This window comes from Ascaphus truei, chromosome 1 (genome assembly GCF_040206685.1).
Source record: "Ascaphus truei isolate aAscTru1 chromosome 1, aAscTru1.hap1, whole genome shotgun sequence".
NCBI classification, from domain to species: Eukaryota; Metazoa; Chordata; class Amphibia; order Anura; family Ascaphidae; genus Ascaphus; species Ascaphus truei.
In genome coordinates, this window is record NC_134483.1 from 548,324,597 (window position 1) to 548,468,775 (window position 144,179).

Consider the following 144,179-nt stretch of genomic DNA (forward strand, 5'->3'; position numbering starts at 1 on the left):
ACCTGTATCATACTGTACTTACAATACTACAGTACAGTACTTCAGTATACCATACTACCTTCCTGATGCTTGCCCATTACACGCAATCACAATGGGCAACACAGTCGCAATATGGTCAATATATTTATTACAGCGTTCCACAGTGTGTACATCGTTCCAAAAACTCAGTATGCCTTTCGCCAACTCATCCTTTTTGGAGGGTTATACGACTTTTCGGATATTGTCCTTCAGCTGATGCCAGACCATTTCGATCGGATTGAAGTCTGGTGATCTGTCATTGGAAAAAAAAGGACAATTAGTTTAAAAGATACAGTACACTGAGGTGAGCGGCAGATCTATGTGTTTTCTTGAGTTTTTAGGTAGCCAAATTAAACTGCTAAGGTCTAATGGGGAACTAGCAGCACCTTCCAACTCCACCCATCTTTTCAATTTAGGGTCGGAGTGCCAATGTATAATATGACTTAATTGAGCCGCTTTATAATACGATAACAGGCAGGGTACCGCCAAGCCTCCCGCTAACACAGATCTTTTCATATTTATTTTATTGACTCTCGGTTTTTTCCCCTTCCAGATGAATTTGGATATTTCAGACTGAAGTGAGAGTATATCCTTCAGTCTGAGTGGCACTGGCAGGGTTTGGAAGAGGTATAGGATACGGGGTAGTAGGTTCATTTTGATGCTATGTATCCTACCTATCCATGAAATTTGCTTGGAGGCCCATCTGGAGAGGTCTTTTTTTAAGGAACGAATTAGGTTGGGATAATTTGCAGAATAGATATTTTTAGCGTTTTTTGTAATTTGAATACCTAGGTATTTTATGGATTTCTTTTGCCAATTAAACTGGAAGTTGAGCTTTAACAATTTCTCGGTGTGACTAGGGAGATTAATGTTTAGAGCTTCTGATTTGGATTGGTTGATTTTGAATCCAGAGACTTTGGAAAATCTGTCAAGTAGGTCAAATAGGTTTGGGAGGGAAGTGAGGGGCTTTGAAATTATTAATAAGATATCATCTGCGTACAGGGCCGCCTTATGAGTTTGTGAATATACGTTTGTCGATCTGGGAAGCTTCCAAAATTAAGAACTCTCTTACATCAGTTAATTCCCTAATGTCCCCCATATGGAATAATCCGAGGTTCGCACCTGGTCTAATAGGCAGTAATTGTTCAGTATGGAGATCAAAAGGATACAATAGGATCAAGGACCTAGAGGGTTTTGATCTTAAAATTAAAACATTCGAACACATCAGATCAGAACAAAATATCCCCCACTCAGAATTCTTTAAATATCTCCAGATAAGAGCATTCTACAACAAATTGGCCCCATACCCCCCCCCTGACTAAATTCGAAAAGCTCTGTCGGGCAGAAACCGACACTAAGGGACTTATATCAACGATATATAAAGAAGTAGTCGATCTCTCAGCATCACACCAACACACCCCTGCTTTTAGAAACCAATGGGAGACGGACCTAGGAGAGATTCTAGAGGAGGACGATTGGAACACCATATTTTTAGCCACAGCCAAAAGCTCTATTTGCACCACACTAAAGGAGAACGCATATAAAGTACTCATGAGGTGGTACCTCACCCCACTCAAATTATCTAAGTTCGTGCCAGGTTCCTCCCCCCTATGCCCCAAACAGTGCGGAGGAACGGCCGACTTGTTACATATGCTGTGGTCTTGCCCACGAATAGCCCAAATATGGGACAAGATTAGAAATTGGATACAGAGGATTTTTGACCTCACTATTCCCCCAGATCCTTGGCTGTTCCTCCTGAACAGACCTCTAAAAGATCTAACAAAATCCCAAAATAAATTAATTTCTCATTTTGCAATTGCAACGAGGTGTGAGATCGCAGCACTATGGAAACGCCCCGACATACCAAACATCCCAAAGATTCGGAATCGATTATGGTTTATCTGCCAGATGGAAAAGTTAACGAGTCTGGTTAACGACACTGGTGACAATTATCTAAACGTCTGGCTGCCTTGGTTAGCACAGACAGACATCCCCGGGGTTGAGCGTAACACAATTTGGCATTGATAATGGTAGATGCGTTCTCCTGTAGGAGTGAGCGATTTCAAAGATCCCGTTCTATCTTATATACTACAACACTCAGGCACCAGCTTACTCATTCTACGACTGACAACTGGAGTATCTCTCGTGACCCGGCGATACCAACATCTAGTAAACAATTACCTCCTTTCCCTATCCCCCCTGCCATTTCCTAACCCTCCTCCCCCTTCCCCACCTCCCCCCCCCCTTTTTTTTTTTTTTTTTTTCCCCTCTTTTCCCCCCTCAACCCCGGTTCAACCCCATTTTCCACGGCTCAGTAGGGCGCGAAAAGTCGTGGAACCCCCACTTTATATACAGCACAATGTTTCAAAGATTGTATTTATTTTACTACGATGCACAAAGTAACTATGTAATGTATGTTTTATTGTATTTCTTACGCAAAAAAATATTTCAATAAAATACAAGTTATAAAAAAAAAGATACAGTACACAGTAAAAACAGTGGGAAAAAAATGAGACACAGTTACCGCACTTACTCCGCTGGCGTCTTCACCCAGTTGATACCGCGCTCAAGGATATGCGCTGTTGACGCGGTGTGCTTCGGATCGTTGGCCTGGTAGAAACGGTGACCATCCGGGAACTCGCGTGTGATGTATTCCACAATCTCAGGCACAATTTTCTCTTGGAAGAAAGCTTTATTCATGATTCCTATAACAAGAAAAGAAAAGTGCTCAAAAAACTGCACACTAGTACAGTACAGTGCATAAGGCTACATTATATTTTATATATTTTACCTTCACAGATGACAATGCATCCTGGTCCACGCCTAGAGATGGCACCCCACACATGCATCTTCACTGGGTGTTTTGGCCGCGGCTTCATAGATATGCGACCTTTTTTGTGGAATGCAAAAGTGGCAAATCTCTCCAGCGAAACAGTATACTCGTCAGTGAAGATGTAATCCTGGAAAGTTTCTCCACTGTTGATCCATGCCTGGGCCTGGACCACTCTCTTGATTTTGTTAACGTCCCTTATCATGGGGTACGCTCTGTAATGACAAGGAATAAATAATTTTAGCATTACACTACAGTTTCTTAAACAACACTTTTACCTCCTGTACTGTCCAGTACTAACCTCACACGTCCATATTTCCATCCAATTATGCGTCTCATCTTCTTTATGCTGGTCTCGGATACAGTGAGATTGTGATTTTCCTGCAGAGTGTATTTGACCCTTAATGCACCCTTCTCATCATTCTCCTCACTTATTTTGTCCACCAGAAGAGTTGTCTCCCTACAATGTACAGAAAAACAACAATCCGGTAAGTTACAGTGCAGTAGGCCACAAGCACAGCACATCATTTGCAGTAAAAATAGTATACAGTGAGATATTGTTCTATTAATATGCAGCAATATAAACAATATACAGTATATACTGTTGCTATATAAATATACCAAAATAACTATAAAATTAGATACAGTAGATCTACAGTACACAATACATAGTTCTATTAATACGCAGCAATATAAAAAATATACATATACCGTTGCTATACTGTATAAATAAACCGATAAAACTATCAAATAAGATACAGTAGATCTACAGTACACAATATATTGTTCTATTAATATGCAGCAATATAAAAAATATACATAGACCGTTGATATACTGTATAAATATACCGAAATAACTATAAAATTAGATACAGTAGATCTACAGAACACAATATATTGTTCTATTAATATGCAGCAATATAAAAAATACATATACCGTTGCTATACTGTTTAAATATACCGAAATAACTATAAAATTAGATACAGTAGATCTACAGTACACAATATATTGTTCTATTAATATGCAGTAATATAAAAAATATACATATACCGTTGCTATACTGTATAAATATACCAAAATAACTATAAAATTAGATACAGTAGATCTACAGTACACTATAAAAAGTACACCAGTAGATCTACAGTACAATATTTTATAAAAAAATAAATAAATTTAGTTATATATATATACTTACGCGTTAGTTACCTTTGGTGCCCTTTTGCGTTCTGTGGTTTTTCCGTATGCATGATAGCTCACGGTGGTTGCTGGCACAACGAGGCATGAAGTAGCTAACCTGCGTTGGATATCAGCAATTCGGTGTCCGTTCGTGTACATCTCCTTAATTCGCATGCTGAGATCCTTTGAAATCTTTTTAACAGGCATTGCTGCGAGTAGAAAGAAATACAAACACAAGAATGTATATTCGATGTTTAGTCGATGTGTATTCAATGTGCAGTAAATCCACAAAATGGATGATGTATTTATACGTTAATGACTCACATTAGAGTACGCCCACTTTCAACACCTGTACCTCGTCGCCATGCATAAAAGGTTACACACTTTGCATAGCCCACCACTCGATGATCTTTATCTGAACTTGCCCTTGTCCAGATACTGCATTGTGCCATCTGCTTCCATGGATCAACCCCGATTCTATGGATGCAGGAAGCCACTCGCCTCTGCCGTGCCTATCACACAGAAAAAGTGAAATGTGGCAGACGTTTCCATGCCAAGGCCAAAGCGACAGGCTAAGGCCAATAAAGAAAACCTTCTGCTGACTCCAAAGGCTAATGGTTTTAAAATACGTCAGCCTTATTATGTCAGGAAGAAATACGGTGATGTACACTCAACGCAAAACAAATAGCAGCCAACCCATCGAACCCGCAGACCACTTCCTCCAATACGCTTCGACGACTCTGCCGCTGCTCTCCCGGATGTCTGCAGCCCGTCTTCTCCACTACTCGTCCTCGATGCTGCCGCCGCCCTCCCGGAAACCCACAGGCCATCTTCGCCACTGCTCTTCGACGCCGCTGCCGCTGGTGCCTCTGAAATCCACGGGTCACTTTCTCCTTTGCTCTTAGATGACTCTGTCGCTTCTCGCCCGGAAATCCAGAAGTCTCTTTCTCCATCCCTCTTCGACGACGCTGCCGCTTCTCCTCTCCCGGATATCCACAGGTCACCTCCTCCACCCTTCTTCGACGACGCTGCCGCTTCTCTCCATGGAACCCCCATCTGATCCGCCGTAGCACCCATCCACCCAGATGTCCACAGCACTCCATGCACAAGAAGCAGCTCGTTAGACCGGATGCTGAATGGGATAAGTGTGGATATCCCCAGGAACTCTATTGTGCTGGCAAAGATAGATCTGCTTCTGGAGACCATGCTAAATATGGATCAACGGATGCTAAATATGGATCAACGGATGCAGAAGATGGATCAACGTATGGAGAAGATGGATCAACGGATGGAGAAGATAGAGACTGACATAGCAGGGATACATAATTTGCTCGGCGTTGATGTCCCTGTATCCCCGACGCCGGAGCAGGAGGGTGGCATGGATGTGATGAATGGGAGCATCGACCACCTTCCATCACCAAGCGCACCCCCTCCACCAGAAGATTTTGTTTACATGTATGCCGTTGAGGAGGAGGATAACATGACAACCCCATCGAGACCATGCCAGGAGACAACACGGCGACCAAGACAGGAGGAAAGCTTCCTCCCAGACAACCTACCCTCGCCCGCCGCCACAAGCACACCCGCTCACAGAAGAACACCTACATTCGCTCTCATCGATACGGTGCCCGACATCATCCTGCGTGATATGCCACCGGCACTCAGGAAGAAGTATAGGGTGATGAGTGCTGGTGTACCCCACAAGTATGCCTTGTTAATTTTTAAGCACCACTTGTCCTACTTCATGTACTGCGAGTGGGCCTTCAAAGAGAACTATGAAGGAAATCGCGAAAAAAAGGTGCTTCCTGACAATTTAAGAAAGACCATTCTGGATGAATTGCGGCGCTATTATTCAATTACAGATCCTGTAATGAAAGGCGTTCGAGACTGCATTAATGGCATTTTGCGCCATGCAAGGCATCGGCCATGGAAGGACAATCTGGTGGGGTACGCATTTGCGTGAGTGTTCAACTGTTGTAAATGTTTGGTAAATGTTTTGTTCCAGTCCCCGAGGTCCGCAAACAGGCCCGGTTTTCAAGGTTGTCCTGAAAACCGGGCCTGTTTGCGGCCCTCGAGGACTGTAGTTGTGCAGGCCTGACTGACTGTTCTGCACACCATCCCACTGTAAATGTTTTGACTTGCCGTTCTTTAATAAAGGAGATGTTGCGTTTTGTATATTTTATGAATAAAGAATTTTTTTTAATAACAGGTAAGACCATACTGTTGTGCTGAACTGTACTGTACATGTTTTGACCTGCTGTACTTAAATAAAGGAGATGTTGTGTGTTTTAACTTGTATTAATAAATAAATGTTTTTGTTTACTGTACACAAGACCTGCACAATTCCAGTCCCCGAGGGCCGCAAACAGGCCCAGATTTCAAAGGCTATCCTGAAAACAGGGCCTGTTTGCGGCCCGCGAGGACTGGAGTTGTGCAGGCTTGTCTGACTGTTCTGCACACCATCCCACTGTATATGTTTTGACTTGCCGTTCTTTAATAAAGGAGATGTTGCGTTTTGTATATTTTATGAATAAAGATTTTTTTTTAATAACAACATGTGACTGTAAACCATACTGACTGACTGTAAATGTTTTTACTTTCTGTACATAAATGTTTTCACTAGCAGTAAACCATACACCTGTTGATGTTTTGAATTGCTGTGCACTTAAAATGTTTTTACATTGTACAGTATTTGTAAATAAATGTTTTTGTACTTACTCCACCAATAAAAGAACATGTTGATTTGTTTTAAATTCTTCCATTGGCTCCTCTGATACGGTAACAAAACTGTACTGTATACTGTAGGCATGCTCAGTACTGCACATCACAAGAGTATTAAAAAAAATAGAAGACACATACTGTACTGTACAGTATGTACTGGTACTGTATAGAAGACACATACTGTATGTACTGTAATACATGTAGAATAAATGCATACTTTTTATTTTTTCGGGTTTATTATACAGTATATATAAAAAAGTATTGTATACTGTACGGTCGGAAAACATCAGCATACTGTTTCCGGTATTCTATCCTAATCAATAACAACAGCCACTAAACTGTAGACTCCGGTACGTGTTTTTTTAAATCCGATTCAGCAATGTGCAGGCATTGTTACACAAAGCGATATTATCCATCGAAATCCCCCCATTTGCCGTTTTCTTTTCTCAGGAAAAACAAAAAGAAAAGTTTTACTGTAATGGTCAGTACCCTAAAGAAGTTCCCAATCAGTCCCACCAATAATTTTCTCGGGGGTGTCTCCTGTTCACATGCTCATGCGCCTACCGTCGATGTGATGACACGCATATGCGTTTCAAGAAGGTTCCAATGCGCATGCGCCTAGCGTTCCACCAATTGTTCAGTATCTGCAGTACTGTAGAAGCCGCTCAGCCTATGATATTGCTTACAGGAGAATCGCTTGACTTTTGAATCGCACCGATATTGATATTTTTAAAATAAAAAAAAAACAGAAAAAAATAAGGCAACATTACTCACCATAGAATTTTCCATTCAGCTAGCGCCGGCGCCGGGCCACTGCCAGTCCAGTATTCTTGATCATACACGTTGACAGTTGGCAGCGGGACTACTACACCTGTAGTCAGCTGATGAGGCTGGAAATCGCTTAGGTACATGCAAGTTTGCTCGAAACTGCATGCAAAATCCGGCTCAGGCTGCAGATATCCGGACGTGGACAGACAGCAAGGGCTGTCACTGACGGTCAGACCGTAATTGGAAGCTGGTGCTGGTGCTGGCGCATTGCTTGCCAGCGACTGTCGTTTCTTAGTTGGTTTTAACACAATCTTTCGCCTTTTGCCGTCTGCATGATCATAGATACAGGAAAAACCCGGTGATACGCACCTATACCCTCCAATAAATTTGGGATCAATACGATAAAAACATGGATCGCTACATAACTTTTTCCTTATTGCACGCTTCCACACATGAGGAGCTGGCGAAAATTTGTAAAAGTCATAGTTTTCGATAAAATACTGATACATTTGAACAATTGTTGCCATCTTATCATCTGTTGCATTAATCACGGCCCATATTAAATACGCGTAAGTTCTGTCGGGTTTTTGGAACACGGGCTGCACTGGAACACTCATGGCGGCGGGACTCTGGAGAATAACAGAAACTGGTGTTTGTCTTTCTTTAATATGAAAAGCCTAAATTGATACATTATTGTAACCTCTTCCTTCAGTCCCAAGGCCAATTTACAATAGCCCACTGTGGTATCTTTTTTAAACGAAACACCTGCAAGTCGACACATTACTGAAGCGCATGCGCATTACAATTCATGAATATCTGCCATCTGGCGGACATGCGAAGAATTGCAACCTATTAAATCCGAACCATTCTCAATAAACGCACGAACCGCGCATCAACCGCTCATGAACCACGCATCAACCGTGGCTGAGAACGCAACATGAATGCGGCATGCACCCGGTGAAGTTCGTAGCATTCGGATAAAAATCCCGGAAAATGCGGTGACGTTTTAGAATAAAAGGGTCCGCGGCTGAATATAATCTCTTTGCACAGTGCTGAGCACATGGTCAGCTTTATATTTTTAAAGACACTCCGCATATTCATCTGACTAAAGAAAAAAAATATTTTCAAAGCTTGTTCCCGGGCAAAAAGCCATCTTGTTTCTGGGCGTTTCGCCAATTGACTCTGAACAGATAGTAACGTTTCAGGACAAGCAGTCCCTTTCTCAGACCAAGGTGTTTGGTGTGAGGAAGGGACTGCTTGTCCTGAAACGTTACTATTGTTAGCTCTGATGCATCAATACATTTGAAATCATTTGATTCCACTACAATTTGTGTGCCACTTCCTTTCTCCTATCTTGCTATTACTTTGGATCCAGCTTTGGGACGCCAGGATCAACGAAGGTGAGCACCAAATGTAAACTCCTTATAAAACAGTGGTGTGCCACTTATAATCTCCTTTGACCCTGAACAGATAAGATAACGGCACAACGGCTTCTTCCTACACAAAATAATAATTATTGGATTGGAACTTTTGCTTAAAGTTAGATACATGGAGCTCTATCCAGAGCCCTAAGAACTACATTTTTTATGGCCTCTCAAAAATTAAATAGCGGGCTTTTATATAGCTGAGGTTATATAACTTCTTAACACACAATTAGCTCCCACATGCTCATGCTATCTCCCTCCACTCAGTTCTTTTTAATGCCTTCTGGTTGAACTCTCATACTTTCACAGACTTCCTTCACTACAAATTTATGCTATCCTGTTTCAATTCTGCCCTTTCTCATGCTAAACAAACCTACTTCTCTCCATTAATTAACACTCACAAGTCTAACCCATATTGAAAGTAGTGGTAGAAATCCTGGGATTCCAGCGGTGCACAGCCAAGTAGAATAGGAGACCAGCAAAGTGTGGGTTAACCCACACCTTGCTGCCCTCCTATTCTACTTGGCTGTGCACCGCTGGAATCACAGGATTTCTACCACTACTTTGAATATGGAGCGTGATGCACGCAACCAAGGAAGCAGCTACCCGTGAGTATTGTATTTCTCCCTCACATGGAGACTTGATGACCGGTAACAGTGCTGCAGCATAAGGGTCCTGTATGGCGCAGTCCTACACATCAATGGTATGTTAACCCTTACTTTTTCCTTTTGACACATGGACTATTACATTGATTAGTGTCTGTTGTTCTGCTGCATCAATCAAGCACTGGGTCCAATATCTCGCTGTGTGGGTATACTGACTTCCTACAATTATGGACTCAAACTGTTCATATTATTGAAGTTCAGAATTGGATTGAGCACTGTCATTGGGACGCATGCCCCAAAACCACCGACAAGTCTAACCCACACTGATTCTTCCTTCATCTCATCTCAGGACTTTGATGACTATTTTAAGAAAAAAAGTGAAATCCATACATCAGACTATTCGTTCTTTTTGAAGTGAAACTTCCTTAGTGGCACCTCATTCGTGATGGGGCAAAAAAGAATTGTGGAGACAGAAATGAAACGGATGTGACGTCAGTGCTGGCAGTTGAGGCCGGGCTGTGTTCTGGCTCAGCCCGACCCCAACACTGACATCACACCCGCTCCACAAATCAGATGCGGCGGCGGCGGCGATAGCCGCCGGCGCCGCTCCTAATCACCCCCCACACCCCACCCAGCCCCACACCCCCCACACACCATGACATATGCGGCGGCGATAGCCGCCGCTCCTAACGGCCGCTGACATGCTGCGCAGCCTCTCTCCTCCCTACCTCCGCTTTCCTGCGTCCCGCTGACTCAGCGCCGCCGGGGTCGAGGAGAGGAGCCCAGGGATCATGGAGGGTATCCGCCGCCGCAGCTCATAACGAGCTCTGCTCCCCCCACCCGCTGACATGCGGCGGCGGCAGCCCTCAAAATTTAATTGCCGCCACTCCTGCTGACCTCCCTCGGCCGAGGCATGGAACGGGGGGGGGGGGGTAGAGTGAGCTGCGTTCCCCACAGCACCAAGCCAGCTCCCGCTGACGATGACACGCTGCCCCCCTTCCCCGCCGACACTGCCTCTGCCCACGCAGCACTTCCGGAGGGGGGGGGCCTTTATTAGGTATCTGCCCGGTGCCCGGTGCGGCCGCGTCTCGCCGGGGGGTTGGGGTGGGGCGAGGAGAGACTCAGGCAGAGCCGCCGCGGGTCCGCAGCTCTGCCTGTCTGTGAGGGGAGTAGGAGTCTCAGGCAGAGCCGCCGCGGGTCCGCAGCTCTGCCTGTCTGTGAGGGGGGGGGGGAGGAGAGTCTCAGGCAGAGCCGCCGCGGGTCCGCAGCTCTGCCTGTCTGTGAGGGGGGGGGGGGGAGGGAGGAGAGTCTCAGGCAGAGCCGCCGCGGGTCCGCAGCTCTGCCTGTCTGTGAGGGGGGGGGGGGAGGGAGGAGAGTCTCAGGCAGAGCCGCCGCGAGTCCGCAGCTCTGCCTGTCTGTGAGGGGGGGGGGAGGAGTCAGGAGAGAGGGGGCAGGACACAGAAAGAGAGACACACATACAGTGACAGACACACACACATACATATATACACACACAGACACACACACTGACTGACACACATACACACACACACACACTGACTGACACACATACACACACACTGACTGACACACATGCACACACACTGACACATACACACACACTGACTGACACACATGCACACACACTGACACATACACACACACTGACTGACATACACACACACTGACTGACATACACACACTGACTGTGAATAGGTTAGGGGGATGTGTGAGGTGCAGGGGGGCTGCGCATACGTCACACGGTCACACGCACGCACACGGTCACACACACACGCACATGGTCACGCACACACACACAGTCACACGCACACACACACAGTCACACGCACAGTCAGTCGCGCGCACAGTCAGTCGCGTGCACACGCACTGTCACGTGCACTGTCACGTGCACTGTCACGCGTACACGCACTGTAACGCGCACAGTCACACAGTAACACGCACAGTCACACGCACAGTCGCACAGTCACACGCACAGTCGCACAGTCACACGCACAGTCGCACAGTCACACGCACAGTCACACAGTCACACGCACACACACAGTCACACACACACACACACAGTCACGCACACACACACAGTCACGCACACACGAGGAATTCACGCTTAGTGCAAATACAAGGGATGTGTACGCATGTTCTAAGTCAAATTTATTTGCGTTTTGTCAATGAAATTGTATTTTGATTTTTAATTAAAACATCACCAATACAAATACAATTTCTGTGACAAAAGTCAAAGAAGTTTCACTTACTATGCGCGTGCACAGCACACACAGCTTTTTTTTCCTCCTATCCTACACCGCTTCCTGCTTTCCTTGACTCTTTTCCACTGTCTCAGAAGAGAATGTCACCACCACTGTTGATCTCCTCTTCTCCCTCTACTCTGATACCTTTCCATTCTCCTTCAAACATGCAACAGTTATACCATGACTCAAAAATATTAAGCTTGATCCTACCTGTCTTTCTAACTACTAACTTGTCTTGTATTCTCTTGCTTGCTCCATTTTTCTCAACACCCATTCTCTCTTTAACCCTCTAGAATCTGACTTCTGCACTGCTCCCTCCACGGAGACAATTCTCACTAAAATAAGTGATGACCTATATGTTGCCAAAGACAGAGGTCATTACACTCTGCTCATATTACTCACAATCCCTCTGAAACATTTGCCTCTGTGGACCACACTCTTCTCCTTTCTCTATACACACTTTCTCTAGGTGACCTAATAACATCTCTTGGGTTTAAATATCACCCCTATGCTGACAACACACACATTTACTTTTCAACCCCTGACCTTACACCTGCTGTACAAACCACAGTTTCTGAATGTCTTTCTGTTATCCCATCCTAGACGGCCCTCCTTTGCCTTAGACTTAACATGGCAAAAACAGAGTTCCTCATACTTCCTCCCAAACCTGACCCTATTATCTCCTTCCACATTACTCTTGAAGTACAATCTTTCATCCAGTAGCCCAAGCACGCTGCTTTGGGGTCACTCCCAACTCCTCTCTCCTATTCTCCTCTCTCATTCAAAACATTTCTATAACTGTCGCTTTTTTCCTCCACAATATCACAAAGATACACCTGTTCCTCTGTTGCTCAACTATTAAAACTCTGATTCAGGCCCTCATTCTCTTCCATCTTGATTACTGTAATCCCCTGCTATCCTGTCTTCCTGACTTTCACCTGTCTTCCCTACAATCTATCCTAAACGCTGCTGCCAGAATCACTCTACTCTTTAAACTCTGATTCTGGGTTTCCCCTCCTGAAATTCCTCTCCTTGCTACTAATCAAATCCTACTGCTTCTGTACGCTCTCCCTACCTACCAATTAGATTGTAAGCTCCTCAGTGCAGGGACTTCTCTTCCTTAATGTTACTTTTATGTTTGGATCACTTATTTCATGACCTACTACCTTTACCATTTGCTACCTATATGATTACGACGTGCACCACTCCTGTGAAGCGCTATGCATATTAATGGCGTTATATACATAAAAACATACAATACAATATATAATTCACACAATGCTTGTGAGCTTTTACCTGCATGTTTAAACACAAAATATTCCCAATTATATCCTAATATTATAGAAATAAAATTGAAAGGTGTTTTTACTGGTTACACACAATACAGTACACCACAATACAAGAACTTCTCTCATACACAGCCAAACAACATCACAAAAATAACAAACAAATAAAAGAAAAACATTTCTTCCCTCTTACCAAACAATTTCATCCTGCAACTATATTAATAAAAGTTCCCTTCTCTTTCTTTATTCTCATAAATAACCTGAATTTAAAACTACTCTGATGCTCCAGAGTTTTTGAGTTAACTTTCTTATCTTTGCACATTCCTCGAGCTGGAGAAAAATGTGGGGGCACGATCTGTGCTGCTGTTATTCTGATTCTCTTTCTTGCAGACATTTGACTTCATTGTGAGCAAATAATATTCATGTTTTTTTAAGTACTTGCAAGTTCTTGGATGGTGATTTGTGTATACGTGATATTTAGCATGGTTTATCTTTCACACAGATAATCATTCAGGAAAAATTGATTAGGGTATCAAATCCATCTGGCAACTCTCCATTAAGGGCGCAACAATTTTACTTGCCGGCACCGAAACTTGAGTTTATATAAGGAAATGATTTATAACCACTTATTGCTTGTGGGGAAATGGAAGGAAAAGCTGATACGTGCACACCTGATTTCTGCCGCTTCCGTCAGCCGGTCCTGCCATGCTTGACTTTAGCCACAAAAACCTCATAAAATCCAAAGATTTATACTGGCACAGACGCACAGGGATTACTGAAAGTTAGAAGGTTCCACTATGAGCCCTTGCGTCCGCATTCTTACGAATAAGAAAACTAGTGCGGCTGCCCATAGGTTCACGCTTCCTTCCATAGTAATTTATTGCAAACAAACTTTTTTACCTTGGGGTGTTTTTCACTGGGACTTGCATGTGTTTTTTCACTTGAACTTGCATGTATATTTTCATTGGCCTTGCATGTATACTTTCATTGGCCAACAAAACATATTTACATTGTCTCTTCTTGTTCTCTGTATCCATTCTTTATTATTTTTGTCTGCAGACACACAACCTCTAACGGCAAATTTTGAGAACTTTGGTTTCCCATTATTATCCTGCTACAATAATCACATTTAATTGACCTGTACAATACTCCTTATACAATAATCAGCGCAAGCTGATTGCGTACAACTCTTTTGGCATATTATTGTTCTGAATAGTGTAAATATGCAAATAAGGACCTGTCACGAGACTGTTCCCCAATCATATTGTTTCACCATAACCATACCCAAGAAAACACTTGAATTACTTCAGCGGGTCCAACCCAGTCCTGATAAACCTTCTACCTTTATAACATGGATACAGATAAGACCTTCTAAACAGATATCCATAAATAGACTCACTTGGTATGTTAATGACAAGACAGAGAAAATGTACAATCAGGGACCCTTCCTGCTCAGACAACAAAAAATATTTATCACAACCCAGGAAGGTCTGAAAACAATCCCTTAAGCATACAAACACTCACCTTCATCACCAAAACAACAAAGCTTTTAACGGGTCTCTCACCTTAGTCCCTAACAAAACATTACAACTCTTACACTATAAAATAGATACAGGAACAGACAAATAAACTTATTTGAAATTGCTAGGTAACCCCGTCAACCCAGATTGAGACACCCTCCAAAACACATCTCTCTGCACATCACTCAAAACAACTTTTTTAAACTCAGACTTTCCTCAAAAGGTGCCTTTTACCTTGATTCTTATGAGCTCTCAGATTTGAGTGACCGAGGAGTGTTTTTTTCAGGTGCTCAGCTTCCGGTATATTTGTGTTCCTATTCGGAGCGCCATCTGTGAAAAGTGTGAATAAAAGAGTCACAATCTGAGGATTATTGCAGAATAACAAATACGTTTATTTCAGTGTACATGTGCACACGAGTTTCAAAATAAAACTCACCCAACGAAATACTGGCATACAGGCCCTATTTATACCCCAAATACTAACCCCACGCCCCCTATACGAGGTTGCATGTGCATCACTACATAAGCATATAAGATAAACAAAATATGAACATGAACACATTGAGTTAATAGCATTACTATGAGATTCATATTAAAAATGAAATGACTCAGCTAATACTCCTTATACAGACCGGTGACCTTTACTCTATGTACAAGATTTCATGGGAACTTCCCTCGGAATGCAAGACGTGCATGTTATCTATATTTTATTTTCATAACATTCGCACTTTTCTCCCCTCTTCAAGGTTTTTGTGGTTAGCTGGACAGCTTATTATCACTTAAAAATTAGAAGCAAAACAAAATCTCTTTCAAACTTACATTCTCATGCCCCGTTCATTCAAACAAAACCCAAAATGGATGACAATATCAGGCACCTAAGATGGATGCTGACTTAAAATGGCTGCTTAGATCCCAGTGCTGTTATGTCAGACCTCTCCCCCCCCCTCCTTGCATCATATTCTCACTGTGTCACACGCACCCACAGCAGTGAGGGCATGCCCGGAGTGTGGTAATTGCGTTGCCGGGCCTGGTGAGAAAGGGTTAACATTATACTTGCTGAGTCCGGGGCGCCAGAGGTAGGTAGTTGTCCAATAGCCAGAGTCCAGGGATAGGAGGGAGCAGTGTAGTAATGTCCAATAGCCAAGGTTCAAGGGCAGGAGAAGGCAGCATAGTCAAAGTCCAAAGCAGAGTTCAAGTTCAAACCAAGGGTATCCAAACAAGGGCAGGGACAGGAACCAGAGCTGTAATAGACAAGGGAGCTGGGCATACTGCACCGACACACTTTATTCGAGCAAATACCCAGTATGTACCTGGCAGATACCTGGAATGCGCCGCTCCTCACCTCTGACAAGCCCCATTGCGTTTGCCTTCCCAGCCTGGGTTCATGCCTGGCTTACGGGCGGCTAATCTTTTAAATGATAATGATTAGGATTTAATAGGCTGCAATTCTTCGCGTGTCTACCAGATGGCATAAATTCATGAATTGTAATGCAGTATATATATATATATATATATACTGTGCAGTATTGCAGCCAGCGGGAATAAAATGCTTCAATCCCTGCCTAGAAAATACCTCAATGCACTCGGGCAGAAAACAGTCACAAACCTCAATACACCCGAGTATACCCGAATTCGTGGGACTAGCCGAGCTCGAATAAAGTGTGTCGCCAGTGTAGACACTGCACACACAGGAGCTGCAGGAAAGCTATGCAGAGCGAGGAAGCAGAGGGCAGACTGGGGTTATAAAGGAGGGAGGACAAATAGCAGGAAGGGGTGGAGCAGGGGTTTGTCTGGGAGCTTGCAGGGATAGGTGTGTGAGAGTAGGGGAGGAGACAGGGAAGTAATCTAGGGTAATGGCGTGTGCACCGCGGGAGAACCGCATGAGTGTGCGGACAAAGAACGGGAGTGCGCCGCAAGGCGTAGGGGCCGCAAGGGTAAGGAAAGGGAAGGGTTAGCCGGGGGGACCGAGGTGACGGGGACACGCTGGGAAGAGAGAGTCCCCCGATCCATTACAGGGAGACACCTGTCCTTAAAAAAATAAGGAGCACTCATGAGGTACGTGGGAGATATGCTAATGAGATATGCAAAGTATATTTAAATAACTCATATCCCACACTTCCTAAAAGGATTTCTGTAAGAGCTATATTGAGTTGACATCTAAGATACGGTACGTTGTGGGAATAGAACATGATTAGAAGAACCCACAGAACCGCTGCTTTTCTGGGCAGCAGCTCCAGCAGTGTGAGCTAAACCAGCTGTTGGATAGCACCAGTGTCACAGAATACTTTTAAGATGCTCACTGCTCACACCTGTAACCCTGTGTCCCTGACATCCATTATAAGCAGACCACTTAAATTTCCTGGGTGCCATTACCAGTTATATGTTCCTTGTGCACATAAAGCAGCACACCTGAGATACCTGGGAGGTATGCTAATAGCAGGTGTGAGCAGTGGAGCAGTATGTGTGATAGTGGTGCTACCGAGCAGCCAGTTTAGCTCACACTGCTAGAGCTACTATTAGTTGTTTTTGTGGATTGTAATCCTGTTCTATTTCTCACAAGGTGCCTCACATGTCAAAGCAAAATAGATGTGAATCGTTAAAATATACTTTCATATCTCTCAGGTGCACAGGGGTCTCTCTACCTGTGTTATTTGGAGGGAGGTTTGAGGGGATGTATATAGAACTTGAGACTCTAATTAAACAGGTTGCATTGTATCGCTTTCATCCCAAAACTTGCAACAATAGAGCATTCTGCGCTATTATTTAGGCAATATTGACTTAAATGGGACTTTTTGTGCAGTATTGCAAAATCAGCACTATCACACCTTATTGTATAAGCCCCATAGATCCCAAAGTGTGACCAGGATTCACCCTACTGTTACATATTTACACCCCTACACAACTTGTATTATTCTTGCTCCTACCGCAGATATAAATTATAGTATTACACAAACTTCTTAATTGCATTGAGTCCTAGAGGGGAGTTAACAAGAGGCTTTTGGGTATTAGACGCAGAACCAATCACTTTGCTTCTCTATTGGGAGACGTTATGGATAGACAGAATCTATTTTAGAAATTATTCAAAGTCACATAAGTGGAATAAAATAGAAACAGCTTCTCTCTCTGTTTCCATCACATCGAGTTCATTTTCTATTTAAACCTCACTCCTTCCTTCCCACTAAATGCAAATCACAAATCAGCTCAGACCGATCTCAACCAGTGCAGCAATACCAGGAAGATTCTATTCCAGGACCTCGTCCCGCACACCACTCTGTGCTTCCCTGTGAGGAGAGATTACAATGAGGCACATTCAGTGTGTTCTGGCCTCTAGCAGGTCTCCTCGGCTCACAGTAATATTCTCTGTAAGTGTCTTACTGGTGACACAATGCAGACTTCAGGACTCAGCACCTGGATGTGATCTCTCTCCCAGAGGATCTTTATTTCAACCCAAATATACTCAGGACGGAGACATCATTATTGGGGGGATATTCACAGTGAGTAATATAATGAAAGAAATTATACATAACCACAGAAGTATCCCTCGCTATTTTTGTTTGGTGTAAGTATTTTTTACATATTAAACTGTATTTTATCTTATAACGCAAATTATTTATTATAAAAAAGTTATGGTAACAAATCATCTTATACATATCTAATATCTTGAATGATGCAGAATTACATTACTTTCTCCTCTGCTTATATAAAAAAGATGTGTATAGTATTATGTGAATGAGGACGCAGGATTTCAGCAGGTTTGTGGCATGTTGTTGCTCTCATGCTCAGCGCTGTACATGCATAAACAGGTGTGATATATATTTCTAGCATAAGCCTATTTATAATATACAGTTGTTATGTAATTGCCCGTTGCACACTGTGCTGGATACCAGGGACCTTCCTGCCCATGTAAGGATTTAGCAGGGCGCTGTGTGCGGGGTTTATACATTACATCCTTACATGTTTCACACCATGGGTTTCAGTAGGTATGCATCTTATAGTAATAACCCTACCGCATCCTATAGCAACAACCCTGCACATAAATTAACAGTTTTAGGCCATATTACTAAACAGTGCTATACCTGTCTTATACCGTAGCACGGTTTAGTAAATATGGCCTGTATTGCTGCAAGTACTAACATTGTAAAATAGGTCACATTATTGTCTATGGGTATTCTGGGGTAACATGCAGAACACATATTCCATAAATTGGGGATCTCATGACATACTGTACTGTTACACGTATGTTCTGTGCTTAACTCGGGCTGTATCATACAGTACATATGCACTGTAAATTTCTCATTGATTAATATATAATTATTTAGCATGTGTAATTCTGGTGAATTTAACCTAAATTGCTAGGAAGACGAGGTTAATGTCAGCTCTTCCTCTGGCTGCATACACCCAGTCAGTGAAATGATTCACTGGCCAGAGAATGACTTGTAATCTGCATTACTTTGTTCCGATACTAAACAGAATAGGACTGCACCTCCCTGTGTCTGCCCGTGGGTTCCTGTATTACTTCTGTGCTTCTGCCTGCTCCGTCCTGACCAGCACTGGAATCATTATTACAATATTACACCAAACCTTTCTCTGTGTAACTACCCCCCTTATCCTTGTGTGACACAGGGGAGACTAAAAAGGGGCAAATGCATTTAATACAACTAACCTGAGACGTACACTGTGCTATTTAATGTCACTTTGCTGCTGGAACAGACAGAGCAAACACTTTATACTTTGCCTCTTTTACCCTTTAGTATTAAGGCAAACGTGGTGCAATTCTGGGGCAGAAAGAAATGCACACTCAGCACATCAGGGATCAGAATTAAAAATAACAATTTAATATCTGGTCAAATGACCACACACATAATAACCAATATACAACTGAATAGCACAATTACAAATGTAGCCATGTATCCTCTTGGCTACTAATCTGCCCTGCCTAACATATAAGCCCTGGTACCAGCGCAGGCAGTGTTAGGGTTATTCCAGGCTTTCCACTGCAGTAAGCAGCTTCCTTGAGTGACACGGGGGTGGGCTAAGGCCTGTGTTCTGCTCAATCAGGGGCTCGGACCTTGGACCCTCCTCCTGGGCACAAAAGGAGCTGCAGAGTCTAAATTTAGTCTGTTCTGTACAGAGTTCCATGCTGAGTTCTAGGAAGTGTGGAGTAAGGGCTCAGCCAACCTTCCTTCCCCTACATTAGGGGAGTGGGAAAACTACCCTATATTCCACCAAGGAATAGGGGAAGAGCTAAGGATAGACTCTTAAGGCCTCAAGCTCCCTGTGTTGAGGGATACTAAGAAGGGACTGCACCCAGTTCTTACTGGGGCCTGCAGGGAATGGAGGCGCTGCACCGAGTGAAGAAGTTAGAAAGAACCATAAAGCCTGTCCTGTTTGTCCCCACTATTTATTTATTTATTTATAAAATATTTTACCAAGAAGTAATACATTGAGAGTTACCTCTCGTTTTCAAGTATGTCCTGGGCACAGAGCTAAGACAAATAATACATGGTTACAAATACAGTTACATAAATGAACAGGGTATACATTATATACAAGACATTGCAAGGACAGTTAAAGAAAATATATATTATGGGCGTATGAAACAGTTACAAACCAGATTAAAATGTGAGACAGCCTTAGATTTGAAAGAACTTAAACTGGTGGTGGATGTGAGAGTTTCTGGTAGGTTGTTCCAGTTTTGGGGTGCACGGTAAGAGAAGGAGGAACGGCCGGATACTTTGTTGAGCCTTGGGACCATGAACAGTCTTTTTGAGTCTGATCTCAGGTGATAAGTGCTGCATGTGGTAGGGGTGAGGAGCTTGTTCAGATAGCTGGGTAGCTTGCCCATAAAGAATTTAAAGGCAAGACAGGAAAGGTGAACATAGCGCCTAGACTCTAGTGACGACCAATCTAGTTTTTTGAGCATTTCGCAGTGATGTGTGTTGTAGTTGCATTGGAGAAAAAAATGACAAATTGAATTGTAGAGGGTGTCAAGTTTGCTAAGGTGGGTTTGGGGTGCTGAGCCATATAGAATGTCTCCATAGTCAATAATTGGCATTAGCATCTGCTGTGCGATATGCTTTCTGACCAGAAGACTTAGGGAGGATTTGTTCCTGTAAATTACCCATAGTTTGGCATAGGTCTTGGTTGTCAGGGTATCAATGTGCATTCCGAATGTTAAGTGGGAGTCAAACCATAAGCCCAGGTATTTAAAACTAGTGACAGGGGTTATGGTGGTGTTAGCGTTGGTTCTAATCAGGAGCTCAGTCGCTGGAAGCTTTAAAAATTTAGTCTTAGTCCCAAATACCATTGTTACAGTCTTGTCAGTGTTTAAAAACAGTTTGTTTTGGGAAATCCAGATTTCGAGTCTGAAAAAGTCAGACTGAAGTATGTGTTGAAGGTCAGAGAGGCAATGGCTGTGTGCATATAGGATTGTGTCATCTGCATACATGTGTATTGAGGCTTCCTAACAAGCTGTGGGAAGATCATTAATGAACACTGAGAAGAGTAGGGGCCCCAGAACAGAGCCTTGCGGGACACCACAGGTGATATCCAGGGGATTGGAGTTAGAGCCTGAGATGGACACATGTTGGGATCTTCCTGATAGGTAGGACTGAAACCAGTTTAAAGCATGTTTCCATATTCCAGAGCTCTGGAGTTTGTTAAGCAGGAAAGCATGATCAACTGTATCAAAAGCCTTTGTAAAATCTAGGAATACTGCACCAGTGAGTTGTCCCCGTTCCATTCCACACTGGATTTCATTGCAAACTTTTAGCAGGGTAGTTACGGTGGAATGTTTGGGATGAAAGCCAGATTGGAATTGGATAGGGAAATTTGTCTTGGTATAGTAATCGCTTAATTGGGAGTGGACACATTTTTCCATGACTTTGGATAGAATTGGGAGAAGTGAGATTGGCCTGTAGTTTGAGACAGTGTTTTTGTCCCCACTTTTGAAGATTGGGACAACTCTGGCAGTTTTCCAGGTCTTAGGGATATGGCCTGCCGACAGGATAGAGTTGACTATGGAAGCAATTGGTTTGGCAATGGCTGGGGCACCAAGTCGTAGGAACCTAGATTGTAGTAAGTCAGGTCCGCATTGGCTGCTTAGTTTTAGTTTGAGGAGCGCTTGTGTAATCTCCTCTTCAGATACTGGGCCAAATTGAAAATTGTGGGCAGTGTTGGGAGGGGGTGGGACTATTTGGGTACTCCCAGGATGAGATTCAGGTTTGTGGTTTGGGCTGCATTTCGCTAATAAGTTAGTGGCACACCCCACAAAGTAATCATTGAATGCATTTGCAATGTCAGTGGGGTTTGTCAGAGTAATATCCCCCTTAGTGATATTACTTGGTTGTTGATGGTTAGGAGGCTGAAATATATTGTTGATAACCTTCCAGAAGTTAGCTGGGTTTGATGTATTCTGGTGGAGATTGTCAGAGTAATATTGCGCTTTTGCGTGCCTTGTTTGCCTTGTGCACATGTTCCGCAGGCATCTGTAGTGATTGAGATCCTTGGTAGTGCCAGTTACTTTGTAGCTTTTCCACAAGGCATCCCTGAGCTGGTAGAGTGCAATAAGGTCAGTTGTAACCCATGGAAGGTGGGCCCCCTGTACCCTTATTTTGTTTAGTGGAGCATGGGGATCGCAGAGTTTTAAGAACTCGGATTGGAAATAGTCGAGCACAGAATCAGGGTCGGGAATTAAATCGATTCTGTGCCATGGGCAGTTGGTAAGGTCATCCAGAAACTGTTGTGGGTTAAAGTTTTTAAATGTTCTAGTGAGGAGAACTTTAGGGCTTGAATGGGGCGGTTTATTTTCCTTACACAGTTCACTATTGCATGTCACTGAAAATATCAGGAAGGATGCCAGAGGATTGGATTCTGCTGGGGTTTGAGGAGAGAATCCAGTCTAGCAAGGAATGGTTATGCAATTTCAGGTTTTTCCGTGTGGGTTGGGAAATAAGTTGTGATAGGTTAAGTGACTTGAGATGTATCTGGATTTTGTGGTTTTTAGGGTCAAACCAATTGAAGTTGAAATTCCAAAGAACTACTGCACCGACACACTTTATTCGAGCAAATACCCAGTATGTACCTGGCAGATACCTGGAATGCGCCGCTCCTCACCTCTGACAAGCCCCGTTGCGTTTGCCTTCCCAGCCTGGGTTCATGCCTGGCTGACGGGCGGCTGATCTGTTAAATGATAATGATTAGGATTTAATAGGCTGCAATGCTTCGCGTGTCTACCAGATGGCATAAATTCATGAATTGTAATGCAGTATATATATATATACTGTGCAGTATTGCAGCCAGCGGGAATAAAATGCTTCAATCCCTGCCTGGAAAATACCTCAATGCACTCGGGCAGAAAACAGTCACAAACCTCAATACACCCAGGTATACCCGAATTCGTGGGACTAGCCGAGCTCGAATAAAGTGTGTCGCCAGTGTAGCAGCTCACTCTTCTCATTCAGAGAGGAAATGGAGCCAAGAAACTGGGTGATATCAGTCAGGGATTGTAGAGGGGCTTTAGGGGGGCGGTAGATGCCAGCGAGCAAGATGGGCTTAGAAAAGGGGAGGCAAATTTTGCGGACGCTCAGTATTCTGTGAGCCAGCAGGTGAGCCATCCGAGTAACAGTGAAATCTCCCAGAGGGTGGGGGAAAACCTGTTACATTTGGAGGCGCTGCTGAGATCCTTAGCAGGTATTTTTCAAACAATCCAGGAGGAGCATATATGGGATAAAGAGAAAGAGAAAATACACAATTTAAGTGCAGATGTATGGAAAATAGAATCTGGCATATGATGTAATCTTGGCTCGAGTGTTCAGCCTACTCACAAGATTTAGATGGATAAAGTGCAGTTTGCAATTAGGGCTGCTACCCGTTGTGAATAAATGCAGTCAGGATCTTCCTCAGAGGCACACTCAGCAGTATGTAGATGTATATAGGAGAGATAAGAAAACACTACATAGTGCGATCAGTCTGATAGACAAAAATTATATGTAAAAAGGTATAAAAGTGTGCACTTACAATGTGCAAAATAAAAACAAGCATTGGTCACATAGTTTGTGAGAAACGAAGGGTCACCGCACTGCTCACCACAGGACAGGCTTTTACAGCGAAGCAAGTTAGAGAAAGGAGGTACGCTCCAGTTCTAAGTACAAAGAAGGGGGGGTTAGGCCAGGTGTAGTGTCCAGGGGACTCTTGCCCAGCAAGGGGCCAACTTCCACGCCAGTGGAACTGTAGCTTGTGCTGCTTCCGAATGTGTGGTAACCTGTGCTTGTTCCTGCTATTCTAAGAACTGATACATAGCGCAACAGGAGGGTTTTTTTGGCTCTCTGGGACCCAGAAACCTCAGTAAAGGGACAATGGTATCACCCTAATTGTTCTGTTTCATGTCACCCTGCGGACTGATATGTAGGGCACCTGGAGGGGATGTTTTGACTGTCTGGGACACAGAAACCTCAGGAAGGGAACTATAGTATCACGGTTCAACCGGTGGTTTTCACAGCATTTGTGGGTAGTGTCTGAGGGGGGGATCTTGAAAGTCAGGAGGCCAGAACCTCAGTTTGAAGAGCTACAACAATACTAATAGCCTTCCCAGCACAGGGAGCCACAGTGTGCTTAAATGAAACTGTCCATGTGTGCAGCGTACTGGGAGGGGGGGGTTGCCTAGCATGGGGCACCTTCTCTGCCAGAGAGGAGCTGCAACGCGTGAAATTAGAGGTTCCGCCTAAACACCTTCCCAGCCAGAGGAGCTGCAGCACATGAAAATGGCAGTTCCCACCAAAAATGGGAGGACCGCATGGAGGAGTTTGCAAGAAGCAAGCTTTTCCTTTGCAAAATCTGTGCAGGGCTTGGCGTGAAGCAAAGTCACGCCCTGAAAAGTGTTAGATTCGGCATGAAAGCTGAAGCCACACCCGTCTACTGTGAGTGGTTCGGCGTGAACGCCGAAGCTACACCCATCTGCAATGTACCTGTACTCTGGGATCCACCAGGGGAGGAGGCATTGTACTACCAAAGAGACTGTCACCAATGGGGATGGATCTAGATGCGAGCTACCGCAATCTCAGTTTCTCGTGGTGAGGTAGCAAGCAGGAGCTAATCCACACTACTACCGCGCAACACCCTACAATGGCCGGGTGTCCCAATATCGACTACCAGGAGGCTTCCTGTTAGTACAAGTCCACGGGGAGAGCTTCTTGAAATGTATCTGCCCCTGCTGTGATTTCCCAGGCGGGGAGGTGAGCCTAATGTCTAAGTGCCAGTGGTGTGGGACCACCCACCTAAAGTTAAAGGTGTTGCTGCCACCCCTGCAGGCCCGCTAGGATGACGTGACCTACCAGCAGAGAGGTGCGGATTGGACCGCAGCCTCGAGAGAGTGCGCTCCAAGGGACCTGTGCATCCCTGTTCCAGTACCTAGAAAAGACTTACCCAGTAAGGTGACCGCCCAGGAGGAGGCTGAGGCTCTTCCGCTGATGGCACAGGAGTGGGACCACTACCTGCAAGCAGCTGCCAGCGATCACGAGGTGTCCCGGTCCTCTTCCCCTGGGGACGAGTCCCAAGCCACGTTGGATGACTATGATGGGAAGCGCTCCGTTGTGATGCACCGGACGGAGTTTCACTCAAGTGGGGCAGCCAAGGAGATGCCTACCCCCAAGGATGAATGGGAGTGGAGTCCCGTAATCATGATGTCAGCGAGAGCGACGGTGTACCCTAAGCGTAGGAGCACCAAGGCCTTGGCGGTTCCTCGAGAGATGGCATTGGGCATGCATGCTCCCGGTTGGGAGAACCACGTGACTGCTAGGAGTCAACAAAGCAGTGAGGATACTTCTCTCCATGTTCCAGCGAAGGGATCCAGTGGAGATGTACCAGACGGTACTTCTTCCTACGCCGAGGAAATCAATACCCTTCCGGTGCAACCGGATGTCGTCATCGCAAAGGCGACCGCCGCAACGGAGGAGGACACTACTATACCCGCTCTGGTCAGCAAGGCCCCACTTGACCATTTATTACAGCAACACCATGACCGAGCCAAGGGCCCAGGGCACAAGGACCCTATGGACCCTGAAATACATAAGTTGTTGGCAGTAACAGGCTGTGGTAGGCAGGCCAAGACTGATTCATCCGAAGACATTGAGGAGCCTGCAGCCTTTACCAAGCTTACCCAGGACAATCAGTGGGTAGCAAAATCTACACAGGACAGGGGAAACTGGGTGGGGTTCGACGATGATCCTGCTGGGGGAGGGATGGCTGAGTACCTAGCTTTCTCCAGGGAAGGGTCAGAAAAGGGGGGATCCCCAGTTAATGCGCAGGTCACCCAGAACCTGGTATAGATGTTCTGGGGGTACTCGAATGATATATAAGGTTGTGTGCAGTTTTTAAAGTCTAAGGGGGCTATGCACTAAGCAGTGATAAGTCATTTTAAGAGCGCCAAGTGCTCTTAGAACGAGAAGTTCTGCCAAGCGCGATTCAAAGAGCCGCGCAAACAGGCACTTTGTGCTCTAAAACTGACTTTTTTCAAGAAATTTTTCAAAGTCTATCTTTGCTCGTACGATCAGCTATTTGCGCTGAATCCTGCCCTTCTGCGGGATTCACTAAGCAACGCAAACTTATCATACATGAAAGTTGCACTGAACAAAGCTCACCAGCTAAAGGCAGGTGATAAAAAAGCTGGACTTTGAAAAATGTCTTTGTTTACATTTTTGCAGGCGCAACACCCATACAACAGGCCTGCGGGTGTCCCCGGCTGACCCGCGGGGGTCCCCAAGGGAGGCTGGGGGTCCCGCGGGTGTCCCCGGCTGACCCCGTGGGGATCCGGGGGTCCCCGCAGATGTACCCAGCTGATCAAGCGGGAGTCCAGGGGTCCCCGCGGGCCTGCGGTACCAATGTTGTGCCTACAAAAAAATAAACAATATTTCTAACTAAATACACCCCCCTCCCCCCGCCCCCTAATACATACAATACAGTAATGGGCAAAATTACTATTATGCACATATGGATAATAATGCATTTGCCCATTTAAAATACATATAAATCACAATAAATACAGTAAATACATATTACACTTACCTTTTCCAGGCACCCCCGATGAAGGCCGTCTTCATCCTCATCTTCATCCTGCCCATATCCCCTCCAAAAGCTGCAAAATATAAAAAACAATCAAAATAGCCAATGTAATGTCCGCTAACCCTTAATCACCTTAGCGGTCATTAACCGCTATAGTCATTAAGGGGTTAACCCACCCTCACCCACCACTCGGGAGGCCTATTCACCCTTCCCGTCTACCCACCCCGTGAGGCCTAACCACCCATTACCCACAAGGAGGCCTACCCAGCCTGGCTTGGGGACATTATCCACTTCCTCCACCCCCGTTAAACACAATAAACAACACTATATTTAACTATGTCAAACTTGTGCAAGCCCTTGGCTGATTCAGAAGATCCGCTTGCCCGGCTTCAGTAGACTGGCATCACTCTGATTGGCTGGGAAGACATTTCCCATGCTCAGATTGGTTGTAGTATTTCATGAATGGACTCTGAAATACTATAAGAATCCCTCAACCAATCTATTTGTGAGATTCTAAGCGCCAGAACAGCAGCGGCAAATTTTAATGTACCAAAAGATGCTCTGCAAGAAATAGCAGCGAGCCGGCTTCAGAAATTTCAGGTCTAAATATTTTCTAAGTTCCACTTTTTGCGCCCAAATTCTGAGAATTAAACGTAGTGGTCGCGGTTGGGATTTTATGCCGATGTTAATTCCAGGACGTTTGGAGCTAAGTTGCGGTCAAGTTATTACAAGTCAACCGGAGCAGATACAGTGGCGCCGTCAGGAACCTCATGCCGATTTGAGTTCCAGGACACTTCTGGCTAAGTTTCGGTCAACTAAAACCTTTGTTTTACGTTCTATTTAAGCTACGAAAGTCTGGTTTTGTAGCCCAGACCCCCAGTAAGTGTGTCTTTATTATGTATTTTGTGTCCCATTGTGTTTACGCCTATTTTAAGTGAATAAATTATCATTTGTTTTACCAACTTGTTTTGCTCAGTGAATGATCCCGGTAAAAAGGTGTATAGCATAGCCTCCCGGCCGCTACTTATCTGCCTTGACCTTTCCAGTGTAAGTCCTGTTAGGTGCAGGCAGTGGAGGGGTTTATTCCTTCATTAGGCTCTGTGTGTGTATTCCAGACTTGGATACATTTCCGGTATCCAAGGACAGGCCTAGCAACTACCAGAGAGTGTCAGTCAGAGAGAAGGATACTGATTGGTTCATCCAAAAGTAGTGATCACCAATCAGTATTCAACCTTTTCTGTATGGGGCAGGGTTTTAAACCCCATTCTCAGGTTATAAATTCTAACACTCTCCTAAATTGAGGGAGAAGAGTCAGGAGTGTGATCCTGTTTGATCCTTTCTCTGCCACCTGTGGAGCGAGGAGCCTCTTCCTCCATCCCGCCAGGGGATGGGAGGAAAGTGTAATAGGCCTGAAAGGGGCCAAATGCCTGAGTCAAGAGTCTGACCAGCATGGGAGACGAGAGAAAAGGGATACCTCTGTGCTTGCTGTATTATTACCATCTGCCTGCAAAAAAGCCAGTTGTATCAGAAACAATGTGATTACTGTCTGCTGCTGTGAAGGAAGACAAGGTGTCAGTATGGAACATCCCCTGCCCCTGCAGTGGATCTATGCTGACTGGAGGCGCTGCACCAATGAAGAATAAAGGTAACCTGCACCCCTGTTCTGGCTCTCTCCACCATCGCGGAGCACTCAGCCCTCCTGTTTACCAACAGGTCACAGCATAACACACTAAGTAGTAGCCAGAGATGTAGCATACCCCCCTCCCTCCCCCAATATCACTTAGGGTGGGGGTACAAGGACTACAGGTGTAAACTGCCTTGTCTCCCGTGACAGGCTTGTGTGTATTTCTTTTTGTCTTTTTGAGGTCCCCTCTGGTGGACCTCCATTTAGGAGCGCTTGGGAAGTTACTCCAGCATACACAGCTGCAAGGGGACATTTCCAGTAGAATACATAGGACAGCACGAGCATGGATTGTGTGCTTTTCATTTCTGGGGCAATTAACACGTCTCACAGTGCGATACTCGGCATTGGCACTTAGTGAATCCCGGGGACAGAACACTATGAATAGGGCTCAGTTATATATTTATATCTAATTGTTTATTAAACATTATCAGAAAAGTGACGTTATTAATTCCTGGATGGATCAGAGATATATTAACATGCTGACGTGACCATTGAATATCTGAATAATGGTGTAACCCTGTTCCCTATCATCTCACAGACCCATTCCCAAAAATTATAGGCATCTCCTGGCTTTTATTTTTGCCATTGATGAGATAAACAGGAATCCTGACATCTTGCCTAATGTCACTCTGGGATACCATGCATACGATTCTTGTGCAGATGTGAACAAAGCTATAGAGAGTGTGATACAGATATTATCGGGGCCCGGGAAGACAGCCCCTAATTACTCCTGCATGCAGCATGGAAAACTGGCAGGTTTTATTGGAGATCTGTCCTCACTCACATCTTTACCGATAGCACAAACACTGAGGATATACGGGTACTCACAGGTAGGTGATGTTTCTATTACAAGTTGTAGTATCACCTCTGTTGCAAACAAAAAAAACAGTAAAATATCATTCAATGATATCTCATAAGGGGAAACTGCAGGAAAAGGGGCGGTGCATCTGCTGCTGCTGAAGATGGATTTGAAACCACAAACTGCAAACTACAAAAGCTAGGTGCAAAAATGTATTTGAGGCATGATAAAAACAGCCAAAAGGACACTCTAACGCGTTTCACGTGGTTTCCCACGCTTTATCAAAGAGATAATATAACAACACGATCGCATACTTAAATACCCACAATTCCCTGTCCAATCCTATGACGCTACGTTACTAGGGCCAATCGGAAGCTCGGGGGGCGTCACACCCCTGTAACTAGTGTGGGGCACGTAAGCCTGAAACACAGCCAGCTGAACTTCACTGTGTTATTGCAAGGGAGGTAATGTGTCCTCCCAGCTATGACGCAACGGCCCGTCCGGCCAATCAGGTGCCTATTAGGACGGGGAGTCCTGAAAGTAAACAAAGCACTTTTAGAAATCTTTACTAGGGGGAGAGGGGAATGGTGGGTATATTAGTAAAAACATAGAACATACTGGGTCACTGCTATAATGCATATTTCCTTAATTGAGCTTGTAATACTTAATGTAGCAATAATTAAAGAAACAATGACCCACATATTGACGTGAAAAAATTAAAAACCACTATCAACACTATAGTGGAACAATATATAAAAACACACAAATAGCTGTACATTACCCTCACAATACACAAATATATGTAACAATAAAAAACCCTTTTAGTGGTATTGATCATACATATAATGCCAAAGTCATATTATTTGATTGCAATAAATTTCAAAGAATTTTTATAAGGAACATTGTCTCTTTAACAGAACATGGTTGCATGGAGAGCATAATTATATATTGTTACATATATTTGTGTATTGTGAGGGTAATGTACAGCTATTTGTGTGTTTTTATATATTGTTCCACTATAGTGTTGATAGTGGTTTTTCATTTTTTCACGTCAATATGTGGGTCATTGTTTCTTTAATTATTGCTACATTAAGTATTACAAGCTAAATTAATGAAATATGCATTATAGCAGTGACCCAGTATGTTCTATGTTTTTACTAATATACCCACCATTCCCCTCTCCCCCTAGTAAAGATTTCTAAAAGTGATTTGTTTACTTTCAGGACTCCCCGTCCTAATAGGCACCTGATTGGCCGGATGGGCCGTCACGTCATAGCTGGGAGGACACATTACCTCCCTTGCAATAACACAGTGAAGTTCAGCTGGCTGTGTTTCAGGCTTACGTGCCCCACACTAGTTACAGGGGTGTGACGCCCCCCGAGCTTCCGATTGGCCCTAGTAACGTAGCGTCATAGGATTGGACAGGGAATTGTGGGTATTTAAGTATGCGATCGTGTTGTTATATTATCTCTTTGATAAAGCGTGGGATACCATGTGAAACGCGTTAGAGTGTCCTTTTGGCTGTTTTTATCATGCCCCAAATACATTTTTGCACCAAGCTTTTGTAGTTTGCAGTTTGTGGTTTCAAATCCATCTTCAGCAGCAGCAGATGCACCGCCCCTTTTCCTGCAGTTTCTCCATTCATCTTTTGGTAGGAGCCCGCTAGACAGGACCAGGATATCCCCAAGGTCAGCAGTGAATAATTTATTTACTTCATTTATGTGATCAGTCCTACACATTGCTCAGACTACCACATAAGATCTACCTATACAGGCTAGTGGTAAGTGTATGGGAGTGTATTTATTATTGGACTATTTGGATTCCTGGGTCTCATGAACTGTCTCATGCAATGAATATGTTTATATATCATGAATAAGGCAATTGTCTGCTACTGGTTAGCATCACAAGTGGGTGTTTCCACTCCCCTTTCCTTTTGCATGTCTCATAAGGGGAAAATAAATTCCTTCCTGACTCCAAATATTGGCAATCAGATTTCTCCCTGGATCAACATTCTTTCCAGTGTTGATTTATTTTGGTATTTGGCTCAGTACAGAGGCGCCAGCCTTTATTCTAAAACCTCACTAGGCATACCGCTCTGAATACAAGGTCATGACGCGCTATGTTTTTCAATCGTATAGCAATTGACTCTGGTTTCTCTCAGGTTTCTATCGGGCGCAGAAAATTGCATTTTAGCATTGTCTGCAATACCGTCTAGAAACTCAAGTGGGCGATCGCGAGCTGTTTGTGGCGAAAATAGGATTAATCAGCGCATTAATAAAGGCAGTATGCTCGGCTGATTAATCCTAATTCGCGTTGGGACTGAAGGGGTTAAATTTATGTGCACCACACAAGTAGTATTTTCCCTTCTATGCATTGTTGTCCCCTTTTTGCAGGCTAGTCTCTACCTGCAGTGCTGAATAACAGGAGCCGTTCCATTAAGACTGCTAACTCAGGAACGGAGTGAGCCAGCACCCTGATTTTTGGTGTGCAGCCTCAGTGTATCCCCCCAAGCACACACATATTAAAAATATAACTGAAAGTCAAGTGGAACAGATGTTTTTATTAAAGTGTATTACTGTGTGCAATTTTAAAAGTCAGGACAGGAAACTTTTTCCTGTCCGCCTTTGTAAGTGAATGCATTAAGGAACAAATATTATGCATACATGAGCTGAGGGGTATTTCCCACTGCAGCTTCAAAAGCCCCCTGTTGAGGCAATGCCTATGGGTCTAGAGATGTGAGGGAGATGAAAGGACCCAGAGTCTTAAAGTGTGCCTTAACCGGGATGTTTCTGAGTAGCAGATCCTGTTCCTCATCCTGGATATTTCACACCTTGGGACCAAACTCCAGATGTTGCATCCCCAGAAACGAGAGGCCTCTTTTTACTCAGCAGTGCTACCAAGCTGCTCACTGAGCATGCTCAGAGCTACCCGGGCTGGCCTTAGGATTTTCCCACGTTACAGGGCAGGCTCTGATAGGAGGAAGATAATTCCTTGCCAATCGGATGAGGCTAATGAAAAACTCCAAGCACCCCTGTAATTAAAAAGGCCTGTAAATCTCATTCCTGTGGTTGTCACCTGCTTTCTTCAATCGGATAAGATCTAAGTACAGCGGCTGCGATTCCAGAACGCAAGGGGTTAAAAACATCGCAACAAGGAAACTAGCCCTGCTTCAGGATTTCGTTAGCCCTGGGGATTCCAGAACGAACCCCAAAGAACCAGAACAGACTTTTTACATTACATGGAAATAACGGGCTGGCAACTTGCGCCCCTTGCAAAAGGACTGCAATTTAAAAGACTTTATTTCTGTGTTTCTCGTTCAGTGGACCATTTATCCCTTTCCCCCATTTAAGTAAGTGTTTTATTAAGTGTATTTTGAAGTTGTCGTGTGTTTGTCTAGTAAGGAAATAAATGACAATTTATTTTGCTTAATTTGTTTGCTCAATTGAGAATCCCCAAAATATAAAAATTATTGATAAGTTCCGTCCATCGTGACGCTGTTGTCTTAAAAGTCTAGTAGCAATTCAACCTACTGTACAGCCATACAGTTCTGCAAGTCTGTGTGCGTGTGTGTGTACAGTAATTGTAATTTGAAAATTTATATTTGAAGCAGAGATTAACTGTTCCAGCACCCATCCCCTACGATGCTCTGCTGGGAACCCCTATTTCATCCACTCCAGCACCCATCCACGCAGATGTCAACAGCACTCCTCGCACCAGATCCAGCTCCTTTGCCCGCATGCTGAATGGTTTAAGTTGTGTCGATATCCCTGACAATTCTGTGGTGCAAAAGATTGATCATATTTTGGAGACCATGTTAAATAGGGATAGGCGTATGGAGAAGATGGAGAGGAACATGGAGAAGATGGAGAGGAACATGGGGAAGTTGGAGAGTAACATAGCGGGGATAAATTATTTGCTTGGAGTTCCTGGCCCTGTATGTGGGACGCAGGAGCAGGAGGGTGGCCTGGACGTGTACCTGTATGCCATTGATGAGGATGTGATGAACAACCCGGTAAGACCACAACAGAAAATGTCAACCCCGATAAGGCCACTGCGACAGGAGGAAAGTATCCCACTACAACAGGAGGAATGCATCCTCCCAGACCACCTACCCTCACCCTCTGCCAGAAGCACACCCGCTCCCAGAAGCACACACGCTTGCATTGAAACGCTGCCAGACATCATCTTGCGCGACCTGCCCCAGCAAGTCCGGGAGAAAACAAGATCGGAAGTGCTGATGTAGCCCAGAAATATGCCTTGTACATCTTTAAACACCACGTCAGCTATGAGATGTACAGCGGGTGGACCCAACGTTAATTATGAAAGGAATAGAATCAAGAAGGCTCTGCCAGAAAATTTAAGGAGAACAATATTGGAGGAAGTGCAGCGTTATTTTACTGTTACCGATAATTTAATGAGAACGTGAGAGACACCATCAATGGCCTTTTGAGGCCTATAAGGGCTCGTCCCTGGAAGGACAGACCATTGGGGATCGACTTTGCTGCTGCTTGATTGTTCTGTTGTTCAAAAGTTATAAAATAATGTTTTTACTCCCAAAAAATGTAAAAAGTTGATTTTTTTAAATTGTTTCATTGTTTCATTGTGTCACCTTTTATAAAACATACAGTAAGTACCGTATAACATTTCACATAATGGTTCCTTCAAGAAGGCTACAAGAATTTTCCTGAATGGCCCAGGGGGGGGGGGGGGAGGGCGTGTTGATAAGTGGTTGCATTACCGTTGTCTTGTTACTGTAGTAAGACTGTGTGCGAGGTGGGTGCACTTAAAATCAGAATTTTAGAGCACTTAAGACTGATAAGATTATGGGACCTTAACCACCCAGTGTCCAAGCACTTCTCTGAATGTTGACAGGGAGGTGTTAGAAATATTTCATTCTTGGGTATTGAATTAGTTCACAATAAATTGAGAGATGGTGATCATGTCAATTTGTTAAACCAAAGGGAGGCATATTGGATTTTTATTCTTAGAACACGTTACCCCCTTGGTTTAAATATTGAATGGCATATGGGCCACTTCCTCTGATTGTCATATGCCCTGGGCCGTTTGTATATTTCAGTATCCACTATATAATATGCAAAATTATGTCCTTTGAGTCCGTAAACATATTTATCATGATACAGTAACTTGTGATTTCATGATTACATACGTATTTTAAAGAATGTTATAACATGTTATGCTGATTTATCACCATTTATCAAGCTGCTAATAGTTTGTTGGGATTATAGCACCATGGTTTATATGTTTATGTTTTTACATATTTATTTATTTAGGTATTTTGTTATGACTATTGTTACAGTATTTGTCAATTTTGTTTCTCTTCATATATTCTTTTTTCTCCTTTTTTTGTGCTTCCTTTACAGTTCTTGTTATTGATTTTAATTGTCATTATTTGTTATCATCCTTTTTTTCTTCTTTTTTCCCCTTTTTTCCCCTTTTTCCCTTCTCCCTCTTTTCTTCTCTTTCTCTTTTTTGTTTTCTCTTTTCCTCTCTCTCCCCCTGTCTTTCTTTTTCTCTTTTTGTTTTTAGTTTGAAGACATTTAAGATTTATTATGTTGTTATGTTTTTTTTGTTCCTCTATGCTTTCCGTTGGTTCGCCTTTGGTTATTTTCGTTTCATTGCCCTTTCTTGCAGCCACTTCCGTCCTTAGACTGCTTCTGACATCATGGTTGCTCGCACTTGCGCGGTTGCGCATGCCCGGACGTCATGACATCATGACGCATGTTCTTTCGGCGTGAACGGGTAACAGGTAAGAAGGGTATTTATAAGGACTGGTTTTCATTGTATGCTTATCCTTGATAAAGAACGCTAACACATTCGAAACGTGTTGGATTTTAATGTCTTGATGACTCAATAAATGTATACTTTTGTTACCTGGATCCTCTCTTTGCTCCTACCGGATTGTGCGCTCCTTATATCATCTGCATACCATATACTTCATTTGGAAGCAGTTAGAAAACAGAGATTAGGTAGCGCTAACTAGAAAGATAAAACAATTAATATTGTGCAACCTTAAATGGGGATAATAGTCCACATATAAGGGGCTGCCTGAAATACAATTTCTGACCCCCTGGTCAGGATGATAGCATAGAAAAAAGGATATGTATAACAAGGCGCCTGTAGTTAAAAGGATATATATCCAACCAGTAGGATAGCCAGGGATAGGCTCCAGACGTAGTGATGTGCTTAAAATAAGAGAAAAACACAATACATAGCGTGATACTGTTTGACAAAAAAGGGGGGGGGGACTACATGCAAACACACAGATATATAACTAATAAGTATCAGCTGAGATACCAGGTGATTGTAAATTTAAAACTCTTAATATACATATAATGATATACAGGACATATAGAAAATAAAAAACTGGGTAAAAGGACAATGAAATGCCGATTGGACACACTGCCGCAATGGGTGAACTGCCCACTCACCGGACGGCAGATGTAAACAGGCGGTGGATAAATCTGAGAGTATCCCCTCTCTGCTGCTCAGACAGCTACTGCAACCGATCCGGTCTGTAGATAGAGCGTAGCACACGCCCGCCGGCGTGTGTGACTGGAGCTTCTCTCAGCTGGCGGTGCAGGACGTGCAAATAGATTCAGAACGGCCACAGCAGATTCGCCTGGTGTATGAGAATAAACGTCTGCCTGAAACAGCTGATTCGTCACCGGATCCGTTCCGGAAGAGGGAAAGCACCCCAGTGCGACAGTGGGAGTCCAAAAATGCCACCCTACGCGTTTCGAAAGCGTGCTGCTTTCTTCCTCAGGGGTTCAGTCATTGTGTCCATAATTGTCCGTTATATACGAGTCCATAATTAATCCTAATTCACCTGGCAAGTGTTGCACATGCGCAATGGGCTCTCAGTATAGTTAGTGTTTGTGCTCTGATTAGAGGCACATGCGCTGTGTGCAATTGGATATTCAAATGGTATGTTACTACATAGTAACTCTCAGCTGAAACAAATAAACACTCTACAACATACTCACATAAAAACAAACAAAAAAAACAAATTGAAAATAAAAGTGATATTTATATCACAATATGGGCCATATGAGGATAAGCCTATAAAAATATGTGTTACATAAACTTATTAAATTATTATATATTATTAATGTGTAAAAAAAACTATATGTGTGCAATATAAATATACGCTAAGAAGGTGAGAATATATGTGTTAAATGTACCAAGTCTTTATAATGGTGCTCATCCATAGAACTTATACCTCTATACAACAATGTGTAAACAAATGTAAAATATATAGAAAACACCTACAGTGAATATTTAAACTTATTAGTGGTTATACCATACCTCAAAACTTGTGTGTAAATAAGACATACATGACATAATAAACTCAATAAACATTTACATAATATAACGAAATATGCATATTTAAAAAGCAGATAATATCTATCTTTGCACAGAGAACCAGATAACAGTTAATACCTTTATTTATGCACCTAACTTCGATGCAATTTTTGCATGATAGGCCCTATGAGTCATATATATTGGTTATTACAAACCTGGTCATGCAAGAATTTTAAGAGCAAAATGGATACAGTACATCAAATATTAGTTTACCAGAAAAGCTTTTAAATCGAAGTCAACGTTGAGGCCCAGTGGGGATAGAGTGCGAAGTTCATAGATCCAAAAGGATTCTCTCCTCCCCAGTAGGCTCACAACGTTTCCTCCTCTCCAGTTAGGTGTAACATTTTCTATCACCAAACACTTTAGTCCTGTTGGATTTTGACCATGCAAGAAAATGATTTGATACGTTATGCGTAGTTAGCCCTCTTTTTATGTTGTACACATGTTCATATAAGCGTCGCTTGACCGATCTAGTGGTCATGCCCACATACTGCAGACCGCAGGGACATTCAAGTAGATAAATTACGTATGTGCTTTTACATGTGATATGATTTTTAATATTATAATTTTTTGAGGTGTTGTTTGATGTGAAATTGTTTTTTTTTACACTATATTTGCACGCAGTACACCTATTACATGGAAAATATCCTTTATGTGTGATGGTATTGCTTGGAATACATTGCAATGGGAGACAGCTCGGAGCCAGCTTCTGTCCTATATTTGGTGCTCCAGTAAATACAATCTGGGGATGTTCTGGCAATATACCCTCAAGTTCTTTATCTTTTTTAAGAATAGGCCAATATTTCCTAAAAATTCTTCGTATATTGGGTGCCATTTGGTTGTATTGCGTTACAAAAGCTAAATTCACAGGTTTTGTAGTGTTCTTATTCTTATATTTCAGGAGACTTGACCTCTCCATTGCTGCAACCTCACTTATTATATTATCCAAATTTGAAGAAGAATATTTTCTTTCTATAAATTTTTGTTTTAAATCTTCAGCTTGTGTATGGAACATTTCAACACTTGAACAATTGCGTTTTAATTGAATGAATTGGCCTTTGGGTATATTTTTAACCCATGTAGGGTTATGGTGACTGTGTGCATGTAAGTAATTATTAGCTTGTACTGGTTTAAAGTATGTGCTGGTTTCTATACAGTTATTTTTAGCCGAAATTATAAGATCCAAATACTCTATTGATATAGCACTTGAATTAAATGTGAATGACAGGTTAAGAGTATTATTATTCATATATTTTTTGAAATCTTCTAGTTGTGACAAAGTGCCCGACCAAATAAAAATAATATCATCGATGTAGCACCGCCATAGGACCAAACTTGCTCCATAGGGACAGCTGGACCAAATATGATGTTCCTCCAAGCTGCCCATAAATAAATTAGCATAGCTAGGAGCAAATTTGGTACCCATGGCGGTGCCACATACCTGTAGATAATACGTGTTATTGAAATTAAAAAAATTGTGAGATAAAATAAATTTAATACCTGAAATTAAAAATGACTTAAACTCTGTGGAAATAGATTGATCTTTATTTAATGTTTCCAAGATGGCTATACACCCTTTTTCGTGGTTTATAACTGTGTATAGTGAATTAACGTCTGCAGTGACAAAATAATAATGTGATTGCCACTGAATGTCCTTAAGGGTCTGCAGTATGTGGGTTGTGTCCCTTTCATAGGAGGGCAACTGCATAACGTATGGTTGTAGTTTACTGTCAATATACTGGGATAAATGGGAGGTAAGGGACTGAATTCCTGATATTATAGGACGGCCGGGGGGAAATTCTAAATTTTTGTGGATTTTGGGTATTATGTAAAATAATGGTATACGTGGATATAAATTATAAAGAAAATCAAACTCTTGTTTGGTGATAATTTGCTTGTCTAGTCCTATAGTGAGAAAATTAAAAGTAATTTTTGATATTGGATAGTTGGGTCAGAGGGGAGGAGTTGGTAAGTGGATTTATCTCCCAAGATTCGTAATGATTCCTTGATATAATAGGATTTATCCATAATTACCAACCCTCCCCCCTTGTCAGCAGGTTTTATAATAATTTGGTCATTTTCTTCAAGTGCATGTAGTGTGTTTTTCTCATCAATACTAAGGTTATCATTTTTAATTTTAAATGTACGACTTTGAGTTTCAATGTCGTCAGTCACCATTTTGGCAAAAGTGTCCACAAATGGACCACTGACAAACTTCGGGAAAAAAGTGGATGGATTCCTGAATGTTACACTAGTTTGGGGTGTGGTCGATATTGGCAAATTGCTATTCATATCTACTTTTGACAAAGCATCCCTGAGATAGTACTTCTTTAAACACAATTTTCGCACATATCTTTGCACGTCTATGTATACTGTAGTTTAAAGCTGTCGGGGCCTGTAACTGGAGCGAAGGATAGGCCTTTGGATAGTAATTTACCTTCTTTGGAAGAAATGGGGTATTTACTGGTATTGAAAATATTTTTATATGCAGACATTGATTTTACTGTTTTAATACCTTTTCCATTCTTTCGCCCTCCTCTCTTTCCTCTAATGTGTTTTGTTGTTTTTTGTTGTGTATGTCTCTTGTAGGGCTATCTTTCCCCAGTAGATCACTTATTGCTTCCTTCGCATGTATTGGGTCCCTGGATTGTCTCCAATCTAAAAAAGAGAACGTAGTTTTCTCTTTTTCTCGACTGGAGCGGGAGTGGTGGCGTTCCTTATCTAAATCAATTAGAGGTTGATACTTGTTCTGATGGTTATATTGTTCAAAAATATTGTCCATATCTCTTTCCAATTTAATTAGTGATGATGGTGGAGGAACTAAAGTATTGGGTCTTGATGTTTGAGGAACTAAATTGATTTAGATAAGGAACGCAACCACTCCCGCTCCAGTCGAGAAGAAGAGAAAACTACGTTCTCTTTTTTAGATTGGAGACAATGCAGGGACCCAATACATGTGAAGGAAGCAATAAGGGATCTACTGGGGAAAGATGGCCCTACAAGTGACCTACACAACAAAAAACAACAAAACACATTAGAGGAAAGAGAGGAGGGTGAAAGAATGGAAAAGGTATTAAAACAGTAAAATCAATGTCTGCATATAAAAATATTTTCAATATCAGTAAATACCCCATTTCTTCCAAAGAAGGTAAATTACTTTCCAAAGGCCTATCCTTCGCTCCAGTTACAGGCCCCGACAGCTTTAAACTATACATAGACGTGCAAAGATATGTGCGAAAATTGTGTTTAAAGAAGTAGTATCTCAGGGATGCTTTGTCAAAAGTAGATATGAATAGCAATTTGCCAATATCGCCCACACCCCAAACTAGTGTAACATTCAGGAATCCATCCACTTTTTCCCGAAGTTTGTCAATGGTCCATTTGTGGACACTTTTGCCAAAATGGTGACTGACGACATTGAAACTCAAAGTCGTACATTTAAAATTAAAAATGATAACCTTAGTATTGATGAGAAAAACACACGACGTGCACTTGAAGAAAATGACCAAATTATTATAAAACCTGCTGACAAGGGGGGAGGGTTGGTAATTATGGATAAATCCTATTATATCAAGGAATCATTACGAATCTTGGGAGATAAATCCACTTACCAACTCCTCCCCTCTGACCCAACTATCCAATATCAAAAATTACTTTTAATTTTCTCACTATAGGACTAGAAAAGCAAATTATCACCAAACAAGAGTTTGATTTTCTTTATAATTTATATCCACGTATACCATTATTTTACATAATACCCAAAATCCACAAAAATTAAGAATTTCCCCCCGGCCGTCCTATAATATCAGGAATTCAGTCCCTTACCTCCCATTTATCCCAGTATATTGACAGTAAACTACAACCATACGTTATGCAGTTGCCCTCCTATGAAAGGGACACAACCCACATACTGCAGACCCTTAAGGACATTCAGTGGCAATCACATTATTATTTTGTCACTGCAGATGTTAATTCACTATACACAGTTATAAACCACGAAAAAGGGTGCATAGCCATCTTGGAAACATTAAATAAAGATGAATCTATTTCCACAGAGTTTAAGTCATTTTTAATTTCAGGTATTAAATTTATTTTATCTCACAATTTTTTTAATTTCAATAACACGTATTATCTACAGGTATGTGGCACCGCCATGGGTACCAAATTTGCTCCTAGCTATGCTAATTTATTTATGGGCAGCTGGGAGGAACATCATATTTGGTCCAGCTGTCCCTATGGAGCAAGTTTGGTCCTATGGCGGTGCAACATCGATGATATTTTTTTTTTTTTTGGTCTGGCACTTTGTCACAAATAGAAGATTTCAAAAAATATATGAATAATAACACTCTTAACCTGTCATTCACATTTAATTCAAGTGCTATATCAATAGAGTATTTGGATCTTATAATTTCGGCTAAAAATAACTGTATAGAAACCAGCACATACTTTAAACCAGTACAAGCTAATAATTACTTACATGCACACAGTCACCATAACCCTACATGGGTTAAAAATATACCCAAAGGCCAATTCATTCGATTAAAACGCAATTGTTCAAGTGTTGAAATGTTCCATACACAAGCTGAAGATTTAAAACAAAAATTTATAGAAAGAAAATATTCTTCTTCAAATTTGGATAATATAATAAGTGAGGTTGCAACAATGGAGAGGTCAAGTCTCCTGAAATATAAGAATAAGAACACTACAAAACCTGTGAATTTAGCTTTTGTAACGCAATACAACCAAATGGCACCCAATATACGAAGAATTTTTAGGAAATATTGGCCTATTCTTAAAAAAAATAAAGAACTTGAGGGTATATTGCCAGAACATCCCCAGATTGTATTTACTGGAGCACCAAATATAGGACAGAAGCTGGCTCCGAGCTGTCCCCCATTGCAAAGTATTCCAAGCAATACCATCACACATAAAGGATATTTTCCATGTAATAGGTGTACTGCGTGCAAATATAGTGTAAAAAAAAACAATTTCACATCAAACAACACCTCAAAAAATTATAATATTAAAAATCATATCACATGTAAAAGCACATACGTAATTTATCTACTTGAATGTCCCTGCGGTCTGCAGTATGTGGGCATGACCATTAGATCGGTCAAGTGACGCTTATATGAACATGTGTACAACATAAAAAGAGGGCTAACTACGCATAACGTATCAAATCATTTTCTTGCATGGTCAAAATCCAACAGGACTAAAGTGTTTGGTGATAGAAAATGTTACACCTAACTGGAGAGGAGGAAACGTTGTGAGCCTACTGGGGAGGAGAGAATCCTTTTGGATCTATGAACTTCGCACTCTATCCCCACTGGGCCTCAACGTTGACTTCGATTTAAAAGCTTTTCTGGTAAACTAATGTAGCCAGGTCCCCCTCCTTTGTCCCCCTCGCGCACTCACCCCCTCCTTCCCCGTTGCGCGCGTGGTTGTGTTGCGGCCGGTTGTTAGGGAAGCGGATCGGGCGGTTGCCGGGGACGCGAGCGGCGAGCAGGCCGGTTGCCGGGGACGCGATCGGGCCGTCGCTAGGCCGCGATCGCGTTGCCACCGGCCCGGCGGTTAGCGGAGCAGGGCGCCGCCATGACAGGTAGCTCGCGCATGCGCAGGAGGTCAGCTAGCGCGGGAGGTTCCAGATAGCTCGCGCATGCGCGAGAATAGACGGCCAGCCCCCAGGGTGCATAGGGGCAGAGACACCTGACGCCAGGGAGCCAATCAGAAGGCCAGATTCCCCTGCTAGCAAGGAGATACATTTCGCGGGGTTTTGCAGCCACGCACTCACTCAGGATCCGGACCAGCTAGGGGTAGGAGGTAGATGCAGGGGTGAGTGACCCTCTGCATTAGGCCAGCAGCCCCCAAGGTCCCAGTTAGGTCCTGAGTCATCTATTAGCTTGTGGAGCTTAGGGACAGGCCCTAGATAGGGACACTGCCCCATTTATTGGTTGAATAGACAGGGACACAGTGTTGAAGCCGTGCGGCCCTGTGAGGTGGGTTCTGGGCTCAGAACACCACCCAAGACCCTGCGACAAGGAGTGACATTGTTTGCGCTGGACTTTCAACCCACGCGGTGTGGAGGACCCCGTCGGATCGTGTGGATTATTATCGCGGTACCCGTGGCTGGAGCCCGGGCAGGTAACCTGCAACTCACGTGCACCAACCAGGCCTATCACCAAACATAGTGGCTGCGCAGTCACACACACACATGTACAGTGGTATTTGACTTCGAGAACACGAGACATTTGGGTGGGGGTTACTGGACACAGGGTGGGGTCACATTGTGGGTGGTTAGCGTCCGCCGTGACGCCTAGAGGTGGTTAGCGTCCGCCGTGACGCCTAGAGGTGATAGCGTCCGCCGTGACGCCTAGAGGTGGTAGCGTCCGCTGTGACGCCTAGTGTGGTTAGCGCCCGCCGTGGCGCATGATGCTGTTATGTTGCTTTGATGTTGTGCTGTTACGTGATATGTGTGTTTCCATGTAGTAAAGCCTGTCCTGTTTTATATTCGGTAGTGTTGTGTGGTTGTTTCCTGTGAGGGCCTCCTCCCACTCCGTTGGGATCCCTCCCAGGTGGAGGCGTTGCACCAAGAGATGTATGATAAAGATGTACCCCAGGTTCCCCAAGCGGAGGCTTAGGCTCCTGAGAGCCACACAGGTTGTACAGCAAGTAGTAGCGCCGGTAGTCATAGGGAACACCCGTTACATTTGGAGGCGCTGCTGAGATTCAGACCTGGGGTGCCCGAACTCAGTAAAAATGTCGTTAGGTTACACGTTACCTTCCCGCCAAGAGGTGTACACGTGGGCGGTAAAAAGGCAAGTCCCGCCCTCACAAACCCTTGCTGTAGGACAAGTTCCCGCCAATGCCTCATCCTATGAACTATGTTTAATCCTAATGCAGTACCCAGGCTTAGAAGATGCCAGAATCTTGGGTCGCCGCTCCGACCCCGACGGGTCATGGTGCACCGTACTAATCACTGGGGGATGTGAATTGTCGCCACAGCAAGGCCCATCCAACTTGCGTTTCCACGGGGCCCTCAGCTCAGGGTGTCCGGTTATATATCCTGAAATGACGGTAAAACCCGAACCCTGTAGCCCCAGAACCGACCTGCTAGAGACTAGTATGCGCATGTCCCTGTCCCCACCAGAAAGTGTATGCGGGGATGAGGCCAGTGTATTATCCTGTGCTAATTGTCGCTCAAGCAGACGGAGCTCCAGCCCCAGTAGAATGGGAGAAATCCAATTACTAGCCCAGGCCATCCAACAACTGGGTAGGCCCAAGCACGAATCCCCTTCCCCTCAGCCATATCGCAAGTTAAAGCTCTTTTCAGGGATAAACCCTACTCCCACTGGTGAAGAGGCTTTTGATGTTTGGAAGGAATATGCTTCACAGGTACTGGAAGAGTGGACCTGTCCTGATGAGGTGAAAAGACAACGAATCATGGAGTGCCTGCGCCCGCCTGCGTCCACTACCATCAAGATGTATAAAGATCAGCATACTGAGGTTACCGCACATCAGATGATGGAGTCGCTTAACCGGGCATATGGTAAGGAAGATGATGTGAGCGAGTTATGGACTAAGTATTACAATCTCCGCCAGAAAGAGGGGGAAGACCTATCCGAGTTCATACAACGGATCCAATTGCTCTTGTGGGAGCTACGTTCCCGCCAAGTCATCAAGGCCTCAGAAGTAAATGAGTATAGGCGCACTCAATTCCTGCGGGGAGCCATACCCACGCACCATATCGTGGTAATGATCAGATGCACGCTACAAAAGGGGGACCCCCCTACTCTAGAAGACCTACTGGATGAGGTGAAGGGTCATGAGGCCTATACTAGGTTGCATACGCCCAAGAAGGCCAAAGACCCTCGCAAGGATGAGAGCAAGGAAGCAACAGTGCCCAAAGCAAAGGGAAGCAAGAGCGGTAAGGATACGGCCACCCCGGAGGTGCCTAGGTCCGCTCCCAGGTCACTTGACGGTCCGGGTCCCCGCCCAGACTTCCGTTGCTTTAACTGTGGCGAGCAGGGCCATGTTGCAAGGAACTGTTCAAACCCCACTAAGGCCCAGACCTACACCGTGACCGTGCGGAAGGCAAGCTCGTCCCTATCAACCGTACCCGAGGATGTTGCCGAGGAGTCGGGGAGGCCTTCCACGGAGGAGCCGCCCCCGGCCGATGCTTACTGCCGAGTAGGGCCCACCGCTGTAATAAGAGTCGTCGTGGAGGGGATATACTCTTCAGCACTTCTGGACACTGGATCACAAGTGACCATCATCTACCGTCCATTCTACGACCAGCACCTCAGCCATCTTCCCTTGCAGTCAGCCGAAAAGATGAAGTTATGGGGACTGAGTAAAGATGATTATCCCATAGACGGAATAGTGGCGGTCAAGCTGGATATCTTGCAGTTGAACACTAACAAGTCGCATCCCATGCTGGTGGAAGCTTTGGTCTGTCCAGAGGCTCGAGAACATCCCAGTGCCCCCATCATACTAGGCACGAATGCCGATATTGTGAGGTCGGTGATTCGCTCATTCCTACAAGAAGCCGGCGAGCTACCGTTGTCATCCCTGAATATAGCCCCTGGCCTGCGGGAAGAATGCTATAGGGTGGCGTATGAGGAAGAGTATGGTGAAATCTTTAACCAAGAGCGAGGGTTATTGCAGATTCCACCAGGGGGAGTGAGGCACGTGACAGCGCTGATCACGTACCCCAGTCGGCACGAACACGACCGATACTTCTCGCTAGAGACCCTTCCCGAGTCTGAGAGTCAGTGGGGATACCGAATGATACCTGAAGTACGGGATTGGCCATCTACCGTCCCCAGGAAGATTACTGTGTCTATCCAGAACATGTCTCTCCATACCGTGCCGCTAGAAGTAGGACAAAGGTTGGGTAGAATTTATCCTGTGGATCCTGTAGACGACCCAGTGACCGTTCACACTGCCCGTGTGGGAGAAGAGGCCGAGGCACTACAATTCGACTTCGGAGAGTCTCCCCTGGAAGAAGCATGGAAAGAGAAGCTATGTGCTCAGTTGAGAGAGAGACGAGATGTGTTCTCTACTAGTGAGATGGACGTGGGATGCAGCAGAAGCGCTCAGCACACGATTCGTCTGAATGATGACACGCCATTTAGGGAAAGGTCGCGCCGCTTAGCTCCCAGAGATGTGGAGGATGTGCGGGGTGCCCTGAACGAGATGGAAACGGCCGGCATAGTGACCGGATCTCGGAGTCCCTATGCCTCACCGATTGTGGTGGTACGAAAGAAGAATGGGTCTGTTCGATTGTGCGTGGACTACAGAACATTGAACAGACGTACTGTGCCTGACCAATACACGCTACCCCGAATAGAGGAGATTCTCAGCGCACTGTCCGGAAGCCAGTGGTTTAGCGTGTTGGACCTTCGATCTGGGTATTACCAGGTTCCGATGAGCCCTACTGATCAAGAAAAGACGGCGTTCGTCTGTCCCCTGGGATTTTATCAGTTCACTCGGATGCCCCAAGGTATCTGTGGCGCTCCAGCCACTTTCCAACGGCTCATGGAAAAGACGATTGGAGATATGTGTCCGCGTGAGTGTTTGGTCTATCTAGACGACATAATTGTATTCGGAGCCACCCTTGAAGAACACGAGACTAGGCTGATGAAAGTATTGGATCGCTTAGGGAAAGAAGGCCTGAAGCTCTCATTGGATAAGTGCCGCTTCTGTCGGACATCGGTCACTTATGTGGGTCATATCGTGTCCGCAGACGGAGTGGCCACCGACCCGGCCAAGGTGGAGGCGGTGGTGAATTGGCCAAGACCCGAGAATGTGATGGAGCTAAGGTCATTTCTCGGGTTCTGTGGATATTATAGAAGATTCGTGGATGGATACTCCAAGAAGGCAGCTGTGCTGAATGATCTGCTGAAGGTCTATCCAGAGGAACCCAAGCAGAAGAGGACCCCCCCAAGGACCCCCTTCGGGGATCGGTGGACGCCGGCTTGTGAGGAAGCATTTAAGAGGCTGAAGAATAGTTTAACAGAGGCTCCCGTTCTAGCATATGCTGACCCGGAGAAGCCTTACATTCTGCACGTGGATGCCAGCCTCAACGGATTGGGAGCTGTACTACACCAGAAGTACCCCACTGGGCTTCGTCCTGTGGCATATGCCAGTAGAAGTTTGACTCCCAGTGAAAAGAATTATCCAGTTCACAAATTGGAGTTCCTCGCCCTCAAATGGGCCATATCTGACAAACTACATGATTACCTATATGGGGTCACCTTCGAGGTCCGAACAGACAACAATCCGCTGACCTATGTACAAACCACGGCCAAATTAGATGCGACCGGTCACAGATGGTTGGCCACCCTCGCCAATTACCAGTTTTCTATGAAATATAAGCCTGGACCTCTCAATATAGGAGCCGATGCTCTATCTAGGAGATCGGGACTGGGCGAGACCGCCGACGATGGCCCTTGGGAAGAAATTCCAGGACCAGGAATGAGAGCTATGTGTTCCACTGCTGCTATTGTGAACGACCGAGTGGCATTCTCCGAGCTACGAGTAGTGGATTCTTTAGGGTGTCGACCTCAAGCCCTTCCAGAAGCTTACTGCCACCCTGATGGCATGGGTCTAACACAAGATGTCATCTTCACGGTGAAGGAACTGGTACTAGCACAGACACATGATCCTGCGGCTAAGGCTGTCCGAGAGGCCCTACGCAAAAATGACTCTGCACTGGTGAAACGGGCTCCTCGCGAGGATGTGGGTCTTCTCATGAGAGAATGGGATAAGTTTGAGATGGATAACGGCCTACTCTATAGGGTTGTTCAATTCCACAATCATCCTGACCGTCGACAACTATTTCTACCTCGGCGTATGCAAGGTCTCGTTTTAAGATCACTACATGATGATCATGGACATTTGGGGGTGGATAAGACCTTGGGTTTAGTGCGAGACCGGTTCTTCTGGCCTAGAATGCGGGAGTCAATTGAACAACACTGCAGAAAATGTCTACGGTGCATTCATAGGAAGACCCTTCCCACCCGTGCTGCTCCAATGGGCCATCTCAAAAGTGCTGGGCCTATGGATTTAGTTTGTATGGACTTTTTGTGCATAGAGCCAGATTCAAAGGGTATAGGAAATGTGCTAGTAGTGACAGATCACTACACTCGATACGCTCAAGCCTTCCCCACGAAGGACCAGAAGGCTACCACAGTGGCTAAAGTGCTGTGGGAGAAGTATTTTGTGCATTATGGTCTGCCCAGCAGGATGCACTCTGACCAGGGACGGGATTTTGAGAGCAAGCTGATCAAAGAGTTGCTAACACTGTTGAACATTCAAAAGTCCAGGACTACTCCCTACCACCCAGAGGGAGATGCGCTCCCTGAAAGATTTAATCGGACATTGCTGGACATGCTAGGCACTCTGAAAAATTCCCAAAAAGGAGAATGGAGTAAACATGTTGAGGCCTTGGTGCATGCCTACAATTGCACTAGGCACGAGTCCACCGGATACACCCCCTACTTCATGATGTTCGGGAGAGAAGCCAGACTGCCAATTGACATTCGCCTACGGGTATCTACCGACGGGATACCCAACATGGCTCATTATCGATATGTGCAGAGACTCCAGGACAGTCTGCACCGTGCCTATCAGTTAGCTGAAAGAGCCACCGCTCGACTGAATGCCAATAATAAAAGACGGTACGACCACAAAGTACGCTATAGAGCGCTCCAACCAGGAGACGCAGTTCTCCTACGCAACTTAGGGATTCCAGGCAAGCACAAGTTAGCTGATCGCTGGAGGGAGGGGCCTTTTCAAGTAGAGTCCCAAATGCCGGGCCTCCCTGTTTATCGCATACGTGATGCGAATGGCAAAGTAAAAGTCTGGCACCGAAACCACTTGTTACCTATCTCCCAACTGGGAGAAAGTGAACCCGAACCAGAAACCGTAATGAACGACAGTGAGCCTGAAGAGTCTATTGAGAATCCAGGGCCCACAGATGAGACAATTCAGGATCCTTTGGAGGGAACATCCAACAGAGACTGGTGGGCACCTCCCGAAGGAGCAACAAGTAAGGGGCCGGCTGACAAGGTACCTTCATCAGAATTTCCACCAAGTAATCAATCATTAGATCCTACCACTCCGAGTTTTGTGCCTCAAAGAGACAATGTTCAGTTGCAAAGAGACTTTCCCCAAACTGGTTCACCCTCTGCCAGAGAGTCTAGGCCTCAAGCCTACGATGGTCTGTCTCAAGAGGAAGAAATGGAGACTGAGACTCGCAGGAGTCAGAGAGTGAGACGCCCTCCCACTAGAGTGGCTTATGATTCTTTAGGGGCACCTCACTATGAGTCTCAGCAGCAAGCTAAAGCCAAGCTAGCCTCAGTTATCAATATGTTTGTTGAACTGTACAATCTCGTGTAGAGTAATCGTTATGTTGTACTTTAACACTGCATTTTTATTATATAATTTTGTACACTGTTGGAAGGTTATGTGGTTCAAGCGAGGACGTTGGAGTTTTCACCAGGGGGAGGATGTAGCCAGGTCCCCCTCCTTTGTCCCCCTCGCGCACTCACCCCCTCCTTCCCCGTTGCGCGCGTGGTTGTGTTGCGGCCGGTTGTTAGGGAAGCGGATCGGGCGGTTGCCGGGGACGCGAGCGGCGAGCAGGCCGGTTGCCGGGGACGCGATCGGGCCGTCGCTAGGCCGCGATCGCGTTGCCACCGGCCCGGCGGTTAGCGGAGCAGGGCGCCGCCATGACAGGTAGCTCGCGCATGCGCAGGAGGTCAGCTAGCGCGGGAGGTTCCAGATAGCTCGCGCATGCGCGAGAATAGACGGCCAGCCCCCAGGGTGCATAGGGGCAGAGACACCTGACGCCAGGGAGCCAATCAGAAGGCCAGATTCCCCTGCTAGCAAGGAGATACATTTCGCGGGGTTTTGCAGCCACGCACTCACTCAGGATCCGGACCAGCTAGGGGTAGGAGGTAGATGCAGGGGTGAGTGACCCTCTGCATTAGGCCAGCAGCCCCCAAGGTCCCAGTTAGGTCCTGAGTCATCTATTAGCTTGTGGAGCTTAGGGACAGGCCCTAGATAGGGACACTGCCCCATTTATTGGTTGAATAGACAGGGACACAGTGTTGAAGCCGTGCGGCCCTGTGAGGTGGGTTCTGGGCTCAGAACACCACCCAAGACCCTGCGACAAGGAGTGACATTGTTTGCGCTGGACTTTCAACCCACGCGGTGTGGAGGACCCCGTCGGATCGTGTGGATTATTATCGCGGTACCCGTGGCTGGAGCCCGGGCAGGTAACCTGCAACTCACGTGCACCAACCAGGCCTATCACCAAACATAGTGGCTGCGCAGTCACACACACACATGTACAGTGGTATTTGACTTCGAGAACACGAGACATTTGGGTGGGGGTTACTGGACACAGGGTGGGGTCACATTGTGGGTGGTTAGCGTCCGCCGTGACGCCTAGAGGTGGTTAGCGTCCGCCGTGACGCCTAGAGGTGATAGCGTCCGCCGTGACGCCTAGAGGTGGTAGCGTCCGCTGTGACGCCTAGTGTGGTTAGCGCCCGCCGTGGCGCATGATGCTGTTATGTTGCTTTGATGTTGTGCTGTTACGTGATATGTGTGTTTCCATGTAGTAAAGCCTGTCCTGTTTTATATTCGGTAGTGTTGTGTGGTTGTTTCCTGTGAGGGCCTCCTCCCACTCCGTTGGGATCCCTCCCAGGTGGAGGCGTTGCACCAAGAGATGTATGATAAAGATGTACCCCAGGTTCCCCAAGCGGAGGCTTAGGCTCCTGAGAGCCACACAGGTTGTACAGCAAGTAGTAGCGCCGGTAGTCATAGGGAACACCCGTTACACTAATATTTGATGTACTGTATCCATTTTGCTCTTAAAATTCTTGCATGACCAGGTTTGTAATAACCAATATATATGACTCATAGGGCCTATCATGCAAAAATTGCATCGAAGTTAGGTGCATAAATAAAGGTATTAACTGTTATCTGGTTCTCTGTGCAAAGATAGATATTATCTGCTTTTTAAATATGCATATTTCGTTATATTATGTAAATGTTTATTGAGTTTATTATGTCATGTATGTCTTATTTACACACAAGTTTTGAGGTATGGTATAACCACTAATAAGTTTAAATATTCACTGTAGGTGTTTTCTATATATTTTACATTTGTTTACACATTGTTGTAAAGGAGTATAAGTTCAATGGATGAGCACCATTATAAAGACTTGGTACATTTAACACATATATTTTCACCTTCTTAGCGTATATTTATATTGCACACATATAGTTTTTTTTACACATTAATAATATATAATAATTTAATAAGTTTATGTAACACATATTTTTATAGGCTTATCCTCATATGGCCCATATTGTGATATAAATATCACTTTTATTTTCAATTTGTTTTTTTTGTTTGTTTTTATGTGAGTATGTTGTAGAGTGTTTATTTGTTTCAGCTGAGAGTTACTATGTAGTAACATACCATTTGAATATCCAATTGCACACAGCGCATGTGCCTCTAATCAGAGCACAAACACTAACTATACTGAGAGCCCATTGCGCATGTGCAACACTTGCCAGGTGAATTAGGATTAATTATGGACTCGTATATAACGGACAATTATGGACACAATGACAGAACCCCTGAGGAAGAAAGCAGCACGCTTTCGAAACGCGTAGGGTGGCATTTTTGGACTCCCACTGTCGCACTGGGGTGCTTTCCCTCTTCCCGAACGGATCTGGTGACGAATCTGCTGTTTCAGGCAGACGTTTATTCTCATACACCAGGCGAATCTGCTGTAGCCGTTCTGAAGCCATTTGCACATCCTGCACCGCCAGCTGAGAGAAGCTCCACTGACACACGCCGGCGGGCGTGTGCAATGCTCTATCTACGGACCGGATCGGTTGCAGTAGCTGTCTGAGCAGCAGAGGGGGGATACTCTCAGATTTATCCACCGCCTGTTTACATCTGCCGTCCGGTGAGTGGGCAGTTCACCCATTGCGGCAGTGTGTCCAATCGGCATTTCATTGTCCTTTTACCCAGTTTTTTATTTTCTATATGTCCTGTATATCATTATATGTATATTAAGAGTTTTAAATTTACAATCACCTGGTATCTCAGCTGATACTTATTAGTTATATATCTGTGTGTTTGCATGTAGTCCCCCCCCTTTTTTGTCAAACAGTATCACGCTATGTATTGTGTTTTTCTCTTATTTTAAGCACATCACTACGTCTGGAGCCTATCCCTGGCTATCCTACTGGTTGGATATATATCCTTTTAACTACAGGCGCCTTGTTATACATATCCTTTTTTCTATGCTATCATCCTGACCAGGGGGTCAGAAATTGTATTTGAGGCAGCCCCTTATATGTGGACTATTATCCCCTTTAAGGTTGCACAATATTAATTGTTTTATCTTTCTAGTTAGCGCTACCTAATCTCTGTTTTCTAACTGCTTCCAAATGAAGTATATGGTATGCAGATGATATAAGGAGCGCACAATCCGGTAGGAGCAAAGAGAGGATCCAGGTAACAAAAGTATACATTTATTGAGTCATCAAGACATTAAAATCCAACACGTTTCGAACGTGTTAGCGTTCTTTATCAAGGATAAGCATACAATGAAAACCAGTCCTTATAAATACCCTTCTTACCTGTTACCCGTTCACGCCGAAAGAACATGCGTCATGATGTCATGACGTCCGGGCATGTGCAACCGCGCAAGTGCGAGCAACCAAGACGTCAGAAGCAGTCTAAGGACTTCATTTGGAAGCAGCATATCCATCCAGCCACACCAGGAATTGTGAGTAATTATTTTATTTTTTCTACAGGGATACCCCCCAATGAGATTGATGGTGGGGGCTTTTTCTTGCTTCCCACCACCCTTCTTCAGGGGAAGTTTACCCACAATTGCTGGCTATATTACTTACACGTCTTATTAATTCTGACATCATTTTCCTTGGATGGTGGTTTGGTGTTATTTAACATTCTACCTGGCATTGAGCGCTCCTCAACCTTCTATCCACTTGTCGCATATCTTACATACAATGCATGGCAGAACATATACAACAGTTAGGCCAAGAGCTAACACTCTTGGACCCCAAAACATGGATCAGGGGCAACAAAGTGGACTTGACCTTTATTAGTGAGCCTGGTTACCCCCTCACCGTCACAGCTGTTCTGAAGAAAAGAACCCTAGTGGTGAGTCTCGGTTACCTTTTCAAGGGGAGATATTGCGGGACAATGTGCCTACATATATACGAGAATCAGGCATGATTCCTGGATACATTTTTAGGGGAAGCGACAACTCTGGACCCCAACTACCTAGGCACATTCTGACAACAATTTCTCCTCAAAACCCCCCTTGAAACTCATGCCCTAGCAATACCCGCTCGCTGGCATCCCTGAAAAGGCAAAAAGATAACAATTATTTATTACCGCAAATTACAGGTTATGCATATAACGCTAATGGGCTCAATAGCTGACTCTTCTTGAACCCTTATTTTGGATCAGGGGCATCCAAAAATTGGCTTAACCTTTATTAAGAGCCTGGTTACCCCCTCACGTCACACTAAGTCCTACAAACTGTTATTAAATATGTGTTACTGTTGTCATGTTTCCATTCCTTTTTCTTCTTATTGTTATAAAACCAGTTCTTGTGCCAGGAATACAGTATTTGGCCCAGATTTACAATGGGTGCTACATTTTACTCCTATGTATATGAATGAATGAATGAATGAATGAATGAGGTGTGCTAGAGCGTAGTATCTTTTACAGTATCTAGACCAGGGGTGGCCGACTTCCATCCTCAAGGGCCACCAGCCAGGTCAGGTTTAAAGGATATTCCGGCTTTAGCACAGGTAGCTCAATCAGTGGCCCAGGCAATGACTGTGATGGATAGAAGGGAGAGGATGCATTTCCACCAAGCAACTGTCCCCATTCAGTCAATGCAGTAACTGAGTAACCTGACCTGCCTTAAGGACTGGAGTTGGTCACCCCTCCTCCAGACCTTTGTCTTTGGCCTTGATGCCAGTTTAGAAAATTCTTAGTTCAGAGTTACTTTACTGTTAAAATTAAGCACATGCAGCTGTATAGACTGTGACTGCAAACTAGCTGAGATGGTTATTAGCATCTCTGCTTACTGATGCATTTTAATTTTTTTTAGATCAGCTATGGTGCAACAGACCATCTTCTAGGCAACAAACTTTTCTACCCATCCTTTTTCCAAACCCATCAAAATGACCAGATCCAATACAAAGCAATTTCCAAGTTACTGAGACATTTTGGCTGGACCTGGGTTGGAATTATTGCATCGGATGATGAGGATGGAGAAACACAGAGTCAGGAGCTGGAAAAAGAGGCCACCAATCATGGCATCTGCATTGAGTTCATCCTGAAGATAGCTCGTCTCCAAAGCACAAATAGAAGAGAGCTTAATGCTAGAAACACTGCAATTCTCCAAACCTCAACCTCCCAGGTTGTTGTACTTTGTGGCGCAGTTTCCTTGTCCTGTATTTATTCCGTAGGAAAAGAGTGTGCCGCCATTACCGAAAAGACTCTTATTGTTCCTGCTACTTGGACGTTTCACAGAGATAATAACAATATCTCCATAACACCATTTAATGGCAGTCTGTCATTTACACATCCCAGGAAAATTATCCCAGGCATGAAGAACTTCTTAGAGAACGTTAACCCTGTAAGTCGCCCACATGACCAGTTACTTGAACATATGTGGACAATGTATTTGAAATGTTTATCATCAAATCAAGATAGGAACAGGCTCATTGAAAGTGTTTACAATGTCCATCTCTACAACTGCACCGGGAAGGAACGTCTTACTGATACTGGCAATCATGTGTACAATACTCATAGATTTGGAACCACTTACCATGTGTACGTGGCAGTGTATGCCATGGTTCATGCTCTGCACAAAATGCACTTATCCTTCTCTAGGAATCCTGCTAAAAAGCATCAACAAAACTATGAATACAAACAGCAGGTAAATATAAAAATTGCAGACACTTCCCAGCAAACCCTTTGGTTGCGCTCCTGTGACACATTCTGCTTTACTCAAAATATTAACATTATTAAACATAACAAGTAGCTAAGAGCTGAACTTCCTTTAATGTCTGTTTTATATGAAAGTATCAAGTATGTAGCTTTAAGTCTCAGGGGCCTATGCCGTAAAGGTTAAAAATAAATATCGCCCGGCCATTTATATCGCCGTTTTTTGGAGCGTTGGTATCACAGTATTCCGAAAAGCTTCATTACCTCTCACAGGAAAATTTCCAAAACCGGCGAGTTGCCGCCGGCGATAGGATCGCCTCTCCGTGAGAAAATCTCAACCGAAATTTATGATTTTTAGTATACATTTTCTTCCAAGTGTAGATGAGCTGGGGTTCTCTGGAGCAGAACCACGTTGGTTGGAGGTCCGGGGACCCCCTGCTTCCCGAGATACAGACCCTGTTAGGGAGTGCTGGTATCTCCTATGCATTTAAATGTCCCGGTGACGTGACGTGGGAATCCAATGCATAGGAGATACCGGCACCCCATAACGTGGCCAGTATCTCGGGAAGCAGGGGGTCCGTGGTTCTACTCCGGAAACCCCCTGCACATCTACTGTAGTGCCAACGATTATTCTAAAACAAATCTGGGGCAATCACCAACAAGACCCAGGTACATGCTAGGATCATGCTGCAGACAGACTAATGGCCCATTGGATTTTCTGTGGGGGTCCCTGGCAGTCCCTGGGAACCTTGCTCTGTTAATCCGATGGGCCATTAGTCTCTGGGGGCGTCCGGGGGTCCTCTGGTGGTCTCCATAGGTCCCCGCAGACCAAAGGTACCAACCCTATATGTCAACAAATAAAACATGGGCCTACATTAAATAAATCAATACCCCCCACGCCCCCCCCCCCCCCCACCACCACCACCACCTCAACCACCACCACATACATACAGTACAGTAATGGGGAAAATAACTATTATCCAGATATGGATAATAGATTATTTGCCCATTATTAAACACAACATTAACCAGCATAAATACACTAAATAAAATACAGTTCTACTTAACACAGTAATATGAAGGGCATCCTCATCAGGATACTAAAGGTCCCTGTTCTACGTTGCCAGAATGCATACATATATAATATGTACATTCTAATGGCCCCTAACCCCTTAATCACCTTAGCGGTTAATAACCGCTATAGTAATTAAGGGGTTAACCCACCCTGCCTACTACCCACCGTGAGTAGTATAGTGGTACATCATATCCATATAATAATATGGGCATGATAAGCCTCTACAGCACTCAATAATAAAACATTACAAAACTCCAACAACAAAAAATCACTAAATAGAAACACTAGCCAGCTAATGCAATTAATACAAGCAGTAACCAGATCAACAATGAATTAATTAAACCAGTAACCAATCAAACCAATTAATTAATAAAACAACAATAAATTAATTGAAACATTAATCTACAAAGAAATTAATTATTAAAAAATATCTAAAGCATTAGCCAACACATCATTAATTAAAAGCGAAAATCAATCGCCAACAATTAATTTAAATAAAGCATCAAAATACCAAACAATTACATCCACATAATAAACTGACATAGCAAAAATCACCATCAATACAAAGTGAGAAATGCCAAAAAAATTCATAATAGTGTATTGATTTGTACCCTAAAGTGGTACAGATTAATACATTATCAGTCAATGTACAAAAAATTAAAAATGTAAAAACCTGAAAAAAAAATACATTTACAAACATGCAATATTTTACTTACCATTAGAAGCGCTGGCCCTCCGACTCCCGGGGAAACAGGAAGCTCACGCACCAGGAAGGCATGAAACAGCATCCATGCAGGAAAAAGGCCTGATTTTTTCTAAGTCCTGTCTCTCTGCTTATCGCCAGCTTCTCCCCACCAACTTGCCAACTTTTCCTGGCGTTTGGATTTGGGGAGAAAATCGCCATTCTAGAGCGGCGCTAGGCGTCGATAACCTACTCGTTACTACTAGAATTGCACGAGTTGATGAACATTCTGAAAAGCGTCAATAAGTGGCTTATCACCGCTCAGTCGGCGATTTGGTTTTGTTCAAAGTTTTTTTGGCAAATCAGGCATTTATCGCCCACTTATCGACGTTTACTGAATCAGAGTAGGCATTTTGGCTGATAAGTGGTCAATAAGTGGCTTATGAACGCTTACTGCATGAGGCCCTTTGAAAGTATAACCATTTGTACTGCCTATCATTACACATTAAATAATAGGAAGGAATATTCCGCACACCCCATTTGTAATACATAGTTACATAGTAGAAGAGGTTGAAAAAAGACATACGTCTTTTACGTGCTACATTTAGATGACAGATACTTTATCCTATATCCGTACTTACAGTATATTGATCCAGAAGAAGGCAAATAAAAAACCAGGGACATATCATCTAATGATATCTCATAAGGTGAAAAATAAATTCCTTCCTGACTCCAAATATTGGCAATCAGATTACTCCCAGGATCAGCATATTTCCCATGTTTACTTATTTGGTCTATCCCTGTATACCTTTCCTTTCTAAAAATATGTCCAAACTTTTTTTGAACAAATCTATTGTATCTGCCATCACAGTCTCCATGGGTAATGAATTCCACACTGTAACTGCCCTTACTGTAAAGAACCCTTTCCTTTGTTGCTGGTGAAATCTCCTTTCTCCAAACTAAAGGGATGCCTCCGAGTCCTTTGTACTGTCTTTGGGATAAATAGTTATTTTGAAAGCTCCTTCTATTGTCCCCAATTATATTTATATATAGTTATCATATGCCCTCTTACACTACTCTTTCCTAATGTAAACAAATCTAAATTCGCTAGCCTGTCTTCATAGCATAAATCAGATTATCCATCCCCTTTATTCATTTGGTGGCACTTCTTTGCACTTTCTTTAGTTCCATAATGTCTCTTCTAAGGAGTGGTGCCCAAAAGTGTACTCCCTATTCAAGGTGTGGCCTTACTAATGCTTTATAAAGGTGCATAATTATGTTTACTTCCCTTCCATCCATTGCAACATATCTTGTTTGCCTTTGCAGCTACTGCATAACTTTGGGCACTATTGCTAAGTCTGCTGTCTACAAACATTCCTAAATCCTTCACCATCAAGGACTCTCCTAATGTATCCCCATTTAAATTGTAAGTTGAGTGTTTATTAGAACCTTACATTTATCTGTATTAAAACTTATCTGCCATTTTACCTGCCCAAGTTAACAGTCTATCCAAGTCTTTGTAGAGAGAAATTACATAGTGTTTTGATTCTACTATAGTACCTTACACAATTTAGTGTCATCAGGAAAGATGGATACAGAGAAAGTTGAGAATGTGATATAAGGAGGGGGGTCTGACGTAAAAAGCACTAAGCAGCCATTTTGCTCAGCATCCATCTTGGTTGCCTGATCTTGGCAGGCATTTTGTCCCTGTCTGTATTCTCATTTCTGTGTGTCATCCAACTTAATGTTTGTCTGCATGGAAGTTTGAGTTTGAAAGAAAGATGTTTTCTTCCTCTTGCTCTCAGAACATTTTGTTTATATTAAGCCATCTAGCTAGCTGCAAACCTTGAGACGGAGATAAGCCGTTGTGAAACTGAAATAAAGATAACAGTCATTTCTCACATTTAAAGTGGTAGAAATACAGAGGGAGGGTCTCACGGTCAAATGTACCCCTGTAAGAAATCCATAAACACAGGAGAAACTGAAAAGTTGCGTATATATAATAAAGGTTGCGAGCTTGCATAATTATTTTTTAGCGGACTCAATTAATTTTTGCAAATTTCTGTTATTAAACTAATGTTCTCATATTCATATTTTGTTTATCTTATACGCATATGTAATGACGCACAAGCCATTTAGATCATTGTGATTGGCATCTTCTTTCTTCAGGGGACTGCTGTTTCTAGTATCTGCAAAGAGTAGCATAAGATTGGAAGAGGGGGTAGCACCTTTGTGGATCATATCTTTGCAACATGTGACACACACATATATGATAACAAGTACCATTAACACACACTACAAAGCATTCATCAGTTTCGCTTCCAGTGATCCAAGCCATCCGCCTAGTCCCAAAGGATCCCATTCTATCACTTCCCTTTCTAAGTCTTTCTTGAATCTCTTCTATTTCATCTAGTTCATGCTGTAAATTGCCACTCTGATCTTGGATGAAAACACAGCATTGTTCTTTAATTAGGGCACATACACCTCCTCTTGAAGCTGAAACAAAGTCTAAAGCCATTCTGTTTTGTAAGACCATATGCCTAATCAGACCCTGTTCTTGGTTTAATGATGCAATGGCTGTAGTTGTGTGATTGAGAACATCATCTAATACATCTGCTGATGCATTGAGCCTGTCATATAGTAACCCAAACCCTACATCTGAAAATAAAATAGCACAAAACTCTTCTTTCCATAAACTACTTTTCAGCCCTGAAGTATTGGGTGTTTCTCTCTTGTTTCTGAAATGGCCTGTAGATAATTATTTGGTGATTGTGAAAGCAGGGACCACTTTTCCTAAGTAACAAGAGCCTGTCCATCCGCTTTGCAAGACTCTATAGGCCCACCTACCACAGAGCCAATAGAGTCCGCAGGGTAAAGAAAAATCTTTGCAAGCATTTTTTAATATACTAATTAAAACTGTAAAATTAAGGCTACATCCTCCCTGTAAATTTTTTGCTCTGGGCTGTAAATACATTTTTACACAGATTTCATTAGTTGGTGGAGGACAAATATATAATCACTGCGCTTCTCCATGTAAAGAGCATGCAGCTAGTGAAGGAAATGGCCATACAAATGTGCAAAACAGAAAGTGAATCCCTGCGCTTCTCCCTTTGGGATAGCAATCAATGGTTAATATAAATATATGTATGGTGTAAATACCTATAAGAAAAAAGGAGACTTTTGGTATACATCCTTTGATCAAATAATGCCAAGCCTGCTAAACACGTCAAGGTAAATCTCATTAGCAGGTCCCTACGCAAAATGCATACTAGTGTTATGTGAAATAAGCCCAGAAGGGGTTAAAATATCAAAGCATATGCTTATATAACATAGTGCAATTAAAAACTGGTATATACCAGTACAGATACTCACATGTAAGTGAAGTGAAATAAGGGGACCTTGCTACCACAGAGCCAATAGAGTCCGCAGGGTAAAGAAGAATCTTTGCAAGCATTTTTTAATATACTAATTAAAACTGTAAAATTAAGGCTACATCCTCCCTGTAAATTTTTTGCTCCGGGCTGTAAATACATTTTTACACAGATTTCATTAGTTGGTGGAGGCACATGACCCATAAATTTATTGTTGTTCCCAGTGTAATTTATGTAAAATCCACCTACTGGAAACTCATTTACTAATGGCATTCGGTTTAAAAGTTTAGAAAGGTTTCCTGTAAGCAAATTCAAATTGATGTTCCCTTCTCTAAATTCACCAGCAGTGCCTCAAGGGCCGCAAACAGGCCAGATTTTCAGGATTTCCCTACTTGAGCACAGCTGGCTCAATTAGTGAGTCAGTCATACTGAGCCACTAATTGAGCCAGCTGTGCTGAAGTAGGGATAAAGATCACACAAAAGCACCTTGCTCACCAGACATAAGAGAAAAACAATAACTGGTGCACAAGGGGTCACTAAAACTCCCTTAATGTTGCACTCTAGGTATAGAATAGTATATTGTACATAAAGTAACAGTTAAATAACTGATACCACAAATTCCAAAGTAGAAACAGACCAATTGTAAGGTCCCACAACCCCAAATATAACACGACAAAAATTATGTAACCTTTAATACAAAATAAAACCAGATGAAAAATGTAAAATGACAACTATAATATCAATTTAAATTTAAAAAGGTCCCCTTAGGGGCGAAACGGAGATATAGTGGAAATAAGTACTGGTATATTACTAGAAATGTACTACACAGGAGTTGCAGTAATGTAGAAACCAGAATATAATAACTTGGTTATAACCTCACTACAATATCATGCAATAGAGCAACAGCTAGATAACAAATGATCTCATCCTGCTAAGAGTAGGGGATAGCAATGGTGACTGAGTGATAGTATGTCACAACTAGATGCTATTCAATATCCCAGTGATCAGGCAAAGAATGGTAAAGTACATAACCACATATAGTGTAAACCAGACATTGGTGTAAATATAGTGTACACAGTATGTTATAAGGGCTGCAATTTGCCACATCCCATGGACTATGGTGAGCAGGAAGTATGCAACCTGACCGCCGAGTGGATGGGAGCAATGTTCCAATAGCCTGATACCAAAAACACCAGTTAGAAGGAATAGCTGTATGTGTACGCTCCGTTTCGGCCGCCGTGACCGTCAGTGTGATGACATCACTATGCCCCAACAACCGTTTTGCGCGTCTCACATGCTTCTTCACAGGGGGAGGAGGATTCATGTACAGATGGTATGTGGGAGTTTAAATGCCCGGAGGGCAAGTTTAACTGGGGTGTCAGCAACCAATAGTTGCGTGGGTGTGTGTGGAGGGGAGGGGTATGCTTCCCAACTCACAAAGTAATGATAGCTGAACAGCTGTAGGCTACCATGTAGCACAAAAGAAAGAAACAGTACCAGCACTGCAAAATTACACATAGGGGTAGGAGGAGCTAGCAAAAGTCAGAGACATGTCAACAAGTACAAGGAGATAATATGATGTAATATTATAGTAGGCTGCGAGGAACACAAATGTCAATATAGATGATACTGTAAAAATATATTATTTATTCACCATGAATACGTAATGGGATAGGCCAGTGGGTAACAGGTATAATGATGTAGAAATGTGCTACACTGTCGGAACCGCCTAATTAAAGTCAAAACGGATCCTTCTAATAGTTAATAGCATACTGTCAAAGCGTAGAAATAAAATCAATGAGTCAAGGGTTCAAAAAGTAACAAGATGAGTTTATCTGTACCAAGGCACAATTGAGAGAAAAGAATTCCAACAAGGAACTCAGGCCTCTGCCAACATATTGCTTGGTATCACATTTTTATACATTTAAAAATTAGTAATACGCCCCTTAAGGGTGCTGGCTTAGAGATAAATAATATATGATGACTTATACAAAAATACATATTGATATATAAATACTGTCGCGGCCGAGTTTATTCGAGCATTTGCACGGTCTCGGCCGCGACAGTAACCTGGCGCGCGCCGGGATGTCTCGGGCGCGCGCCGAAGCCTCGGAGGAGAGGCCCGCATATCGGGGCTTCCCCCTCTCCTCTCCGGGTCCGCCGGGTCCCCCGGAACGTCCCACCGCCGTCCCCCACATCCGCGGACACCAGGGCTCCCTCGGGGAGCCCTGGGCACGCGTACAGGCGGCACAGGCACCCTATGACGCGTGACCGCGCATCGGTGATGCACGGCACGCCGAGGGGCTGCGGCTCGCAAGCCGGGACATATCCCGGCTTGCGGAATGAGCCGCAGTCGAATAAAGTGTGCCGCCTGTGTATGCTTTACATTGCTATATTATTATCCTCTTATCACCATAATATGGGCCGCCCTTAACCTTGTGACATAAGGGAGTTACTGTGTCCAGCCCTGTGTGTGTACTGTAGCTGTCAGATAACAGAACCCAAGGTCAGCAGAATTATCTAAGGCAGGAAAAACCTCTTACGAATGCTATTTCAATTTGTGCATGCCTTGTAGGAATTACACAAGGGTGAGTTACATCCAGGACCGATACTCTGCAGAATCAAAGATTCACAGGAACAAATAAGCTTACATACAAGCAAACACTCAAAATGGCGGTTAGGCCAAAATGGAGGTGATGATAGCCACACACATTATCTCAATCTTCACAATACTGTATACCTGGATCCCACTAAGCTCATATTGATACACAGAACCTTATTGAGTACAATAAACCAAATTAATGTTATACCATGAAAAAAATGTGGACTTAAAGAAATGATGAAAAAAGAAAACCCTCATTAAGACCATGAGGAGATAAAGTGTTCAATGTGTGAATCCATTTGCATTCGCATTTCAGCAATTTACAGTCCTATTTGCTCTTGCGTGGGCCCCAAGGGACATGTGCAATACCCATAAAACATAGGGTAGTTGCATCTCCTTTGTGTGTACCGTTGACATGTCTCGCGACAGGTGTATCTTGTAGGTTATAGATTGAGCACAAATGCTCAAGTAAATGCACTTTGAAGGCCCTATGAGTCTCACCTTCATATTGCATACCGCACTTGCAAGTAATCAAGTACACTACCCCAGTGGTGAGGCAGTTGATGAAGGAATTGACCTGGTAAGTGATCTTAGACTCCGAGTCCATAAACTCCTTGCCAAGCCTAATAAATGGGCATGCCTTACAGCGGCCACACGTATAAGTGCCACGGGGTTTTGGTCCCAGCTATGTCCTAGCTGGTTGAGTCTGGTAATGGCTGTGGAACAGTCTGTCCTTCAGGCTTTTGCACGGCGGCATACCACCGTGGGTGTAGAATTTAAAACATGCGAAAAATCATGATCCTCCAGCAATAGATGCCAATGTTTACTGAGGATGTGGGGTAGCGTAGACCACTGATTGCTGTAAGTGCCTATGAAGCGTATCACACCTGAGTTGGTTTCATTAGTTTTAGCATGATCAGTGAGGAGTGATGGTCTTGGGGTATGTAGGGCTCGATGGAAGGCTTGCTTGATGATTTTCTTCCTATACCCCCTTTCGACAAATCAACTCATCATGTCCTTGGCCTGTATCCTAAACTCACTGATCTCTGAGCAATTACGTCTGAGATGCAAAAACTGCCCCAGGGCAATGCTGTTAATCATGTAGGATGGATGGTGACTATCTGCCATGACCAGGCTATTGGTGGATGTTGATTTGCGATAAATCGTGGTAGTTACACTGGCGACACACTTTATTCGAGCTCGGCTAGTCCCACGAATTCGGGTATACCCGGGTGTATTGAGGTTTGTGACTGTTTTCTGCCCGAGTGCATTGAGGTATTTTCCAGGCAGGGATTGAAGCATTTTATTCCCGCTGGCTGCAATACTGCACAGTATATATATATATACTGCATTACAATTCATGAATTTATGCCATCTGGTAGACACGCGAAGCATTGCAGCCTATTAAATCCTAATCATTATCATTTAACAGATCAGCCGCCCGTCAGCCAGGCATGAACCCAGGCTGGGAAGGCAAACGCAACGGGGCTTGTCAGAGGTGAGGAGCGGCGCATTCCAGGTATCTGCCAGGTACATACTGGGTATTTGCTCGAATAAAGTGTGTCGGTGCAGTAGTTTACCATCAGCCTTCCTATGGACCGTGATGTCAAGGAAATTGATTTTGGACCAATGGACCTCAAACGTGAGTCTAAGGTTAAAGGGGTTGTTGTTAAGTGTGTCAATAAAACTTCTCAATAGTTCCTCAGTGCCTGACCAGAGCATCAGCACGTCATCAATGAATCTGATCCTGAGATCAATATGATCCGTATACTTAGTGTTGGCCTCCACGAACACCACAGCCTCCTCCCACCAGCCCAGATATAGATTGGCGAAGGTGGGAGCGCATGTGGTGCATATGGCCGTGCCCTGGATCTGATGATAGATTTTCTTATCAAATAAAAATACATTTTTGGTGAGTACAAATCTTAACAACAAAAGAACAAAGTCGTTAAGGATGAAGAAGGATTTAGGAGTGCTTGTAGACAGCAGGCTTAGCAATAGTGCCCAATGTCATGCAGTAGCTGCATTTTCTAATTAAGGATTCCCCCAATATATCTCCATTTCATTTGTAAGTCGCCTTTTTATTCTTGCATCACAAATGCATAACATTACATTTATCTGTATTAAACCTCATCTGCAATTTACCTGCCCACGTTTCCAGTCTCTCCAAGTCCTTCTGAAGAGAAATTACATCCTGCTCTGATTCTATTACAGTACCTTACACAATTTAGTATTATCAGCAAAGATGGAGACTTTGCTCTCGATCCCAACCTCAAGGTCATTAATAAACAAGTTAAAAAGCAGGGGTCCCAGTACCGATCCCTGAGGTAGTCCACTGACAACTTTAGCCCAACCTGAAAAAGTTCCATTTATGACAACCCTCTGTTGTCTGTCCTTTAACCAGTTTTCAATCCAGGTGCATATATTATTACTGAGTCCAATTTTCTTTATTTTGTACACCAACCTCTTGTGTAAAACCATATCAAAAGCCTTTGCAAAATCTAAGTAGACCACATCAACTGCATTACCCTGGTCTAAATTCCTACTTACCTCCTCAAAGAAACAAATAAGTTTAATTTGGCAAGATCTATCCTTCATAAATCCATGCTGACTATTACTAATAAAAAAAATTTCCATTAGGTATTCCTGAATATTATCCCGTATTAAACCTTCAAGTAGTTTCCCTACTATTGAAGTCAGGCTTACAGGTCTGTAATTTCCCGGTTGTGATCTAGCTCCCTTTTTAAATATAGGCACCACATCTGCTTTACGCCAATCTTGTGGTACTGAGCCTGTGGAAATGGAGTCCTTGAATATTAAATATAATGGTTTTGCTATTACTGAGCTTAACTCCTTGAGAACTCTTGGATGTATGCCATCGGGGCCAGGTGCCTTATTAACTTTAATTTTTTCAAGTCGCTTATGAACTTCTTCCTCAGTTAACCAATTGTTCATTAATATGGAGGTTGTGGCTTCTTCCTGCGGCACTACTATTGAACTTGATTCTTCCCTGGTAAACACAGAGGCAAAGAATTTATTTAATACCTCATCTTTTTCCTTATCTCCAATAATCTGCCTACCCATCTCACACTGAAAGGGTTCTATATTTTCTTTTCTCATTTTTTTGTTATTAAGGTACTTAAAGAACTTTTTAGGGTTGACCTTACTTTCTATTGCAATCCTTTTTTTATTATCCATTTTTGCAAATTTTATTGCCCTTTTGCAATTTTTGTTACATTCCTTATAATTCTGATACGATGTCTCTGTCCCTTCTGACTTAAAGAATCTAAACGCCTTCCTCTTCTTGTCCCTTTCCTCCTCTACTTGTTTATTTAGCCACATTGGTTTTGAGTTATTTCTTTTATACTTATTACCCAAGGGTATACACTGATAAGTGTGCTTTTCTAAAAATGTTTTAAAGACTGCCCATTTATCTTCTACATTTTTCCCTGCAAAAACATCATCCCATTGTATTACTACTAGATTAGACCTCAGTTTATTAAAATCTGCCTTTCTAAAGTTTAAGGTCTTTGTTGAACCCAAGTAATCTGTTTTTTGATCATTTATTTCAAATGAGACCATGTTATGATCACTGTTACCCAAATGTTCCAGGACTTGAATATTTGTTATTACTTCTAAATTGTTTGATATGACCAAATCCAGAACTGCCCCTCTCCTGGTTGGTTCCTCAATAATTTGGGTCATATAATTGTCTTTAAGCACCCCCAAAAACCTGTTTCCTTTTGTTGTAATGCTAATCTCATTGCCCCAGGCTATGTCTGGATAATTAAAATCCCCCATTATGCAAACATGACCCAGTTTTGATGCCTTCTCCATTTGCAAAAGTATTTTAGCTTCCTCAATCTCACAGATTTTTGGTGGTTTATAGCATATTCCCACAAACATTTTCTTTATACGTTTATCTCCACTGCTAATTTCTATCCACAAAGTCTCTACATTTTCATCATTCCCTTCATAAACATCATCCCTTACAGTATAATAGGTTTTAGATCCGGTTTAACATATAAACATACTCCACCTCCCCTTCTATTTGTTCGATCCTTCCGAAAAAGAGAATAACCCTCTAAATTAACAGTCCAGTCATGAGTTTCATCCCACCATGTTTCAGTAATGTCTATGATATCATACTGCTCCCTTGCAGCTATTAATTCAAGCTCTCCCATTTTATCTGTCAGGCTTCATGCATTAGCAAGCATGCATTTAAGTTTTTTTCAGCCTGTACTATTATCTGCTCCTTCCTTTCTGCTCCCACTTGGTTTAATCTTTAGAAGTTTTCTAGTATTATCTGTAATTACTATGGGTGTCTCACTGCTTGTCAAACTTGCACTTGCCCCCATTCTACCTCCATACCACATTGTATCCTCATCTATTCCATTTAGATCATTATCTGTTTCATTCCCCTCCCCCCTCCATCCTAGTTTAAAATCTCCGCGGTATGCTAAGGAGCCCAGGTTTGAGGTTAGCGCCTGCTCCGTGCGATTCAGGATGCAACTTCTGCCCTTTATGCAAAGTTCTGGCATGTCGGGAATAGGTGGGAGAAATGTTCCCACGGGCGTATTGGTTATGCATCTTAGGTATGGGACCCTGAACCCCACAAAAATGCCTGCTTCTCCTTAGGAGATTCACCTGATTCCACTATGAAGAAAAATCCAAGGTTAGCATCAGCGGTTCCAGAGTGTGATGGGTTAAACTACATTGCAACGAAGATTGATGCCCTCTTCGGGAATTCGTTAGAGCTAAGGGTTCACGAACAAACACTGTAAGGACTGAATGAACTTTGTCCATTTGGCTGAGAGAGAGGGCTGGCAACTTGTGCCCCTAGCCAGGAATTGCTACACGGATCCTTTTGCGCATCCACTTGCATGCGTGCAGGGGTGTCCAGCGACTTTGTTTCGTTCCAAGGACATAAGTTTTTGTTCCCCCATCCCAGTGTTTTATTAAGTGTATATTGTGAAGATTCTGTATGTTTGTCTGAAAATAAATAAATTACAATTTATTTTACTCATCTTGTGTGCTCAGTCCAGAATCCCGGTATTAATGTGTGCATAAGTCTTGGTCTCCCGTGACAATAATTAATGTCAACATGTATACATGTAAACTGCATTACTAAGAAGCATATCAAAATACAGGCAAACATTCAACATATTGTGCCAGGCAAGTGATGGTGTTAAAAATTGGTGCTGTGTGATGTAGTGCATGTGCGTTCAGAGTGTTCTATTCGTGCATGTGCTGGGGTTTAATGTAAAATCTTATCATGCATACGCGTCAACAAATATGTTCCATAACAATTCTACACAGAGTCGTTTAAGTTTAAGTCCCTCTCCTCCCCCTCTCCCCAAAGAGCATGGACACATGAGACTAATGGACTTTGGCAACGCAAAAAAATGTTCAATTAGCACATTTAAAGCACTTCAAGTAATCTGTAAATACCTATAAGCTTCTATTCCCAGGTTCATCGTCATCTCCTGTTTTTTGCGGTCAATAATAATGAAGCCATTTCTGCTAGAGAAAGGACATACATGTTTTGTTATCTCTGTTCGTTATAATGTATCTAATTGTCAGGTACATATGTTAATATTTCATCCAAACATTTTCTTTAGATATTAACACAGAGTACATAATGTTAAACAAAATAGATTTAATGTTAAACTTTAATGTACGTACATTTTTAGAGATGTCTTCAATGATGATTCGTTTAATATGACTGAAAATTAAGAAACACCAAATGTTAACGCATACACAACACAAAAATTAACATAACACTTGTACATGCTCAACATAGTCCTCTCATGCACACATGTTACTCATGTTATTACATGTTTTTATACAAGATCATTGAGCTTCACATACCTTAGCCAGATGTGTTTGTACACTCGGGCAAAGAAGTTGCTTATAGGCATCCCTATCCTAAGATAATAATATTTGTAAAATGTCATTGTAATAAACATGAATGAATGTATATATTCATGTTAACATATACATTGTTGCTTACCTGAAAAATAGTTGTTTATCACATTCAGACGTGTCTCCACCCCACTGGCTGTTTGCTCCTGATCCCCTGCAGCATGGACAGGAGGGTCCTCCTTCAGACCCTCCCATATGTCGTCTTGAAGATTATGACGCAGTGCAACATTGTGCAGAATGCACCAACAAATCACTGTGTCAGACACCTTTTTAGGCCTGTACTATAGGGCACCACCTGAGTGATCCAGACATTTAAACCGACTTTTCAACAGTCCAAATGTCTTCTCTATAACAGACCTAGTGGTTACGTGTGCCACATTATATCTTTCCTCTGCTGGGGCTTGAGGGTTAGCCAGTGGGATTAAGAGCCATGGTCAGAGCCCATATCCTGGGTCACCTATAAAACATCATATTCAAATAATTAAAAAACATAGTACCATGTAAAAATATTTCTACTTATATATTGTTTTAGACACACTAGTTCTATGATGTCAAACATATTGTATATCTAACTTATGAGGTGTTTATCCATATCTGAGAGGATCATAAAACATTCAGATATCTGTATTTGAAACCTTAATAAATCATATTATTTAATGACATTAAACATCCATAGTAAATTTAATAATAAATGGCAGGTTTGGATGTTAGATAGGTAGTATTCAAATATGGCTCATCTTATTTTTTAACATAACAGATGTATTGTATGTCAAATACACATGGATTTTTTATTAACAAAAATCTAATCTACATTCTAACAATTAAGTTTAAAAAATATTTATGTACTTTTGAGTATTTGACAAAATGGATGTGATAATTAAAATAACTAAACTTATAAAACAAACAACATTACCACAAAATGTTGCCTAACAGTGAAATGAATTATTTATACTCACACACCAGCCAACCATGCCCAAAATGACCTGTTTCAAATGCATGGAAGACAGATGAGTTCCTCAGGATAGAGGAATCGTGGCCGGAACCTGGAAATCTGGCTACCACGTTCAGAATTTTCATGTAGGCATCGCATACGACCTGCACATTCATGGAGTGAAAGTGCTTCTGTAAGGTATCGGGGAACACGTTCTTTGCAACGGGTTCCCTCCTTATCTGTCTCATCTCAGACCCATGCTCTGGCACCAGCGCATGCGCACGCACGCGCAGCTCTTCTAGTGTGCCATGTAGCTTAGCTCTGCCCCCTAAGATGTGACGCGCTTCTCTCATGTGTGGCACGCACACATCACGACGTGCACCGCTCCCTAGCTACGTGCCAAGTATTCATTAGCCCACTTGTCTCCTGCAGCCAATCCTTGCCTCCGCAGAGGCCGTGCCTCTACTCCACCTCCCTAGCTACTGGTTCCTGTTTCCCATAAGTACACCTGCTCTCACTCCCAGTCATTGCTGAGCATAACTTCCTCTAGCCTTGAGCGCCTATGTCCATTGTGACCTGCTCCTTGCCTTGTGTTTACCTTGCAGTTTAACCCTTCGTGTACCGACCCGGCATTACCTTGGAATCTCTCTGGATACTGACCCTAGCTTGCCCTCGACCTTGTGGGAATCTCCAACCCAGACCACGGCTATACAGACCTCAATATTCTAACCTCTTCAACCCCAGACCACGGCTATATGGACTTCCATGATTCTGATCTCTCCAATCCCAGACCATGGCTAACAGACTTTAACTACTCTGAAATCTCCACTCCAAGACCGTGGCAAGTATTGAATAACCCACTCTCTCCAACCCAGACCCGGCTACATTTGACAATCCACCTGCCAGGCAAGCTCCCGCTGTTGTGGGTGCGTGGTTTGCTACTTCCAAACCTCAGTACCGGGGTCCAGTCTTGCTCATGGGCAGCGCAAGCATTACAGTTTCCTATTACGGTACACATGCTCATCTACAGTCGGTGGAGTCAAAGCAACATGTGTGCAATCGATTGCACCCATCACGCATGGTAGCCCGGCTATGGTGTAAAAGCCATTCCTGATTTCCAGCCACTCTGTCTGCTCTCTAGGAAAATGTATATAATGCCTAGCGCATCTAGTTAGTGCACATAGAAACTGGCTAAGGGCCCGCGAGAATGATGACTGCGAGACCCCGCCTATTGTTCCCACAGTTGTCTGAAAAGATGCAGAAGCAAGAAAATGTAATGAGCACAGCATTTTAACAAGCCCAGGGACTGCACGACCTCTGGCTGTTACAAAATCTAAATCTTCTCTTATCTTGTCATAAAGAGATAAGATTGCTGCGCAGCTAAAGCGATATCGACTAATTATCTCCTCATCCGTAAGCCCGTCCAAACAAGTTAAATCACGATGTAGACATGGACGGGGCACCACGTCTCTCCTGTCCCCTCTCCCTCTCCCTTGCCCTCTCCTATCCGCGCCCTCTCCTCTCATCTCCTCTCTCCCCTGTCTCTCCTCCAAAACTAGTCTTCTCCTTCTCAACATTATCTCCTCTATCTCCATCTCTGAAAACGCCATCTCTACCTCGAAGTAAGTGTGCAATTAATTTAATTTAAGTAGCTACTGTATGTGTGTAGGTCACGTGTCTTAATTAATTTCAATTAGTTACAAAAGTAATTAAAAAACAGTAATATATACTGTAAGTTCAATGTGTGTCTAGAAAATCTGAATATGTATTAATTAGCTATTCAAATATATTACAATATGACATATTTTTTACACGTGACGTCAATCTTCATATACCTTGGTTAATAACTACATTTAAAAAAAACAATAATAATTGGAACGTACGCAACAGTCAGCAATGGGGGTAGTTTTTTTTTAATTAGTGACCATTGTTACCAAATCATTTACGTATGTTGATTTGTAAAGCCGATTTTGAAATGTTCTATTTGTTTATAAAATTTTATAATAAAAATTATTATTTATGTGCATAAATTAAATATGCACAATTAAAACAGAATTGGTACACTGATGAGCGATCCGTTCTGTAATCAGTCACTTGATCAGGATTATTACATCACATTATTGCACAGCATTGTGGGAAATGTAGTCCTTGCATCTGTATGTGTGGCCAGTTACTAGATACAATTGGTATCCTAATAGAGAGAGGGTGGAGATGAAAAAAAAACAAATCAGAAGAGGAAGGGGATGTAACTTTGAAAATGCGTAATACATTAAAAACATTGTCAAATGACATGCCAAAAGTAGGGCCTGCTTATTTGTGATAGTAATAACAGTTATGCCAAAGTTTAATATATACAGGCATACCCCGGTTTGAGGACACTCACTTTAAGTACACTCGCGAGTAAGGACATATCGACCAATAGGAAAACGGCAGCTCACGCATGCGCCTGTCAGCACGTCCTGAACAGCAATACCAGCTACCTTCCTGTACCGAAGCTGTGCGCAAGCGGGGAGACTATAGAGCCTGTTACACATGCATTATTTACACCAGTTATGCACGTATATAATGATTGCAGTGCAGTACGTGCATCAATAACTGGAAAAAGGGAGTGCTTCACTTTAAGTACATTTTCGCTTTACATACTTGCTCCGGTCCCATTGCGTACGTTAACACGGGGTATGTATGTATATATGCATACGTTAATGCGGGGTATGCCTGCATGTATTTTTGTTATTGTAAGAACTGTACCTTTAAGAGGTTACGATAGCACTATCCTGCGAACGTAAACATTAATGTACCACGTAAAGAATCATAACATCAGCAAGTCATATCTCAACACATTAATAACTTGTGCGGGACACTATTAGGTCAATAAGTGAAACGCTTATATTGATTAAAAATAGTTCTTTTTAACCCTTTGCGGTCCAATTAATTTTCACTAAGTGCGCCAGCAAGTCTAATTTATTTTTTGGGAAAAAAAACACATACAGCTTTTTTTTACTGCACACACACTGCACACACTCACAGTGCGCACTGCGTACACTGCACACACTGCACACACTGCACACACTGCACACACTGCACACACTGCACACACTGCACACTGCGCACAGTGCACACTGCGCACACTGCACACACTGCACACTCCGCACACACTCACAGCGTACACTGCGCACACTCAAAGCACACTGCGCACACTCACAGCACACTACACACACTCACAGCACACTGCAAACACTGTGCACACTCACAGCACACTGCACACACTCACAGTGCACACTCACCACACACTGTGCACACTCACCGCACAATTCGCTCACACACACCCCGCCCCTACCTCCGATGTCAGCTGCTTTGTCTGCCTGTGGGGATTGGTGCGGCACTGTGGGGTGGGGAGCGGATCGGTGCAGGGTTTGGGGGGGGCGGATCGTGCAGGGCTGGGGGGGAGGAGGGGGGATCAGTGTGGCTGCTGAGAGAAGGGAATGCAGGGGACTTTTGCTGCTGCCGGTGCCTCACTCCACAACTTCCCCCCTCCTCCCTCCTCCCTCCTCCTCCCGATCCAACATTGGACCGCAAGTGGCAAAAAATTTTATCGGATGTATTCCGATATTGGACCGGAAAGGGTTAAGGCCACGGCATCACAAATCCTAAATAATATTGCACAGCTCCATAGTCTCCATACTTTAAAGCTATGATCAAATAAAGGCCTGATTTTTTCTGTCTCGTCTCGCCGCTCCTCGCCGCTCGTCCCCAGCTTCTTGCAAACTGTTTGTGCCGAGGAGATTTGGCGATAAATTCGCCATTTTTGAGCGGTGATCCGCTGTGAGATGCTGATCGGGGGAAATTGAATACAGCGAGTTTGAAAAACTGGCGATGAGCGGCGATATAGGGCTTCAGCGGTCAGTGGATTTTTTATTCCGCCAAAAAAAAAAGGCGAGTTTTCCTATTCTCGACAACTTCTCAGGGCTTACTGAATATCAATAGGCTTTTTGGCGAGATAGGGCTTATCGTTGCTTACTGCATGAGGCCCCTAGTCTTTGTTGTCCACCATCCCTTTGGAAGCTTTTTCTCTTCTAGAGATAGATTATAGTTAACATGATGTTTCCTTTTGTGATACAGATGCAGCGGCTGTTATTCGAACAAATCTCTAAATGGATTCTCGAGATATGCCCGTGATCCGTCTTGGAACTTGGGTCGGTGAGGCGCTGGCAGGTTTTTCAAAAGTGCTTTGCTCCGAATAGCAAAGCACTCAGCACGGAGTTGCCGGAGAAGCCTTCCTAGTTGAGACCAAGTTCTGCATTTGCGGCCAATTTCCAGCTTTTGCCTTGCTCGCAGTTAGCGGGAATAGCCAGGTATCTTCCCCAAGGAAGGTACCGTGAAGTTTCTGGACATGGAGCGGACAGGGTAAGTCTTCCGAAGCAGGCACCCTGCACCCAATTGAGGCTATAGATTCCCCTCACACCCAAGTTAAGTGTGTATTCTACTTTATTTTGTGTATAATTTGTATATCTGCTGGTCTCACTAGAATAAACCTAATTTATTTCACTATGTACCTTGTTCTGCCTAGTACGAAGGTAAAAATGTTAAAAGTGTTAAAAGTACTGGTCTCCCATGTCATTAATTCAGTAATTTTGCCTATTATTGTATTGTGCTGTACTGTATGGTTGTTGGGGGTAGAGGGGGTGCCCATTCATTCCCATTGAGCTTATCATTGCTCCCATTGAGGGCATAGGTAACCTCAATAGCAATGAATAGGTGTGTGCAAAGAACTTAGCTTCTAGTAGACATCCTTGTGGGAGCGGATGAATGGCAGCCGTCCAATGCAATGATGTCACCACAGCGTGTTTTGCGCCTTCATGATGCTTCATCAGGGGTTGGTCTAAAAGATCTTAAGGCGTGGTTTAAATACCAGAAGGCTCGAACCTTCATGCCAATCCAGATCGCATCAGGATATTGTTAATAAGCCAACCAATCAGAACATTGCATTACTAAGGCTACATACAAGGCAATACATATAGTACATGAAACATAGCATAACTACTAAACAAAAAACAAAGCACATAAATAAAAAGAAAAGCAATGTATGTAGCAATACAAATATTGCAAAAAAACATGAAAGCAAAACATAATTGCTGACACTATACAAAAATATATATAAATGACACAATAGAACAGCGGTATGCAAACTGGGGGGCGCGGGGTTTACAGAGGCCCCACGCACTTCCTGAAGGAACTTAAATTAAGTGCCTGGGAAGCGCGAAGGCCTCTGTAAACAGCACTTACCTTGGCACCGGTGGTTCCTGGAGGTGCGTCGCCATGGCAACTCAGTGTCAAATGACGCCGCAAGGTCATGTGACATCATGTTGCCATGGGTTTTCCTCAGTTGGTGCATGCCTAGTCACTTGAGAAAGACCTATTGGTCTAAACGTTGTGTAGCACAATAAATGAACTTTATTTAAAAAAATGTGGAGCATTGGATCCTTCCTAAGTATTGCCTTGGAACATACCTGACAGGTATCTTCTTGAACCAGCAGCACCGGTAAACTGTATACATTAATTTATCATTGTGGAGTGCAGTATAACCCCCTTTAAATTGCCATGGCAATGTGACATCATGACGCCAACGCCGGAGCCGAGGTAAGGGGGGTGGGCGGGGGCGTGGAGAGCAGGGAACAGCCAGCAGGGGGGCGTTGGGGAAAAAATTGCGCTCCCCTGCAATAGAATATATAAGTAAATATATATATATAGAATATGCACTGTCACAAATACACTCAACTAATAATAATTAATAATACAACAAATATTATATTGAATAATGAAACAGATATAAAAAATAATAAATATAACCATTGAATAAATCTAAAATAAATTAAAATATAATTATTATGAAAGCATCCACAATAAAGGATGTGATAAAAAAATTGATAAAATCTTGATAAATAATAATCAATCAATATCAGAACTATTCTCCATTAACATAGACAGCAAAGAAAATGCGAAATAGTAAACACTCTGAACACAGGATCTGGATGTCATACAGTTATAGATAAGGCAAATTCTATTTCAGGAATGGAACATCCAGGTTATGTAATTTTTTTATCTTTATCCAAATTACTTTGGGCATTTTTTATTCAATTGACATGTTCACCAATCCTTGTTTTGAGTGGCCTAATTGTCTTACCAACATACCATAAATTGCATGGACAATCTATGATATACACAACAAACGTTGTCAGACAATTAAATTGTGTAATACTGTGATATTTTCCAGTCTAACATCACATAAGCTTCTATCACGCGCCATGTATTTACACATAACACACTTTCCGCATATGTAGTTCCCCACTGGTTTAGATTGGAAGTTCTCATTTAAAGGTGCATTTAGGGTTACCCTTTTCAATGCACTGTGATCTAAAATGTTTGTAATGTTTCTGGCTTTTCTAAATCCTATTTTAGGTTTCCTTGTGATTTTATCTTGCAGAATAGGGTCCATTTGGAGGACACCCCAATGCTTCTTTAGGATCTTTATTACTCTTTTACCCTGCTTACAAAACCCTGTAATGAATAATGGTGTATCACCAAACTCATTTACTGTGGTTTTTGTTTCTTGGGGATCAGCAGTTGATCTCTAGGATAATCTTTGCTTTTCTGAATGGACCTATTAACAAGTGTTGAATCATAACCCCAATCAGCACATTTTTGGGCTAAAACTCCAGATTGTTCGTCAAAATCTGATACCTGGGAGCAATTTCTCCTGGCCCGTAGCATTTGACCATATGGGATGTTGTTCAACCATCATTTGGAATGACTGCTCTGGAAATCCAGGTATGAGTTTACATCAACTTGATTAAAGTATGTATTTTGTAACGATATTGTTGTTCTCAATTTTCAAGTTGAGATCCAAAAAGTTAATCTCAGTACTGTGGTTTGTAGAACTCAGTACAAGATTTCTACCATTTCGATTCAAACAGCTGATAAATTAATTGAGATCTTCCAAAGTCCCTGCCCAAACAATCAAGACATCATCTATATATCTTTGATAATATTTAAGGTGTTTGTTAAATTCATTAATATTGCAGATGAAATCGAGCTCCCATTTTCCCATAAAAAGGCCCGCATAATTTGGTGCAAAACGTGTCCCCATGGCCGTCTCAGTGGTCTGGAGATAGAATTGACCCTCAAATAAAACACAATTGTGATTCAATATAAAAATGATACTATCAATTATAAATGCAAAAAATGTGTGATAGCCTCAAAACCCTGTGAATTAAGTATACAAGTGTATACAAGTGTTTCTTTTTATTTAAGTGCTTTGTTTTTTATTTAGCAGTTATGTTATCCCACGAGGACGCCGACTAGAAGCTAAGTTCTTTGCACACACCTATTCATTGCTATTGTGGATACCTATGCCCTCAATGGGAGCAATGATAACCTCAATGGGAATTAATGGGCACCCCCTCTACCCCGACAACCATACAGTACAGTACAATACAATAATGGGAAAAGTTACTGCCACGGAAGACCAGTACTTTTAACACTTTTACCTTCCGAGATCACTAGGCAGAACAAGGTGCGCAGTGGAATAAAATGAGGTTTATTCTAGTGAGACCAGCAGATATACCAATGATACACAAAATACAGTAGAATACATACTTAACTGGAGGTCTGGGGGGAGACTCTTGCCTCAACTAGGTGCAGGGTGCCTGCTTCAGAAGGCTTACCCTGACCGCTCCACGTTCAGAAAGTTCATGGTACCTTCCACGGAGATGATACCTGGCTATACCCGCTAACTGCGAGCATGGCAAAAGGCGCAAAACTCGTTGTGGTGACATCATTGCGCAGCACGTGATACCACAGTGATGGATATTGGATGGCTGCCATTCATCCTGCTCCCACGAGGACGCCGACCAGAAGCTAAGTTCTTTGCACATAATATCTGCTAAAGAGGACTGAATCCATTATTTAGATCTGGGACTCTTCAGTTCGAAGGACCCTGTTTTTGAAGGATCATGTCCTCTGTGTTTGATGAGCAGAGGACCATGTGATTATTTTTTCATGTGATTTTTCATTGATGTGAATATCACCTGTGTTTTTTACATAAATGGGATTATACTGTTACTGATTCTGTTTTTGTTTCCTCTTTTACACCCTTTTTTTGTTTGACTGTTTCCTTCAGTGACCCCGCTGATCACAGGAGAACAGGAGCTCCAGGGAGATAACAGTTATTGGTTAATGGATTTAATGAACCTTTGGGACAGCGCGCCTTGTATTTCCTTTCTCTACAATGAATAGGCGTATTGCTTAGTATTGTGTTTGTATTTTGTTTTATGTGTATTGTGGCTAGCGGGGGTGGGTGAAGGTGGTATTTGGCCTGTGGTGGGTGTTTATACCTACCGGGTGGGTAACGTGAGGGGTTAACCCCTTCATTACCTTACCGGTAGTAACCGCTAAGGTAATTAAGGGGTTAGTTCCTTCTGCAACCCCCCCGCTATGCCTAAACACCCACCTTGGGCCAAATACCACCTTCACCCACCCCCGCTAGCCACAATAAACCAGACACAGGTAGTTAACCCCTTCATTGCCTTAGCAGTTACACGCTAATATAATGAAGCAGCCTGTAAATGCATTTTTATTGCATCGGATAGAAGCCGGGGGTCTCCGGAGCCGGTATTAATGGGTATCAGCTCCGGAGACTCCCGGCTTCAATCCGATGCAGGAACAATGCATTTTTTATTCTAAGTCCTTCTCTCAGATCCCATCTCGCCACCCGAGTGCCGGCGAGATGAATTTTTGATAAACCCGCAATTCCAGAGCTCCAATTATCTCATCTGAGCTACTAGAATAGCATGACTTCAGAAAAATGCGAGTTGTTGCAGTTTTGCAGCTTTCTTTCAGCAAGTTTGTCCAGGAGCCAGAAATCACACAAAATATGCCTTCCCCGTATGCTTTCACCAACTCATTGAGGCTTATTGAATAGCTAAAGTACCGAGCAAAATTTTGCGATAGTTGCTCAAAATCCTCGATGAGTTGGTTATCGAAGCTACAAAAACAAGCCCCATAAAGTCTTCTTTGCTGCATTCTTCATCAAGGCTGTTCTCTCATATCCTATAGTACAATAATCAGAAGGAATTGGGTTTTCTGATGGGTTTATAACAACTTATAAATGAACCTGTTATTAACAAATCTACCAATCTGATAGTTACAGAACTTTATACGAGGAGTTCGATTCAAGGATCCCACTGGGGAGGATGTATATTTCAATGAGAAAGGAGAAATGGCCACACTGTATCACATTATAAACCGGTTTGTTTTAGCCAATGGGACCTTCTTGGTGAGACATGTTGGAAGCTTCAATACATCAGCTCCTGAAGGAGAGCAGCTCATCATCAATCAGAGTGACATCATGTGGAAGCATAACCTCAGTCAGGTCAGTTACCACATAAACAGTAACCAACCATCTTCAACTCAGGAAATTCCCCCGTTCTCCTAGTATGTAATAAGGATATATTATAGTGTGTATGTTGTTTGTTGTGTGTGTGTGGTTGAAAGTGTGAGTGTGAGTCTGATTGTGAGTGTGAGTGTGATTGTGAGCCTCTGTGTGAGTGTGTGCCTCTGTGTGTGTGTTTGTCTCTGTGTGTGTGTTTGTCTCTGTGTGTTTGTTTGTCTCTGTGTGTGTGTGTTTGTCTCTGTGTGTGTGTTTGTCTCTGTGTCTCTGTGTCTCTGTGTCTCTGTGTCTCTGTGTCTCTGTGTCTCTGTTCGCGTGTGTGTGCTTGTGCGTGTGGGTTGTATGTGTGTGTGTGCCTGTGTGTGTGTGTGTGTTTGTCTCTGTGTGTGTGTGTGTGTGTGTGTCTGTGTGTGTGCGTGTTTGTGTGTGTGTTTGTGTCTGTGTATGTGTGTGCCTGTGTACGTGTGTGTGCTTGTGTGTGTGCGTGTGTGTGTTTGGTGTGTGTGTGTTAAATATATTAAGATTAGAAACTGTCCAGATTATTGCTAACTTTCTAGTAGAAAAGCTGGAGATATGCAATGTAGATGATTCAATCATTCGACTATACTGTGAGAATGCCGGAGTTTGGAACTATAAATGCCAATGCTAAATCACCACATTCTCTATCAATATCCTGGCAGCTGCTCTCACCAAATCTGTGATCATATTCCATTTACAGTCACAGGAAGGGTTAATGATATCATTTCATTAAAATCTCCTTCAACAAAGTTATTCTTCATTTATACTAATGACACACAATATTATAAAACAATATTAAAAGGTAAAGTGATTACGCAGTCAACAAAGATTTACAGTATGCTGAGCCACAAATCCTTCCATAAGGGAGCAAACCCAAGGAACCTCCCTATGCTGAGCCACAAATCCTTCTATATGGGAGCAAACCCAAGGAACCTCCCTATGCTGAGTCACAAATCCTTCTATAAAGGGAGCAAGCCCCAGGAACCTCCCTATGCTGAGCCACAAATCCTTCTATATGGGAGCAAACCAAAGGAACCTGCCTACAGTATGCTGAGCCACAAAACTTTCTATAAAGGGAGCAAACCAAAGGAACCTGCCTACAGTATGCTGAGCCACAAATCCTTCTATAAAGGGAGCAAGCCCAAGGAACCTCCCTATGCTGAGCCACAAAACCTTCTATAAGGGAGCAAACCCAAGGAACCTCCCTATGCTGAGCCACAAATCCTTCTATATGGGAGCAAACCCAAGGAACCTCCCTATGCTGAGCCACAAATCCTTCTATAAGGGAGCAAACCCAAGGAACCTCCCTATGCTGAGCCACAAATCCTTCTATAAAGGAAGCAAACCCAAGGAACCTCCCTATGCTGAGTCACAAATCCTTCTATAAAGGGAGCAAGCCCAAGGAACCTCCCTATGCTGAGCCACAAATCCTTCTATAAAGGGAGCAAACCCAAGGAACCTCCCTATGCTGAGTCAGAAATCCTTCTATAAAGAGAGCAAACCCAAGGAACCTCCCTATGCTGAGTCACAAATCCTTCTATAAAGGGAGCAAGCCCAAGGAGCCTCCCTATGCTGAGCCACAAATCCTTCTATATGGGAGCAAACCCAAGGAACCTCCATATGCTGAGCCACAAATCCTTCTATAAGGGAGCAAACCCAAGGAACCTCCCTATGTTGAGCCACAAATCCTTCTATAAAGGGAGCAAGCCCAAGGAACCTCCCTATGCTGAGCCACAAATTCTTCTATAAAGGAAGCAAACCCAAGGAACCTTCCTATGCTGAGTCACAAATCCTTCTATAAAGGGAGCAAGCCCAAGGAACCTCCCTATGCTGAGCCACAAATCCTTCTATAAAGGGTACAAGCCCAAGGAACCTCCCTATGCTGAGCCACAAATCCTTCTATAAAGGGAGCAAACCCAAGGAATCTCCCTACGCTGAGCCACAAATCCTTCTATAAGGGAGCAAGCCCAAGGAACCTCCCTATGCTGAGTCACAAATCCTTCTATAAGGGAGCAAGCCCAAGGAACCTCCCTATTCTGAGCCACAAATCCTTCTATAAAGGGAGCAAACCCAAGGAACCTCCCTATGCCGAGACACAAATCCTTCTATAAAGGGAGCAAACCCAAGGAACCTCCCTATGCCGAGACACAAATCCTTCTATAAAGGGAGCAAGCCCAAGGAACCTCACTATGCCGAGACACAAATCCTTCTATAAAGGGAGCAAACCCAAGGAACCTCCCTATGCTGAGCCACAAATCCTTCTATAAAGGAGCAAGCCCAAGGAACCTCCCTATGCTGAGTCGGGCTGATGTGCAGAAAGAATACTGCATGTAAATGTCTTACAGATCAGTTATATAAAAATACCTTTTCAAGCTTTCTATTTCTGAGGATTTAAAATATTTTCTAGTTTGATGTCTAGATGTAACATTGTCTCTTTTAGTGTCTTTAGTATGCTCACTATTTACTAGTTATTTAATAGTCTGCACTTGAGCTTTTATCAATGGTCTCTATTGGTGTCACCTCTTCATTCCTAATAATATCTCTCTAAAGAGTTCCACATCCTGGTTCATTGTTTTAATATTAGGATATTTGTTTAACTAACTTTAATCCCCATAATGTTTACACTTTGTGGCATTAACATTGCATTACTTTAATCTCATAACTCTGGATAACCCTGGTTTTATGGACTGGAGAGCCTGGAATCATACATAGTACTGTACATGTCTGAAAAGCAAAGAATAGATCTCACTCTTGAGATCATTGCAGATACAATCGTAAATCTTAAAATTCATTAGGCTGTGCAATTTAATTTCCTACCCATAAGAAAAATATATCCTTAGACAAGACAAACGTAATAGCTAGATGGGTTCTAACATAGGTACTGTATATTCCATTGTTCACGTCTTCAAATATAGTCATGTTTCTATTACTAAAATAATAATGATAAATACCAACACAAACCCATTGGTTATTTTGAAATGAAGAGGATGCTGTTCGCACAGGCTCCTAAACACACAGACAGATAAGTATCGACTTGTGCATTTGGGAATATGTTCTGATCGTCTAATTGTATTTGAAAAACATTTGTTTATTTTCACATTTGTTACAGATTCCTCGCTCTCAATGTTCGGAAAACTGCTTTCCTGGCTATAGAAAAGTCTCGCGGAGAGGACAGCCAGCCTCCTGCTATGACTGCATAAGATGCTCAATGGGAGAGATTTCCAATCAATCTGGTGCACAAGCTTTCTATGTACTTTATTCTGCATGTGGGGAGGCAGCTGATCCTGCTGTAGAATATACAGATGTAGCAAGTGGTATTGCAAACTGTGGTGCACACATGTGGGTGGAATGGTGCCACAGCCGCACCTCCTGCTCACATGCCGCTGATTCAAAGCAATGGCCACTTCTTCACATAATGTATGTCCTGCTGCAGTGCACTATGGGCTGCAATAATGTTTGCTGCATCTGTAGTAGTAAAATAGTATTCATATGTTGTGGCCAGGGTAGAAAAAGGAGTCCCAATGCACATCCAATATGTTAAATTATTTCGTTAATGTCTATATGTGTTTTTCTTCTTCTCATAAGTATGGGTCATCTAGTTCAATATTTTGTCCCACATTTGTCAAGTCTTCAACAACGTGAAGGTACCTTCCCCCTCATCAGGTTCCTGCCCCCTCATAAGGTTCATACCCCCTCATCAGGTTCCTACCCCCTCATCAGGGTCCTACCCCCTCATCAGGGTACTACCCCCTCATCAGGTTCCTACCCCCTCATCAGGTTCCTACCCCCTTATCAGGGTCCTACCCCCTCATCATGTTCCTAACCCCTCATCAGGTACCTTCTCCCTCATCAGGTACCTTCCCCCTCATCAGGTACCTTCCCCCTCCTCAGGTTCCTACCCCCTCATCAGGTACCTTCCCCCTCATCAGGTTCCTACCCCCTCATCAGGTTCCTACCTCCTCATCAGGGTCCTACACCCTCATCAGGTTCCTACCTCCTCATCAGGTACCTTCCCCCTCATCAGGTTCCTACCCCCTCATCAGGTACCTTCCCCCTCATCAGGTTCCTACCCCCTCATCAGGTTCCTACCCCCTCATCAGGTTCCTACCCCCTCATCAGGTTCCTACACTACCAATGTTACATTGTGTCCTTTGTATTTTCTCCACTGCATAGAGATTAGAGGAAGAAAACAATGATATCGTCAGTAGTACGAGATGCGGGGCATGTATACGATGCCTAAGGGGTTAACATTTAGAAGCACTATGGCCTGGATACATCAACCTTCAGTATTATTTCCCATATAAATGTATTATTTTTATTTTTATGGGGCAATACATCAACGTCGCAACACCATTTTTCTTTACCACGACTTAAAAATATTGCGATAGGCATCAAATTGACTAAATGCCATATATCCAGTCCAGATATTTATAATTATTTTTTTATCACCTACAAATATATTAATGTTCAACTACACTACCTAACCCCTTCGCTATCTCAATGGCTAGCAAAGTTTTACCATTAAGGCAAATAAGGGGTTAACCTCTACCATCACCCTTGTCGCATACACTACCAGACCCCCCAACAAACCTAACTTCTGCACCCCTCTAGACTAATGACCAATAGTCATATTAGTCAAATGGTTCATTTTGGCCAATCCAAATAAGAAAAAAAAAGAAAAAGCATTTCAACCATAAAGCCATTGATTATCACTGGGGATACCTATACCTTCTTAATGGGGACCTACAGTAGATACACACATTGGCAATAAATGATGACCTGTAAAAAAAATTGGGCTACTTACCACACTGAGAATTATGGCCATTCTCATATTCAGGGCTGAAGTCTCTAGGAGGAAATCCAATGGACAATGCCCAACTATAAAAAAACAACCCATAAAGATAAATCTGAGGCCCGATGGTCACCCCAAATTTTTTATATAATAATATTACAGATGCATTTTAACGTTCCTCCTTTTTTTACCTTTTACAACAGACAGTGAATCTTGCCAGAAGTGTCCAGATGATCGGTGGCCAAATGAGAAGAAGAACAAATGTGTTCTGAAAAGCACTGAATTTCTATCCTACAAAAGGGATCCGATAGCTCCGATCTTCTCTTTTATTTCAGTTTTATGCTCTATTATAACTGCCATTATCTTGCGTATCTTCATTTTATTCCGGGACACTCCCATTGTCAAAGCCAATAATCACAACCTCAGCTTAATCCTCCTCGTCTCCATCATGCTGAGCTTCCTCTGTGTGTTCTTGTTCCTTGGTCGTCCTGTGGATATAACCTGCAGGCTGAGACAAACCTCTTTTGGAATTATCTTCTCCATAGCGGTCTCTTCTGTGCTGGCCAAGACTATCATGGTTTGCATTGCTTTCAAAGCCACCAAACCTGGTAACACCTGGAGAAAATGGATGGGAGTCAAAATATCCAACTGTGTGGTCTTTATGTGTTCGTTTATTCAAGTTTTAATTAGTGTTAGTTGGTTGGCTATTTCTCCCCCCTTCCAGGAGTTTAACACACACTCTTATCCTGGAAAGATCATTATTCAGTGTAATGAAGGCTCTGTTGTTGCCTTTTACACTGTCCTGGGTTACCTGGGATTCCTTGCAGCTGCGAGTTTCATTGTAGCTTTCCTAGCTAGGAAATTACCTGACAGTTTTAATGAAGCCAAGTACATCACCTTCAGCATGCTGGTGTTCTGCAGTGTGTGGGTCTCTGTTATACCAGCGTATTTAAGTGTTATGGGGAAGAACATGGTTATTGTAGAGATTTTTGCCATATTAGCATCAAGTGCGGGAATTTTGTCTTGTATATTCTTTCCAAAATGCTACATTATGTTGCTGAGACCTGATTTAAACACAAAAAGTTATTTATTTAGAAAGGCTAACATCTAAAAATATTGCTGCAACTTATATGTGTTGAAAGGTAGTAATGGAAATGTATTTTGTATTTATCACAGATTTTTTATTAAGATTTTCATTTTGGGGTACAGAACAAAGAAAGACGGGGGGAAATCAAAACATTATCACTTTGGAGTTCCAAGTTTGTAGGCAAACATCAACATCAATAAGGATATTTAGCAGGACAGAAATGTATTTTAATGCAATTTACTGCAACTGTTACTCAACCAAGAGAAATTGATCCTGTTAAACCAATGACGTTGTGTTACAATTGTTTGCTTTAAATATTTTGATTTATAGGTCATGTACATCTGCGATATTTGCCTGTAAATGGGAGGTTAAAGTAACTTTTATTTATAATGTGTCCCCATTACCTTTTTTTGACATGAGAAGTTTAAGTTGAAGCTGAACCTAATAAAAATCCTGTTGATCATTTTCTCTAGAAGTGGTTGTGCCGATACGGGTAGATTTGGGTCCTTTGAATAAAGGATAAGCCTGCCATTACCCCTACCTGTCCATTCTACTGTATGAATATATCTATGTGTTGAGCAGCCCGGTTCCAGCACTTCAAGGACAAGGGGTTAACCCTGTACTCAGGAGAAATGTTGCTAGTTCAGGTTGACCTTTTCCAGTTAGCCCACCAATCAGGGGGCTAAATAATATTGGACACAGCTGCCAATGTCCCTGCCTAAATATATCCATGTTGTGCCATGGGGTATAAGAGGTGGGGAGGTCCCTGTTATGTAGAGTTCCAGGTCAGAGACTTAGGCATTTGTGCCGGTGTCTACGTTAGAGTGGGTTCCAGTGCCGGATCTGAGCCTGAAGTCAAGTTCCTGTAGACACTGCGTAGGAGCAGAACGGGGAAAGTCTCCTCATGGAGCTACCCGCACCTAGGCCTGCAGGGTATTTCCCAGTTATCCCAGTGGGTGAGTGTATGTCTCATGTCTTTGACAGTCGTGGATATTATTTTCCAATAAATTCACTTTTATTAACTCTGTAGTTCTGTCTGGCGAGTTGATTCCTGGTGTGTTAGTCCTGGTCTCCCGTTACAGTGATTTATTCAGGTACAGCTTTATCAATAGTCTGTGAGCACTTGGAAATAAAGAAATAAACTATACTTAAAGTATAAATGTTTACAATGTACTGTAAATTCATTTGTATTCTATATAGATTTATAGCTATCTCTTGTGTGGTTACACTTGTAACCTGTGTATGTGGCTGCAATGACGACACACTAACACCAAGATGCATGAAGCTCCCTTAGACAATTTAACGCAACGTTAACCAAAATTAACATTATCTGAAAAAGAACAAGATGCACAAGCTCCAAATCGTAATGTTGTATAAAAATTATTTCATCAAAAATAAAACCGTCCTATGGACTTTCCATCACAAGTGAAGCAGGAATGATCACATATGTAAGTGTTTTACTCTACTGCACAAGTCAACAAGCTCACGGACACAGGGGAGGTCAGCGAGGCAGGTCCCACACAGTTCAGGCTTTTTTCCTCACCAGCAGTGACAATGGTGCCCGCAGAGGTATCGGGTCACACACAGAACACGCCTGTGAGGTCTCTACTGAGGGAAAAGATTTGCCAGAAGGTTCATATAGTGTCCACCACCCAGAGTGTTCACCTCCGTATCAGCCAGCTCAGGGCGTCGTTGCACGTAACCCTGTGCATTTCATCACTTACGTGACTTCATCAGGAGGTGGTTGGCTAAAGCGTAGCATGGGTTTAAATACCCCCTGTTGCTAAGCAACAGTACACACAGACTGTGCAATCAGTAGTCTGCTACAATCAAGCAATAAAGTGACAGAACGTGTTAGACTGACCGAGAAGGGTAAAAGTCTCACAAATAATACATAATACAGCATTATAATGGTGACCCCTGATGAAGTTGAGACATTAGGGGGTCTGACGTAACAGCATGAGGGTCAAAGAAGCCATTTTGTTTGACTATTTTAGTCCACCATCTTGTCTTGTCTTTGTGAGTTTTAATGTCATCTTTCTATGTGAAGAAATCTGTGTGAAAGAGAGAATGGAATGTTTTCGCTCCTAGCTGACTTTATTGATCTTTCCTCATCCAATCAGCTCCAAATGAAAGTGTAAACAGGCCAGAAGTTATGAGAAAGCCTCATTAGTAGTCTAAAATAAGGTCAGTTTCTCATACAATGTGCCAAGTGGCAGAACTGACATCCCATTTAACCCCATAATGATTTTTAGCTTACATACATTTATTATGTATTACAAAATGACATCGGCTTTAGTATTGTTATGTATTACAAAATGAGGTAATATTTAGTGACGTGCAAGCCCCCCCATAAAGGGGTGGAGCTTTAGGTTTTAGGGTATAAATATTTGGCACACCGTGTTATCTGGGGGAGAGCTTTTTGTTTTGAAGCTGTCTCCACTGTGTGCACCTGAAATAAACTCATTTGATAACTGAATCTTTGTTGTAACATTTTTACAGCTTTTACATATGGTAGCAGAGGATGGTTTCCAATATCTCGGATGCAGAGCACCTGGACAGGCCTCTCCTTGAACACTCAAACCTGAGCACTCATAAGAATTATGGTAAATGGCACCTTTTGAGGAAAGCCTGAGTTTAAAATTGTTTGAGTGCTGTGTAGAGAGCTGGTCCTTAAAGGGTGTTTCTCTGAGTGACGGAAACCAGCTTTATCAAGTGAGTTTATTATTCTCTGTTCCTGTATTCATTTTAAAGTGTAAGAGTTGTTAAGAGATGTTAGGGCCTAAGGTAAGAGTCCCGTTAAAAGCTTTGGTGATTTTGGTGAAGAGAGGGAGTATTTGTATTCTTAAGGGATTGTTTTCAGACCGGTCTGGGTTGTGATAAATATTTTTGTTGTCTGAGCAGGACGGGTCCCTGATTGTACATTTGCTCTGTCTTGTCATTAACATACCAAGTGAGTTATTCATGGATATCTATTTAGAAGGTCTTATCTGTATCCATGTTATAAAAGTATAAGGTTTATCAGGACTGGGTTGGACCCGCTGAAGTGATTCGAGTTTTTCTTTGGTATAGTTATGGTGAAAAAATGTGATTGGGGAACAGTCTCGTGACAGGTCCTTATTTGCATATTTACACTATTCAGAACAATAACACGCCAAAAGAGTTGTACGCAATCAGCTTGCGCTGATTATTGTAACGCTAAATAGTACAGGTCAATTAAATTGTATTATTGTATCAGGAGTATAGTACAGGTCAATTAAATTTGATTTTTGTATCAGGAGTATTGTACAGGTCAATTAAATTTGATTATTGTATCAGGAGTATTGTACAGGTCAATTACATTTGATTGCTGTAACAGGGGAATAATGGGAAAACAAAAATTCTCAAAGGATTGTGTGTCTGCAGACAAAAATAATAAAGAATGAATACAGAGAACGAAAAGAGACAATATAAATATATTTTGTTGGCCAGTGAATGGCACTGTTTGTACTATTATCAACAATTTGCGCAGATGTTTAAATGAAAGAGGGGTCTTTTTCTGTGGGATTGATAAGCAGGGAAACATACCTTACGTTAATAAGGGGCAAAAGAATTCTGTTGAGGGACAGGAGGGTCACGCTGCATTTATTTTAACCATTGCCAGGACAGAAGTTAATATAATAACAAGTGAAATAGAAAGTGAATAGGAAAGAAATAGCAAGTGAATTTGCCGATAGATATTCAAGGCATATGATGGTGTTGAGGAAGTAGGTATTGAGGGTTATTTTTATGAAATTGGCATACAATTAGAGACTGTGTATATTGTTTGGAAGGGACAGAAAGTGTTATAAGTGTAAAAAGGTAGGACATGTTGCCAGTAATTGCAGAGCTGCCCTAAGAGAGAGAATAGAAGAAAAAGAATGGAATTTAAAAGGTTTGTTCATACTGGCCACACGAATAGGTCTTTTAAACCAGAAAATATTATTTTTCCTTCTGTTCTAATGGCAACTAGAAAGAGAATCAGAATGACAGCAGCACAGACCGCGACAAAACCCCCCCTTTTCTCCAAAAGGAATGTGCAAAAGATATACGAAAAGTTAACTCAAAAGCTCCGGAGCATAAAAAAAAATTTAGTTTTAAAAGCAGGTTATTTATGAGAAGTTGATTAGCTGTGTAGGAGAAAAGTTTGTGTCTATGTTCTTTGTGTGTCTGTATTGTGGTTTCTGTATGTGTAAACCAGTAAAAACATGTCAATTGCATTTCTATAGGATAAGGATATGTTGGAAATATTTTAAGCTCACACGTATTGTTTAAATTATATATGATGTGTATCTAACCTCAGTTTAGTTAATTGTCCCATTTTTATTTTTGAGAGGCCATATTTTTATGTTTGAGAGGCCATATTTTTATTTTTGAGAACCCATATTTTAATTTTTTGAGTCCATATTTTTATTTTTGAGAGGCCACATTTTTATTTTTAAGAGGCCATATTTTTATTTTTTGAGAGGCCATAAATTTTTTCGTTTTTATTGCTGTGGAGAGAGCTCCATTTTTAACTTTGAGCGGAAGTTTCAATTCAGTAATTAATATTTAGAAGACTGAGAAGCTGTTTTGTTATCTGCTCGGCACTCTCAAGGTCTTTTTGGCGAAACGCCCGGGCTGGCTAATTGCCCAAGATAAACAAGCTCTGAAATTTTTCTCTGAGTATCTTTAAAAAAAATAACTCTGTCAGTGTGTTCGGCACTGTGCAAAGAGATTATATTACAAGAAATTTAATGTGAAGTCCTATACAAAAGCATTTGACTATTATCTGAATATGTGATGTATTTTATAACTTTTAACCATTTATTTTTTCCATAGGTGTTCTATTTTATTATAAGCAGTAGTTACTGGTAAAATCACTGTATAATATATAATTCTAATTCTGCTGATTAAGCAAACAACATCCTAGGTGCTCATTTATTATTTATTTGTAGAATGTTTTGCCACGAAGTGGTGCATTGGGAGTCACCTCACGTTTTTTGGATATGTTCTAGGTATAGAGTTAAAGGACAGGTGATACATAGTTGCAAATGCAGTTACATAAGTGAGCAGGGTATACATTATGTGCAAGGCATTTCACATTTTTAGCAGAATAGTTACAAGGGAGTGTTTGGGGTGGAGGCCAGACTGGAATTGGCTAGGGGCATTTGTCTTAGTATAGTAATTGTTTAATTGGGAGTAAACACATTTTTGTCCATGACTTTGGATAGTATTGTATTGTAGTGTATGACTTTATTTATATATAGCGTCAAAAATGTACTCAGCACTTCACAAAGAATAGAATAGTAAGTGCAGCAAAATCAGACAATAGGAAAGGAAATCCCTGCCCTTAAGAGCTTACAATCTAAGGTTTGAGTGGAATTTACAGAGATAGCAGGTGAGGGAATAAGTGCTGTGGATGGCAGTGCTTGGCTACAATGGGTGTGGTAGGAGTGACTGTGTGTGGAATAATAGCCATGAGTGCAGGCTATTGGGATGCTTGATTTGTGGGACAAGTTTTAAGGTTAGTTAGTATTTAATGAAAAGGTTAATACCATTTGCATCGGAGGAGATGACAGTGAGGCATGAATGAGAGCAAGTGTGTATGGAGAGAAGAGATTGGTCTGTAGTTTGAGACAGTGTTTTTGTCCCCACTTTTGAAGATTGGGACAGCTCTGGTAGTTTTCCAGGTCTTAGGGATATGGCCTGCAGAAAGGATAGAGTTGATTATGGAAGCAATTGGTTTGACAATGGCTGAGGCCCAAAGTCTTAGGAACTTAGATTGTAGTACAGTCAAGTCCACATTAGCTGCTTAGTTTTAAATATGAGGAGCATTAATAGGAGATACCTCTGTCTATATGCGGATGTTAAGACAGTAGTAAACACATCGACACAAGAATTTATTCCTAGGTATAAATTATCTCCCAATGAGACACTTATGGGATGACTTATGACTATCAGTGGTTCAAAGGAACAAGTTAAGGACCATCTATTGGTAATAAAACAATTAATAAGTATTGTATGCCACTAATATATTTTTTGAGTCTCACAGAGTTAAAGGTCAAGTAGTTCCTACACAAGCATGCTCTTCATCCCAGATGAAAAGGCCGATACTAACCACCAATACAGCAATTAAAGTGTCAGAGATTTCTTCCTGGATCCACGTGGCTCATCTCAGCTCCACCAAAGACCAGAGTCATCTAAAGTACAGCCGCATCAAGTTAACGTTTTGACGAGACATAAACTTTGACCGTTAACCAACGAGGAAAATAAGACACCAGGCTGAGGCCTGATCTTATCAGAACATTTCATTTTTTCAATATTTTAATTTTTATAGTGTGTTTAAGTTTGAATTTTAAGATGTATGCACCATTGGGTCTGCAAAGGTATAACCCACAGAGAGATGACAGGCTTGTCATGATGATGCTCTACAGAGCTTTGTCAACAATACTCATCTGCCTGTGTTCCTTATACATCGCTGATATCTATCACCATGGTCAAGGTAACACTACACTAATTCACCATCTCACCCACAAACATCACAAAGTTCATTGGTTCCCTGGAAGTGAGACTTGTGAATGCTCTAGTATGTGTTTTGACAGTACTCATCACTCTCTATGTATGTGTCATGTGCAGCAAAACTTTGATCCAGAAGTGTGTTGCACCCCCACTGAGAGGAGGGGGTCACCCAGGGGCATGTGTCAGCCACAAGGAAAGGATCATAAGTCAGCCATTTTTGACGATAGCAGACATTTTTTTGTTCTGTTTTTCTGAGTGAATGATGTATATAATGCGTGCAGGAGTGATGATCATGCATTCACTTCCACTGACACCAACCCCCTTCAACTCTCAGTAATAGAATGTTGTGCAAATTCTCAAAATATATGATGGTAGAGATAGATGCCATTTTCTTTAGCAAGCAGCAGAAAGGTCACATGCCTAAAATTAGGTTTTTAGCATTTTTGTATCCATTTTTACACACTAGCAACACCAATCATTTATGGATCAAGTGCCTCCAACAACCAGAAACAAGAGAAAAACACCAAATATTTCAGGGCTCAAAAGTACTTTATGGAAAGAACAATTTTGTGCTAGTTTAGTCCCAAATGTAGGAGTTGGGTTACAATATGACAGGCTTAATACATTAACAGATGTGTTAGATGATGTCCTCAATCTCACCACTACAGCTATTGCATCACTAAACCAAGAACAGGTCCAGATCAGGCTTATGGCCTTACAAAACAGAATGGCTTTAGATTACATTTTAGCATCAACAGGAGGTTTATGTGCCCTAGTTAAAGAACAATGTTTTGTTTTCATCCAAGATCAGAGTGGCAAGGTACAGCATGAGTTAGATAAGATAGAAGAAATTCAAGAACGATTTAGGAAGGAAGGTGACACAGACTGGGACCCTTTGGGGCTGGGTGGATTGGTAGGAACACTAGGAGCAACATTTTTGAATGCGGTAATGTGTGTGATTGTGATACTCGTTGTCTTCTATGTTTGTGTTATGTTTGTCAAAGGCATGATCCACAAATGTGCTACCCCCTCTGCAGACATGATGCCATTGTTTGCAGAACCAATTTACAGCAGTCCCTTGAAGAATGAAGATGCCAAGTACAGTGTTCTAACTCTGGAAAAGAATTTGGCCGCAACGCCATACGAGACTATGACTACATATGGCAGGCACCCTCGTGCACTGTCCTATACCCTCAAGCAGCATTATGAGATGATGGAGCACCCCTGTGCCTTCCAACGTGTTTCTGGACTAAAATCATACCAATAATTCTCAAAAAAACAATGTTTTAAAGAATAAGAGGAGGGACTGACGAAGTTGAGACATTATGGGGTCTGACGTAACAGCATGAGGGTTAAAGAAGCCATTTTGTTTGATTATTTTAGTCCGCCATCTTGTCTTGTCTTTGTGAGTTTTAATGTCATCTTTCTATGTGAAGAAATCTGTGTGAAAGAGAGAATGGAATGTTTTCGCTCCTAGCTGACTTTATTGATCTTTCCTCATCCAATCAGCTCCAAATGAAAGTGTAAACAGGCCAGAAGTTATGAGAAAGCCTTGTTAGTAGTCTAAGATAAGCTCAGTTTCTCATACAATGTGCCAAGTGGCAGAACTGACATCACATTTAACCCCATAATGATTTTTAGCTTACATATATTTATTATGTATTACAAAATGACATCAGCTTTAGTATTGTTATGTATTACAAAATGAGGTAATATTTAGTGACGTGCAAGCCCACCCCCCATAAAGGGGTGGAGCTTTAGGTTTTAGTGTATAAATATATGGCACACTGTGTTATCTGGGGGAGAGCTTTTTGTTTTGAAGCTGTCTCCACTGTGTGCACCTGAAATAAACTCATTTGATAACTGAATCTTTGTTGTTACATTTTTACAGCTTTTACACCCCAATGCAATCAGATAACAATACAGAGAGTAAGAATACATAGAGAACAATGACAGACAAATATAATAAACAGAATATATTAAAGTCATGTAAAGAAAATTAAATAAAAACCCATAAGAAAAATGAAAAACTAATAAAGTGATGTGGAATAGTGAGTTGAGGAAAATAACTAAGATATGATAACTGGAAGCTAATATAGTAATGTGTGCAACATATATAATGAATATAAAGTATACAAATTGTAAATAAATAAAATGACTATAAATTGTATTACTAAATAATACCACTATACTAATGAAAAGGGGAATGACAAGATCAAAGATGGAGGCTAAAAATGTTTAATCTAAGATGATGACACAATGTAAAGAACAATGAGTCCAGAGCACAAAGCAACAATGGGTAAAGACTGAATTAAACCAGAGTGCTTATATCTACACACTCATTCAAACCTAGAGGTGCAAATGTTCCTGTGTTAGAGACACAGAATGATTCCCTGACATAAAGGGACCTAAAACTGTCCCCTCCCAGCTTGGACATAAGCTCCATAATACTGAGACTCACCGGATCCTTGGAGTGTTTTGGATAAGTAGTGTCTCGGAACACTACGTGTGAGGGCCTCTGTTAGAATGGCATGTCTGTGCTCAAGGAGTGAACATATATTAACGTTATATTAATCCTAGCACCTGTGCACTACAAAGAATAACGTTGTGGTATCCTAGAGTTATCCACTGAAATAACATATTGATACATTTCTTGTATTGCTTAACATGTCCCTGCGCTATTAACATACCCGCTAATGCATTTATCACTACGATTCTGCTTTTGGTATAGGGGGTCGAGATTCCTTGTTGTGGTCCCCACAGTCAGGCAGACTGTGGCATTGTAGCTTTCTCCAGCGCAGCGTAGCTTTTGTGCCTGGAAGTGTAGCCCTTTTATTCTGGTCACTATTGCACTTGACGCTGTAGGTCTTGGTTTTGTTTCTCATGCTGTTGTGGGACACAAAAGCCCAACCATTTTTCAGACAGTCTCCGGGGCCCCTTTGAAATTCAAGGGCCACCTCTCATCCCACTTCAAACACCACATGTAGGAGACGAATGCAGAGGTTTTACCAGGGAGACATATAATGTGGAAAATAAACCTGGGCTTTTATTCAGCCTGTAGCTTCCAAAAACAACACTGCTTTAAGGCAGCATACAAATAAACGAAACTAAACAAACAGGCCTATCTTTTATAAGGGCTGACTCACACTTCCCAGTCAAAATCTACAGGGCTGGGAGGCTAGTCCTCTTGCCAACCCCTGACCCAAAAGTACAAAGAGGTACCTGTTATCAAGGGCTCTTTGCCTCAGTCCAGGTCTGGATTGATGTCCATAGGGTGAACCCTCTGGCGGGTTCCAGGGACCGCTATGTCTGTGAATAGAGGGTCTGGTTCCTACGGATCTCCTTCAGCGTCACTTCCTCAGAGCTAGGGATCCCCGGCAGTTTATGCAGGAGGCTTTCTACCTGACTGATGAGACAGGTGGAGTTTTGCTAATTGACTGTACAGTGGCGACACACTTTATTCTCGCTCGGCTAGTCCCGCGAATTTGGGTATACTCGGGTGTATTGAGGTTTGTGATCGTTTTCTGCCGGAGTGTATAGCGTTATTTTCCCGGCAGGTTTTGAAGCATTTTATTCCGGCTGGCTGCAATACTGCAATGCCGTGTAAAAACACATGGGGGTGCTTGCGAGCTGTTCTCTTTGAAGCCGTCCCCTATAATGAATTGTAATGCAGTATATATTGTATACTGTATATATATAAATATATATACTGTATAACAACAACCCCTATAACCCCTAACATACAGTACTGTACACATACAGTACTGTATATGCACATACATAAATGATACTATGGGCCGGCGGGGGCGAGATGTGTTTGCAGCAGAGAGAGATCCGCTGCTCTCTCTCTGCGCAAACATCGGCACATTAAAAATTATTTTAAATACATTTTTATTTATAGTGTAGATGTGCAGGGGGTCTCGGGAGCTGAACCGCACTGGTTTCAGGTCCGGGGACCCCCTGCTCCCCGAGATACAGCCCCCTTTATGAGGTGCCGGTATCCCTCTGAGTTTAAAAGTCCCGATCACGTGATCGCGGCCTGTAAACCAAGCAGAGCAGAGGGATACCGGCACCCCCTAAAGGGGCCTGTATCTCGGGGAGCAGGGGATCCCCGGACCTAAAACCACAGCGGTTCTGCTCCGGAGACCCTCTGCACATGTACAGTATAAATAAAACACATATATAAATAAACACTCGTTCTTTACCTTAGCGGCTATGCGCTATGGTAAAGAAGCAGCATTTCTGTATTTTTAATAATATTGTACAGTGAGCAGCGGGTTCCCTGAGCCAGAAATCTAAACTCAGGGGGCCCCCTGCTCCTGCTCAATATTATTAAAAATACAGAAATGCTGCTTCATTACCATAGCGTATAGCCGCTAAGGCAATGAAGGGGTTAACCCACCGTGCCTGCTTTATTGTGGGTAGCGGGGGTGGGTGAAGGGGGTATTTGGCCCTTGGTGTGAGTTTAGGACTTGCGGGGGGTTGCGGGTGCACTTAGCCCCTTCACGACCGTAGCAGTTAATACCGCTACGGTCATGAAGGGTTTAAGCCCTCCCGCTACCCCCCCCGCAAGCCCTAAACAAGCACCATTGGGGCTAATACCCCCTTCACCCACCCCCGCTACCCACAATAAAAAAAAACTCACACACAGCAGCCGCCAAAAAATAAATAAATAAATCGAAATAAATAAATAAATAAATGACTATAAATAAATACATTTGAAATACATTTTTATTTATAGTGTAGATGTGCAGGGGGTCTCCGGAGCTGAACCGCACTGGTTTCAGGTCCGGGGACCCAATGCTCCACGAGATACAGCCCCCTTTATGAGGTGCCGGTATCCCTCTGCGTTTAAAGGGCCCGATCACGTGATCGCGGCCTGTAAACCAAGCAGAACAGAGGGATACCGGCACCCCCTAAAGGGGCCTGTATCTTGGGGAGCAGGGGGTCCCCGGACCTAAAACCACAGCGGTTCTGCTCCGGAGACCCTCTGAACATGTACAGTATAAATAAAACACACACATCAATAAAGAATCGTTTTTAACCTTAGCGGCTATGTGCTATGGTAACGAAGCAGCATTTCTGTATTTTAATAATATTGTACAGTGAGCAGAGGGTTCCCTGAGCCAGAAATTAATGCTCAGGGACCCCCCAAGCTCCTGCACAATATTATTAAAAATACAGAAATGCTGCTTCATTACCATAGCGGATAGCCGCTAAGGCAATGAAGGGGTTAACTTACCGTGCCCGCTTTATTGTGGGTAGCAGGGTGGGTGAGGGGGGTATTTGGCCCTTGGTGTGAGTTTAGGGCTTGCGGGGGGGTTGCGGGTGCACTTAACCCCTTCACGGCCGTAGCAGTTAATACCGCTACGGTCATGAAGGGGTTAAGCCCTCCCGCTACCCCCCCGCAAGCCCTAAACAGCCACCGTTGGGGCTAATACCCCCTTCACCCACCCCCACTACCCACAATAAAAAAAATACACACACAGCAGCCGCCAAAAAATAAATAAATAAATCGAAATAAATAAATAAATAAATGACTATAAATAAATACATTTAAAATACATTTTTATTTATAGTGTAGATGTGCAGGGGGTCTCCGGAGCTGAACCGCGTTGGTTTCAGGTCAGGGGACCCCCTGCTCCCCGAGATACAACCCCTTTATGAGGTGCCGGTATCCCTCTACTTGGTTTAAAGGTCCCAATCACGTGACCGCGACCTGTAACCCAAGCAGAGGGATACCGGCACCCCCTAAAGGGGCCTGTATCTCGGGGAGCAGGGGGTCCCCAGACCCAAAACCACAGCGGTTCAGCTCCGGAGACCCTCTGCACATCTACACTATCAATAAAAATGTATTTTAAATGTATTTATTTATATTCATTTATTTATTTATTTATTTAGATTTATTTATTAATTGTGCTGCTGCTGCTGTGTGTGAATTTTTTTTATTGTGGGTAGTGGGGGTGGGTGAAGGGGGTATTAGCCCCATCGGTGGTTGTTTAGGGCTTGCAGGGGGTAGCGGGTGCACTTAACCCCTTCACAACCGTAGCGGTATTAACTGCTACGGTCGTGAAGGGGTTAAGTGCACCCACAACCCCCCCGCAAGTCCTAAACTCACACCAAGGGCCAAACACCCCCTTCACCCATCCCCGCTACCCACAATAAAAAAAATTCACGCACAGCAGCCCCACAATTAATAAATAAATCTAAATAAATAAATAAATACATGAAGAGAAATAAATATATACTGTATATATATACTGTATATATATATACAGTATATATATAATAACAATCCCTATACATATACAGTATATACTGTGTATATATATACTGTGTATATATATATATATACACACACACAGTATATATATATATATATATATATATATATATACACACAGTATATACACACACATCATGAACCAATATACAAATACATGTAGAATGGTTATCAAAGTCATACTGTCCTACAAATAACTCTTCTCCATACAGACAATAATAATAATCCATTTAATAATCCTAACTGATCTTACAATATAAAACATAACATTCCAATCCACACAGTACATTGCATTTACATTGTATAAATGATGCATAAAATCTATGCACCATATACATTCTGCAAATGAATGTTAACAATATCATTGCAAGCTACTGTACCAGTAAATACAAACACTTCCAAACAAGTCAACTATTTTAACCAATCAAGTAAACAAAAATCAATATATACTGTAAGTACCAACCAGAAAAAAACAATTTAAAACCAAAGCTAACCCTTACAATACCAAGGATTACATCTATCTAATTGTAAAAAACATTATACATTATACACACATTGAAGCATTGCAATAAACAACATACAGTACAGTACATCCCCTGTATCTCCCTGCCTTCAGTGTAATCTGTTTAAAGCCCCCTCCCCCTTAATGTTTCTGTTAAACAGATTACACTGAAGGCAGAGAGATTTAAAGCCCCCTCCCCCCTAATGTTTCTGTTAAACAGATTACACTGAAGGCAGAGAGATTTAAAGCCCCCTCCCCCCTAATGTTTCTGTTAAACAGATTACACTGAAGGCAGAGAGATTTAAAGCCCCCTCCCCCCTAATGTTTCTGTTAAACAGATTACACTGAAGGCAGAGAGATTTAACAGAAAATTAGGGGGGAGGGGGCTTTAAACAGATTACACTAAAGGCAGAGAGATTTAAAGCCCCCTCCCCCCTAATGTTTCTGTTAAATCTCCTGCCTGCATTGCTGTGAGTGCAGTGTATGTAAATGTGGGGGGGGGACCCAATGTGCATACTGTGAGGTCTAACCACCCTCACCCACTACCCACATACCGTTACCCCCCCCCCATCCTGGCCATGGCCCCTCCACTTCTGCAAAACAGACACAAAAATTGAAACATCCAAAGTAATGTCCCCTAACCCCTTAATCACCATAGCGGTTATTAACCGCTACAGTCATGAAGGGGTTAACCCACCCTCCACCACCACTCGAGATGCCTACATACCCTCCCACACTAACCACCCCCCCCCCGTGAGGCCTAACCACCCAGTCAGTACCCACAAGGGAGGCCTACCCACATACCGTTGGGGAAACACCCCACCCCCAGTACCCACAATAAAAACAGTACAATGACCCACAATAAACAGCATTATATTTATTAAATACATTACCCACCCCCTGTGCCCCCCCCCATAAATACAAGATTTATCCTTTTACATACAGGGTTCATAACGCAGCCCCACGCTAGTCCCCGGTGGGCTGGCAGGGCACCTGGACAGACCTACAGTTTACAAGCAGCCCTTTTTACACAGGTTCTGGAGGCCTGCTGGTGGATCCTGCCAGCACCATGGCCCCCAGGTGGTCTCCTTGGGTCACCGTGGGCCACAATTGGGTCCCCACGGTAGGCCCGCGGATGTCTGGGAGCCCCGGGTCAAACCCACAGGTGTCTGCGGGGCCTCGGGTGGTTCCCTCGGGGGTCTGGGGAACTCACGAGTGCTCACTATGGGTCCACGGTGCCCCCACAGAAGTGGGACCACACACATCATCCCCGCACCTGCGGATCGGCGGTGCCCCCACGCAAGTGGGACCACACATCGTCATCCCCGCAGACTACGGGTCGGCGGTGCCCCCACAGATGTGAAACCACCGCTTCATCCCCGCATGTGTCACCCGTGGAACCACCAGCCTGATACCCTTGGGATACCCAAGGATACCCACAGGTGGTCTCCAGAGGTCCCACGCAGAACCACGGAACCAACCCTGAATGTAAAAAAAATAAACCTGGCCTATACATTCAATAAATACACCCTCCCCCCCAACACCTACAGTACAATAATGTGCAAAATAACTATTATCCAGATATGGATAATAGATTATTTGCCCATTATTAAAAACATTAACTAGCATATTCAAATAAATAAAGTACTACTGACCTCATCAATACGAAGTGTCCGTCGCCAGCGCCTTCCTTCTCTTGCCCACACAATACATAGCCAATACCAAGCCAATACATTGCAAGTACATTCAGATATCTATTAACCCCTTAAACACCTTATCGGATAATAACCGCAAAGGTAATTAAGGGTTTAAACCACATTGGCCCGATACCCACCCTTCACCCATGAATTTGTACAGTGGCTTCATCATGCAACTATATATATATATATATATATACTGTATATATATACAGAGAGAGAGAGAGAGAGAGAGAGAGAGAGAGAGAGATACAGTATATATATATATATATATATATATATATATATATATATATATATATATATATATATATACACACACACACATGATGAGCCAATATACAGAACAAATAAATGTAGAAGGGTTATCAAAACCATACTGTCCTACAACCAAACACTTCTCCATACATACACACTAAATTAAAATCAATTTCCTTTAATATTCATAACTGATCTCTCAATCTAAATCATCACAAAACCTCTGAAAAGCCATTTAAACAACTCACATTCCAATATAAATGATGCCTAAATATCTATGCACCATCTACATTCTGCAAATTAATCAACCAAGTAAACAAAAATCAATTAGCAATCATTATTTACATCCCTAAACAATTGACGCTACATCCCGAACAATGAAACCATTAACAAATTCACGCCTAGAGCAGAACAATTAAGCCTTTGAAAAAATATAAGTACCGACAAAAATACAACCAAGCCTATCCCTGACCTTCCTCAAACACACAATACAATACCAAGGAATACATCTATCTAATTTTAAAATACTTTAAACTCACAATAAAGCATAGCAGCATACACAAAATAATTTAAAACACATCTAATCCAGCTTTTAAAACATCATCATTTCTTACTCTGTATGTACCAGTATATATCTCTCTAGACATATATATATACATACATACATACAGTGGCAAGAAATGATATACCACAAAAATAAATAAATACACATGTTAAAAAACCTTTTGAAAAAATTAACAAGTTAAATAAAATACATTTCTTTAGTTAACTTACCATTACTTGCCCCCACCGATTCCCGTTGCGCAGCTTACTCACGAACCAATCCACGATCAGGAACCCATAAAATAAAAAACCATAAAATAATAAACATTAAACTAAAAATCCAAATCAATCCACGGGTCTTCTATCTGTAATCCATCTTCATCTGTGTTCTTCTTTCTTCTATCTCCTTCCAGCGGGGCGGGGCGGGGTCTTCTCCCCGTCTGCGGCCACGCCCTGGTCTTCTTTCTTGCCCGGAGGTCCTTCCTCCGCGGCGTCTGGCTTCAAAATGAGACGACATAGGCTTTTAAAGGCCTATGACGTCACATTTTGCGTCATGGTTCCCACGGTCCTGACTGGGCTGTGAAAACCATGTGTTTTGGCCGACAAAAAAAAAATGATGACGTCACTTAAAGGGAATGAAAGCACAGCCAATCAGAATGGCTTTGATTAAATTGCCTTTAAGTTAACGTCATGAAAAGGCACATGGCCGCCCTCACATGGTATGGTAGCCAATCAGAGTGTGGGAACTTTATCCCTACTCTGACTGGCTCTGGTATACCATGTGTCAGGGGCTTGGGGGAGAAAGGATGTGACGTCAATGAAAACCTGTCACGTGGTACGGCAGCCAATCAGAGCGTGGGAACTCCATCCATACTATATCCATATATATATATACTGCATTACAATTCATGAATTTATGCCATCTGGTAGACACGCGAAGCATTGCAGCCTATTAAATCCTAATCATTATCATTTAACAGATCAGCCGCCCGTAAGCCAGGCATGAACCCAGGCTGGGAAGGCAAACACAACGGGGCTTGTCAGAGTTGAGGAGCGGCGCATTCCAGGTATCTGCCAGGTACATACTGGGTATTTGCTCGAATAAAGTGTGTCGCAGCAGTAACCAGAGTTTTGCTAATTGACTGTAGCTGCAATTAACCAGCTCCTCAGACAGATCCAGGCTTTGTATTTGGATCCCCTTTAGACAGGGGTTAAGACCCTGCCACACTTTAGTTTCCTGGTTTATTTTTATTTACATTTGCTGAAAAATGGCCATGGAAAACGTGTCAGCCGATGTATAGATTTCCTTCTATTAACACAGTGACAAGTAAACATCTTGGATCAATTACAGATGTAGCAGACATTAATGCACCCGTTAAAGCAATGCCACGTGTTTACGCTACACCGATTCAACAGAATAAAAGCCGCAGTTTAATTGAAAAGAATGGAAAGGCATGTGTTATCTCTCTAACCCATGCAGTATTTCTATCATTAATGGGGTAATATATAGAGATGGGGAAAATGTTCCCCGAAATTCGATTCCACTGCGGATTGGCCGTTTCCTTCCAGCCTCGGAATTCCACGGATTAATCTCAAAAAAGCAGATTCGTGTTTCTTTTCTATCATTGAAAGTTCACCCGACGGATTCTTCAAAGCCTGCAATCCGTTGGTGATTGCCGAATCCCTGAAATCTGGCTTTAGTGAGAGTGAAAGAGCAAAAACTTTTATTATTAGAGCTTCAAGTTCTATAAATATCCCCTCAAACCTCCCTCCAAAATGACATAGGGAGTGTAACGCCTGTATGCCCGCAGACCTGGCCAGTCCCCAGTACTGAGGTGGGTAAGGGTATAACACGCACCCACAGCAGTGAGGGCGTGCCCGGAGTGTGGTAATTGCGTTGCCGGGCCTGGTGAGAAAGGGTTAACGTTATACTTGCTGAGTCCGGGGCGCCAGAGGTCGGAAGGTAGTTGTCCAATAGCCAGAGTCCATGGATAGGAGGGAACAGCATAGTAATGTCCAATAGCCAAGGTTCAAGGGCAGGAGAAGGCAGCATAGTCAAAAGTCCAAAGCAGAGTTCAAGTTCAAGTCAAGCGAATCCAAACAAGGGCAGGGACAGGAACCAGAGCTGTAAAAGACAAGGGAGCTGGGCATAGACACTGCACACACAGGAGCTACAGGAAAGCTATGTAGAGCAAGGAAGCAGAGGGCAGACTGGGGTTATAAAGGAGGGAGGACAAATAGCAGGAAGGGGTGGAGCAGGGGTTTGTCTGGGAGCTTGCAGGGATAGGTGTGTGAGAGTAGGGGAGGAGACAGGGAGGTAATCTAGGGTAATGGCCTGTAATCTCCGAGGGGCGGAACCAGTATCAGGGGAGAATTGGTCAATAGAGCGCGTGCGCGCGTGCCCTCTGTAACGCGGTCACGTGCGCGCAATACGCGAGTGCCAGAGCGTGGTGGAAGCATCGCGGAGGAGGTGCTCGGCTGAAGTGTAAGAGAGGGGGAAGGAGCGGAGGTGCGCCGAGGGGTGTGAGTCCCCTGACGGGAGACCAGGGACCGGGAACGCTCGCGCACAGCGGGAGAACCGCGCGAGTGTGCGGACCGTGAATGGGAGTGCGCCGAGCGCGCCGCAAGGGAGCGGGGTAGGGGCCGCAAGGGTAAGGAAAGGGTTAGCCGGAGGGACCGAGGTGACGGGGACACGCTGGGAAGAGCAAGTCCCCCGATCTGTTACAGTGTCCCCCCCTTGAGGATCGGACTCCGGACGATCCTCCCAAGGTTTATGAGGGAACTTCCGACAGAACTGCCTGAGGAGAGTTGGGGCATGGACATGGTGAGAAGGTATCCAAGAGCGTTCCTCCGGACCGTATCCTTTCCAGTGTACGAGGAACTGGAGTTTACCCCAGGACCAACAAGAATCGAGTAAGGATTGAATTTCCAACTCTTGCTGTCCTTGAATAACGACAGGATTAGGCCTACGAGGACGGTCCGGAAATTGAAGGTTCTGGATCACAGGTTTCAGTAGAGATGCATGGAACACCGAAGGGATCTTCATGGTGGAAGGAAGTGCAAGACGGTAAGCGACCGGGTTGATCCTTTCGAGAATCTTGAAAGGACCTAAGAATCTTGCAGCCAATTTCTGAGAAGGGGTCTTGAGTTTAATATTCCTGGAGGACAGCCACAGACTGTCTCCGGGTTTGAACTCTGGGCCCACTTGGCATCGCCGATCCACTTGCGTCTTTTGTCTTAGAACGGAATTTTGCAAGGTTTTTATAATCCTTTTCCAGGAATTTTGAAGGCTTGATATGTGAGAATCTGCTGCGGGAACACCAGAGGGGAGGGAGCAGAGGGGAAGACTGCTGGGGTGGAATCCATAGTTAATGAAAAACGGCGACTCTTGCGTGGATTCGTTTTTTAATGAGTTGATAGCAAACTCAGCCCAGGGTAACAGGTCAACCCAATTGTACTATGATTCAGACACGAAGCATCTAAGATATTTTTCCAGCGTCTGATTCATCCTCTCCGTCTGCCCGTTGGTTTGTGGGTGATAACCCGAGGAGAATAGAAGGGAAATGCCAAGTCTTTGAGAAAAAGCTCGCCAAAACTTAGAGATGAATTGAGTACCTCTGTCAGAAACAATGGAAATTGGCACACCTTGGAAAAAACGTCGGCTAGAGTAGCTGAATTAGTAATTGGCAGCAATAATACACTTAGCAGGAAGAATTGACTCAGAGGATTTGTTAGATTCGTTCTCGGTGGAGAACTGACGAGATAGAGCATCGGCCTTGATATTCTTGGTGCCCGGAATGTAAGAAATAGTATTATTGAACCTTGAAAAGAACAAGGCCCAATGAGCTTGACGGGATCCCAAATGACGAGCCCCCTCGATGTACAATAAGTTTTTGTGGTCGGTGAGGATGGCTACTGGCTCTTTGGTACCTTTGAGGAGATTTCTCCATTCTTGGAGAGCCAATTTGATTGCCAACAGCTCGCGGTTCCCGACATCATAATTTCTCTCGGCCGAAGAAAATTTTCTGGAAAAGAATCCACACGGATAGAGTTTCTCCTGTGGGGAGGATCTCTGAGAAAGCACTGCACTGGCTCCCACATCCAAGGCACCTACTTCGAGAGTGAAAGGAAGGGAAGTATCCAGATGCCAAAGGATAGGGGTGGACACAAAGGCTTTTTTTAGAAAGTCAAAGGCTTTGATGGCTTCAGGGGACCAGACAGTCGGATCAGCACCTTTCTTGGTGAGAGCAGTGATAGGCAGAGCAATAGTGGAGACGTTACGGATGAGCTTCCGATAGTAATTGGCAAAGCCAAGGAAGCACTGCACGGCCTTGAGAGAGTTCAGTAATGGCCATCAAGTACAGTCTTCAATTTCGCGGGGTCCATGATAAAGCCTTTGTCAGAAATTATATAGCCCAAGAAGGCTGTGGAAGATTGATGGAACAAACATTTCTCCATTTTCGCGTAAAGGCGATTAGCACGAAGCCGAGAGAGAACCAATTTGGTATGATGAACGAAGAAGAAGAATTCCGGATGAACCCTTTCTTAAGATTCTCCTGGATGTAGGCTGTCATCTCTTCCATCTCGGGCACAGATAAGGGATTCGATTTAGATTTAGGGAGAATGATTCCAGGAATTAAATCAACGGGAGTTTTATTGAAGACATCTAAGTATTCATGATATACCTTTGGCAAGGCAGAGTGAGAAAACAGAAGGAGGAACCAATTTCTCTGGAGTGTCAGTCCATTGGATCGGCAAAACATTGGTTCAATCAATACGCGGGTTGTGAAGCTGCAGCCACGGCAATCCCAGTATAACCTGGACAGTAGGGGAGTGGAAAACGTCAAGGACAATTACCTCGGTATGACCATTTGCGGTGGTCAATTTAAGTGGCATGGTCTCCCAAATGATGAATGCTGGTTGAAGCGGTCGACCGTCAATGGCCTCGAGGCCGATGGGTGACTTCTTTTTGACTAGAGGAATCTGGTTGTTGCAAGCAAAGGCGTGATCAAGAAAGTTGCCACCAGACCCGGAGTCGATGAAGGCTTTAACCTTGAGTTGGAGCTCAGGAGCCACAAGGGTTATGGGTAGAAATACCTTCTTCGGTAGTTCCTTAGGGAGAGAGGGGCAAGGAAAGATAGTAGTTAAAAATGATCCATTCCACAGCTTCACATTAACTCAGGCTGGTGGATGGAAAATCCAGACCACAGATTACAATGTGTCTAGTTCTCCCTCACCTGCTCTCCTAATCACTAGCACAGGTATTTAGAGCAGAGAGGTTTGCATTTCACTCTTTCTCCTTAGATCTTGGGGGCTGGGGGTGTCGCTGCTCCCCTGCATCCAGTTCGGGTTGGACGGCCCCTTCAATTATCACAGTACTCGAGGATTTGCCTGGACACTTGGGACCGAGTTCCCACCATGAACAGATAAGACAAACACATGTTTACTACCGTATCTAATAGACTGTATGCTTTATCTGGTGACCCTAAATAAGAGGGCATTGTTTTAAACTGGGGAACCAGGTTAGTTGGCCCAGCAGCAGTTAGAGGCTGATTATGATGTGTAGTTAGATCCCTGAAAGGGATATTATTTTGTTTATATAATTTGGGTTCTTGTTACTTGAAATAGCAGCGTGGGAAATACTATAACACTGATATGAGTAAACCACTGAATGTAAATATCTGAGTGCCTCTTGCCTACACATGTTAAAGCTGCAGTCCCTTACTTGGATGAAAATAAAGCAGGCAGAAGCCTGCGTTAAGCGGCATAATACTTTGCATGATCCTGTTTTTGTATAAATAACCCTAGAAGACTGTGTCGGGAAGAACCCAGACAGACGTCAGCGCTACAAAAGAGGGGCGCATATGGTGGAGAATGCGGGTTGACACTAAACGTCTGTGGGTTTGAAAATAAATGCGGGGGTTTAAAATGGCCGCCCAGCTGAAGTAAAGTACAGATGCTATGAGTGAAGTCTGTCCCACTGTGTATATCCAGTTGTGCTTCTAGCATACACAGAGAATGTGTGAAGTGTGGATGCAATAGCACCTTGAACCCAAACAGAAAACCAAAATGTTTTGCTGAAGAAAGTGAAAATTGCATCTAGCAAGTGCTGTATGTAAGTTGCTGAAGTGAGTGAAATTGCAGCTAGCAAATTGTCCCTGCCGGGTTTCTAAAAATTGCCGACGTGAAATGTTTGTTTTGTAATGTACATAATCATGAAAAACAGTGTCCCTTCAGGCCATACGATGATGATGACGACTCGTATGTGGCCCCTGGAGGAGAGCCGTACCCACAGATGAATTTAGTATGCTGGGCCTGTCATGAAGTAGGTCACTTGGAAGATGTGTGCCCCCAAATTTTCAAAGACAAACAGCTGCAAAAGCAAGCAACGCCCTGTGAGTGCAAGCAAGATGTGGAAGCTACCAGTGAGTGTGTGCCCAGTACCACTGATATCTCTGGAGCTAATAAAGCAAAAAGAAAGAAGAAGAAAAAGAAAACTGTTCCTCAAGTCACAGGGGAAGTGACCGAGCCACTTGAACCTGCGCTGTCAGGACATGCATCAGAAAGGCGCCGAGATGTGCTGCAGACCGGAGTGACCGGCAGAATTGTCACGGGAACAGTGGCCAAGGAAAAGGAGGAGCAAAGGGAAGCTGAGTCCTTGATCCAGGGTAAAGAGGCTTGTGTTTCTGCACTCCAAGTTGCCTGCCATGATTATGAAGTCCTGTGGCAGGGATTCAAGAAGGAGCGAGAAGCGAACGCAGAGTTACAGAGGTGTATACTCCCAGCTTTACAAGAGCACGAGGCTTTGAAGAAAACAGAGTCTCTCTACGGAGTGAGCTGGAAGAGGTGACGACTAGTCTGGAAAAGGCCAACACCATAATTGCCACCATGGATGAAAAACAAATTAAGTCTGACAAATCGATTGCTATCCTAAAACAGAAATACGGGAAGGTTCTGCAAGAGGTTCACGCACTCAGCAGAGGTGCAACACTTACGCCTGGAGGGCCACGGGCTGAATACAGAGTTGGGAATATTGAAAGAAACCTATGAGAATGCCCTGAGTAATTTAGAGACTGTAAAGAGAGAGAATGTAATTCTGACACAAAAAAATTCAGACTTGACTGACCAGATCAGTGAAGGTGATAAGAAGCTTCACCAAGCAGGAAAAGTGGAGAAGCAATTGATCCAGGAAAAATTATAAATGCAGGAAGAGCTGCAGAAGCAGATGGCTGAGCGTGAGATACAGTGCGCCGAAAGGGAGGAGATGTCCGTCCGTCAGGTGGTCTGCCTGACATTGCGCTATGAAAGCGAGATGGCCGATATCCACAAGCAGCTGGACCACACGGCAAATGAGGGGGCCCGGCTGCTGCTGGAGCTGGACAAGACCCGGGAGGAGCACCTGCAGCTGCAGGTCAAGAATAGAGAAAATGAAACAAAGTTAAACCTTGCTCTTAAACAGATGACAGACATGGAGTCGCAACTCAACTCCAAAGAAGTTGAATTAGCAGCCGCACTGAGTGGAAAAAGAAATAAAGAAGGACAGCAACAAAGACGCTACCAGGACATGAGAGAAGCTGCTAAAGGGGTTCAGTCGGGCTTTCAATCCTACCTCCTAACCAAGCAAGCTGTACGTTCCTATACACGTAAAGTCAATGCCCTCACTGATGGCAAAGAGGAAGGAGAAAGAATTGACTTTGATTGTGCTGCTGTTATTCCAGAAACAGATAGGCACCCTCCTGAGAATATACTCCCTGATCTGGGATTCAAAATCCAGATCCTCAATTTCATTTACGTTGCCCAGAAGATTATCAAACAAGTGAACACACCCAGGCCAACACAGAAGATGTTTTAGCCAAGTGGACAACTTTCACTTTCAACTTTGCCTAGAGTTCCTGAAAACACAAACTTGTTGACAGATCCTGATGACGTTGTTAATATGGACTACGTTTGTACAGAGGCAACTAGGTCTCCAAAACCCAAAGGCATGGTAATGGCCCCAAAACGGAAATCAAAGATTGAAAAGAAAAAGCAACGAAGGTCAACACGGCGCCTGAATAGTTCCAGATCTTGCCACTCTGGACCACGCTGTGGAGCCAAGGAGAATCCGGTCCGAGTGTCTCATCAGTGGCTGAAAAAACAGTCCAGTCATTTGCAGGATGCAGCGGGCTATTAAATAAAGTCAGAGGATGTAATGGACTGGAAGTCAAGGGGAAAAAAAATGTTGGGGGAACTGACCGATTTTTTTTTTTTTACACGTGTGGACTATGTCACGGACACTTAACTATGCAAATAAGCTAGTGTAGTTATGCTATATTAGGCCTCTAGAATAAGCATTTTGTCAATATTGCAATGTTATATTGTTTCTCTGTGTTGAAAATGTAGCTAAACTACAAATTAATATACAGGGTTGACGGCCCTTAAGAAAGGCTGTAGTTTAAAATAAATAAATAAATATATATATATATATATATTTGTAGCTTACAATATAGGAAAAAAATGCCCTTTGTGGTTGGTAAATATATAATGACGTTCCTATTCTAGAAAAGAAAAAAACCCAGGGAGGTAATAGAAACTGTCCAGTTTTATGAGTATGTTTATCATATCCTGGGTTATAGTAATTGGTTGCTAGAAATATATTTTTGAAAATAGTTCCCTAATAGAGGGCAACAAAATATGTTTGCCAAGTATAGTCTCTTAGGTTTCGTCATATTGTCCATAATTGCTGTGAAAACATTAATATTCGTATCATGTGAATGCTTAATATTGTACTGGGGAGTTAGCTCAAATATTTCAGGTAGGACGCTCACCCCAGTGAGGTCCATGGCCGTTCACCCCAGTAGGTGTGAGCTGGGGAGGGGGATATGTGACATAGTCCAAAGATATTAGGCAGCTTTCTGCCACGTTTTAGATCAGAAAGTGCAGAAATAGTTAATGATCCATTCCACAGCTTCACATTAACTCAGGCTGGTGGATGGAAAATCCAGACCACAGATTACAATGTGTCTAGTTCTCCCTCACCTGCTCTCCTAATCACTAGCACAGGTATTTAGAGCAGAGAGGTTTGCATTTCACTCTCTCTCCTTAGAGCCTGGGGCTGAGGGTGTCGCTGCTCCCCTGCATCCAGTTCGGGGTGGACGGCCCCTTCAAGTATCACAGTACCAGAGGATTTGCCTGGACACTTGGGACCGAGTTCCCACCACGAACAGATAAGACAAACACATGTTTACTGCTGTATCTAATAGACTCTATGCTTTATCTGGTGACCCTAAATAAGAGGGCATTGTTTTAAACTGGGGAACCAGGTTAGTTGGCTCAGCAGCAGTTAGAGGCTGATTATGATGTGTAGTTAGATCCCTGAAAGGGATAGGATTTTGTTTATATAATTTGGTTTCTTGTTACTTGAAATAACAGTGTGGGAAATACTGTAACACTGATATGAGTAAACCGCTGAATGTAAATATCTGAGTGCCTCTTGCCTACACATGTTAAAGCTGCAGTCCCTTACTTGGATGAAAATAAAGCAGGCAGAAGCCTGAGTTAAGCAGCATAATACTTTGCATGATCCTGTTTTTGTATAAATAACCCTAGAAGACTGTGTCGGGAAGAACCCAGACAGACGTCAGCGCTACAAAAGAGGGGCGTTTGTCACAACACATAGAAGGGAGTTTCAAAATAAAACTCCCCCAACGAAATACTGGCATACAGGCCCTATTTATACCCAAAATACTAAGCCCACGCCCCCTATACGAGGTTGCGTGTGCATCACTACGTAAGCATATAAGATAAACAGAATATGAACATGGACACATGGAGTTAATAGCATTACTATGAGATCCATATTAAAAATGAAATGACTCAGCTAATATTCCTTATACAGACCGGTGATCTTTACTCTATATACAAGATTTCATGGGAACCTCCCTCGGAATGCGAGACGTTCTTGTTATCTATATTTTATTTTCATAACATTCGCACTTTTCTCCCCTCTTCAAGGTTTTTGTGGTTAGCTGGACAGCTTGTTATCACTTAAAAATTAGAAGCAAAACAAAATCTCTTCCATTCTCATGCCCCGTTCATTCAAACAAAACCCAAAATGGATGACAATATCAGGCACCTAAGATGGATGCTGACTTAAAATGGCTGCTTAGATCCCAGTGCTGTTATGTCAGACCTCCCCCCCTCCTTGCATCATATTCTCACTGTGTCAGTTCCCTCCTTTTTTATTCTTAAAACATCGCTTTTGAGAATTAAGGTTATGATGTTAGTCCAGGGACACATAGACAGACTCGTATTGTATACTGGGGTGCTCCATCATCTGATACTGCTCATTGGTATAACTCAGAGGACAAGGGCGCGTGCCCTTCACTGTCATAGTCTCGTAAGGCGCTGTGGCCCCAACATGTCTTTTGGAGTTGAATAACTGTGATCGGCATCTTCTTTCTTCAAGGGACTGCTGTTTCTGGCATCTGCAAAGAGAGGCATCAGATTGGAGGAGGCGGTAGCACATTTGTGGATCCTACCTCTGCAACACATGACACACATATATGACAACAAGTAACACCCCCACACACACCAAAGCATTCACAAGTTTTTGCTCCAAGTGATCTAAGCCATCCACCTAACCCCAATGGGTGATATTCTGTCACTTCTCTTTGTAAGCCTTTTTTTTTATCTCTTCTATTTCATCTAGTTCATGCTGCACATTGCTACACTGATCTTGAATGAAAACACAACATTGTTCTTTAATTAGGGCACATACCCCTCCTTTTGAAGCTAAAACATAGTCGAAAGCAATTCTGTTTTGTTAGGCCATAAGACTAATCTGAACCTGTTCTTGGTTTAATGAACCTTTCAGGTGCACTCAGAACATTTCCACTGGACAGCAGTGTTGGACTTTAAGGAAGGAGTTTTAAAGATACCTAACGACAGTGTGAACTCACACGTGGCCGTGTGAGTATCTTTGTTTTAACTTTGTTATATTCATTTCCCTTTTCCCCATCAATGGTGCATTATCTGGAGGATTAGAGCTCTATGTGTGAACTCTCACCCGTGAGGAGGATAAAGATACCCCCTCTAAGAATACACTCACACTTGCCCGTGTGAGTGTTTGCAGTATTTTCTGCATTTATTGTTCCAACCATCTGAATAGGGTGTGTTATATTGTACAAATTTTTGTCCCTAAATTCTTATCTCTTGCTCCGAGGGTGACACCATAACTGAAACTCGTTGAGACACGGAAGAGACGTTTATTCGGACCAAAGCAGAAGAAGCACTACAGAAAGAAGAAAAAAGAAGAAAGAAAAAGAAGGAAGAAGGAGGAGAGGAAAAAGACTCTTACGTGACAGCATTTACACAAGGCCGTGTAAGTGTTTATAATATTTTACACACCACCATCCCTGCTCCTATCAATTCAGGAACATTTGATTTATTCACATTGAATCTGTATTATTTTCCTATCACCTCTCAAACCTGTGCTCCCCCTTTTTTCCTCTTTACCTCTATAGAGTCATTCAGTTTCTGAAGCTTGTCATTGTGTTTTTAATCCGTCCCTAGCCGAGCGTCACCTCACTGCGCCTGCGTGTAATCCTCTTTGAGATGGGAGCTAGCTGATTACTGCGCATGACTCACCCCACCCCTCCCCCCCTCCAACTCTTTGAGGCTTTGTTTGCGGTAACGCTTTGGAAAAATCCCTTCTCGATTTTGATATGTAAATCTGATTTGCACAGCACTGTGAGAATTGAGAGTTAAAAAACCATTAACTGATTCATGTTGTTTTGTCATTCATTCTTTTTCTTTGGTGTACTGTAGGTGTGTGGGGGGGAAGGTTGTTGTCAATGATTATGATTAGCATGAATGTAAATAAATATTTATTTTATTTTATCAGGAACCAAAAAATACAAATATAAAAATAATCATGAATAATACATAATGCAGTCTTATTAAGTTCTTCTGTCAGATGGAAATTGAGGGCCGGTGGATAAACATGAATAATGCAGATTGAAAATAATATTATTTAATAATATATAATTTATAATATATATATAGTAATATAATTGTTTCCGTCTTTATCTTCTTCCTCATTCTGTGTACAGTACAGTAGTTCATTGAGAGAGGAGATGTTTTGTGTACATCATTACTGCTGTTTAGATACTGTACACTTGACTGTACAAACAGTTCAGACTGTACACGACACCCCCCTCTCTCCCAGTCCATCCTTTTTTCCTGCAAAGACAAGAAAACAAAAAATTAGTGCAGTTATGTGCGTACTGTATTATGGCATTGTGTGCTTATTAGTACTGTTAAACTACTCTATACTGGAACTACTGTATACTGTGACTACTGTTAATTAGTTTGGAACCAGATGGCTGGTGCTGCTCTCGCTGGAAAGAAAGAAATTGAGCGGTTAGGTGCATACTGTACTTTATTATGGCATTGTGTACTGTATACTGTAGCTACTCCATATTGGACTACAGTACGCTGTTAGCACTGTCAAACAAGTCCATACTGGAACTACTGTATACTCTGACTACTGTTAAATACTTTGTAACTAGATGGCTGGTGCTGCTCTCTCTGGAAAGAAAGAAATTGAGCAGTTACTGTACTGTACAGTAGGTGCATACTGTATTATGGCTTTGTGTACTGTATAGCTACTCCATATTGGACTACAGTATGCAGTTACCGTAGTACTGTCAAACTAGTCTATACTGGAACTACTGTATACTCTGACTACAAGGAAAGAAAAAATCTGTGCCATACTTACCTGTATCATACTGTACTTACAATACTACAGTACAGTACTTCAGTATACCCTACTACCTTCCTGATGCTTGCCCATTACACGCAATCACAATGGGCAACACAGTCGCAATATGGTCAATATATTTATTACAGCGTTCCACAGTGTGTACATCGTTCCAAAAACTCAGTATGCCTTTCGCCAACTCATCCTTTTTGGAGGGTTATACGACTTTTCGGATATTGTCCTTCAGCTGATGCCAGACCATTTCGATCGGATTGAAGTCTGGTGATCTGTCATTGGAAAAAAAAGGACAATTAGTTTAAAAGATACAGTACACAGTAAAAACAGTGGGAAAAAAATGAGACACAGTTACCGCACTTACTCCGCTGGCGTCTTCACCCAGTTGATACCGCGCTCAAGGATATGCGCTGTTGACGCGGTGTGCTTCGGATCGTTGGCCTGGTAGAAACGGTGACCATCCGGGAACTCGCGTGTGATGTATTCCACAATCTCAGGCAAAATTTTCTCTTGGAAGAAAGCTTTATTCATGATTCCTATAACAAGAAAAGAAAAGTGCTCAAAAAACTGCACACTAGTACAGTACAGTGCATAAGGCTACATTATATTTTATATATTTTACCTTCACAGATGACAATGCATCCTGGTCCACGCCTAGAGATGGCACCCCATACATGCATCTTCACTGGGTGTTTTGGCCGCGGCTTCATAGATATGCGACCTTTTTTGTGGAATGCAAAAGTGGCAAATCTCTCCAGCGAAACAGTATACTCGTCAGTGAAGATGTAATCCTGGAAAGTTTCTCCACTGTTGATCCATGCCTGGGCCTGGACCACTCTCTTGATTTTGTTAACGTCCCTTATCATGGGGTACGCTCTGTAATGACAAGGAATAAATAATTTTAGCAGTACACTACAGTTTCTTAAACAACACTTTTACCTCCTGTACTGTCCAGTACTAACCTCACACGTCCATATTTCCATCCAATTATGCGTCTCATCTTCTTTATGCTGGTCTCGGATACAGTGAGATTGTGATTTTCCTGCAGAGTGTATTTGACCCTTAATGCACCCTTCTCATCATTCTCCTCACTTATTTTGTCCACCAGAAGAGTTGTCTCCCTACAATGTACAGAAAAACAACAATCCGGTAAGTTACAGTGCAGTAGGCCACAAGCACAGCACATCATTTGCAGTAAAAATAGTATACAGTGAGATATTGTTCTATTAATATGCAGCAATATAAACAATATAAAGTATATACTGTTGCTATATAAATATACCAAAATAACTATAAAATTAGATACAGTAGATCTACAGTACACAATACATAGTTCTATTAATACGCAGCAATATAAAAAATATACATATACCGTTGCTATACTGTATAAATAAACCGATAAAACTATCAAATAAGATACAGTAGATCTACAGTACACAATATATTGTTCTATTAATATGCAGCAATATAAAAAATATACATAGACCGTTGCTATACTGTATAAATATACCGAAATAACTATAAAATTAGATACAGTAGATCTACAGAACACAATATATTGTTCTATTAATATGCAGCAATATAAAAAATACATATACCATTGCTATACTGTTTAAATATACCGAAATAACTATAAAATTAGATACAGTAGATCTACAGTACGCAATATATTGTTCTATTAATATGCAGTAATATAAAAAATATACATATACCGTTGCTATACTGTATAAATATACCAAAATAACTATAAAATTAGATACAGTAGATCTACAGTACACTATAAAAAGTACACCAGTAGATCTACAGTACAATATTTTATAAAAAAATAAATAAATTTAGTTATATATATATACTTACGCGTTAGTTACCCTTGGTGCCCTTTTGCGTTCTGTGGTTTTTCCGTATGCATGATAGCTCACGGTGGTTGCTGGCACAACGAGGCATGAAGTAGCTAACCTGCGTTGGATATCAGCAATTCGGTGTCCGCTCGTGTACATCTCCTTAATTCGCATGCTGAGATCCTTTGAAATCTTTTTAACAGGCATTGCTGCGAGTAGAAAGAAATACAAACACAAGAATGTATATTCGATGTTTAGTCGATGTGTATTCAATGTGCAGTGAATCCACAAAATGGATGATGTATTTATACGTTAATGACTCACATTAGAGTACGCCCACTTTCAACACCTGTACCTCGTCGCCATGCATAAAAGGTTACACACTTTGCATAGCCCACCACTCGATGATCTTTATCTGAACTTGCCCTTGTCCAGATACTGCATTGTGCCATCTGCTTCCATGGATCAACCCCGATTCTATGGATGCAGGAAGCCACTCGCCTCTGCCGTGCCTATCACACAGAAAAAGTGAAATGTGGCAGACGTTTCCATGCCAAGGCCAAAGCGACAGGCTAAGGCCAATAAAGAAAACCTTCTGCTGACTCCAAAGGCTAATGGTTTTAAAATACGTCAGCCTTATTATGTCAGGAAGAAATACGGTGATGTACACTCAACGCAAAACAAATAGCAGCCAACCCATCGAACCCGCAGACCACTTCCTCCAATACGCTTCGACGACTCTGCCGCTGCTCTCCCGGATGTCTGCAGCCCGTCTTCTCCACTACTCGTCCTCGATGCTGCCGCCGCCCTCCCGGAAACCCACAGGCCATCTTCGCCACTGCTCTTCGACGCCGCTGCCGCTGGTGCCTCTGAAATCCACGGGTCACTTTCTCCTTTGCTCTTAGATGACTCTGTCGCTTCTCGCCCGGAAATCCAGAAGTCTCTTTCTCCATCCCTCTTCGACGACGCTGCCGCTTCTCCTCTCCCGGATATCCACAGGTCACCTCCTCCACCCTTCTTCGACGACGCTGCCGCTTCTCTCCATGGAACCCCCATCTGATCCGCCGTAGCACCCATCCACCCAGATGTCCACAGCACTCCATGCACAAGAAGCAGCTCGTTAGACCGGATGCTGAATGGGATAAGTGTGGATATCCCCAGGAACTCTATTGTGCTGGCAAAGATAGATCTGCTTCTGGAGACCATGCTAAATATGGATCAACGGATGCTAAATATGGATCAACGGATGCAGAAGATGGATCAACGTATGGAGAAGATGGATCAACGGATGGAGAAGATAGAGACTGACATAGCAGGGATACATAATTTGCTCGGCGTTGATGTCCCTGTATCCCCGACGCCGGAGCAGGAGGGTGGCATGGATGTGATGAATGGGAGCATCGACCACCTTCCATCACCAAGCGCACCCCCTCCACCAGAAGATTTTGTTTACATGTATGCCGTTGAGGAGGAGGATAACATGACAACCCCATCGAGACCATGCCAGGAGACAACACGGCGACCAAGACAGGAGGAAAGCTTCCTCCCAGACAACCTACCCTCGCCCGCCGCCACAAGCACACCCGCTCACAGAAGAACACCTACATTCGCTCTCATCGATACGGTGCCCGACATCATCCTGCGTGATATGCCACCGGCACTCAGGAAGAAGTATAGGGTGATGAGTGCTGGTGTACCCCACAAGTATGCCTTGTTAATTTTTAAGCACCACTTGTCCTACTTCATGTACTGCGAGTGGGCCTTCAAAGAGAACTATGAAGGAAATCGCGAAAAAAAGGTGCTTCCTGACAATTTAAGAAAGACCATTCTGGATGAATTGCGGCGCTATTATTCAATTACAGATCCTGTAATGAAAGGCGTTCGAGACTGCATTAATGGCATTTTGCGCCATGCAAGGCATCGGCCATGGAAGGACAATCTGGTGGGGTACGCATTTGCGTGAGTGTTCAACTGTTGTAAATGTTTGGTAAATGTTTTGTTCCAGTCCCGAGGGCCGCAAACAGGCCCGGTTTTCAAGGTTGTCCTGAAAACCGGGCCTGTTTGCGGCCCTCGAGGACTGTAGTTGTGCAGGCCTGACTGACTGTTCTGCTCACCATCCCACTGTAAATGTTTTGACTTGCCGTTCTTTAATAAAGGAGATGTTGCGTTTTGTATATTTTATGAATAAAGAATTTTTTTTAATAACAGGTAAGACCATACTGTTGTGCTGAACTGTACTGTACATGTTTTGACCTGCTGTACTTAAATAAAGGAGATGTTGTGTGTTTTAACTTGTATTAATAAATAAATGTTTTTGTTTACTGTACACAAGACCTGCACAATTCCAGTCCCCGAGGGCCGCAAACAGGCCCAGATTTCAAAGGCTATCCTGAAAACAGGGCCTGTTTGCGGCCCGCGAGGACTGGAGTTGTGCAGGCTTGTCTGACTGTTCTGCACACCATCCCACTGTATATGTTTTGACTTGCCGTTCTTTAATAAAGGAGATGTTGCGTTTTGTATATTTTATGAATAAAGATTTTTTTTTAATAACAACATGTGACTGTAAACCATACTGACTGACTGTAAATGTTTTTACTTTCTGTACATAAATGTTTTCACTAGCAGTAAACCATACACCTGTTGATGTTTTGAATTGCTGTGCACTTAAAATGTTTTTACATTGTACAGTATTTGTAAATAAATGTTTTTGTACTTACTCCACCAATAAAAGAACATGTTGATTTGTTTTAAATTCTTCCATTGGCTCCTCTGATACGGTAACAAAACTGTACTGTATACTGTAGGCATGCTCAGTACTGCACATCACAAGAGTATTAAAAAAAATAGAAGACACATACTGTACTGTACAGTATGTACTGGTACTGTATAGAAGACACATACTGTATGTACTGTAATACATGTAGAATAAATGCATACTTTTTATTTTTTCGGGTTTATTATACAGTATATATAAAAAAGTATTGTATACTGTACGGTCGGAAAACATCAGCATACTGTTTCCGGTATTCTATCCTAATCAATAACAACAGCCACTAAACTGTAGACTCCGGTACGTGTTTTTTTAAATCCGATTCAGCAATGTGCAGGCATTGTTACACAAAGCGATATTATCCATCGAAATCCCCCCATTTGCCGTTTTCTTTTCTCAGGAAAAACAAAAAGAAAAGTTTTACTGTAATGGTCAGTACCCTAAAGAAGTTCCCAATCAGTCCCACCAATAATTTTCTCGGGGGTGTCTCCTGTTCACATGCTCATGCGCCTACCGTCGATGTGATGACACGCATATGCGTTTCAAGAAGGTTCCAATGCGCATGCGCCTAGCGTTCCACCAATTGTTCAGTATCTGCAGTACTGTAGAAGCCGCTCAGCCTATGATATTGCTTACAGGAGAATCGCTTGACTTTTGAATCGCACCGATATTGATATTTTTAAAATAAAAAAAAAACAGAAAAAAATAAGGCAACATTACTCACCATAGAATTTTCCATTCAGCTAGCGCCGGCGCCGGGCCACTGCCAGTCCAGTATTCTTGATCATACACGTTGACAGTTGGCAGCGGGACTACTACACCTGTAGTCAGCTGATGAGGCTGGAAATCGCTTAGGTACATGCAAGTTTGCTCGAAACTGCATGCAAAATCCGGCTCAGGCTGCAGATATCCGGACGTGGACAGACAGCAAGGGCTGTCACTGACGGTCAGACCGTAATTGGAAGCTGGTGCTGGTGCTGGCGCATTGCTTGCCAGCGACTGTCGTTTCTTAGTTGGTTTTAACACAATCTTTCGCCTTTTGCCGTCTGCATGATCATAGATACAGGAAAAACCCGGTGATACGCACCTATACCCTCCAATAAATTTGGGATCAATACGATAAAAACATGGATCGCTACATAACTTTTTCCTTATTGCACGCTTCCACACATGAGGAGCTGGCGAAAATTTGTAAAAGTCATAGTTTTCGATAAAATACTGATACATTTGAACAATTGTTGCCATCTTATCATCTGTTGCATTAATCACGGCCCATATTAAATACGCGTAAGTTCTGTCGGGTTTTTGGAACACGGGCTGCACTGGAACACTCATGGCGGCGGGACTCTGGAGAATAACAGAAACTGGTGATTGTCTTTCTTTAATATGAAAAGCCTAAATTGATACATTATTGTAACCTCTTCCTTCAGTCCCAAGGCCAATTTACAATAGCCCACTGTGGTATCTTTTTTAAACGAAACACCTGCAAGTCGACACATTACTGAAGCGCATGCGCATTACAATTCATGAATATCTGCCATCTGGCGGACATGCGAAGAATTGCAACCTATTAAATCCGAACCATTCTCAATAAACGCACGAACCGCGCATCAACCGCGCATGAACCACGCATCAACCGTGGATGAGAACGCAACATGAATGCGGCATGCACCCGGTGAAGTTCGTAGCATTCGGATAAAAATCCCGGAAAATGCGGTGACGTTTTAGAATAAAAGGGTCCGCGGCTGTATATAATCTCTTTGCACAGTGCTGAGCACATGGTCAGCTTTATATTTTTAAAGACACTCCGCATATTCATCTGACTAAAGAAAAAAAATATTTTCAAAGCTTGTTCCCGGGCAAAAAGCCATCTTGTTTCTGGGCGTTTCGCCAATTGACTCTGAACAGATAGTAACGTTTCAGGACAAGCAGTCCCTTTCTCAGACCAAGGTGTTTGGTGTGAGGAAGGGACTGCTTGTCCTGAAACGTTACTATTGTTAGCTCTGATGCATCAATACATTTGAAATCATTTGATTCCACTACAATTTGTGTGCCACTTCCTTTCTCCTATCTTGCTATTACTTTGGATCCAGCTTTGGGACGCCAGGATCAACGAAGGTGAGCACCAAATGTAAACTCCTTATAAAACAGTGGTGTGCCACTTATAATCTCCTTTGACCCTGAACAGATAAGATAACGGCACAACGGCTTCATCCTACACAAAATAATAATTATTGGATTGGAACTTTTGCTTAAAGTTAGATACATGGAGCTCTATCCAGAGCCCTAAGAACTACATTTTTTATGGCCTCTCAAAAATTAAATAGCGGGCTTTTATATAGCTGAGGTTATATAACTTCTTAACACACAATTAGCTCCCACATGCTCATGCTATCTCCCTCCACTCAGTTCTTTTTAATGCCTTCTGGTTGAACTCTCATACTTTCACAGACTTCCTTCACTACAAATTTATGCTATCCTGTTTCAATTCTGCCCTTTCTCATGCTAAACAAACCTACTTCTCTCCATTAATCAACACTCACAAGTCTAACCCATATTGAAAGTAGTGGTAGAAATCCTGGGATTCCAGCGGTGCACAGCCAAGTAGAATAGGAGACCAGCAAAGTGTGGGTTAACCCACACCTTGCTGCCCTCCTATTCTACTTGGCTGTGCACCGCTGGAATCACAGGATTTCTACCACTACTTTGAATATGGAGCGTGATGCACGCAACCAAGGAAGCAGCTACCCGTGAGTATTGTATTTCTCCCTCACATGGAGACTTGATGACCGGTAACAGTGCTGCAGCATAAGGGTCCTGTATGGCGCAGTCCTACACATCAATGGTATGTTAACCCTTACTTTTTCCTTTTGACACATGGACTATTACATTGATTAGTGTCTGTTGTTCTGCTGCATCAATCAAGCACTGGGTCCAATATCTCGCTGTGTGGGTATACTGACTTCCTACAATTATGGACTCAAACTGTTCATATTATTGAAGTTCAGAATTGGATTGAGCACTGTCATTGGGACGCATGCCCCAAAACCACCGACAAGTCTAACCCACACTGATTCTTCCTTCATCTCATCTCAGGACTTTGATGACTATTTTAAGAAAAAAGGTGAAATCCATACATCAGACTATTCGTTCTTTTTCCTCCTATCCTACACCGCTTCCTGCTTTCCTTGACTCTTTTCCACTGTCTCAGAAGAGAATGTCACCACCACTGTTGATCTCCTCTTCTCCCTCTACTCTGATACCTTTCCATTCTCCTTCAAACATGCAACAGTTATACCATGACTCAAAAATATTAAGCTTGATCCTACCTGTCTTTCTAACTACTAACTTGTCTTGTATTCTCTTGCTTGCTCCATTTTTCTCAACACCCATTCTCTCTTTAACCCTCTAGAATCTGACTTCTGCACTGCTCCCTCCACGGAGACAATTCTCACTAAAATAAGTGATGACCTATATGTTGCCAAAGACAGAGGTCATTACACTCTGCTCATATTACTCACAATCCCTCTGAAACATTTGCCTCTGTGGACCACACTCTTCTCCTTTCTCTATACACACTTTCTCTAGGTGACCTAATAACATCTCTTGGGTTTAAATATCACCCCTATGCTGACAACACACACATTTACTTTTCAACCCCTGACCTTACACCTGCTGTACAAATCACAGTTTCTGAATGTCTTTCTGTTATCCCATCCTAGACGGCCCTCCTTTGCCTTAGACTTAACATGGCAAAAACAGAGTTCCTCATACTTCCTCCCAAACCTGACCCTATTATCTCCTTCCACATTACTCTTGAAGTACAATCTTTCATCCAGTAGCCCAAGCACGCTGCTTAGGGGTCACTCCCAACTCCTCTCTCCTATTCTCCTCTCTCATTCAAAACATTTCTATAACTGTCGCTTTTTTCCTCCACAATATCACAAAGATACACCTGTTCCTCTGTTGCTCAACTATTAAAACTCTGATTCAGGCCCTCATTCTCTTCCATCTTGATTACTGTAATCCCCTGCTATCCTGTCTTCCTGACTTTCACCTGTCTTCCCTACAATCTATCCTAAACGCTGCTGCCAGAATCACTCTACTCTTTAAACTCTGATTCTGGGTTTCCCCTCCTGAAATTCCTCTCCTTGCTACTAATCAAATCCTACTGCTTCTGTACGCTCTCCCTACCTACCAATTAGATTGTAAGCTCCTCAGTGCAGGGACTTCTCTTCCTTAATGTTACTTTTATGTTTGGATCACTTATTTCATGACCTACTACCTTTACCATTTGCTACCTATATGATTACGACGTGCACCACTCCTGTGAAGCGCTATGCATATTAATGGCGTTATATACATAAAAACATACAATACAATATATAATTCACACAATGCTTGTGAGCTTTTACCTGCATGTTTAAACACAAAATATTCCCAATTATATCCTAATATTATAGAAATAAAATTGAAAGGTGTTTTTACTGGTTACACACAATACAGTACACCACAATACAAGAACTTCTCTCATACACAGCCAAACAACATCACAAAAATAACAAACAAATAAAAGAAAAACATTTCTTCCCTCTTACCAAACAATTTCATCCTGCAACTATATTAATAAAAGTTCCCTTCTCTTTCTTTATTCTCATAAATAACCGGAATTTAAAACTACTCTGATGCTCCGGAGTTTTTGAGTTAACTTTCTTATCTTTGCACATTCCTCGAGCTGGAGAAAAATGTGGGGGCACGATCTGTGCTGCTGTTATTCTGATTCTCTTTCTTGCAGACATTTGACTTCATTGTGAGCAAATAATATTCATGTTTTTTTAAGTACTTGCAAGTTCTTGGATGGTGATTTGTGTATACGTGATATTTAGCATGGTTTATCTTTCACACAGATAATCATTCAGGAAAAATTGATTAGGGTATCAAATCCATCTGGCAACTCTCCATTAAGGGCGCAACAATTTTACTTGCCGGCACCGAAACTTGAGTTTATATAAGGAAATGATTTATAACCACTTATTGCTTGTGGGGAAATGGAAGGAAAAGCTGATACGTGCACACCTGATTTCTGCCGCTTCCGTCAGCCGGTCCTGCCATGCTTGACTTTAGCCACAAAAACCTCATAAAATCCAAAGATTTATACTGGCACAGACGCACAGGGATTACTGAAAGTTAGAAGGTTCCACTATGAGCCCTTGCGTCCGCATTCTTACGAATAAGAAAACTAGTGCGGCTGCCCATAGGTTCACGCTTCCTTCCATAGTAATTTATTGCAAACAAACTTTTTTACCTTGGGGTGTTTTTCACTGGGACTTGCATGTGTTTTTTCACTTGAACTTGCATGTATATTTTCATTGGCCTTGCATGTATACTTTCATTGGCCAACAAAACATATTTACATTGTCTCTTCTTGTTCTCTGTATCCATTCTTTATTATTTTTGTCTGCAGACACACAACCTCTAACGGCAAATTTTGAGAACTTTGGTTTACCATTATTATCCTGCTACAATAATCACATTTAATTGACCTGTACAATACTCCTTATACAATAATCAGCGCAAGCTGATTGCGTACAACTCTTTTGGCATATTATTGTTCTGAATAGTGTAAATATGCAAATAAGGACCTGTCACGAGACTGTTCCCCAATCATATTGTTTCACCATAACCATACCCAAGAAAACACTTGAATTACTTCAGCGGGTCCAACCCAGTCCTGATAAACCTTCTACCTTTATAACATGGATACAGATAAGACCTTCTAAACAGATATCCATAAATAGACTCACTTGGTATGTAAATGACAAGACAGAGAAAATGTACAATCAGGGACCCTTCCTGCTCAGACAACAAAAAATATTTATCACAACCCAGGAAGGTCTGAAAACAATCCCTTAAGCATACAAACACTCACCTTCATCACCAAAACAACAAAGCTTTTAACGGGTCTCTCACCTTAGTCCCTAACAAAACATTACAACTCTTACACTATAAAATAGATACAGGAACAGACAAATAAACTTATTTGAAATTGCTAGGTAACCCCGTCAACCCAGATTGAGACACCCTCCAAAACACATCTCTCTGCACATCACTCAAAACAACTTTTTTAAACTCAGACTTTCCTCAAAAGGTGCCTTTTACCTTGATTCTTATGAGCTCTCAGATTTGAGTGACCGAGGAGTGTTTTTTTCAGGTGCTCAGCTTCCGGTATATTTGTGTTCCTATTCGGAGCGCCATCTGTGAAAAGTGTGAATAAAAGAGTCACAATCTGAGGATTATTGCAGAATAACAAATAAGTTTATTTCAGTGTACATGTGCACACGAGTTTCAAAATAAAACTCACCCAACGAAATACTGGCATACAGGCCCTATTTATACCCCAAATACTAACCCCACGCCCCCTATACGAGGTTGCATGTGCATCACTACATAAGCATATAAGATAAACAAAATATGAACATGAACACATTGAGTTAATAGCATTACTATGAGATTCATATTAAAAATGAAATGACTCAGCTAATACTCCTTATACAGACCGGTGACCTTTACTCTATGTACAAGATTTCATGGGAACTTCCCTCGGAATGCAAGACGTGCATGTTATCTATATTTTATTTTCATAACATTCGCACTTTTCTCCCCTCTTCAAGGTTTTTGTGGTTAGCTGGACAGCTTATTATCACTTAAAAATTAGAAGCAAAACAAAATCTCTTTCAAACTTACATTCTCATGCCCCGTTCATTCAAACAAAACCCAAAATGGATGACAATATCAGGCACCTAAGATGGATGCTGACTTAAAATGGCTGCTTAGATCCCAGTGCTGTTATGTCAGACCTCTCCCCCCCCTCCTTGCATCATATTCTCACTGTGTCACACGCACCCACAGCAGTGAGGGCATGCCCGGAGTGTGGTAATTGCGTTGCCGGGCCTGGTGAGAAAGGGTTAACATTATACTTGCTGAGTCCGGGGCGCCAGAGGTAGGTAGTTGTCCAATAGCCAGAGTCCAGGGATAGGAGGGAGCAGTGTAGTAATGTCCAATAGCCAAGGTTCAAGGGCAGGAGAAGGCAGCATAGTCAAAGTCCAAAGCAGAGTTCAAGTTCAAACCAAGGGAATCCAAACAAGGGCAGGGACAGGAACCAGAGCTGTAATAGACAAGGGAGCTGGGCATACTGCACCGACACACTTTATTCGAGCAAATACCCAGTATGTACCTGGCAGATACCTGGAATGCGCCGCTCCTCACCTCTGACAAGCCCCGTTGCGTTTGCCTTCCCAGCCTGGGTTCATGCCTGGCTTACGGGCGGCTAATCTTTTAAATGATAATGATTAGGATTTAATAGGCTGCAATTCTTCGCGTGTCTACCAGATGGCATAAATTCATGAATTGTAATGCAGTATATATATATATATATATATATACTGTGCAGTATTGCAGCCAGCGGGAATAAAATGCTTCAATCCCTGCCTAGAAAATACCTCAATGCACTCGGGCAGAAAACAGTCACAAACCTCAATACACCCGAGTATACCCGAATTCGTGGGACTAGCCGAGCTCGAATAAAGTGTGTCGCCAGTGTAGACACTGCACACACAGGAGCTGCAGGAAAGCTATGCAGAGCGAGGAAGCAGAGGGCAGACTGGGGTTATAAAGGAGGGAGGACAAATAGCAGGAAGGGGTGGAGCAGGGGTTTGTCTGGGAGCTTGCAGGGATAGGTGTGTGAGAGAAGGGGAGGAGACAGGGAAGTAATCTAGGGTAATGGCGTGTGCACCGCGGGAGAACCGCATGAGTGTGCGGACAAAGAACGGGAGCGCGCCGCAAGGCGTAGGGGCCGCAAGGGTAAGGAAAGGGAAGGGTTAGCCGGGGGGACCGAGGTGACGGGGACACGCTGGGAAGAGAGAGTCCCCCGATCCATTACAGGGAGACACCTGTCCTTAAAAAAATAAGGAGCACTCATGAGGTACGTGGGAGATATGCTAATGAGATATGCAAAGTATATTTAAATAACTCATATCCCACACTTCCTAAAAGGATTTCTGTAAGAGCTATATTGAGTTGACATCTAAGATACGGTACGTTGTGGGAATAGAACATGATTAGAAGAACCCACAGAACCGCTGCTTTTCTGGGCAGCAGCTCCAGCAGTGTGAGCTAAACCAGCTGTTGGATAGCACCAGTGTCACAGAATACTTTTAAGATGCTCACTGCTCACACCTGTAACCCTGTGTCCCTGACATCCATTATAAGCAGACCACTTAAATTTCCTGGGTGCCATTACCAGTTATATGTTCCTTGTGCACATAAAGCAGCACGCCTGAGATACCTGGGAGGTATGCTAATAGCAGGTGTGAGCAGTGGAGCAGTATGTGTGATAGTGGTGCTACCGAGCAGCCAGTTTAGCTCACACTGCTAGAGCTACTATTAGTCGTTTTTGTGGATTGTAATCCTGTTCTATTTCTCACAAGGTGCCTCACATGTCAAAGCAAAATAGATGTGAATCGTTTAAATATACTTTCATATCTCTCAGGTGCACAGGGGTCTCTCTACCTGTGTTATTTGGAGGGAGGTTTGAGGGGATGTATATAGAACTTGAGACTCTAATTAAACAGGTTGCATTGTATCGCTTTCATCCCAAAACTTGCAACAATAGAGCATTCTGCGCTATTATTTAGGCAATATTGACTTAAATGGGACTTTTTGTGCAGTATTGCAAAATCAGCACTATCACACCTTATTGTATAAGCCCCATAGATCCCAAAGTGTGACCAGGATTCACCCTACTGTTACATATTTACACCCCTACACAACTTGTATTATTCTTGCTCCTACCGCAGATATAAATTATAGTATTACACAAACTTCTTAATTGCATTGAGTCCTAGAGGGGAGTTAACAAGAGGCTTTTGGGTATTAGACGCAGAACCAATCACTTTGCTTCTCTATTGGGAGACGTTATGGATAGACAGAATCTATTTTAGAAATTATTCAAAGTCACATAAGTGGAATAAAATAGAAACAGCTTCTCTCTCTGTTTCCATCACATCGAGTTCATTTTCTATTTAAACCTCACTCCTTCCTTCCCACTAAATGCAAATCACAAATCAGCTCAGACCGATCTCAACCTGTGCAGCAATACCAGGAAGATTCTATTCCAGGACCTCGTCCCGCACACCACTCTGTGCTTCCCTGTGAGGAGAGATTACAATGAGGCACATTCAGTGTGTTCTGGCCTCTAGCAGGTCTCCTCGGCTCACAGTAATATTCTCTGTAAGTGTCTTACTGGTGACACAATGCAGACTTCAGGACTCAGCATCTGGATGTTATCACTATCAAAGGGAATCTTTATTTCACCCCAAATATACTCAGGACGGAGACATCATTATTGGGGGGATATTCACAGTGAGTAATATAATGAAAGAAATTATACATAACCACAGAAGTATCCCTCGCTATTTTTGTTTGGTGTAAGTATTTTTTACATATTAAACTGTATTTTATCTTATAACGCAAATTATTTATTATAAAAAAGTTATGGTAACAAATCATCTTATACATATCTAATATCTTGAATGATGCAGAATTACATTACTTTCTCCTCTGCTTATATAAAAAAGATGTGTATAGTATTATGTGAATGAGGACGCAGGATTTCAGCAGGTTTGTGGCATGTTGTTGCTCTCATGCTCAGCGCTGTACATGCATAAACAGGTGTGATATATATTTCTAGCATAAGCCTATTTATAATATACAGTTGTTATGTAATTGCCCGTTGCACACTGTGCTGGATACCAGGGACCTTCCTGCCCATGTAAGGATTTAGCAGGGCGCTGTGTGCGGGGTTTATACATTACATCCTTACATGTTTCACACCATGGGTTTCAGTAGGTATGCATCTTATAGTAATAACCCTACCGCATCCTATAGCAACAACCCTGCACATAAATTAACAGTTTTAGGCCATATTACTAAACAGTGCTATACCTGTCTTATACCGTAGCACGGTTTAGTAAATATGGCCTGTATTGCTGCAAGTACTAACATTGTAAAATAGGTCACATTATTGTCTATGGGTATTCTGGGGTAACATGCAGAACACATATTCCATAAATTGGGGATCTCATGACATACTGTACTGTTACACGTATGTTCTGTGCTTAACTCGGGCTGTATCATACAGTACATATGCACTGTAAATTTCTCATTGATTAATATATAATTATTTAGCATGTGTAATTCTGGTGAATTTAACCTAAATTGCTAGGAAGACGAGGTTAATGTCAGCTCTTCCTCTGGCTGCATACACCCAGTCAGTGAAATGATTCACTGGCCAGAGAATGACTTGTAATCTGCATTACTTTGTTCCGATACTAAACAGAATAGGACTGCACCTCCCTGTGTCTGCCCGTGGGTTCCTGTATTACTTCTGTGCTTCTGCCTGCTCCGTCCTGACCAGCACTGGAATCATTATTACAATATTACACCAAACCTTTCTCTGTGTAACTACCCCCCTTATCCTTGTGTGACACAGGGGAGACTAAAAAGGGGCAAATGCATTTAATACAACTAACCTGAGACGTACACTGTGCTATTTAATGTCACTTTGCTGCTGGAACAGACAGAGCAAACACTTTATACTTTGCCTCTTTTACCCTTTAGTATTAAGGCAAACGTGGTGCAATTCTGGGGCAGAAAGAAATGCACACTCAGCACATCAGGGATCAGAATTAAAAATAACAATTTAATATCTGGTCAAATGACCACACACATAATAACCAATATACAACTGAATAGCACAATTACAAATGTAGCCATGTATCCTCTTGGCTACTAATCTGCCCTGCCTAACATATAAGCCCTGGTACCAGCGCAGGCAGTGTTAGGGTTATTCCAGGCTTTCCACTGCAGTAAGCAGCTTCCTTGAGTGACACGGGGGTGGGCTAAGGCCTGTGTTCTGCTCAATCAGGGGCTCGGACCTTGGACCCTCCTCCTGGGCACAAAAGGAGCTGCAGAGCCTAAATTTAGTCTGTTCTGTACAGAGTTCCATGCTGAGTTCTAGGAAGTGTGGAGTAAGGGCTCAGCCAACCTTCCTTCCCCTACATTAGGGGAGTGGGAAAACTACCCTATATTCCACCAAGGAATAGGGGAAGAGCTAAGGATAGACTCTTAGGGCCTCAAGCTCCCTGTGTTGAGGGATACTAAGAAGGGACTGCACCCAGTTCTTACTGGGGCCTGCAGGGAATGGAGGCGCTGCACCGAGTGAAGAAGTTAGAAAGAACCATAAAGCCTGTCCTGTTTGTCCCCACTATTTATTTATTTATTTATAAAATATTTTACCAAGAAGTAATACATTGAGAGTTACCTCTCGTTTTCAAGTATGTCCTGGGCACAGAGTTAAGACAAATAATACATGGTTACAAATACAGTTACATAAATGAACAGGGTATACATTATATACAAGACATTGCAAGGACAGTTAAAGAAAATATATATTATGGGCGTATGAAACAGTTACAAACCAGATTAAAATGTGAGACAGCCTTAGATTTGAAAGAACTTAAACTGGTGGTGGATGTGAGAGTTTCTGGTAGGTTGTTCCAGTTTTGGGGTGCACGGTAAGAGAAGGAGGAACGGCCGGATACTTTGTTGAGCCTTGGGACCATGAACAGTCTTTTTGAGTCTGATCTCAGGTGATAAGTGCTGCATGTGGTAGGGGTGAGGAGCTTGTTCAGATAGCTGGGTAGCTTGCCCATAAAGAATTTAAAGGCAAGACAGGAAAGGTGAACATAGCGCCTAGACTCTAGTGACGACCAATCTAGTTTTTTGAGCATTTCGCAGTGATGTGTGTTGTAGTTGCATTGGAGAAAAAAATGACAAATTGAATTGTAGAGGGTGTCAAGTTTGCTAAGGTGGGTTTGGGGTGCTGAGCCATATAGAATGTCTCCATAGTCAATAATTGGCATTAGCATCTGCTGTGCGATATGCTTTCTGACCAGAAGACTTAGGGAGGATTTGTTCCTGTAAAGTACCCATAGTTTGGCATAGGTCTTGGTTGTCAGGGTATCAATGTGCATTCCGAATGTTAAGTGGGAGTCAAACCATAAGCCCAGGTATTTAAAACTAGTGACAGGGGTTATGGTGGTGTTAGCGTTGGTTCTAATCAGGAGCTCAGTCGCTGGAAGCTTTAAAAATTTAGTCTTAGTCCCAAATACCATTGTTACAGTCTTGTCAGTGTTTAAAAACAGTTTGTTTTGGGAAATCCAGATTTCGAGTCTGAAAAAGTCAGACTGAAGTATGTGTTGAAGGTCAGAGAGGCAATGGCTGTGTGCATATAGGATTGTGTCATCTGCATACATGTGTATTGAGGCTTCCTAACAAGCTGTGGGAAGATCATTAATGAACACTGAGAAGAGTAGGGGCCCCAGAACAGAGCCTTGCGGGACACCACAGGTGATATCCAGGGGATTGGAGTTAGAGCCTGAGATGGACACATGTTGGGATCTTCCTGATAGGTAGGACTGAAACCAGTTTAAAGCATGTTTCCATATTCCAGAGCTCTGGAGTTTGTTAAGCAGGAAAGCATGATCAACTGTATCAAAAGCCTTTGTAAAATCTAGGAATACTGCACCAGTGAGTTGTCCCCGTTCCATTCCACACTGGATTTCATTGCAAACTTTTAGCAGGGTAGTTACGGTGGAATGTTTGGGATGAAAGCCAGATTGGAATTGGATAGGGAAATTTGTCTTGGTATAGTAATCGCTTAATTGGGAGTGGACACATTTTTCCATGACTTTGGATAGAATTGGGAGAAGTGAGATTGGCCTGTAGTTTGAGACAGTGTTTTTGTCCCCACTTTTGAAGATTGGGACAACTCTGGCAGTTTTCCAGGTCTTAGGGATATGGCCTGCCGACAGGATAGAGTTGACTATGGAAGCAATTGGTTTGGCAATGGCTGGGGCACCAAGTCGTAGGAACCTAGATTGTAGTAAGTCAGGTCCGCATTGGCTGCTTAGTTTTAGTTTGAGGAGCGCTTGTGTAATCTCCTCTTCAGATACTGGGCCAAATTGAAAATTGTGGGCAGTGTTGGGAGGGGGTGGGACTATTTGGGTACTCCCAGGATGAGATTCAGGTTTGTGGTTTGGGCTGCATTTCGCTAATAAGTTAGTGGCACACCCCACAAAGTAATCATTGAATGCATTTGCAATGTCAGTGGGGTTTGTCAGAGTAATATCCCCCTTAGTGATATTACTTGGTTGTTGATGGTTAGGAGGCTGAAATATATTGTTGATAACCTTCCAGAAGTTAGCTGGGTTTGATGTATTCTGGTGGAGATTGTCAGAGTAATATTGCGCTTTTGCGTGCCTTGTTTGCCTTGTGCACATGTTCCGCAGGCATCTGTAGTGATTGAGATCCTTGGTAGTGCCAGTTACTTTGTAGCTTTTCCACAAGGCATCCCTGAGCTGGTAGAGTGCAATAAGGTCAGTTGTAACCCATGGAAGGTGGGCCCCCTGTACCCTTATTTTGTTTAGTGGAGCATGGGGATCGCAGAGTTTTAAGAACTCGGATTGGAAATAGTCGAGCACAGAATCAGGGTCGGGAATTAAATCGATTCTGTGCCATGGGCAGTTGGTAAGGTCATCCAGAAACTGTTGTGGGTTAAAGTTTTTAAATGTTCTAGTGAGGAGAACTTTAGGGCTTGAATGGGGCGGTTTATTTTCCTTACACAGTTCACTATTGCATGTCACTGAAAATATCAGGAAGGATGCCAGAGGATTGGATTCTGCTGGGGTTTGAGGAGAGAATCCAGTCTAGCAAGGAATGGTTATGCAATTTCAGGTTTTTCCGTGTGGGTTGGGAAATGAGTTGTGATAGGTTAAGTGACTTGAGATGTATCTGGATTTTGTGGTTTTTAGGGTCAAACCAATTGAAGTTGAAATTCCAAAGAACTACTGCACCGACACACTTTATTCGAGCAAATACCCAGTATGTACCTGGCAGATACCTGGAATGCGCCGCTCCTCACCTCTGACAAGCCCCGTTGCGTTTGCCTTCCCAGCCTGGGTTCATGCCTGGCTGACGGGCGGCTGATCTGTTAAATGATAATGATTAGGATTTAATAGGCTGCAATGCTTCGCGTGTCTACCAGATGGCATAAATTCATGAATTGTAATGCAGTATATATATATATACTGTGCAGTATTGCAGCCAGCGGGAATAAAATGCTTCAATCCCTGCCTGGAAAATACCTCAATGCACTCGGGCAGAAAACAGTCACAAACCTCAATACACCCAGGTATACCCGAATTCGTGGGACTAGCCGAGCTCGAATAAAGTGTGTCGCCAGTGTAGCAGCTCACTCTTCTCATTCAGAGAGGAAATGGAGCCAAGAAACTGGGTGATATCAGTCAGGGATTGTAGAGGGGCTTTAGGGGGGCGGTAGATGCCAGCGAGCAAGATGGGCTTAGAAAAGGGGAGGCAAATTTTGCGGACGCTCAGTATTCTGTGAGCCAGCAGGTGAGCCATCCGAGTAACAGTGAAATCTCCCAGAGGGTGGGGGAAAACCTGTTACATTTGGAGGCGCTGCTGAGATCCTTAGCAGGTATTTTTCAAACAATCCAGGAGGAGCATATATGGGATAAAGAGAAAGAGAAAATACACAATTTAAGTGCAGATGTATGGAAAATAGAATCTGGCATATGATGTAATCTTGGCTCGAGTGTTCAGCCTACTCACAAGATTTAGATGGATAAAGTGCAGTTTGCAATTAGGGCTGCTACCCGTTGTGAATAAATGCAGTCAGGATCTTCCTCAGAGGCACACTCAGCAGTATGTAGATGTATATAGGAGAGATAAGAAAACACTACATAGTGCGATCAGTCTGATAGACAAAAATTATATGTAAAAAGGTATAAAAGTGTGCACTTACAATGTGCAAAATAAAAACAAGCATTGGTCACATAGTTTGTGAGAAACGAAGGGTCACCGCACTGCTCACCACAGGACAGGCTTTTACAGCGAAGCAAGTTAGAGAAAGGAGGTACGCTCCAGTTCTAAGTACAAAGAAGGGGGGGTTAGGCCAGGTGTAGTGTCCAGGGGACTCTTGCCCAGCAAGGGGCCAACTTCCACGCCAGTGGAACTGTAGCTTGTGCTGCTTCCGAATGTGTGGTAACCTGTGCTTGTTCCTGCTATTCTAAGAACTGATACATAGCGCAACAGGAGGGTTTTTTTGGCTCTCTGGGACCCAGAAACCTCAGTAAAGGGACAATGGTATCACCCTAATTGTTCTGTTTCATGTCACCCTGCGGACTGATATGTAGGGCACCTGGAGGGGATGTTTTGACTGTCTGGGACACAGAAACCTCAGGAAGGGAACTATAGTATCACGGTTCAACCGGTGGTTTTCACAGCATTTGTGGGTAGTGTCTGAGGGGGGGATCTTGAAAGTCAGGAGGCCAGAACCTCAGTTTGAAGAGCTACAACAATACTAATAGCCTTCCCAGCACAGGGAGCCACAGTGTGCTTAAATGAAACTGTCCATGTGTGCAGCGTACTGGGAGGGGGGGGTTGCCTAGCATGGGGCACCTTCTCTGCCAGAGAGGAGCTGCAACGCGTGAAATTAGAGGTTCCGCCTAAACACCTTCCCAGCCAGAGGAGCTGCAGCACATGAAAATGGCAGTTCCCACCAAAAATGGGAGGACCGCATGGAGGAGTTTGCAAGAAGCAAGCTTTTCCTTTGCAAAATCTGTGCAGGGCTTGGCGTGAAGCAAAGTCACGCCCTGAAAAGTGTTAGATTCGGCATGAAAGCTGAAGCCACACCCGTCTACTGTGAGTGGTTCGGCGTGAACGCCGAAGCTACACCCATCTGCAATGTACCTGTACTCTGGGATCCACCAGGGGAGGAGGCATTGTACTACCAAAGAGACTGTCACCAATGGGGATGGATCTAGATGCGAGCTACCGCAATCTCAGTTTCTCGTGGTGAGGTAGCAAGCAGGAGCTAATCCACACTACTACCGCGCAACACCCTACAATGGCCGGGTGTCCCAATATCGACTACCAGGAGGCTTCCTGTTAGTACAAGTCCACGGGGAGAGCTTCTTGAAATGTATCTGCCCCTGCTGTGATTTCCCAGGCGGGGAGGTGAGCCTAATGTCTAAGTGCCAGTGGTGTGGGACCACCCACCTAAAGTTAAAGGTGTTGCTGCCACCCCTGCAGGCCCGCTAGGATGACGTGACCTACCAGCAGAGAGGTGCGGATTGGACCGCAGCCTCGAGAGAGTGCGCTCCAAGGGACCTGTGCATCCCTGTTCCAGTACCTAGAAAAGACTTACCCAGTAAGGTGACCGCCCAGGAGGAGGCTGAGGCTCTTCCGCTGATGGCACAGGAGTGGGACCACTACCTGCAAGCAGCTGCCAGCGATCACGAGGTGTCCCGGTCCTCTTCCCCTGGGGACGAGTCCCAAGCCACGTTGGATGACTATGATGGGAAGCGCTCCGTTGTGATGCACCGGACGGAGTTTCACTCAAGTGGGGCAGCCAAGGAGATGCCTACCCCCAAGGATGAATGGGAGTGGAGTCCCGTAATCATGATGTCAGCGAGAGCGACGGTGTACCCTAAGCGTAGGAGCACCAAGGCCTTGGCGGTTCCTCGAGAGATGGCATTGGGCATGCATGCTCCCGGTTGGGAGAACCACGTGACTGCTAGGAGTCAACAAAGCAGTGAGGATACTTCTCTCCATGTTCCAGCGAAGGGATCCAGTGGAGATGTACCAGATGGTACTTCTTCCTACGCCGAGGAAATCAATACCCTTCCGGTGCAACCGGATGTCGTCATCGCAAAGGCGACCGCCGCAACGGAAGAGGACACTACTATACCCGCTCTGGTCAGCAAGGCCCCACTTGACCATTTATTACAGCAACACCATGACCGAGCCAAGGGCCCAGGGCACAAGGACCCTATGGACCCTGAAATACATAAGTTGTTGGCAGTAACAGGCTGTGGTAGGCAGGCCAAGACTGATTCATCCAAAGACATTGAGGAGCCTGCAGCCTTTACCAAGCTTACCCAGGACAATCAGTGGGTAGCAAAATCTACACAGGACAGGGGAAACTGGGTGGGGTTCGACGATGATCCTGCTGGGGGAGGGATGGCTGAGTACCTAGCTTTCTCCAGGGAAGGGTCAGAAAAGGGGGGATCCCCAGTTAATGCGCAGGTCACCCAGAACCTGGTATAGATGTTCTGGGGGTACTCGAATGATATATAAGGTTGTGTGCAGTTTTTAAAGTCTAAGGGGGCTATGCACTAAGCAGTGATAAGTCATTTTAAGAGCGCCAAGTGCTCTTAGAACGAGAAGTTCTGCCAAGCGCGATTCAAAGAGCCGCGCAAACAGGCACTTTGTGCTCTAAAACTGACTTTTTTCAAGAAATTTTTCAAAGTCTATCTTTGCTCGTACGATCAGCTATTTGCGCTGAATCCTGCCCTTCTGCGGGATTCACTAAGCAACGCAAACTTATCGTACATGAAAGTTGCACTGAACAAAGCTCACCAGCTAAAGGCAGGTGATAAAAAAGCTGGACTTTGAAAAATGTCTTTGTTTACATTTTTGCAGGCGCAACACCCATACAACAGGCCTGCGGGTGTCCCCGGCTGACCCGCGGGGGTCCCCAAGGGAGGCTGGGGGTCCCGCGGGTGTCCCCGGCTGACCCCGTGGGGATCCGGGGGTCCCCGCAGATGTACCCAGCTGATCAAGCGGGAGTCCAGGGGTCCCCGCGGGCCTGCGGTACCAATGTTGTGCCTACAAAAAAATAAACAATATTTCTAACTAAATACACCCCCCTCCCCCCGCCCCCTAATACATACAATACAGTAATGGGCAAAATTACTATTATGCACATATGGATAATAATGCATTTGCCCATTTAAAATACATATAAATCACAATAAATACAGTAAATACATATTACACTTACCTTTTCCAGGCACCCCCGATGAAGGCCGTCTTCATCCTCATCTTCATCCTGCCCATATCCCCTCCAAAAGCTGCAAAATATAAAAAACAATCAAAATAGCCAATGTAATGTCCGCTAACCCTTAATCACCTTAGCGGTCATTAACCGCTATAGTCATTAAGGGGTTAACCCACCCTCACCCACCACTCGGGAGGCCTATTCACCCTTCCCGTCTACCCACCCCGTGAGGCCTAACCACCCATTACCCACAAGGAGGCCTACCCAGCCTGGCTTGGGGACATTATCCACTTCCTCCACCCCCGTTAAACACAATAAACAACACTATATTTAACTATGTCAAACTTGTGCAAGCCCTTGGCTGATTCAGAAGATCCGCTTGCCCGGCTTCAGTAGACTGGCATCACTCTGATTGGCTGGGAAGACATTTCCCATGCTCAGATTGGTTGTAGTATTTCATGAATGGACTCTGAAATACTATAAGAATCCCTCAACCAATCTATTTGTGAGATTCTAAGCGCCAGAACAGCAGCGGCAAATTTTAATGTACCAAAAGATGCTCTGCAAGAAATAGCAGCGAGCCGGCTTCAGAAATTTCAGGTCTAAATATTTTCTAAATTCCACTTTTTGCGCCCAAATTCTGAGAATTAAACGTAGTGGTCGCGGTTGGGATTTTATGCCGATGTTAATTCCAGGACGTTTGGAGCTAAGTTGCGGTCAAGTTATTACAAGTCAACCGGAGCAGATACAGTGGCGCCGTCAGGAACCTCATGCCGATTTGAGTTCCAGGACACTTCTGGCTAAGTTTCGGTCAACTAAAACCTTTGTTTTACGTTCTATTTAAGCTACGAAAGTCTGGTTTTGTAGCCCAGACCCCCAGTAAGTGTGTCTTTATTATGTATTTTGTGTCCCATTGTGTTTACGCCTATTTTAAGTGAATAAATTATCATTTGTTTTACCAACTTGTTTTGCTCAGTGAATGATCCCGGTAAAAAGGTGTATAGCATAGCCTCCCGGCCGCTACTTATCTGCCTTGACCTTTCCAGTGTAAGTCCTGTTAGGTGCAGGCAGTGGAGGGGTTTATTCCTTCATTAGGCTCTGTGTGTGTATTCCAGACTTGGATACATTTCCGGTATCCAAGGACAGGCCTAGCAACTACCAGAGAGTGTCAGTCAGAGAGAAGGATACTGATTGGTTCATCCAAAAGTAGTGATCACCAATCAGTATTCAACCTTTTCTGTATGGGGCAGGGTTTTAAACCCCATTCTCAGGTTATAAATTCTAACACTCTCCTAAATTGAGGGAGAAGAGTCAGGAGTGTGATCCTGTTTGATCCTTTCTCCGCCACCTGTGGAGCGAGGAGCCTCTTCCTCCATCCCGCCAGGGGATGGGAGGAAAGTGTAATAGGCCTGAAAGGGGCCAAATGCCTGAGTCAAGAGTCTGACCAGCATGGGAGACGAGAGAAAAGGGATACATCTGTGCTTGCTGTATTATTACCATCTGCCTGCAAAAAAGACAGTTGTATCAGAAACAATGTGATTACTGTCTGCTGCTGTGAAGGAAGACAAGGTGTCAGTATGGAACATCCCCTGCCCCTGCAGTGGATCTATGCTGACTGGAGGCGCTGCACCAATGAAGAATAAAGGTAACCTGCACCCCTGTTCTGGCTCTCTCCACCATCGCGGAGCACTCAGCCCTCCTGTTTACCAACAGGTCACAGCACAACACACTAAGTAGTAGCCAGAGATGTAGCATACCCCCCTCCCTCCCCCAATATCACTTAGGGTGGGGGTACAAGGACTACAGGTGTAAACTGTTTTGTCTCCCGTGACAGGCTTGTGTGTATTTCGTTTTGTCTTTTTGAGGTCCCCTCTGGTGGACCTCCATTTAGGAGCGCTTGGGAAGTTACTCCAGCATACACAGCTGCAAGGGGATATTTCCAGTAGAATAAATAGGACAGCACGAGCATGGATTGCGTGCTTTTCATTTCTGGGGCAATTAACACGTCTCACAGTGCGATACTCGGCATTGGCACTTAGTGAATCCCGGTGACAGAACACTATGAATAGGGCTCAGTTATATATTTATATCTAATTGTTTATTAAACATTATCAGAAAAGTGACGTTATTAATTCCTGGATGGATCAGAGATATATTAACATGCTGATGTGACCATTGAATATCTGAATAATGGTGTAACCCTGTTCCCTACCTTCTCACAGACCCATTCCCAAAAATTATAGGCATCTCCTGGCTTTTATTTTTGCCATTGATGAGATAAACAGGAATCCTGACATCTTGCCCAATGTCACTCTGGGATACCATGCATACGATTCTTGTGCAGATGTGAACAAAGCTATAGAGAGTGTGATACAGATATTATCGGGGCCCGGGAAGACAGCCCCTAATTACTCCTACATGCAGCATGGCAAACTGGCAGGTTTTATTGGAGATCTGTCCTCACTCACATCTTTACCGATAGCACAAACACTGAGGATATACGGGTACTCACAGGTAGGTGATGTTTCTATTACAAGTTGTAGTATCACCTCTGTTGCAAACAAAAAAAACAGTAAAATATCATTCAATGATATCTCATAAGGGGAAACTGCAGGAAAAGTGGCGGTGCATCTGCTGCTGCTGAAGATGGATTTGAAACCACAAACTGCAAACTACAAAAGCTAGGTGCAAAAATGTATTTGAGGCATGATAAAAACAGCCAAAAGGACACTCTAACGCGTTTCACGTGGTTTCCCACGCTTTATCAAAGAGATAATATAACAACACGATCGCATACTTAAATACCCACAATTCCCTGTCCAATCCTATGACGCTACGTTACTAGGGCCAATCGGAAGCTCGGGGGGCGTCACACCCCTGTAACTAGTGTGGGGCACGTAAGCCTGAAACACAGCCAGCTGAACTTCACTGTGTTATTGCAAGGGAGGTAATGTGTCCTCCCAGCTATGACGCGACGGCCCATCCGGCCAATCAGGTGCCTATTAGGACGGGGAGTCCTGAAAGTAAACAAAGCACTTTTAGAAATCTTTACTAGGGGGAGAGGGGAATGGTGGGTATATTAGTAAAAACATAGAACATACTGGGTCACTGCTATAATGCATATTTCCTTAATTGAGCTTGTAATACTTAATGTAGCAATAATTAAAGAAACAATGACCCACATATTGACGTGAAAAAATTAAAAACCACTATCAACACTATAGTGGAACAATATATAAAAACACACAAATAGCTGTACATTACCCTCACAATACACAAATATATGTAACAATAAAAAACCCTTTTAGTGGTATTGATCATACATATAATGCCAAAGTCATATTATTTGATTGCAATAAATTTCAAAGAATTTTTCAAAAGAACATTGTCTCTTTAACAGAACATGGTTGCATGGAGAGCATAATTATATATTGTTACATATATTTGTGTATTGTGAGGGTAATGTACAGCTATTTGTGTGTTTTTATATATTGTTCCACTATAGTGTTGATAGTGGTTTTTCATTTTTTCACGTCAATATGTGGGTCATTGTTTCTTTAATTATTGCTACATTAAGTATTACAAGCTAAATTAATGAAATATGCATTATAGCAGTGACCCAGTATGTTCTATGTTTTTACTAATATACCCACCATTCCCCTCTCCCCCTAGTAAAGATTTCTAAAAGTGATTTGTTTACTTTCAGGACTCCCCGTCCTAATAGGCACCTGATTGGCCGGATGGGCCGTCACGTCATAGCTGGGAGGACACATTACCTCCCTTGCAATAACACAGTGAAGTTCAGCTGGCTGTGTTTCAGGCTTACGTGCCCCACACTAGTTACAGGGGTGTGACGCCCCCCGAGCTTCCGATTGGCCCTAGTAACGTAGCGTCATAGGATTGGACAGGGAATTGTGGGTATTTAAGTATGCGATCGTGTTGTTATATTATCTCTTTGATAAAGCGTGGGATACCATGTGAAACGCGTTAGAGTGTCCTTTTGGCTGTTTTTATCATGCCCCAAATACATTTTTGCACCAAGCTTTTGTAGTTTGCAGTTTGTGGTTTCAAATCCATCTTCAGCAGCAGCAGATGCACCGCCCCTTTTCCTGCAGTTTCTCCATTCATCTTTTGGTAGGAGCCCGCTAGACAGGACCAGGATATCCCCAAGGTCAGCAGTGAATAATTTATTTACTTCATTTATGTGATCAGTCCTACACATTGCTCAGACTACCACATAAGATCTACCTATACAGGCTAGTGGTAAGTGTATGGGAGTGTATTTATTATTGGACTATTTGGATTCCTGGGTCTCATGAACTGTCTCATGCAATGAATATGTTTATATATCATGAATAAGGCAATTGTCTGCTACTGGTTAGCATCACAAGTGGGTGTTTCCACTCCCCTTTCCTTTTGCATGTCTCATAAGGGGAAAATAAATTCCTTCCTGACTCCAAATATTGGCAATCAGATTTCTCCCTGGATCAACATTCTTTCCAGTGTTGATTTATTTTGGTATTTGGCTCAGTACAGAGGCGCCAGCCTTTATTCTAAAACCTCACTAGGCATACCGCTCTGAATACAAGGTCATGACGCGCTATGTTTTTCAATCGTATAGCAATTGACTCTGGTTTCTCTCAGGTTTCTATCGGGCGCAGAAAATTGCATTTTAGCGTTGTCTGCAATACCGTCTAGAAACTCAAGTGGGCGATCGCGAGCTGTTTGTGGCGAAAATAGGATTAATCAGCGCATTAATAAAGGCAGTATGCTCGGCTGATTAATCCTAATTCGCGTTGGGACTGAAGGGGTTAAATTTATGTGCACCACACAAGTAGTATTTTCCCTTCTATGCATTGTTGTCCCCTTTTTGCAGGCTAGTCTCTACCTGCAGTGCTGAATAACAGGAGCCGTTCCATTAAGACTGCTAACTCAGGAACGGAGTGAGCCAGCACCCTGATTTTTGGTGTGCAGCCTCAGTGTATCCCCCCAAGCACACACATATTAAAAATATAACTGAAAGTCAAGTGGAACAGATGTTTTTATTAAAGTGTATTACTGTGTGCAATTTTAAAAGTCAGGACAGGAAACTTTTTCCTGTCCGCCTTTGTAAGTGAATGCATTAAGGAACAAATATTATGCATACATGAGCTGAGGGGTATTTCCCACTGCAGCTTCAAAAGCCCCCTGTTGAGGCAATGCCTATGGGTCTAGAGATGTGAGGGAGATGAAAGGACCCAGAGTCTTAAAGTGTGCCTTAACCGGGATGTTTCTGAGTAGCAGATCCTGTTCCTCATCCTGGATATTTCACACCTTGGGACCAAACTCCAGATGTTGCATCCCCAGAAACGAGAGGCCTCTTTTTACTCAGCAGTGCTACCAAGCTGCTCACTGAGCATGCTCAGAGCTACCCGGGCTGGCCTTAGGATTTTCCCACGTTACAGGGCAGGCTCTGATAGGAGGAAGATAATTCCTTGCCAATCGGATGAGGCTAATGAAAAACTCCAAGCACCCCTGTAATTAAAAAGGCCTGTAAATCTCATTCCTGTGGTTGTCACCTGCTTTCTTCAATCGGATAAGATCTAAGTACAGCGGCTGCGATTCCAGAACGCAAGGGGTTAAAAACATCGCAACAAGGAAACTAGCCCTGCTTCAGGATTTCGTTAGCCCTGGGGATTCCAGAACGAACCCCAAAGAACCAGAACAGACTTTTTACATTACATGGAAATAACGGGCTGGCAACTTGCGCCCCTTGCAAAAGGACTGCAATTTAAAAGACTTTATTTCTGTGTTTCTCGTTCAGTGGACCATTTATCCCTTTCCCCCATTTAAGTAAGTGTTTTATTAAGTGTATTTTGAAGTTGTCGTGTGTTTGTCTAGTAAGGAAATAAATGACAATTTATTTTGCTTAATTTGTTTGCTCAATTGAGAATCCCCAAAATATAAAAATTATTGATAAGTTCCGTCCATCGTGACGCTGTTGTCTTAAAAGTCTAGTAGCAATTCAACCTACTGTACAGCCATACAGTTCTGCAAGTCTGTGTGCGTGTGTGTGTACAGTAATTGTAATTTGAAAATTTATATTTGAAGCAGAGATTAACTGTTCCAGCACCCATCCCCTACGATGCTCTGCTGGGAACCCCTATTTCATCCACTCCAGCACCCATCCACGCAGATGTCAACAGCACTCCTCGCACCAGATCCAGCTCCTTTGCCCGCATGCTGAATGGTTTAAGTTGTGTCGATATCCCTGACAATTCTGTGGTGCAAAAGATTGATCATATTTTGGAGACCATGTTAAATAGGGATAAGCGTATGGAGAAGATGGAGAGGAACATGGAGAAGATGGAGAGGAACATGGGGAAGTTGGAGAGTAACATAGCGGGGATAAATTCTTTGCTTGGAGTTCCTGGCCCTGTATGTGGGACGCAGGAGCAGGAGGGTGGCCTGGACGTGTACCTGTATGCCATTGATGAGGATGTGATGAACAACCCGGTAAGACCACAACAGAAAATGTCAACCCCGATAAGGCCACTGCGACAGGAGGAAAGTATCCCACTACAACAGGAGAAATGCATCCTCCCAGACCACCTACCCTCACCCTCTGCCAGAAGCACACCCGCTCCCAGAAGCACACACGCTTGCATTGAAACGCTGCCAGACATCATCTTGCGCGACCTGCCCCAGCAAGTCCGGGAGAATACAAGATCGGAAGTGCTGATGTAGCCCAGAAATATGCCCTGTACATCTTTAAACACCACGTCAGCTATGAGATGTACAGCGGGTGGACCCAACGTTAATTATGAAAGGAATAGAATCAAGAAGGCTCTGCCAGAAAATTTAAGGAGAACAATATTGGAGGAAGTGCAGCGTTATTTTACTGTTACCGATAATTTAATGAGAACGTGAGAGACACCATCAATGGCCTTTTGAGGCCTATAAGGGCTCGTCCCTGGAAGGACAGACCATTGGGGATCGACTTTGCTGCTGCTTGATTGTTCTGTTGTTCAAAAGTTATAAAATAATGTTTTTACTCCCAAAAAATGTAAAAAGTTGATTTTTTTAAATTGTTTCATTGTTTCATTGTGTCACCTTTTATAAAACATACAGTAAGTACCGTATAACATTTCACATAATGGTTCCTTCAAGAAGGCTACAAGAATTTTCCTGAATGGCCCAGGGGGGGGGGGGAGGGCGTGTTGATAAGTGGTTGCATTACCGTTGTCTTGTTACTGTAGTAAGACTGTGTGCGAGGTGGGTGCACTTAAAATCAGAATTTTAGAGCACTTAAGACTGATAAGATTATGGGACCTTAACCACCCAGTGTCCAAGCACTTCTCTGAATGTTGACAGGGAGGTGTTAGAAATATTTCATTCTTGGGTATTGAATTAGTTCACAATAAATTGAGAGATGGTGATCATGTCAATTTGTTAAACCAAAGGGAGGCATATTGGATTTTTATTCTTAGAACACGTTACCCCCTTGGTTTAAATATTGAATGGCATATGGGCCACTTTCTCTGATTGTCATATGCCCTGGGCCGTTTGTATATTTCAGTATCCACTATATAATATGCAAAATTATGTCCTTTGAGTCCGTAAACATATTTATCATGATACAGTAACTTGTGATTTCATGATTACATACGTATTTTAAAGAATGTTATAACATGTTATGCTGATTTATCACCATTTATCAAGCTGCTAATAGTTTGTTGGGATTATAGCACCATGGTTTATATGTTTATGTTTTTACATATTTATTTATTTAGGTATTTTGTTATGACTATTGTTATTTGCCAATTTTGTTTCTCTTCATATATTATTTTTTCTCCTTTTTTTGTGCTTCCTTTACAGTTCTTGTTATTGATTTTAATTGTCATTATTTGTTATCATCCTTTTTTTCTTCTTTTTTCCCCTTTTCCCCTTTTTCCCTTCTCCCTCTTTTCTTCTCTTTCTCTTTTTTGTTTTCTCTTTTCCTCTCTCTCCCCCTGTCTTTCTTTTTCTCTTTTTGTTTTTAGTTTGAAGACATTTAAGATTTATTATGTTGTTATGTTTTTTTTGTTCCTCTATGCTTTCCGTTGGTTCGCCTTTGGTTATTTTCGTTTCATTGCCCTTTCTTGCAGCCACTTCCGTCCTTAGACTGCTTCTGACATCATGGTTGCTCGCACTTGCGCGGTTGCGCATGCCCGGACGTCATGACATCATGACGCATGTTCTTTCGGCGTGAACGGGTAACAGGTAAGAAGGGTATTTATAAGGACTGGTTTTCATTGTATGCTTATCCTTGATAAAGAACGCTAACACATTCGAAACGTGTTGGATTTTAATGTCTTGATGACTCAATAAATGTATACTTTTGTTACCTGGATCCTCTCTTTGCTCCTACCGGATTGTGCGCTCCTTATATCATCTGCATACCATATACTTCATTTGGAAGCAGTTAGAAAACAGAGATTAGGTAGCGCTAACTAGAAAGATAAAACAATTAATATTGTGCAACCTTAAATGGGGATAATAGTCCACATATAAGGGGCTGCCTG

General features: G+C 42.9%; 1 protein-coding gene across 1 annotated transcript; it reads left to right on the top strand.

Annotated features, from left to right (window-relative positions):
• Nucleotides 1-25,079: 25,079 nt before the first annotated feature.
• LOC142465969 (vomeronasal type-2 receptor 26-like) lies at nucleotides 25,080-84,510 on the top strand. The gene is made up of 6 exons (XM_075570518.1): nucleotides 25,080-25,780; nucleotides 28,893-29,184; nucleotides 53,717-54,550; nucleotides 78,344-78,571; nucleotides 81,717-81,840; nucleotides 83,603-84,510. The coding sequence occupies exons 1-6, from the start codon at nucleotides 25,080-25,082 to the stop codon at nucleotides 84,508-84,510; spliced, it is 3,087 nt and encodes a 1,028-aa protein (XP_075426633.1).
• Nucleotides 84,511-144,179: the final 59,669 nt, after the last annotated feature.

Coding starts and splice junctions, on each gene's coding strand:
- LOC142465969 (XM_075570518.1), top strand. CDS start 25,080: ATGGCACAGGAGTGGGACCACTACCTGCAAGCAGCTGCCAGCGATCAC. Junction 25,781..28,892: donor AAGCTTACCCAGGACAATCA/GTGGGTAGCAAA, acceptor ATCATCTCACAG/ACCCATTCCCAAAAATTATA. Junction 78,572..81,716: donor GGAAGCATAACCTCAGTCAG/GTCAGTTACCAC, acceptor CATTTGTTACAG/ATTCCTCGCTCTCAATGTTC.